Source organism: Monomorium pharaonis, chromosome 1, assembly GCF_013373865.1.
Source record: "Monomorium pharaonis isolate MP-MQ-018 chromosome 1, ASM1337386v2, whole genome shotgun sequence".
Taxonomy (NCBI): domain Eukaryota; kingdom Metazoa; phylum Arthropoda; class Insecta; order Hymenoptera; family Formicidae; genus Monomorium; species Monomorium pharaonis.
This window is the reverse complement of record NC_050467.1, coordinates 38,391,554-38,535,732: the sequence shown is the minus strand read 5'-3', so window position 1 is coordinate 38,535,732 and position 144,179 is coordinate 38,391,554. Positions and strand designations below refer to the sequence as shown.

The following is a 144,179-nucleotide window of genomic DNA, read 5'->3' as shown; positions in this document are numbered from 1 at the left end:
TCATGTAATCTGCTTTATCTCTATTTACATAACTTATGTCGACTGAATGCATGCAAGAGAATTTATTATATACAAGTTTGCAAAATAATTTCTTCATAATATATTGTCGAATGCCTATGACGTAAAAATTCAAAACTCAAAAACATACTTTGACAATATGCACATATATTAATATCTTCACAGAATTTGCATTAGGGTGAATACTGATTCATGAGAACGCGGGTTTCGAATATTTAATGATAATGTATTAGATGAATAGCGTAGGATGAGAACGATACGGCTGCCTGTGCACTAAAGCAAAAACTGGTAAAAAATTATATTTATCAATAAGATTGTATTGTTTAATAATACATACGGATTAATAAAAATATATTTTGTTATTTCATTGAAATTTATCTTTCAATTATATAGATTGGTACTTTTAATATTCATTTGAATATCGAATGAAGAGCGGCAAAATTGACAATAAAAAAACAATCAGCTAAAAACGACCGGCGTGTTCTTTCTGGCGCAATAAACGGATTTGATATCTTCAGAAAATCATACAACACCTATTCGAACAAAATCATTATTATATTTCTGGTTTAGCTTAAAATCTAATTTTCGAATTATGCATGAAGTTTTTTTTCAGATATGTGCTTATATTTAAAACTATTAATTTTAAAATTCTTAAGACAATTCTTATAACAATAACAACTATTGCTTATGAAATTAGTTTTAATACTTTTTGTAAGCAATCAATTAAATATGATATTCTAATCATAATAACTGTAACCTATATTTCATATTTCATCATAATAATACCAGATATTTAATGACAAAAAACTTATATGAAAAAGAGGAGTTTCGATATTTTTCTTCTTTTACTTTCGCGTTTGTGTATTCGGATATAAATATAAACAGCGTTTTGTGTATCGTGTTCATAAGTACACGACCTGGTAAACAAAAGGGATGAGTAGCATCTTGTTGCCGAGAAAACGAAAGCTACAGACTTGAAAGTTTTGAGGGGTGGAGGGGAAGTGGGTGAAAGAGAAGAAGAGCATCCGCGAAAAGTTAGTGTCGTTGATTTGGAGACGAGGAGTTCGCATCTGCCGCGGCGGTTGAGATGGATGGGACGGAATGCAGATCGTCGAGAGGGATGCGAATGGACGAACGGTTGGACAGACAGTCGGGCGCATCGTTGAAGGGTTGCACAGAGTGAAAAGGGATGCCGGCAGATCCCGATGGCGTTGCACCGACGAAAGCTGCAATCCTATAGGCGACTATGCGCACCAGGCGGCTATCGGGGTGCAACGAGAGTGGTGGCAGGAGGCGGAGCGACGTCGATAGGAGGGTTGCTACCGGTCGTTCTCGCGATGCTCTTGACGGAGGGTTGGATCGGCGCGAGATTCCATGCGCGTAGAAGCGCAGCACCGCACACGGGCCACACGCGGCATGCGGCGCGACGACGCGCGCGCGATTTTTATGCTTTTGCGTTCGGTATCTCCCGACCCGCGAAATTCACATCGTGAATCGTGACTTTTAAGATTCCGCGTGATTCGAAGGAGGATCACTAATTGTCATGATTTTTAATTGAAAATTGTTTCGCAGAAAAACTTTGAATCTGAACAATGAAAATACTTAAAAAATTTTCAGGAGAAATACGCAATTCATTCCTAATTCACTCGCTGCTTTATTTTCGCCTCCGTAACTTTACTTGCTTCTTTTACTAACCATTTTTATACTGCGATTAAATATTTATCATCACAGATCGTGATTTTACTACCGTGACTTCTTTATGACTGTATTATATACGCAACATTATCTCTCATTAATTATTGCATAATGTTACGAAAAAATATTTTATCTAGCTCCACGTTTTATTTATGTTCATCACAATGTCAGTGAATAATCATGCCTTCGAATGAATGAATACATAGTATTGGAGTGGTTTTTGAATGCTTTAATGAGAGAAGAGGGCGTGCGTAATTTACTGACGAAGAGAACAGGTAAAGCGGGCGGACAAAGGGGAGACCTGTAACAGGCAACAGGCATACTACATACCCGATATACATTGGGGGTGTCTCAGCGCAATTTAATTTGTCGTTTAAGTGTACGTATTACATTGTGGTGATCATTGGCAACACGATAGTTAATGTCACAATGTTTCGATACATTTTGTCAACACATTGAGGCTTAATGACCAATTTTCTCATAAACGGAGAACGCACTATTATTGCCGATTATTATAAATAAATAATAACATATTATTTGTTTATATGAACGCGCAATAAATTAATCATGTACAAGTAAAAGAGAGGTCTCATGCGAATAGCGGCAGCACGGTTAAATATTTAATTACCTTTTTCTCTCACGTACGAGATTAATTATCATTTATTCATTTATGTACGAAATATAATAATGCATGATTTATAACTATTGCATTTCCGTGTTGTCTTCGCAGACGGCACGCATTCGATAAGCACGTGCGGAATTGTTGGTCTAGAAGAAATCCGATTCGTTGCGAGTATGTTTTGCTCAATGCAGGAATCAAACGTGGACAATCGGACAGAAAATATGTCATTTAAAATATTGCCCTTTTATACGCGTGTCAAGTAGCATGTCGGACAAATTGCAATCATGTAAAAAAATAAGTCGAAACGTTTTTCATACAATTCTGAAAAAATTTAGGAAGCAATATCGAATTTAAAGAAGTTAGTTGCATAAAGAAACTATGCTTTTAGTTTTCAGTTTGCTTATACGGTTGTGCAAAAAATGCTTAGCAAGCTGCAATCGTGCTTCGTTTGGCGAGCGTGTGTCGTAGCCGGCGTTGACGTGAGCGTCGCGACGTCGTGCATCTCCTCGGCATCAGTTTCATAACGCGGAAGAGAACCGCGCGATTCGCTTCCGCCTGATGCGAATCGCGCTCCGCACGCGTTCCCGCGCGGAGTCACCCGCGCAACGAGAGAAAGAGAGAGAGAGAGAGAGAGAGAGAGAGAGAAGGAGAGAGAAGACGCGCATCATCCCCCGAGTGTGTACGCATGTAAATGACAGTGGAAGGAGGGTGTGCGAGTTGTAGCGGCAACGGGTGATGATGAGCGGGAGGAAGTGAGAGGTGACAGGGAGAGAAACAAGGAAAGCGAAGGAGGGTGGCAGCAGCGAGATAGACAGCGGGAGAGCGAGACGGAGACGTGTTGTAGGCAGTAGTCGCGTTACTTCCGGTCGAGCGGGCGCTGCGCCTGGCAGCTGCGGAGTTTGCAGGAGGCTGAGGGGGTTGTTGTTGCACATCCACGCGCCCCTTTTGCGTGCCCATCCGTCCACCGCCTCCCCCGGTTACCCTTCCACTCCCTCGCCTATCCGAGTCTCAGCCACGGTTTCCCCTCTCCCCTTCCCCCCTCCCGCCGCCTGCCCGTTCTTTTTTATCGTGCTGTATCGTCACATCGGTTCATTCTCTAATTCGATTAGTTTAAATGGCATTAAAACAATCCTGTTGCGAGTCCGCCTGACGCGCTCTCTCGAGCGCGAGCCAGCGTGCTCACAGCTGTTCGCTTTCCTGACCGGAGTATCCCTCGCGAGACGAATCTCGGCTCTGCGCTTCGATTTCTGTAATCTTAATTCCGTTTCGATGTTTAATATAAGCCATTTTCTGACCAAGGTCCAATGATTTATAAATTACCGTTATGTTTCTTTCTTGCACATACAATTCTTGCCAATTCAAGTTTTTCATACTCTATTAAATCGAAAACACCTCCGTTTCGATCTTTTACTGCAATTAAAGTTAATTTACGTTTATACCTTGAAAATACAAAAGAACATAGAAAATGAGATAGAAAAAACGAATCCAGACCTAGTATCTGTCCGATCATCTATCCTCGAGCTGCTGCCGAAAAGAAATATCAAGATGAAAAAAAAAAAAATAGAAACGCGACGGACAAAGTGCAGAACGGTGGACCGACATATATCCTCCGTCGCGTCAAAGGCAATACGCAGCGTATCGCCGAATCGCCGGGTCAGAGGCCATTAGGTCCGTGAGTTATGAGACAAGTTCTAATACTCCAATAATCCGGCTGTCGATCGCTTAGCTCGCCTGCCATATATATACGAAACGCGTGTGTGCGTGCGCGCGGGCACGCGCGCGGAGAGAACACACGACCCAAACTTTATTCGAGCCGATCAGCCGCACGCCTCCCTTCCATCTCGCCCTTTCTACCCCGAATCTTTTTCCCTTCCTGTCGGCCTTCGGTTTCGCCCCCTCCCTCCCGTGCGTCCCTTCGGACCTCCGGGCCGCTGCTCGGGGGTGGTTTCGTCGCCGCGAAAAACCTTCTCCCCGACCCCGGGCTCCGCCAAGTCAGTGTGAAATTCGGCAGCCCTTATTAAAGCTCGCAACCACCCTCCCTTCTGACGCCGACACCGTCGTCGTTCCCAATGAACACGAACAACACCCGGATCATCGGTCTCCTCGCGATATTATCCCATTGAGTGGGTATTACGTCGGATATGTGTAGTTTATTTAAATGTATAAAGTGCAAAATATAATCAAGAGCTTTCTGCGAAAAGAAGTTCAAAAGAGTTAAATTTTCTCAGCAAACAAAAAATTTCTCTTCTTCAAACCATTCAATGTACAAATGATTTTTCTACAGATAAATAATTGGTATAAAGACTTGTATGATTCTTGCAAGAATTTTATATTTTCATTACTTGTTTATCCTATAACTATGAATATGATAATGTCGTTTCCTGGTTTTTGTCGAAAATCGTTCACGACATGATATTACTGACAGAATGATTTGGTGTCATGATCTAGATTTAGAAAAAGGACTTGTTTGATTTCTATACAAAAAATCTTTTAGCTTTTCTTATTTTAAATACTCCAACAAAATTAAATACCTTTTAAATAAAAACTATATCCGAATATTTATTACTTATATTTGATAAGCAACGTTCAACAAAATTCTGTGCACTCAAATTTAAATATACTTTCCGCATTATATTGCGTATATATATTATATTTACGATACTTTTCCAGAATTGCCTCACGTACGACATCTTCGTTGTTGTGTAGTCACACTGTTATCAACTCGCTGACTCATCCCGTTCCGCCATACATTCGCGGCATTCGCAAAACCTCGACGACGATGACCGAGTCAGGGTTGCACGCGAGAGCTGTGTAACTAAATTTAAAATTTTTACTTACTTCCAGGCTACTGCACACCCCTCGACCCCCCGTCATTACTTGCTGCAATCAGCGAACCCCCGTTTTATCCGCCCCCGAAGCGCCCTGCTTTTCCCTCTTGCGCCCGCCGCTGTCTTCCGCCGCCTTGCGCGACCGCCCGTAACCGGATTAACTGCAGCTATTTGATAAACGGCCGATACGACGGCCAGGGAGACAATAGCACATTCGAACACTTCGCACGAATTTTTCGGGCAAGGCACGTGGGAACGCGCGGGACTCGCTGATTTCGCGAATCAGCGCGTGCTGACAGCTGAGACTTAGGTAAACTTTCTGTTGTTGGAAATGCGCGCGTGCCTTGAAAGCGAAGATCACTTTGTCGAAAATTGAACATTTGTATGTTTTGCGATACGAAACGGTAACTGCAAGACGCCCGGAAACAAACAAGTTTATATTTGAAAAACGGTTTTGATTATTCGCGACCAAATTATAAATCCGCAAAGACAGCAAACAATTTTTCAATCACAGTAAACACAATAAACACACATTAGCAATGGCACATGAAAAAATAAAAGTATTAAAGTATCATAAAAAAATATGAATATCGTTTATGATATAATATAATGAAGGACAAGAAAAACATGACGTGTGTTTTATATCTTGCTGCGATTAAACCGGTCACGGAGGCCGATCGTAACGATTTTTCCACCGGGCCGGGAAATCGTACAGGCGCTTCGTCATGCTCGATCGACGACCGTCAGAGAGATTTCCTTCCGACGGACGCTGCGGAGTATGCAGATCGACTTTTTCCACGCGGCGGATACATCGACGGCGAGGATTCGCCATGGAGAAGAAGGGAATTATTCCGCGAACGTTCTCGATTACCATACGCGTAACCGGAGATTTTTGCATTTATGGGCGGTCGTGTAACGAGCTCGCAAAATGCACTTTTCACGGTGGCGCGGTCATTCTTCATTTTTGAAATACGAATATTACTTTCACGAGCGCCGCATTCGATAATACGCCAACAATTCATATGGCAATTTGCGCTTCTCATTTTGCACGCATTTTAATCTAAAGAGCATTTCGTAGAATTGTTTTATCGTGACCAGCGATCCCGATTTGCGTACAATATCTTTCCAACCAACCGCCAGATCAGCCGGCGGTCATTCCGACATTTTTTCCCCCGCAACACAATTTATAGCGAGTGATATTATTACGTACCATTTATACGAAAATTATCAATTTTTCCATGCTTTACGGCTTATTAACTAACAATTAGGCGAAAATATTTATCTGAATATGGAGATTGAAACGAAAATGCAATGGAAAAAGTGGTCAGTATCGAGGGGGTTTGCACATAATTTATTAATTCACATCGCATAGCCCGCGGGCATTCAAAAGAACAAAACGTTTTTCATTAATATTTTTTTCGCATCGGCCTCTCACATGAACAATTGATCAGAATAGCCTTATAATTTACGTGAGTAAAATACAATTTCACTTAAAAATAAACAAGATTCTCTGTATTAAGTATTCTAATAAAATCTTTGCTAAAGTAAAAAACAAAAATGTTCTACGTCATTATTCCGCTTAACGATGTAGATTCTGTCGCGATTGCGACATATCCGAAACCGCATAACGGTTTGGCGCGTCTTACCTCATAAAAGTTCATCGTAGTAATCTAAGAAACGTTTTTACGGAATGCACGTTTCAAACGCGACTCTCGCTCGGAAAGTTCGCCGGGGGAAGAAACCGGAAAAGGAAAGTAAGTCGAGGAACTCTCTCAGGACTGAGGCAGGAGGACCGAGTGTTCGCCAGATCGCTCTTATGGCGTAGAAAAGTTCGTTTTTTTTTTTTTTTTTTGTTCTGACCGGGCAGACAAGTTCTTGCGACCGTAACTTTGCCATTGGTTGAACCGACGAAATGAAATATCAAACAAGCACGTTTTCCCAATGAAACAGTGAGATTACGAATTGATCATCTACCGCAATATAATGCTGACAAATTTTCGAAGGTTTAATTCTGATTAAGAAAAGCTCGTCTCTAATTAGTATTTTTAATAAAGATATTGAATATCTACGAAATGTTTATGTTCAAGGAAAATGTTTTACTTTATTCCAATAAAATTGGAAATTATTATCGCAAATTAAAATATCATTTAGAATCTTCATATCTAGAAAAACTTAAGGTTATATCTTGATAAAATTAAGACAAGAGATATTTAAATAATTGCTATTGGCATTATGCAAATATCGCTGCAATAATAATTTTAACACCATAAAAAGAGTAGTTGAGATCTGATGAGGTTGTATGCAGTTTTCATTTGTATTGTTAATTTATGGAATGCGGTCGAGCAGTGGTCGAGAGCGTCGCGAGGAGACTTTTCTCGAGAATCTTATTTGTTATTTTCGCGAATCCGACGGCACCGTGAGGAACAATCGCCGACTAATTCTCCAGTCTTAATTACCGACATAGGAACAATAAGATTTAGCGCACTTTTGTCTCGGAGACGGAAAAATGAAGTATTGTTGCTCGAGTCAGTGTCGAGTACTTGGTGCATTTACAGGCAAATGGATCGAATGCGACTGCATTCTTGCGAGGCGACATCTATATTTTACACTGTATTATATGAATAGAAAGTCGCGAGCATCAAGATCGCGAATAAAAAAATGTACGTCTCATAATCGCGCAAAGTGCGCGAGAAACATCACATTTCAATTGAGAACATCTTGCAGGACATATTGCGTTCAAATGTATTCACACATTGCATCCAATGTTCGCCCAAACGTATCTATATTTGTTGGTGTTTTAATTATAACTTTGCGATGCACATTATTTCGGCTCGGTATAATTAAACACAGAGTGCGCGGTCGAGGAGAATCATAGTCATTTTCAATGGGGGACAGAGATGGCCAGGGGAGATTTCTCGGCGGCACGATCGAAACTTCCGGCTCGACTCATCAGCACGCGTCACCCCATATTACGGATAACTACTCTTTCCGCTCGTTGCGAATCCCCATTGTCAAGGGAGCCCTTTGCGTAAGCGATACAGTTTGGGAGCCCCCCGCCATGCAGACCCCCCCTCGTGTCTCGTAGAAAAGACGCTCTTCGATTCGGGTCTCGTCCTCTCTCCACTTTTTTTAAACATTTTTTTTCTAACTCCTTTCTTTTATACATCTCCCACTGTTTTCTATCATTTTATGCGTTTTTTACATAAATTATACGTATGTTAGTTATTTATTAATAAAAATTGCTTTTGTATTATATTAATGCAAATTATATATAAAAAGTAGATAATTTCTTTTTAAAAATTTTTTAAACTAATTAGTAATGTTAAAATAACGTTTTCGGTATCATTTTGTTGCTATGCACAATTACATTTTAATCGCACAAAAGTGGTCGTAATTTCAATATTATCGGCTAATGTATTCTAGAGATGCGGAAGCACAAAAGCAAAAGAACAAGACGAAAAACGTAATGAAAAAGTAACGGAACAGAAAGACGAGAGACGTGGACAAGGGGGGCGAATTTCCCCGCGATCTTGGTTCCGGATTAAACTTTAATTGATTCAAGTTCGTGGTCTCTCTCTCTGTACTCAGCGAGGCGCATAGAAGAGGAGGGAGGCGCTGTCTATCCCTTAGCGGAGATTCTGGCGTAAGGTACGGCGGTCCTTCTCTTCTTCCATTCAATGTCCTGCAGCAGGATGCGCCCATTATTCCCTTCCGCAATAGGCCGGTTGAAACGTATCAACGTGAACGAGAAGAATACAATAATTTTGAAGAAGGGCAGAGAGGGTAAACCGTGGAGAGGCAAGACAGCAATTGTCGTTCGTCTTCGGCGACTCAGAGACTAGTTATTTTACTCTGATGAGAATTTGGTCAAAGCAAATGTTTTATTTGTTCTGTCATTTATTAGTGGTACAAGTTTTAATTTAGAACTTGTCGGTCATCATAACTTTTTTTCAAGGAAACTCGACAATTTTGAAATAATACTCCAATTTTTCTGCAATACGTCTTTTAAGAACAATTACACTAAAATATTATACACACATATATGTATATGACATGCATACACACATACTTTCGGATGTTAAACTTAATTGTATAATAATTTCATTATTATATTTTTACATTTAAATGTTCTTATATATACATGTTTCTGTTTCTTCTGGTAGTTTAAAGATATATTAATTTTGGAGTTCTGTGAGTAAATTTTTTTCCAGGGTAGTGTTAATGTAAGAAAAATATGAGTAGCACTCCAGAGTTAAATTTATTTCTCCTTGTTTTACTTCTCTGCTCTTTACTTCAATAACTGTAATTCTGCTTTTTCTCGTATCTTTGCACAGATTTAACGTATCTAACATTATATCATCACGGTTACGGCAGTGGACGTTCTATTTCAACTTTTATCCTGTATAGCATCGTGCACTCTCGCTACAGACTGCCGGAGTCCGCCTATGAGATTTCCCACTCAAAAACCATACCGTAAAACTCTCGAGCGACGGTATAATGAAGAGGCCAAGAGTCTCAAGAACGAAGGAAACTACGGGAAAACAACAGGATGATAGTAGGAAGAAGTAGGAAGAAGAAGAAGAAGAAGAACAACAACAAGAACAAGGTCGGCAAGAACAAGAGCGAGGGTTCCCTGCGCGCTCTTTTATTTAGGTATAATTGGAAAGACCGCGCAGAAAACAAAAGGTAGGGCCAGTTCATGGTGGCCTTGCCTTCGGGGATCGGGGGTTGAAGCTGCAGCCACGGCACAACATCAGAGACGGTCGCGGGAATCGCATTATGCGCGGCCCGCGAAATAAGTGAGAAAGAGCGGTAGACCCGGTTAACTTGATTCCTCCCTTGCTACCTCGTCGACCTTCCGCCTTTCCGAGGCAACCTCCGTTTCTCTATCACCCTCTACTTCTCTCTCCTGCCCTCTCTCATTCTCTCTCTTTCCCTCATTGCATTTTCCTACGTTTTTCTCGTCGTCCTTGTTTCGCTTGTTTCGCGCGCAAAATCCCGAGAGAGAAGGGAAACGACGAAGGGTCGGCTAACTCGACGTGCGGCTAGGCAACGTCGACGTTGATTGGATTTTATAGCTAATAAGAAAATTATATTCGAGATTGGGTAGGTAATCGTGCGGGGCGCATCTCGTGGGTCGCGCTATTGGACGCTTCTCTCTCCCTCTCTCTCTCTTTTTTGTGGCCGCTTTAATGATCGGTTCGAAAAGGCAGTTTTGCCTTTGGCAGGAAAACAGTAAGAAAAAAAGAAACCGAAAAATTGCCGGAAAATCTGATTAAAGTGCCATAAATATCGTTACATTAAAGAAGTCCTAAGATTAAAAAGAAAAAATTTCATAACCGTTTAAAAAATCTTAAAAAAATCAATCGCCTTTTGGGCGATTACTGCATAATATAATTTTTCTTAAATTTATCGAATAAATTACAACTAAATAAAAAAATTATCTTCATGAAAATAACAAAAAATGATTTGTTCCGCGTCGGCAATTATTCACATTAAATAACAAATTAAAAAAATTTTCATTTGTAATATCCATATAGCCTCTGTAATCTTCAGCGCGAATTTGCGTACAGTGCAAATAATCAAACTTGATCGCTGATGCGTGTAAGATGTGTCGCGATATCTCGGGAGAGCTTTGCCAAAGGAGTCGTCATACGAACGCAAGGGATGCAGCCATTTCGATCGCGAAGGGAGGATTATGCGGGACCATAAAGCCACGCGACCGGAGACGCCCGGCAGGCGCGTCGCGGTGCCGGAGACGTTAGCTCTTCCGGCTTCCTAGGAATAACTAAGTTCTCGGCGTGCACTCTCTCCTGGTGGACGCCCTGTATATTGGAGCAGCGACAGCGTGCGCGGGTCACAGGCCATTAAGTCTCAGGTTCACCGCAATAAGGACCGCGTTCCGCTCCGTGCAACGGGTAACCGCTATTACCGAATCAATGAGCCGCGTTCACCGATTCAGACAGATTTTTCCCATTCCCGGAACTAGGAATTCGATGCGCTCTTCGTCGGCACCTAACTAGCTACGATCATCCCCTTAATCGTCCCAAGATCTTGAAGATATTGACCAGCAATTACACCATCTTTCGCATCTATTAAATTTTTTTTTTAATTATCCTATATTGTTCCTATATTGTAAGATAAATTCATCACGTAAATAATTTAAAAAAATTTTTTTTAATATGTCTGCTACTTTATCTGTAAAATGAATTATCTGTAGAATAAACTCGCGTATTATGGCCAGTTTTTTAAAATTCAAAAAATATATTTTTATTTTTAATAGTGTTTGATATTTTACTATGCTGAAGTTTAAAATATGTAATATTATCGATATTAAAAAGACCATACTTAACAAAAATTTTACATTATCAAAATATCGAAGATATAAATATCAAAAACGTAAACGTCTTTTATAAAATATATACATAAACATTTCAACAAAAATTATGGATACATCTTATCCAAATTGTGAAAGATAGTCATAGCATTTATTTAAAAAGTAGAAAAAAATAAAATATATAATTACACATTACAATTTACATACCTTTGTTAGGTGTCTAACGTTAATTGTGACAGTTCAAATGTAATTTATTCGACGTTGTGGCAATTTTTAATGAATACATAAAAAACTGCAGCCAGCCAAAAGTAAAAACGTGACATCCGCATAATTGTTATTTCGAATAGTATACGAATATAAACTACAATAAATATCGATTATCTTTAAAAATAATTACAAGAACACATTACTTAGTAATTATTGGAGAAATTATAGCCATTGGCTATCTTCAACGTATGGCCACCATACCCTAATTTACCTCTGTCAAATACATATACATTGGAAAAATGTAAATTTTAAATTACATTTTTAAATAAAAAATATAGAGAATTGTTATTAATATTATTTTCAATATTTCAATTTATTGTTTTATTTTTGCAGCTTATTTGATCTTTGAGCAAAATTTTGAAAGTAGAATAAATTAATTTCTCTTTTTCAAAAATTTACAAGTTTTAGAACAAATTTGCACTGCCAATAAGAAAGATACAACCATATTGGTTTACATCGTGTAGAGCCGATGGAAATTTTTGCACGTTGTACAGCTGCTTGTTTTCGCGAAACTGATATCGCGTTATCGATATCCGATACTCTGTTATTAGAGGTTCTGCCTCGTGCGCGCTGCACTACGCGATGTAACCCGCATTAAGCACAAGAGTTACAATACGTATTAATCCAATTTAAACTCGTTTTAACGTAAATTGCCGTGTACTATTATCGCCGAGTATGTTTATAGCATCGAATCACACGCAAAGCGACTTATTCGATAATGATCGTGAGCGTATATTTTATTCAATTTTGCAACATTATTAAAAATTTTTCGATACAATAAGCTTTACAACCTACAACCATTAATGCTCATATAATCTACGTAAGCGTTGCACAAATTCGTTCTATATATGACGCATAAACAAGAATAGTTTGCAACGAAAATATTTTTTTTCGTCGCAAAAAGGACTTCTGTGTATGGAAAGTACGAAAAGTTTCATTAAAGTATCTAAATATTTAGCTAAATCTAAAAATAATTTTGTTATGCAAACCATTAAATAATTATAATATAAAGGACGTTCAAGCGTGATGAGCAATGCAGTGAAAAAGTTTTAACAATCTAGCACTCAACTTAAATATTTCACACAGTTATTTTAGTACATAATTATTTTAATATAAGAAAATTAAATTATTAGATACTTCAGCAAAATCTAGATCATTTGTGAACAGGTCTAAGGTCACGCAGGATATATATTCTTCTTTCCAATTGCGTGGAGAAGTTCTTACTGAGGACTGTCGTTTCCGAGCACGAAATGGTCCGCGTGTGAGGTAGCGGCCGAGGGAGGATCGCGGGGGTTGGTCTCGGGGTATATTACCAGCGTTACGGTGGTAGCGACCCGGCTGTCGCTATAATCTGTTTATAAAACAATTTGCGGAGCAAGTGATGCGTGAGACGCAATATATCTGCAAACATTGTTAGCATCGGCTCGATGAGGATTGCGGAGGTAAGGGAGGAGGAGAAGGTAGTGCTGGTAGTGTGACGGTGGTGGAGCAGGAGAACGATGCAGAAGTCGGGTGGACCCTTCCATCTTTCTGAGGACAACGATCGCGCGGGGAGAACTGCGTCTCCTTCTGTGATTCATCGTGATCTAATAACCGCGAGGACCGAAACACGTGCTCGTCTGAACGTCGCTTTTTCCTCCCCTCGCGATTATCGCAATGATGCATCATACTTCATACTTCACGTTCCTGCCTCGACGGCCGTGAGGCGTCTGCAAAGGGCGACACCAGCGTCTTGCTTTATTTCGTAAGCTATCAAACGTTACGTTTTGGTAAATATGTTATTATTTGATTATTTGATTAGACAGTAACATTTGCGTGTACGATAGATAAATTAGTAGTGGAAAATTACATTTCTATCATCTGTTTTACTCATTGGCGAAGTTAGTTGATTAGTTAGACAGCCAATTTATTAAAAGCTGATGGGAACATCGTGCCGAATTTTATCACATTGTAACGACGAGCTGGATACGTGACTGCTTCACTCAATTGATGTTTTATAACTGAATCGGAATTTTTCGCAAGGCCACCAATGCTATTAATACGCAATAACGCAAATTGCATCGCTCTTGAAAACTGCCATGTATTAAAAAAAAAAAAAAAGAAATTAATTTCATCTCCGACGAACATTTTCGCGGGCATTTATTCCGAGAGAGCGCCTCCGGGAAAACGAGAGAGAAAGAGGGAAAACCGGCGCGAGAAGGGGGGAGGGAAGAGTGGGACGACCGGGAGGATTGGACGAGGCGCAATAGGAGACGATATCGGTGCACACATACAACCGGAAGAATTCCAAGAGCTTGTTTTCTCGGGCGGCGCCGCGCGTCTGCCGTTTTAATTAATCGGATCCGAGATTTCGTTATTACCACCGATTAGCTCACGTGCCAGTGCGCATATTTTTTCGAACGTAAAACGCGAGCGCGGACTAAAACAACGACGCCCCGATGGTCCAGTAGCCGATGACGGACAAAACGCACATCACGGCACCCCTTGCGCAACGCTGCACCAACCCGTGTCTCCCCCTCCCGCCCCTTTCCTCCCTCGGTGGCCGGTCAAGCCCCCCCCCCCCCCCCGCCACCCCCCCCCCCGTTCGCCTCGCGCGCCGCTCCGAATAGCCGTCATCCTTTCGCGCGCGATGCAACGCCGGTGCATCGGTGTCCTGTATGACGCTACACTTCACGCAACAGTAATTTCATCGTTATTTTTATAAATTGGGCGCCCGAGGTTAACGCTCCAGGTAGTTCGCTCGTCGGATTACAGCTTTTTGTAATATTAAAGTTCAACGGCGCTGGTCGGCGTGTCCGGCTGCGCCGGGCTGTATCACCGTGTATTTTCGCATTGTCGTCGTCTCGCCCGTTGACACTTGCTTGTGCAAACGACGTGCGACGGCGGAGCTGCGTGTGACGAAACGATCGGGTTGCTAGCTCTCGGCAAACTACCCGTGGAACGATCCTTGACCGTTGATCTCAGCTACCCCAAATTCTCCGCGTTGACGTTTTACATTCTAGATGTGATTTTCGCGCGTGCTCGCGAAAAGAACAATTTTGCTAAAGTATCAAAAAATTTAGGTACAGATTTAGCTGTAGAAGAACAATTAGTAATGTTGGAAAAAGTTTTGGCATTCTAGCAGCCAGCTTAAGTTCTACGTCGTTATTTTATAATCAACAAAATTATCTGTGTCCAATTAAATTTTTAGATACTTCAGCAAAATTGTTCTTGCCGTGCTTGAATGGCATTAGCAATAATTCACGTGCGATGAAAATAACAGACGCGTTGCGTAACGATTCTATAAATTCTATAGATATAGAAAGCCTAAGATTCACTATTCTTAATTTACTTATACCATAATTTCCACAATTTCGCGTTTAAATGGATTATTGATATCGCGAGGTATCGTCCAGCGATAATTTCGCGTCGATGAGGCAAGCGACACGCGCCGCGTCCTCGTTCGTAGTGTCGGGAAGATAAGTAGGTTTTTATTAAAGTGACGGACGCGCGCGCGCTACATTGTGAGGGAAGAAGGAGAGGGAGGGAATGAAAAAGAAGGACCGCGAGGACATAAAAGCGAGCGAAAAAGCCTCGTCGCGGAGGTGACGAGGATAGGTCGGACCGGGGTTCTCTCGGGGGCGTCTAAAGTAGGCGGCTTGGTGACAGGGTTGAACCGGGGTGGACGGGGGTAGTTACCGGAGGCACGTGACTGCTCGTGCCGTGCAGGAGGAGGGTGACATGTAAAAAGAACGAGCCGGTATACGAACGCGCATATGCACACGCACGCGACACACACACACACACACACACACACGCGCGTGCATACGCAGCGAGAAGCGATCGGCGGCTGCAACGGCGCGAAAACGCATTATCGTTTCGACGCGCGTGCACCGGCGTGCGTACACAAGCGTGCGAAGACGTCCCGGTGGCCCGCCCTTTTGCCCGATTGATCGCCCGCTCGTCCGAACTCCATCCGGCCAACGATCGCCGTGTAATTCGATTCGATACCGAGACTCAGAATTATGATTCCGTAGGAATAATATACGAGCAGGTCTTACTGTGATCGCGCGCTCGTTGCCTCGGCACGTGCCACGCCAACGTTCCAATTATAATGCGCGATTTGATACACTCTGTCACGAAATTGAGAACAATACTTGACGACTCAATCCGCTGAGATTTTCATCTCTATCCCGTTGGCTCAAGATAACTTATGGCGCAAGCAGCGACGAGTGTGTTTCAATGATATGGCGCATGTGTCTTTTCTTGCAGAGAGATGCAGCGCTCTTTATATCTGTGTGCCAAGAATTACCAATCTGTATAAAAAATTACCAAGATTCAATGTGAATTATTTTCCTTGTAAATAAAAATGCTAAATTAATAAAAAATTATTTTCTAACATCAAGTTGTATTATTTGTATCCATTGCCTTCCCAAAGCTGCAGATTTTGTTGACTCGGGGTGCGAAAAAATGTCTCTCAAGATCAAAAGTGTGGCGTCCACGATTATTTATTACTCTCGAGTTTGAGTTTGGCTAGAAAATCAAACGATCTTCACAGGCAACAACGTCACGATGTTCCTTCAACCCAGAATCTTTTAATAGATTCTGCTGAAGACGTTCCCCGATGTTGGATTTAATGGGACATTAGCTCCAACGGGTCGCTACGAAGTTGCCGCGAAGTTATTCCCCTGTGTATATTACTCCTTCTGGATATTATAAACGCTGATAAGCGCGCCGACGCCCACGTGAAAGGAGGGTGGTTACGTGGCGTCGTTATTAAAATGCGACGAGGAGGAAAAAAGAGCCTGATCGACACGGCGGGCAACGAGGCGCGTGTCAAGCCGGGTGGCGGCCGATTCTCACCCCGTTGGAGCGCCACGAACCCCTAAACGGTTAAACGGCGTTACGCACGCCGCTTGCTCGCTCGCTCGCTCGCTCGTGGGACACCGTGCAAACTCATCGATCGCGCCAAACTATGATTTGCATTCAGTAATGACCCTGTTTGTCGCCGCTGTTTCTCGCCCATCGCCAGTGACGACATTGAGAGTGGACCGATCGATGTCGTCATGCACGTCGACTTGTGGCGCCTGGCTGTAGATTAACTCGCGGAAAATCTAGGCTAAACGAAGCAAGAACGTTTGACGAATTTAAAAATGGCCTTCAGAACCGCCGACGCTTGAAGTACGTGATACGTTTATTACATGATAGAAACTGCCTCGCGGTATTTCCATGCATATCACGTTATGCAATTTAAAAAAACGTTATGTCTTAATTGTCTAAAATTAAGATATGTTTAAAAGAAAATAACTGATCGTTTTTGTCGCAAAAGTTTTAGCACAAGATTAAAAAAAAGTTTTACAACGAATACTATTGCCAATGTGCAAACTGTGGCGCTTATTAAGAAGCTGTAATTTTTACTTTACAATGTGAATCGTTTCAATTTATATACATACAGCGGTCTGAAACAATGAATGAATGGTATTCACAGCGGAGTCTCGTCTTATTAGCATTCCATCGGTTTCTAAAGGACGTCGTTCACCCTGTTGCGACTTGCTGCGCGATTTATAAGAAAAAAAGGAAGAAATAAAAAAAAAGAAAAGGTAGAGCGAGTGAAGAGCGCCGCGGGAACAAAGGGGGAAGAAAGACGGGGTGGACAGAGAGGCAGCGGGTCCGCGTAATATAATTCAGTAAGTTTATGACTGGCCCGGAGGGAACGATGGCGGTTTGCATATAACCAGGGGTAAGTTCGCTGCGGGGTAAAGGAGCAAAGAGGAGGAACGGGGAGGAGAGGCCACGGAAAGAGATGGAGAAAGAGAGGAAAACGGAGGGAGAGAGGCCGGCTGGTTGGCCGTATTTCTTGTCTGGTGAGCTTTACGGTGCCGGGCTCTGCGTTATGACCGCCGAATGGATTATCATTTCTCTCTCTTCCTCTCTGTCCCTCTTTTTCTCCGCCAACCCCCTTGCCGTCTCCGGTCTCCCTCCAGTCGCCTCTCTGTATCCTGCAAGGAAGCTCACCCCGGCCGAGTCCTTTTCTCTGCAAAGACATGCAAAGTAGAACGGTGGAATTCGACGCGAGAGAGAAGAACGGGCGGGCGTGCGAGCGAGAGGGAAAAAGAGGAAACGAGCACGAGAAAATTCTTCTCTTTCCGAAGCTCCTTCCCGGGAACGTTGTTACCAACACGGTTCCGAGTCTCCCCATCGTATATGAGACCGAGAGATAGGTGGATGGTCGTCGCACGGCGAGATAGGCGACTATAGCAGGAAGGAAAAACGAAAGAGAAAGAGAGAGAGAGCACCGACAGATACAACGACGAAAGGGGTCAGGGGGCTGGTCTTTGGCGTATACATCGCGGATATGTACACCGACACGGCAGGTACATCGACAGTACGTGCATATACATAGTCGTAGATGCGGGGGATCACGCGTGTGCACGCGCACACGTGTGCGCGCCCGTACGTGAGTAGGTTCCACCATCCGCGCGCACGGACGAGACCGGCGGGGTCTCTCGTCTTATGTTGCACAACATTGGCCGCCATCATTGGAACAACCCGGGCGGAATTAATTTGAATGTTTTTTGAGCGGCGCACGGCCCGGGGGCCTCCGTCTCGCAAGAAGCGTTGTCGACCGTCTCCCCGAACCCGCGCCACCGCATATCGTCATCGCTACCGCCTTCCTCAACCCCCGCCTTGCTTTCTGCTCCGCCGCGACCCGCCATGGCACCCACGGCTCGTAAATATACACCGATATCGCGTCCGTGCTATCCAAGAATACTGCAATTTATCTTTCCCTGCGCCGATCCGCGGGAATCTCGTTTTATTGGCCGACGACGCGAGTGTCCTCGGCTACGCGCACGATCGCCCGATGGAATTCCGGCTGATGGAACATCTCGTACTTGCTTCCTCCTTCGAACAGCTTCTTTCTTTGGATGGTTCGAGCGATGGGAATGAGCGAGAAGTAGTTGAAAAGATTGCGAATTATTATTTTATTAAGTGATCGTGGAGACTATAAGTTTCCCTGTTAACATTCAGAGTTTTGTCTGTAAATTCTTTATTTAATATAAACTTTATCGCTATTTTTTTACTACTATATTTACTATATATAAAAGTTTAGTTATATATGTAGCCTATATTAAACTCAAATGAGATACTAAACGTAAATATAACATCGATCGCGTTGGACAAGGAAAACAAATACATTTATAGTAACAGCTAAAATAGTAATGGATAATTAAAGTATATCGGGAAAGTCAGTAAATCTATTTTTTTATTTATGTATTTTGTAAGAAAATTACCACGAGTTTAATTAATTACACCGAATGGAAGTTAACATTTTCAAGAATAACATCTGTAAATCAACTTCATTTGATAAAGAGTCACATTTATATATTAATTATCCAAGCGTCGAAAGAAAAAAACACAATAACCGAGAGGACAAAATTTAACAAGCTGTGAACCGAGAAAGCACGTTCCACGTTTTCTCAAGATGCGATTGAGATGTCTCGCGGAGTAATAAAGGAACCATATCGAGTGGGTAACGCGGGACTCGATTGAACGAGCGCCGCGCGCTATTCGCGAATTTATCTCCTCTCTTTCTCGTTTTCTCGCTCTGGCGTCCCGAATGCGCGCTCTCGTGGTTTCGCGCGCGACCACCACCGGCGTCGCACCCCAGGGTGAGCACACACGGCTATACGGGTTTATGTACCAGAAGTGATGGGTACATTTGTTCGTTATTTCGTCGTGTTTTTGTTTTTACCGGGACTTTATTTACGACCGGATAGCGGAGCCACAAATATGCGACGAGCAGATCGGTTGACGCGCGTTTTGTTCGTCGGCGGGGCGCACGTATGTACGTACGTTTGCACCTACGTTCGTTCGTTCGTCCGTCCGTCGGTCGGTCGGTCCGTCTGTCCATCCGTTTGCTGGCGGACCCGTTCGTTTGTTCGTTCGTTCAGTAGCATCATTTCGCGGCGCTTTTATATCCACTATAATTTGCGGGGGTTGGCGGCGACGTTGTCATCCGCCGCGCTTTTACCATGGGTCGCGTCACACGAACCGCGAATAATGATAATGAACTCCGGACCGCCGGCTGATGGCTGATTTACACTCGTCATTCTTTTTCTTTCTCTTTTCATATCGCTGCTGACCCTCTTTTTTTATCGGAATTTTTGACAGAGAGGAAACAAAAGGGTGACGACGTCGCGTTAAAGTTTGCGCTCCCGTTTGTAATCAATTTTCAATTTGGTCGTGTTACTCGAGACGATTATTAAATCGGGGTAACAGTGGACGCTTATTAGCAACTTTTAATACTGGTTCGTGAAACGATAGATGTGCTCGTCCATTAGTATTATGAGTGACTATCATCAAATATTGATACCTTTTAGATGAAAATGTTTATTTTTGATGTATTAAAACACTGCGTTTTAACATGATTTATTCTAAATAGTAGATAAAAATTACGTGACGCGATGGAAGAATGCGATTTTCCTGAGTAAAATTCATTATCAGATTTGTCGTGAACTTGAAAAACCGAGCCAGCCTTTCCTGGAGCGTGTCTGCCACTCTCACGCACGAATGCGCACGAAAGAACGCCAATTTTTTGCTCTCGAAACTTTCAGGAACGTAGTCGCCGCGTGGCGTGGCGCGACGAGGCCGGGGTGGTTTCGCATAATAAATCTAGGAGATATTTGTTAGGGTGGGTAGGAAGCATTTGTCTATGTTAAGGGGGTAGAAAGGGCGCCGACAACACGGACGCCTCCATCTATCAGCGACTCGAGCAAACACATCAATCCACGACTCACGCCACGATGGACAATTTTAAGGGTGAGATAAAAATAAATGTCGATCGGTCGAACCGATCGCCTTTCTCAAATGCCGACCATTTTTCACACGATTCCAGCGATCCATGGAAATGTAGGTGAAGATCGACATATTATCACATACATTGTTATTCCGCAAAGAGAAAAGAATAAAATGTAAAAGAAAAAAATAGCAACGTAATACATTCTTGTAATAAAGTTATACTGCTATTTATAATTTATTGCATCTATGTTATGCATAAATTATAAGCATATATTCGTGTAATATATTCATTTTTTTTTAACAATACTTTTGTTTTAAAAGAGCAAACCTGTGCAAGAAAGTTATTACAAAATTTTTCTTTCGTTCAGAAAAAATTGCTAACAATAATCATGTCGGAGATATAAATAGGAAACTCTTGGGACTGATATGGAAATAGTAATAATGCCATTTGTCGCGTATCAGGAGTTAGAGTACGATTTTAGGCCGCCGGTCGTTTTGACCGCGAAACCGTGGACAATAGGCAATTTCGCATTTCAGGGGACGGTATAGGTAGTCACTATGATCAGCATGTAATTAGGCGACGGTACGTGGGTAGACACGTGCGGACAATTCATCAGGGGGCTTTTCCCCTCAGCGTTGTTCGACCTACACCATGCCATTTACGGGTGTTACAAGCACGCGGCATTTTGTGTAAGTTACCTAATATTAATACCACGATTTCACAATTGGCAAAACATTAGTTACACTCTACTGGATCTGTAAGCGTCGCAAAAAGCAATAATGCAATAATGTTAAAAAGAAAAAAATCATTATTTAGCATGTAAACTACGGAAATACCAAGTTTGTATAATTGCATGTATATAAATTTAATGAATACATAATGCAGAAAATTAAATGTAAAACAAAACCAAAATTGTTTCTCTATGAAACGATTCAGGATTCCTAAATTTACTTCAGATACAAATATTAATTTTAAATGTTAATATTTTCATTCTATTTTCGATTATTAATTTACTAGCATTTGTCAAATGTAATTAAACACTCCTTACTCACATTGGGTCTTGTTTTTATAAAAAATTTGTTGCATATAATATTTTTAAAACACAGTAATCATATAAGAACTATTTATATTACGCTGCTTATATACACGCTGGCAAGGTATTCAACGTAATTAAAATTCACTCCGACATCTGTGGATTTTGCGGTAAAACCGTTGTCTTTTTGCCTTTTATGCTCCAAAATTTCTTAAACTAGGGCATTTCATGCGTAATATCCGGTAAGTAGGTGCACGCATATTCCTAACTATGCAGGTGTGCGGGTAGGTAATCGGTCTCTTGTCTACATATAGTGACGGGTTGCTATAGAGACGTGTAGATATCTATCTAGCGCACAGAGATTACAATGGCGCTAAAAAAAGAAGGGAAATACAACAAATAAAGAAAGGAAAGAAAACACCGCCTTACCAGACGATAAAAATATCGTCTTTTCGTTGACGCAATGTACTCTAATTTTAAAACAAGTATATAATATGTTGTTCAGTGCATAAAATTCTTATACAACAAATTGTAGTATTTATTATTATAAGAAATTCGTATAAAATGTCATCATCTATATACGAAATAAATGAATTATATAAAAATGGAGTAAATACAAGTATTATTAGTGTTGGCCTTTAGATGACGAGTATATATCTAACCAGCGAGGCAAAAGAGCGCTTATACGTAACCCGAGCAACCCGTCCCTTCGTAAGCAACCTCGACTGTCCCTTCGAAATGGCTCACTCACGCAAAAATACGACACCCGCTGCCACTTATCGATGGCCTCGTTACGATAGCTTCGTTGGTAACAAGTCATTAGACAAAGTCGCAGCTCAGGCTCGCTTGCTCTTTCAAGCTCTCTCTCGTTACTTTCTCTTCTTTCTCATCGTCCGTTCTTTCTCGTCACCCGCTAACTCATCGTCGTCCCTTTCGTGTTCACGTCGTTGCCTCTTATGCGTGCTAACCCTTTCGCACCGAAGATATTAAAATGCCACGAGTTTTCTCGCGGAATGCCATGAGCTAACTCTCTCTCAAGAGATTAACTTGCGACCTACCGAACGTCGCACGTTCTCTCCTCGAAGAAGTAAGAAAAAATATGCTACGGAAGCGGATTAATGCCATGACAAAAATAAACTCAGCGATTTGCCGTTATCTTGTTATAATTATAGTTTATATAATTTAATAAATAAAAGTGCAAGTAGTTTATATAAGAAAAGGTGTGATAAAAATATACATAGAGAGAAGAGAACAACGTATATGAAAAAAATTACAAAAAAATATCAGTTTAGACTTTAAAGAGTTATGCATTAACAGAAATTGAAACAGTATAATTTTGCTGCTAATAAACAATTATGTTATTCATTATTGACATTTATTTTGCGAAATAATGGTAACGTGAAAAGATATCGTTAAATAATACTGTCTTAGTGTCGCGCCAATCTGAAGTTGCTACTATCTAAGAAGATTTTGAAGCTGTGTGCTTCCCACACGGCTTTTCCTGTGGACTACTCGTTTCTCTTCCCTCCGACGGCACACCGCCTCGCGGAAAACCAAAATAACTCAATTAAAGAACTTCCATGAATTTAGGGAATACAAACGGATACATATTTATGATCCGATCGAGTCCCCGTGGAGGAAATTTGAATCAAGTCGAGAGAACGCTCGCTTTCCAGCTTTAGTCCGCGAAGTAACTGCCGACTTTTATTGGCACGCAGCGACAACGACGACGATAAAACTTGGCGAATCTTCGTAAGATTTTTTTCGTAATCGAATTACCCGATAAACCGAGGTTTGAAGGGAATATTGCGCCGCGAAATGGATTCGTAACGGGTATGCGGGATTTCCGCGCGACTGCCGTTTTCGAAAGTTAGCGGATCAAAGAATTGCGCGCTCCAAACTAAGTATGAAAGTATTAATTCGATTATTCGGCGCATTTTCGAGACAGTAGTTTAACTTTATCATAGTAACGATAACATTGCGGCAAAAGTAGCTTATGAAAGATATCATCATTGCTTAGGAAAGACAAAAAATAAATTTGTTTTCTTTGGAGTCTTCTTTAAAATATATGTACTTTACTTCGTCCTCTCTGCTGTTTGTCGATGGTATAATAAGGAGGATGTGCGCGTTGCTCAACGGTCAAAAGTACGAATATACGATTAATTACTCTACTCTGCATGCCATCGCAAAGAAATATGAGCGACGCCTTAGAAACGACGACGCTGAAATTGCGAGAGGGATGATGCTCGCGCCCATCGTCCTCCACTTCCCTTAAAGGGTTCTCTACCCCTCCCTGCGTTCTTTCCGGTCTTACCCTTGCTTTCTCCGCCTCCTTTGCTCCTCGCTTGCACCGGGTTAGAGGTGGAACGGATATGAAGTACCTCGACGGAACACGAACAGAGAAAAAGAGAAAGAAAGAGAAAAGAAGGAGCCAAGGGTGAAGGGATAAAAAAGAAAGACGTTGCGTCGCCCCGTGCGGGACGAAAACTCCGGGAAAAAGGGGAAGCGAATAAAGGAGCGGGAACGAGGACACGAGGAGAGAGAAGATTCTCCGTGCGGGGTGGCAACGGTTGGATTTCATTTCGTCTTGTCGCTTTGATGTCCCTGATGCGTGCCGCTGGCCCGCTTCTGCCTTTTTAACAAACTCATCTCCTCGGCGACCCTTAATCTCCGCCCTTCGGCCTGTTCCGGTACCCATCTTTATTTCTCTGCCCCTCTACCGTGCTCGTCTATTTAACCACGCGCAGACGAAAGCGTGTGTGCGTGTGAGTGCAAGTATATCGGTGAGGAGATCTAGAATTGTCGCCGAATATCTGAAAATGGCGGTCGGTTTACGTACTACTCTTATGGCCGCAGGCTGCGATCAAAGCGATTTGAGATGTGCTTTATTCGTCTCACCACGGACAATGACGTGTAATGCATGAATCGTTAATAGCCTGACCCAATTTTTCATGCGAAAGATATTTTATTTAGGAAGATGTCATTAAAGAAAATATACGGTGCAACGTTCAAGTAAAATACTCCAAAATGGCTTGTGTAATATTGTAAAAAATAATTTGGCGAGATTAACGTGAACAGATATTTAATAAACTGTACTATAAAAGAAATTTTTTAAACAATCTATCATCCCTTCAAAGAAATGTATTTTTAAACATAATTACCGATCTCTTGTTCAGTTTCGCCTAGTAGATTCGCCCGTTTAAAAGATTATCACTATGACACTTTATTATTTCATAATGATCAACATCCCTTCGAGTCGTTCGTAGAAAGGGGTCGCGTCCTGAGCTCATGAAAATTAAGCAATTCCCCTTGTCATACCCCCGATGTCATGACACCGATCGTCGTCGTAGATCGTTGCGGCTCGTCGACGAGAGGGACAAAGTTACGTTTCGGTATGGCATAATTATGGAACGACGCGGAACGACATCGCCCATGGACATAAGTCATATCGTGGAAGGAGAGGAAGTGCCGTAAAAAGGGGTAAACGGAGGGTGCGGCGAACACGTGGTAGGGAAGCATTGGCGATACACCAAAGGAAGAAGAAAGCATGGACAGGAGGGGGGGATGAAGAGCCCCGTTTTCTGTGGGAGCAGCCGCGTGTTGCTCGTACTATCAGCATGTTATTAGCATTGAGGTGAGACCATTTTCTAGGACCATTGATACGAACGTAGGGGTGGTCGGCCAAGGGGTTGGACATAGGCGAGCCGAGGGTGATCGCGAAGGCGAACGGGGATTGTAGTTTAGCGTGGCTGATACGCAACCGCTTCTGCACGCAACGGGGGGCCTTGTTAGGGCGAGGAATGATGGCACGCACCCGCGTTCCCTAGGGTCTTTTTCTCGTCCTTCAACAATGGTTATAGCCTTACGGTCGTTACCACGTTACAACCATCTTCTGATTCGATGTTTCGTAACGCTCGCGCCGGAAATGGGTATCCTACGTTCCCGCGAGATGATTATCTTTACACATTTCGAGACATTATTCTTAACGGGCTAAAGAAATTACCTCTTCACAGACGTTATGCGCTTTCATAAAAATCAATGTTCCATCAGTCCGATAAAATGCATGTTGATTTTTTATGGTTCTCGTACAATTTTAATTGTCCTTTAAATTATTGTCACATAAAAAAAATGGTGAACATTTAACGATTGGGTAACTTTGTGCCTCTACAAGTCTTTTCAGCTTCTTCCGTGTACTCGCACTCGTAATCGCGGGATAACGTCTGTTTTACAGCGTTAAATTCGAATCCGCGCATGGAATAGCAATCGGCACTGAACAGGGAACGAGGTATAGGCGTCTGCTCCCTAAATCAAAAAATTCAATCCCCTCGAAAACACAGGTCCGACAATACTGGCGAGCAGGCGGGTATCCAGTATTTCGCGGAGATCCCATGGACTGCCATCAATCCGGGTTATACGTGCTCGTAACGTGTCTACCTACCTACCGTCCGTCGACGTACATCTATATACACTCGATAACCCAAATAACGAGTTTTCAGAGAAGGACAAACATAGAGAAAGAGAGAGAGAGAGAGAGAGAGAGAGAGAGAGAGAGAGAGAATTACCTTACTCTGGGGTATACAAAATGCAATAGCTATGTGTAGATCTGTATATGAAATTCGGCAACTTTACTTTACGATAAATAATACCTAACGTATTGCTAACGTACTGCAACATTACATAACCAAATGCACAAATATTGCCAAACATAAAAAAATAAATGTTGCTGTCATTATACTCATTAATTATGCATTAAAATTGTATATTATTATATTATAGAATAAAAATGTTTGTGTATATAAGATAATAAAACAATTGTGTATATAAGATAATAAAATAATAAATAATAAAATTTAATAAAATTGAATGTAAAAGAGGTTGTTATCAATTTATTTCTTTCCTAAGATAAAGGAAATAGAAAACAGAATATTACGGAAAATTTAATGAGCAAAAGTCAAGCGAATTTATCAATGCTTCCTCGTTCGACAGTTTCATGTCTTTAGACATTGGTCGTTTCATTGTTACATCTATCCTTGACTGGATCTTCCAATCTAGCATTACTCACACATACGTGAATGGACGTGTTAAACGTAAACGTTGTATGTATTCATGTAGATGCGAGATCCGTCAGGATGTGATATCGGCATCTAGTCCATCCGTCCGTCCGTCTCGCATGGATCTCCGGACCTATGTTTCGATCTCACTCTCTCTCTCTATCGGGAGCACGGAGAGATCTATTGGAGGGGAATCGCTGCTGAAGAGGATTGTACGCGAGGAAACGCGGCGACGGCAGTGGATTCGGTTGGTACATAGGCAGGCACAGGCACAGTAGCGTTCGTGGACAGCCGAGCTCTCTGCCTGTTAGGCCGTTTGGCTGCCTTGCTGCCTGACTGGCGGGATGGCTGGCTATCGAGCGACGCCGATGCAATTCCAATTCCTGGCTGTCAGCGGCAGAGCTGCGGGAGACGCGTCCATTCGTGATCAGCCTCCCGTGAAATCCCGTGCCTCCCCCCCCCTCCCTCGAACTCACCCCGAAACGAAACCCGGTCTCTCCGTTCTCTGCCTCTCCCTCTCTCATTCCGTTTCTCTCTCGCTGCCGTTTGCCCTGCGCGCCTCTCTTTCCAATCCTATGTCTTCCTCTTGCTCTGATCCCCGTCAACCGCCTCCAATCTCCCGCTCGCCATCCACGTTTCCCGTCGAACATAGAGTCCCTTTTCGCTCTCTTCCTCTCCCCCTTTGCAGCCGTTTCTACTGTGTTAATGCGTCAAATGTGTAGCCCTTTCGCGACTTCGGTTTAGCCGATTCCTCGAAGGCATAGAGACATATCGATGAACTTTGCTCTTCCAAATTAGGCCGCAAGGTTACTGATTTTGCATTGAGTTTAGTAAACTTATCTTGTGAACAAGATTTACTTTTTGTAGTTTTTAAGAAACGTTAGGCAAGTTCTTTTACTCCAATTGATCCGAAATACTTAATTATTGTAAAAACATATCTGACAAAGTGGAAGTCGACACAGTATAAAATTTTATTTCATACCTGTGTGTGTATGTATGTATGTGTGCGTGCTTTCGCGTATGTGTGTATCGCTTTGTCATACCGTGTTTCTATGTGACAAAAGTTCGAGCGACGGCGACAGAGCAGAAAATTTATCAGCGTAAGTTGGAATTTATCGTCGCGCAACGATGCTCTGTATAAACCGGCTGAGAGATCGATGGATCGACAGATAGGATGCACCAGGAGAAAAGATAAATTGTCGCTGTACGTACATACCGCGGAACGCATGTACATACATACGTGTTGTAGACGCACCTTATTCTTGCATTGTACATTGATGTGTGACTGTATACCTCGTCGTCGTTGGATTCTTCTCGTCGGGGCGTGTGGTAAGAAGTTCGGTCTGCAAGGAAAAGTAAGACAAGAAATATAAATACAGCGACGAGAAAAGAGCCGAGATAGCGGGAGAGACAAGGGAGGGGAGGGTGGCGAGATAGTGCTGGAAGATGGTAGAAGGCGGGGAAAGAGAGAAGCCCCTAACACACAACACAATCCGGCGGCTTCGTCTGCTTCGATGGATTTTAAAAGATCCCCGAGATTATTACTTTTTCGTTTTCTTTCATTTTCATTCTTCTATTATTATTTCAGAGGAGCGGATGGGTGCGCGCTCGCGCCCATCCGCGCGGGAGTATGCGTTCACCACGTGTGCACCACCGCGGTGTACATGCCTACGTCTATGCGTGTATGTATCTCTTGTACGTGTTCGCCGCTCGTCCCAGGTTGAGCTAGGCCGGGCTTGGGTTGGGTTGGATGCGTGGAAACCATGGACGACTTTGGGTAGGCTCGTTGGTTTCCCGCCGCGACTATCGGCGCGTATTGAAGCTCATCGTCACGGAAGTAACGTCGGGACAACGGCAGCGGTCTGAACGGGAGTGACGACAGAGACGAAGAGAGCCGAGTGACAAAAAGAGAGCGGGATAGAGTGATAACGGCGAGCAAAAGAGAGAGGCCGAATTGATTGAAGAGGGATGCCTCTAAAGTGAGAGAGAGAGAGAGAGAGAGAGACCGTACGCTGCCGCTCTCTGCTCATCAACGTTGCCCACGTTCGCGTGTCTTTACTTCTGTTTTATGTCGATGATCCACAGCTTTTTCCCGCCTTAGCGGTGACGAAGGGTTCGCAGGTAAAGAGTATGCGATAGTACGTAGAAATCGATCTCAATGGGTAATAGACCAGACAGTTTCGCGCACGGTAACTCCAAGAGTTAAAAACGGAGTTCGTTACGGAGTTTATCGCGTGGCGCGCCTTAATTGGCGTGTAATTGCATTTAAAAATGATAACTCCGAATGCACGCAAGTCTGAAAAATAAACGCGAAATTACGTGACTTTCATTTACGATTTCAATCCATATATGTCGTAAGAAATATAAATTGCACATCCGTTAAAAGCGTTTCATCCTTTTTATCAAGAAAGTGTATTATAGCTATAATAAATGGAAGAGAGAAAGAAAGCATCCTCCGTTATAATACGAAAGGGCATCGCTCAATGAACCCTATCCAATCTCACGCGCGCCGCGATCTTCGTGCCACAATATGGGCCGCAGACCACAAAAGCAAAAGCCGAATGCTATTATTAACTCCGACCGATTTCTTACAATAGTGGATTTAGTAAGGGTTGTCCCATTACGTACAGTTCATCTCACTTAAGGTGCAGGTAAGTACAGGTGTGGGTATCGGGAAGTTAAATCCGGTGGTGAAGTAAGAAGGGGACGGTTCATTCTGTAACAATCGACACGCCTTTGTTACTAGCACGTAAATAGTAACTAGGTGGATCAATATTATCAGCACGCGGTGCGTCTTTTATTATCGTCGATAGCATCATGGCATTTACCTCGCGGAGGCACAGTTAAATTTGCTATGCTATATTTAACGGTGTATTTCAATGTAAAGCGTCATAATCACTGATTCCGCTAGTAATAGTTGTATGAATGAGTCCGGTTACCGGAAGCACGCGTTAGTGCTTTAAAAAAAAGCAGCACGTGCCGCGAAGTTTTTATGCGAAAACGTCGTTGCATCAACTTACGCTCACTTAATTCTCTCTCTCTTTCTTTCCCTGTTAGTTTTACTCGTTCAGAATCTTTACGAGTAACTAGTTTAAAACAAGATAATTTTCACACACAAAAAGAAGAATGACGAGCGTATTAAATATTGAAGTATTAATTTTGATTTAAACATATATTGTCGTAAGTTTTATATTCGTAACTTGTATCTACTGATGATCGCGAAATAGAAAACGTGGCCAAGTTAATTCGCCCACATCAATAGAAACTAAATTCACAATGGCATTTTTAAATCAGAGCAGAGTATCGTAATGATTACACAATATGATCGAAATAAACTCTAAAAAGCCGCAATTTATAACGACTAGTCTTTCAATATACCAAACCAGATTTCTTTTTGATGCTCCGCGTAAAGCTTTCTGATTGTTACGAGGCATTGTCATCATATGATGCTTCCACATCTCAGGAGAGGCAGATTGCCGCGATTGTTACATCCGTTCCGCGTTCTGTCGGGTACCAATTCGTAAAATCAATGGATATTCTATAGAACATTTAATCGAATTTTGATAGCAATGTAATTCGAAACAATTATATCTGGAAGATACTAGACTTTAAAAATAACATATAGATAAAGCTTACGAATAGAATAATTGTTCCAATCAATGTACCGCTTTAAGGACATTATTCTAGCGAAAACTTTAATATCCGCAAAATAACAACAAAACCGAAAATTGATTTTATTTGAAAATATAATAAGAGTTAAAAATAAATATAAACCTATTCTCAGTCCTGTCAATTAATATCCCGAATACTGCCTTTCCCGATTATTGTTGCACGTCTAATGTCTTCCTATTTACTGCAAATTTGCTTTATATGATAGTCTTAGAGTTTAACATTAAAACATTTTTAATACTATCATATTTGTTGTTTTAATGCAATTAAAAAAAAACCGATAATAATTGGGATAGCTATCCTAGATATAAAAATCTAGTAGATTTTACATTAAAAATTGATCACGAATTCAATTTCTAATAATTAACGAAATATGATTTGTGTTTCGTACAACTCAGTTAACGCTGTCTATTAACATATTCGGACTTCCAATACATGTTCCATCCTTGCGATTCCGTAGTGACAATGATACAATCGCACGCAGGTGTCAAGTCCATACGCGGGCAATGTCTCTCCTAAACGTTCATTGCGAGCTGTCATTGACCCTCGTGCCTGACACTCACACCATCTCTCGCCAGCTGAGATACAGACGGCCCTCCGGCCTCGATGGCATTCGAAGGTATCCGATGAAGGGTGTAACGTGTCCAAGAGGCAAAATGGCGAGTCTCGTATCCGCTCGCAACACTCCCCGCCATCATCGAGTCCTCTTCTATGTTCACGCGTTATATACATATACGCTCTCTTTAAGGGAGGGAGGTCAAGCAGGGCCATACCGCTGTGCCGACCAGCTCTCGGGTACGTACGTCCCGCGGAACCTACGATACATCATTTTCGGCTGGGATGATCTTACGGTAGATTTACCATTTGTACAGTTTATGGGCGTCGGTCTGGGCCATAAACTTGGTTGGCAATGACGGCGACCCACGCCACCGCCGCCGACTAAGTTAGGTAAGCCCGAACGGTGGCTCGTGGCGGCGGTAGTTTGAAGGCAAAATCTCGGGGAGGTGGTGCGGAAGTACACGAGAATCCTACGCGATGTGTATGTGCTACACTTAGTGGCAGCGAAAGTGCTGTCAACATATTGACCGTTCCCGATCCGCTGGGAGAGACATCACAAATAACAGTTAGCGAAAATAAAGCTGTTAACAAATGAAAGAAATAAAAATAGAAACAAATAAAATATTCGTTAATAAATATCGTACTAAATAAATTACGTACTAAAGAAATGATGAAAAATATGTTAGATTTTTTTTTAGCATTATATTACGCGTTAAAGTTTAAGCATGTATAACATATTACGTACATAATGCTTAAAAATGTAACATGTATCGCTATTAATTTATGGGAACTAGGGAACTTTTAGATTCAAGTAACATCTTGTTTCAAGTATCGTGTTAAAGCGAGATCACATAAAAACCGGCCGCTCGTGCAAACTCGAATTACTACGCATCGCGTGCGTATCGGAATCGCGCCATCGTCGAGCTCGTTACGGGACGTGCAAAATCCTTTTTGCGCCCCGTCGTCCGTTGCGTTTGACCCGTTTCGAGAGACTCCACAATAGGATGAGTGGCGAGCACACGGGGTATATGCGGGATCGAGATACCGCGTGTGTCTACGGTGGCCCTGCCGCCACACACAAGCGGCTCTACGGCAAAGCACCGACACGCAGCGCTGCGGAATCGACGAATCCCACTCGATCAGAAGCCGAATGGAAATTAAATGCTCAGTCGACCGTTATGCTGATTGATTTGTATTCTGCGATCTGCTGGCATGGCGAGGAAGTGTGCTAAACTGCGGGATTTATGTTCTCTCCTAATTGCGCGGCTCTCTCCCCTCGTCTGCCCATATCTCGTCTACGCTCCTACCCATCCTCCACCCGCTGAGCTAACGTCCTTGCTAGATTAATCCGACATTTGATGCGAAACGACATGTTTTTATGATGTAGAATATCTTGCTTAACAAAGGCGTTCAATTAAAGTAATTAAAGTATGTTTAATAATAGAAATACGCGCCTCTTTGAAAGTACCGTGTCGAATAAAATTTCTTCGCAATGCGAATTTTAGGGAAATTGTGTTAATTAAAATTTTCATTGCATTAAATATAGAGATTTTTGTCAGTTATTACGCCACACAGATTAATTAAAAATAACTTATTGCGACTCATAGATTTTTTGCTTAAAAATTTTAAAATATATATAAAAAAATAGGGAAATTTATAAAAAAATATTTCTAAGTAATATTCTTTTTTAAAAATTTAATAAAATATATGTTTTGGCTACCCTTACAGAAATATAATATTGGCAGAATTAAATTAGTCAATAATTATTACTTATTTTCAATTAAAAGCTTTAATATTTTTAATATTCAAAATAAATATATCAAACATATTATATATATATATGGATCGCATTTTTAATCTTTTGTTATTATTATTCTCTCTTCTATTTCTTAGTTTACTTCTTTTTGAAAAATGTTTATGGAACAATTATTGAAAGAAAAGTGTATATGAAAATATACAATATATATGTCATAAGCCTCAGTGTAATAAGCTCAAATTCGTGGGTTCGTTAGTAAACTTAGATGACTATATGAATTAACCATCTGTACGGAAAATACCTGAAGCGAATAGGTACGACACCTCCTGGATTTATTAAGAAGTATATATTGCTCTATCAATTTATTTATAAAAACTATTTTCAAGATTTAAAAAATCTGCATGTAAGTATTAGCCAATGGTTAGACATTTATAATAATATTATAATATTACTATATAAATTTAAATATATAAATACACAAATTGTATTATGCGTCTATATGCACTTATATTTATGTATCTATTTGTATCAAAAAATATGTTTCACACATATTTAATAATACTATTGATTTTATTAATAATTGCAAAAATTATCTAATGACAATTTATCCCCCAAAAACCTTAAAAGAGGAAAAAGATATGCCAAGTACATAAACGCGTGCTTTCCAAAATAAATTTGAAATTTAACATAGTTAGCCAAGTATATTTTTAAAAAGACTTAAAGAAATTTAATAAACATCTATTTAAAAATTGCTTAAACGGGCTTGATGATTAAATGATTAAAATCAACCAAAAACGGGAACCAAAAAATCTTAAAAAGGTAAAAAAAATACGCCAAGTACATAAAAGTGTGCTTTCCAAAATAAATTCGATCAGCTTAATTTTTTGTTATTTTGTTTGTTGTAGTTACTTGTGAGCGAAATACCAGTCACCCTATTAAAACATTTACGACAAATGTCAGAGCAGGTATTTTATTTTGTTATTTTATATAAACTTAATTTACAAATAAAATATTGGATATATTTAATTATGTATATTATAATTGTTTATAATATTATAGATTGAAATCCCTGAAGAAGAAAAATAATAAAGAAGTTAAAATGCCAAAAAATATAAAAATAAAAAAGCTTTTAGCATAGATAGATGAATATTTATCTGCGCTAAAAGCAGCTAATAAAAAAGAAAGAATAAATTTTAACGCAGAAATAGTTGAATTAAAAGAAAAATGTAAAAAACGAGAAATATTCATTTCAAAATAACTAAATAATTAACAACTTTACAAATTTAGAATTACAAAAAAAAAAGAAAATACAGATTTAAGTATTGTCAATGAACGATTATAACTATCGACTTCTAAAATGGATAATGGATAATAGAATATTACAACACTAAACAAGAATTAAACGATAATATCAGTTTTCTGCAGAGTAAGACCACAAACTCTTGAGGAGATTAAACAAATGAAACCGTAAGTTACTATATAATATTTTGTACATTGAGAAAAAAATGTTAATTTGACTAAATTTTTCAACTTGATTAGATTTCTTTAGTTCAAGTATTTATGCATTTAACTTAAATACTTGAACTGTTGTAAATACCTTGAAAAATAAATGCAAAAATGTATATACAATAAAAATTTTGTATCAAGTTTTTGCATAAAGTTTTGTTTTTTTAAGTTAAATTTGAGAAAATTAGTAAATTAATCCAATCATAATTGAATGTGAAAAAAATAATCCAATATAATTGATTAATTCCTTAGAGCTTAAGGCTTATTATACCTACTGTAATTTAATTATAAAATATTAAAAATTTAATTATAAAAAAGGACAGAAAATATACATTTTTATCGATCAATATCGTAATATTTTACCGACAGATTGTTATTTAGTTACAGGGGTATAATCCAGTCGGCGCTGGACTACTAGACAAAAAAATAACATGAGAGTGACAATCTTGGTACAGATGTGTGCATAACATATATATAAGACACGTGTCCATATGATAAATTTTATAAAAAATGTGTGTGTCATTATTTACGCGTCATTATTTGTGAGACGTGAGATTGATTTTGTCAATCGAATTTCTTTGGAGGCTGAAGAGACTCGTGATACAATGAGTAAAATATGTTTGTTACGACAATTGTATTATCGCTTCGACTATATACGTATATTTATCGCAATATAACAACGCAAATAAACCATCTTGACAAAGTTCTTTTTGCAAGATAACCTTGTCCGTGGGATTTTAAGTTTTGTCTTTAACCAAGAATGATGAGATCAATGCATAGAATTGCAAATTTAAGAATACGATATTTTATATTGTATCTTGGAGGAAGTCTTATCTTGACAATAAAACGTTAGACAACAACCTGCAAAAATTACCAACCATCTTGCTCCAAAATAACGTAAACTAATGCGTCGTAACTGTTGCTGTTACATGGAGTCCAACTTGTGCTGGGAGAAATTCACCCACGTTCATTTATCGTATGGTCATTGCTACATAAAAATTCTTCACGATGCAAAAGTGGATGACGGTGGTTCGATTAATGACACTCGTTTTGACGATGCTCGGATTCGTCGTGGGACAACAAGTAGATGTATGTAATACAACTTTCTCTGTCATAAGGATGTTTTTAAATTCTTGCATCATTTAAAACTGAATTATTTCAAATAATTTCATAATATTGTTAGAACTTTAATACTGAACTGGTAGCGGAACAAGATGACACTCTCCTTTTATTCTCTACACTTGGTGGATTGCTTGTGGGTGTTGACCAGCGTTCTGGAAAAATACAATGGCAGCAAGATGATGGTAATTAGTTTGCTGGATTGTGTTGGATAAAAAATTGATATTCTCTGTTTTATATGATATGTTTTATATACTATTGTCGTATGTTTTAGAACCTGTGGTTAAAATGCCTATCAATCTGTCAGGAACTAAAATGTATGTTATTTATTTATTATAGTATTATGTTATACACAGATTTATAATACACAACTCACAAAAATAAGTGCAAGTGCACAGTTTTGATTATTTGCCACATTTCAAGACATTTGTCAAATAATGAAGTTAAACAAAACTATTTGAAAATGCTCTCAATGCTTTCAGGCCTATATTTCTACCAGATCCCAGAGATGGTTCACTCTATCTATTTGGTAGAGAATCAGAGGCATTGAAAAAGTTGCCATTTACTATTCCTCAGTTAGTCGCCAGTAGTCCATGTAGAAGCAGCGACGGTATATTGTATACCGGCAGAAAAATTGACACTTGGTTTAGTATCGATCCAACGACTGGTGAAAGGGAACAGCTTTTAAGTTTTTATACAGTAAAAGATACGTGTCCTTTGGAAATGCAGAATACTATTTTCGTTGGTCGTACGGAATACAATATTATCATGGTCGACAGCAAGCACAAAGACAGAAAATGGAACGTAACATTCTATGATTATTCAGCTATGCAAATGGAACCTGATGTGATAGACAACTATGGTGTATATCATTCACTTTCATAATAGATAAGATTTTCAAGACTGTTTGTCATTTATTAGAAATATTAAATATCTTTCACATTTTTCTATATGTAATACAATGTATAAAATACATATACATGTGTAAGTTATGTTTTATACGCACGTATATATTAAAGAAACTATTTGATTTCAGATTTGGTACATTTTACTGCAAGTTCGACAGGTCGTGTAGTAACCTTGGATAGGAGATTAGGCAGAATTCTTTGGAAATTGGATTTAAAAAGTCCGGTGATAGCTATGTATACTGTAACCAAAGATGGATTGTTGACAATTCCTTTCAAGAGTATTGGCGATTTGTTATGGGAAAAATTCGCAACAAAGCCAACTGACGTTGAATTGTTGTAAGTTGAAATATTTAAGAAGAAAAAGACTTTTTGTCACGTAAATTTAACAGAAATGATGTCAGCTGATTTCAATTATAATAGTTTAAAATAACTTGATTCACGACCTTCTTTTTTAGCCCAACTTTGTACATTGGACAGCATCAATATGGTCTCTATGCCTTACCATCGCTTGTCGATTTGGACACAACAACTATATCAAGTAATATAGAACACTTATTACTAGAGGGACCATTGGTGACGTCGCAAATTGATACGAATAATAAAGTACCATTGCCAAGGGATCATGTTTCTAATATAGCTGACGATAGTTATCAAAACGTCAATCGTACTGAAAATGTTATTATGTTAGGTAATATACAAATTATGATTATATCATATGTATATTGAGGCTGTGCTGCGAAATTTACTGCCAGTACTGAAAGTCTATAGTTCATGTTACATGTACTATACATTTTTAGTACTGGCAGTAAATTTCGGAACGCAGCCTGTATATTATGGCATATTATATATATATATTTGTATCCTTTCTGTAATTTACTTAGGTCATTACAAGATACCTGCGGAATACAAACCGCAAAATCAGCTCCTTCAAATAACCGGGCGATCCGATCCGGTAATATTAGAGTCTTCAGCGTTAAATGTCACTGGGACCAAATTATCTATCACTGTGCAGTCGGATATATCAAATGATTCCATACAGTTAGAAAATAATCAAAATTGGCAAAGAATTATATCAAGAACTTACAATGCAAGCAAAATATGGCTTAGTCAACAGGAAAATATAGATAAGCTGATCATGATCCCAATTATGTTGACAATTGGTACAATTGTAATTTGGTATATATATAAGCAATGTAAGGAGCAACCCCAGCAATTGTCACAGGATTCACGTGAAAGCAGTCGTATGAATCATTCTGGTAAATCAGGCAATTCAGTTGTTATGCCAGAAGAGATTGGGAATGGCTTAGTTAAAGTAGGAAAAATTACATTCAATACGGAAGAAGTTCTTGGCAAAGGATGCGAAGGAACATTTGTCTACAAAGGCGAATTCGATGGTCGTGCTGTAGCTGTGAAGCGCTTATTGCCAGAGTGTTTTACATTTGCGGATAGAGAGGTAGCTCTCTTAAGAGAATCAGATGCACATGCAAATGTAGTCAGATATTTTTGTACCGAACAAGATCGTATGTTCAGATACATTGCTTTGGAGCTAGCAGAAGCCACTTTACAAGATTACGTGGCAGGCAAATACGATCGAGAAAAGATATCTGTGAAAAATATTTTGCATCAAGCTACATCTGGATTAGCACATCTTCATTTCTTAGATATTGGTGAGTTTTTTTTTATTAATTGACGACAAATTAATGATTAACGAAAATTTGTCTAAAAAGCATTAATTTTAAGACACGTGTAAAAAAAATGTGTACTCTTCTTTGAAAATAGTTAATTTATTAAAATCTTTAATTTATTTTACTTTATTAAAATTTTTGTTAAAATCGTATATATGCATCAGTTCACAGAGACATTAAGCCTCATAATGTCTTACTCTCTGTACCTGGACCTCGTGGAGAGGTACGCGCTATGATATCAGATTTTGGATTGTGTAAAAAACTTCAACTCGGCCGCGTATCATTTTCACGGAGATCCGGTGTCACTGGAACTGACGGTTGGATCGCGCCAGAGATGCTGAACGGAGAAAGAACCACGTGCGCGGTTGATATTTTCTCGCTTGGATGCGTTTTTTACTATGTTCTTTCCGGTGGCAAGCATCCTTTTGGTGATACGTTACGGAGACAAGCTAATATTCTCTGTAAGTAGCAGTAGTTACAGGAAGTAAAATTTTCAATTGTATTTTGTCTTTGGCTTCATTCAAGTTGGCTGTATTCAAGTTATTTCTTTTATACGAACCGTTCAATTAATATATTGTATAAATCAAGCCGAGAAGATATATTGTAATAGTAAATATTCAATACTGAGATGATGCAATAATTCTATAGATTATTATTATATTATTATTAGATATAAATTGAATATACAACTTGTTTAATTATTCAGTAATAAAATAACATCAATTATCAAATAACAGTTACATAATAATCGTTTGTTACATGCGTATCGTATTGATATATATTTAAATTAAAATTCTAATTGTTATCTATATATTTGATTTGTTTTGAATTTCCGTTTAAGGTGACGAGAGCAATTTAACAGCTCTTCAAAATGTATCTTCGAGTGATAGAGAATTAATTTTGTTGCTTATCAAGGCAATGATATGTAGCAATCCTACCAGGAGGCCGCCAGCTTCTGCAATTTGTAATTATCCATTCTTCTGGAATTTAGCAGAGATTCTGGGCTTCTTTCAGGTATAGAATAAAATTTACTAGTTTTATTTACATATTACGTTTTGATTACGATTACTTTGGATTACGTATTAGAAATAAGGAATTGTGCGTATTTTGTTATCCTTTTTTTTATTGTGTTATAATTCATGCGACAGGATGTCAGTGACCGAGTGGAAAAAGATCAATCCGACAGCCCAGCCCTAATAGCGTTGGAAACTTGCAGCAAACGCGTAACAGGAGATGATTGGAGATTGTATATAGATCTCGAAGTTGCAACAGATTTGCGCAAATATAGAAGTTACCGAGGCGAGAGCGTAAGAGACTTACTCAGGGCTTTACGAAACAAGGTTAGTGAGAATAATAATACAAGTAAACAATTGTACAAGGCGTACAAATATTGCACTTTAATTTATCACATGTTCAATTATTAATTATTTAATTCAATTAGTGTTAAAATCGGGCAACGTTAAATTAATATCTTTCGCTCTTTACTTCCTTTTCTTTCAATATTTTAGTTTTAAATTTGTTGAAGCTCTATATATACTGAGCAACAAAATTAACGCAACAAAAATTTATACCAAAATTTCACTAAACTTCAAATAATCGTAACTTCTCATGATGTGCATCAGGTAATGCTAATGCTGGCGGTATAAGACTAACAAGTATAAGACTAAAATACATAGATAACTTTTATATGTCATAACTCCGCCACAAAAAAATCATACAGGCGTTAATTTTTTTCAATTTGTAGAAAAAAATTCATATTTTACGATAATTCTTAAGAAGTTAACAAGAAAAATTTATTGCACCCCGTTAAAGTATGAAAATTTTTAAACACAAAACACATTCTTACTTTTAAAGAAATACCTAAAAAGGAAAAGGAAAGAATCAAAATCTGACAAATGCTCTTTAAAGTAGAGACTTCAAGCTTTAGAATGAAAAAAAAACTTTCCAATACGATAAGTTTTCGCAAAGTTACGATTATTTGAAGTTGAGTGAAATTTTGGTATAAATTTTTGTTGCGTTAATTTTGTCGCTCAGTATATACGTGCGTGCGTGTGTATGTAGAATAATAATTAAATTTTAATTAAAATTACGTGTATTAATTATTATTATTTACAAGAAAAAAAATGTAAAACAGATTGAATGTTTTAAATGCAAGAAATTCATCATTGTCTGCAAGATTATCGATAAAATATCTTTTTCTGTTCAAAGTAACAATAAAATAATATTCGTAAGATTTAAAAATATAAAATTGTTCTGGATGATACCGTAAAATATAAAGATTTTTTTGATAAAGAAATATTTTGTCAAAGAGGAAAACTTATTTGTGGCTTTACTTCTCAAAGAAAATTTTTTCTTTTACACATTTCTCTAAAATATTTCTAAAATTTTCTTCTATAGGCCTGTTTCTACCAATGTAGATCAACTCTCGGTTTAATTTACTTGTTATCTCATTCTAGTTCCAAAAATTAGAAAGAGATAAAGAGTAAGTTAATCCAAGATTAAAGTTAATCTACGTTGATAGAAATAGGCCATACAAGAAAGAATCTTATCGCAATATTTGGAATGTATTAGATATATAATATAAATATATTAGATTCTCAAAATAGACAGCCATTAAAATAAAAAAAATTAAAATTGAAAATTAGAAGACGGATTAAGGTTAAGATTTTTAATAAACATGTTGATTTAAATAAGATTTGTGTGTGTGTGTGTGTGTGTGTGTGTGTGTGTGTGTGTGTGTGTGTGTGTGTGTGTGTGTGTGCGTGTGTGTGTTCCTCAAACTTATCTAATGAATGTAATTCTGATTAACATATATAAAACTAATATATATTACTTGGGATGCGTTTCGTTTAATGAGATGCATAAATATGTTTAAAACGTTCAAGGAAAAATATAACGACACTTTTAGTGGTACATCTTGATTGTTATTCTTCATATACACAAATCATTAATATCGACAAATATCGATGTTTCTTTTTTTAGAAGCATCACTACAGAGAATTGAGCCCAAAGGCACAGGAGAGTCTCGGCGAGGTTCCTAACAAATTTACGGAATATTGGTTATTGAGATTCCCATGTTTATTGTGCCACGTATGGTGCGCGATGCAAAATTTTCGAAACGAGTCGAGTCTAAAACAATATTATCACCCACATTATATTTTTGCAAGTGCTTACGAGGGACAACAACCGATTATACAGACGAATCGAGTTAGTAACGCTCTATCGACGTCGACCAAAACGCGACAAACGAACGGCATCGATTGGAGTCCCAATCGTACAAGGTACCGTGGTCAGAGAAGGAAACAGGAAAAAAAGAAGCAAGAAGAATCAACACTATGGTTGTTGCATCCGGCGAATTGAATAGCTCTCAGAGCACAGCAAAATAAAGTAAAGATGAAGAAAAGATCCACGACTGTACGCGGGTATAGTTGGAATCGTGGTTCCGATATAATAATACAACCAACACATATATAAGATTATAGTTTCGTTTTTGATCGAGGAAGAGAACTTTCTAAAGAAATTGTTCTAATTGTAAGTCTTTCTTTGTACAGTAGCATACTTAAGATTACACATGTATCTTTCATATTATTTTTAATCTGCGATAGAAATGCCAAGTTTATGTAACTTTTTTGTAAGACATGTCGATATCTCTTTTTTTAAGTAATATTTGATGTAAAATATATAAAAACTGAATAAGAATGAGAGAAATGCGCAACTCTTTCTAAGAAAGGCAATCGCTTTTTCTTTTTGCTTCATATTGCCTACAGATAACGAGAGAACTTGACTTATGGTTGTCTTATCTTATCGTTCGTTGTCTTTGTGCCTTCAACACGAGCCTACCTGTATAAATTTCACGATTAATAACTGTAGCTTTTATATAAGGCATTATCATAAAAAATAGGACTAGTACTTTGAAAATCGCAAACTCCACTACCAGAATTCTGGAAGTTCCTTCAAAACATTTCGTAGCAATGATATTCTCGATAGCAGTTTGCGATGAATTACAGTCGTTGATTTAAACGTTTCATATAAAATCTTATAGCATTCAATCATTGATTGTTTGCTGTGGTCAAATAAAATATTTGAAAAAAAATAAACCTTATAAAATACTGTTTAATTAGAGAAATGTAAAATTTGGATTATCATTTTTGGTCAAGAATACTCCCTTTTTCATACTTTCTTCTCACTCTAAAAAACAAAAGGCAAAATACATTTTAAATGTAGAAAAAATGCGTATTATACATGTGTAGATGCACGCGTGCGCGCACACGCATATTTACATTTATGTATACATATTATAATACGGAAACGGATGTTGTTAAATAAAGTAAGAGTTTAACGAAAATATTAAAATATAAATATCGAATAAAATCATGTTAACTAAATAATATAACAAAATTATTATTTTGTTAATCAGGCGGTAGCAGTCGCCAAATGGAATATACAATGGCTGTGTGTGAAAATTTTGTACATAGATATATAAAAATGTATGTTATAGATATTTATATACTTTACTCTTTGTACGTGTAACTTATGTATGTGTACCTGTATATGCTTTCTGTACATACGTATTATATATTATTTTTTAATTTAAATGGAACTTATGTGCAAATGTCTGAAAAATGTTTTATGTAATACCATCTATTTTTTATGTCCATAGTATTTTATAGCAAAACGCTCCGACTTTCTCTATTGTAAAGTCGAATAAGATTTTTAATCTTAACTTTTATTCTAATATAATTTTGAATTAAGAACTACATTATGTAATTTAGCACTCGTACATTCATTTATGTCTTCAAATATACTTATTTAAATATATGCATATTCGGAGCATATTTGCAAATTGAGAAACTGTACGACATTATTAAGTGTCTGATGTATAAGATATAACACAAGGACTAAATTTGCGAAACGTGCGTCACATCGCATCATTATATCTTTACCGTTCATTCGATGTAAAATAAAAATGAAATGATATGCAAGTTATACACAAAATGAAGAGATTAATATTGTACAATATTAAACTATCAAACAAATAAAACATAATAGTGAATAGATTAATCAATGATTATTAGCGAATTCCGTTGGACGCATTGGTGCGCACTGTGCACTATAGTGCACACTGAGGCCATCATACACGAAACAATAGACATGTGCTATGTAAAATGTCATTTTATACTGGGTTAAGTTCATTTTTATGGGTGCGTTCCGATATTCACTTTCAGTACTGACAATATGACGTCATGAAATAAAACTGTAACGTCGTTTCAAAATTACTGATACTACTTTCATGGCACTGCTATCAATGATAACAGATAATAAAGATAAAACAACACCCGAGTCACATTAATTGCATTCTATATACATTTATCAATATCAATAACATAGAAATGGAAATTCAGAAAAAAATATAAGCAGGGCACGCCAAGTTTTTGCTTCACTATATAATCCCATTAGTCGATTTTAATCATTTAATCCTTTAATCATCAAGCCCGTTTAAGCCCAATTTTTTAATAGATGTTCATTAAATTTCTTTAAGTCTTTTTAAAAATATACTTGGCTAACTGTATTGATCTTAAATTTATTTTGGAAAGCACGCGTTTATGTACTTGGCGTATATTTTTGACCTTTTTAAGGTTTTTTGATAGTCAATATTATATAATAAAATTGTCATTAGATTTTTTATTATGATTTTCGTTTCCGAGATATTTTAACTGAAAGTAAATTTGACAGTTAAATTTCAGATAAAGCTTAGTAGCGTCGCGACATTTGCGCAGTGAAGTTAGCATCATGCAACACGATTCTTTATGTACTTTGCGTCGCGCCGCTACCGCGTCGCTTGATTAACGTACTAATAAAAAAATTTTTAGTTTACTAACAGCAAGTTACCGTTGGTCAATAGTCGAATATCTTTGCAAGTTTGTATCAATATTAACTGCGTATCAGATGTTAGAAAAATACAAATCTGTATTAAGAAAACTACTACTTCCTATTTTTTCTTACTATTTGTTGATAAGAGCAATATATCGCTTTATTCAGTCTTGATAACATTTCACCGGCAAGCATTCCAAGTTAAAATCGAGGTTTAACCTCCGTGGATACGAAAGGCACTTGTACCAACATTGGGACTATGAAATACTGAATGTTACCGTTTGAGGATACATCGGTTTACCTCTGTTTTTACTCTATTTGCCGTAAGAACCATAAATGTATTAAAGTTTCACCTTTCGACAATAGTAGGCAGTGAAGAGATATGAAGTGTTCCATGAACGTTAAAATATTTTATCAACTAAATTATTTCCCGATATATTAAAAAGATAATAAACCTACAATTTTCAATCCTATTTGTATCATTATTTATAACTTTATCTATAATAAAAACTTTATCTATACTAAAAAAACACACATAAAAATACAAAACTTTATACATATATATTTTATACCTAAGTCATATAAATCAAATCAAAATAGTATAAACTAAAATTATCAAATACTTAATCACAAAATCAAATATTAAAAAAGTCGATAAATTTACGAATTTGTTATCCGCAACAAATTCGCTCATATATAACGCGGCATATTTGTATAAAGAGGGTACTGAGTAAATCGCAGGGATCGGCGAGTTTTGCATACCAATGAGACTACTCAGACTCCTCCTTTTGCCCTAATCAGAATGCAACCCTTGACGCGATGCAACCCCTCCATCTCGGCTATTTCTGGAGCCACCGGCTTTACTTTGCTTCGAGGGTTGCGGCTCGGAGCGCGCATTGGTCGACTTGGAGGAAGACGCGGTGATGCAACAGGGGTCGGTAAAATGAGGATCTTAGTACATCCAAGACGGTGACTAGTACGAGGTGTTACATTCCATCCGAGATTTTCAAATTACCAGATTATGCCAAGGAAACTGGCTGGTGCAGCAACTATCTAAGACGCTTAACGTCGTCGACACGGGCGGCATGGTTTTAAGTGACGATCATCCTAATACTTCGTCTCCCCTCTTGGCTCCTCTTGCCAAGTGGACGAATGAAGTTTGAGATTTAGTAGCTTCTTGCGCCGACAGTCTTGCCTGACGAATGCTACTGACATTAGTGATCACTTCTTGGATATCCACTTTTTGTAGACAAAGACAAATACGAATCATTTATACTAACAATTCAACGCAACTTTTATATTACTTATTATATAATAATGTAGTGCAAAATTTAAACAATTTTAAAATAAAAATATTAATAAAAAAATTGCTGTGCCATTATTGACATTATTAACAAAAGTGAATTGATGAACTTAAAATCTTTAATATAATTTAATTTGGATAATTTAAATTTGGATAATTTTTCTTGCTATAATAGCTTGATATTTATTCTAACATTATTCTAATTTATATACAAAAATATACTAGATAAATTTTATCATTTTTAAACCAAGTTATTGCTATTAAATAATTAAAAATAAATAATTTTTTTTAAACATATCTATGTATGATATAATTGTTTTCGTAGAAAAAACTGAAATTTTTTCTAAAGTAAATTATCATGCAATTAATTAACATTTAATTAAATGCATTGTTTTTGTAAGAAAAAAACATTAATCAACTTTTTGTTAAGAAATATAATGTTATTTTAAATTGATGTGTTATTTTATAACAACGGATTTCTTATTTAATGAGATAAAAACGTCATCTTTCTTACTACTAGAAATTTCTGCAGAATAATCATTAAAGTGGAGCACAATAGTGCAACAATCGCGAAATAATGTTTAAAAAAAAGTGATTCAATAACTCTTAGTATTTTCAAATTATTTCGAATTATTTAGAGATTACGCATTCATACGTAGACAGCATGTTGCAGCTGAAGGTAAAGGGTAAAATATAATTAAAAAATATTAAAATACAGTTTCCTTTCTTGTTATGGTTTCAAAAACATTCACCTCGCTGCATGAATACGGATCGTGGCAACACGACATACATCTCAACACTTTTATTACATCCAATACTAAGCCATCCCAGTATGATCGAATAATAATTATTACTGGGCTCTCCCTTACACCTACACCGTTAATATACGTATAACATCCCCTAACGATAACGATTCCGAACTAATTGCTTCTCCTATATTACATTTCATGTCGTTATGTTAAATATTAGTACGGATCAAAACACAGAAATACATGCACAAAGTTAAAACCAATAAAACGCAAATGCGTTTTCCCATCATATTCTCGATATTAAATACAGTTGAATTTAATCCTTTGCAGATCCTATATCAAAGTGAATTCAATATGATGGTTTACAACAATCTTTACCACACCCTTTTTTTCAAATGTGTTGCATACGTTGGCGCAAGAGTTAGATTTCCGTTTTTATATATGTTTATCAAATACACAAATATCCTACAAATACAATATGTTATATCGATAAAGTTTGGAGAGAGAGAGGAAAAAGAGGGAGAAAAAAAGAATTTAATTCCAGTTCTAAATAAACACTTACAACAAAGCGCAAGGAAAGTCGTAATGTTTTGAAAGGGCAATGTACTAGAGCCCGTTATGTCAGACAATTCTATCAACTATCGGCAAGTCGATTCCATGGTTTTTACGCTCGCGATCGTGGAAAGCGCGAGATCACTCATGCGATACGCACGGCATAGATAATATCGTGCCGTCCGATCGATAGTTTAGCTTAACGGTGAAGCGCAATCGATCAGTTGCCATTATTGACGAGCTTGATCGACGAAATCTAGCGTGACTTCCTTGATGACGAAAAGATGCATTTACGTAAGACGATATTGAATGACACAATCACCGATTCTTTCTAATTTTTTCATCAATAGATCAATAGATTGATCGATCAACAATCGGTTTAAAATCTTGGACAAGCCTTTGTACAGTTCTTTTCTTTGGTGACGATTGCTGCGGAAGATGTTGCGAAATTAGTGAGGCACAAGCCAAATTGTTCGTTTAAGTGATTGGCCGCTGCAACAACTTGCAAGATCAATATATATATATACGAAAACATGCAATGCCTACTGCTTCTGTTAGAAAGATTTTATCTGAGAAGGTAGGAGTGATATATAAAAGATTCAGCGAGATAGATTGAACGAGCAAGGAATCATTGAAAGCGCCGAGATTAAAGTAATCTCCTGCGAGATGTATTGGAAACTGTTTGTGTCACTGCTTCCGCACCTGTTCATTTGCGACACCTTGGCCAGATTTGTTATTTACGAAAATGTCGAGGATGATGTTGCCGCTGTTGGTTCGCTCATTCGTGAGGTACGTCAACCGGCGCCATTAAAAATCGCTGGGGAATTGAGGGATCTAATGAGCGCCAGTAACGCACCGAAGTCACAAGATGATAAAAAACGCATGAAAAATGCTTCTGGTATGTTCTTCAGAGCTAATATTTCTAAAAGAATTTAGTACAAAAATACGAAATTTTAGCTATACATTAAACAATTTTGAAAATATAATTTACCATATATATATTAGTATATATAATTAAAATAATTATTAAAAAATCTAAATAGTTAATCAAAAGTTAAGGATATTTTTCTAAAAATTCTCTCTCTCTCTCTCTCTCTTTCTCTCTCTACGATATATCAGATTAATGTTTATCTCCGAGTGCTGAATTTCGGGAATGCCTTAGATGTCTTGTTGAGCGTAACAAGGGCGGACAACAATGTGGTTTTAGGCAAATCAGACGAGGGTGGTTACTACAGAACCTACGGGAGCGATGCGGAGGGTGAGAAGGGTTACTTGAAGGAAACCTACGGTAAAGGTGATCACGGCTACAAGACTCTTGACACCTTCCACAAACAGGATGGCGACAAATACGAGTTTGAGACGCAAACCACTTACGGCAAGGCTAATGATGATCACAAGAAACATCATAATGAAAAAAAGAATCAAGACCACGAAGGCGCAGGTAAAAAATCGTCGAGTTGTAATTTGCTAATCCACTAATTAAGATATTAACGTAAATGATTAAAAAAAAAATTATCCTATTGCAAAGATTCCCTTTAGAAGAGAGTTACCGAATGTATACCACTTAAGTTATCTTTTTATTATACTATATGTCCATTAATGATAAAGAAAATCTCTGATTTAATCAAACTATAAAAATACAACAGATTATAAAGCATCAAAGCGTTCTAAAATAAGTATGACAAATAAAACGAAATTTATTCATTGTAAGTACTTAGCATTTAATATGATGTGAAAATTGTAGGTACTATGATTGATACGGATTATGCCGGTGACGCGAGTGGTGACGATGAGGGAAGCGAATATTCGCACTATACCGAAGGCGGCGACGATGGAGATCATTATAGTAGCCATTACACGGAGAAAGAACCAGAATCTTACAGTCACAGCGAAAATTATTCTTCTGGAGATGGTGACGACGGATCTTACGAAACGCATAGCTCTTACAGCTCTGACGGAGACGAGGAAGAGGGAGATCATTATTAAATTTAACAGTGTTTATCACATGAACGTTTAGTCTAAATTGCAGCATTTTCTTTTCAATTTTAACCACAATTGGTTATAATAAATATTAATATTTTATTGCAAAACATGCGCATTATTACTGAAATTATAAAAAATAATAGTGTATATTCTCTCTCTCTCTCTCTCTCTCGCATATGCATAGATTTTTCATGAAAATAATGTGGCTTGCGCTTATGCATACGCACACACATACACTTTCTGTTACGTTACGAGCGATTAATGCTCATTTTGCATCAGTAAATTTGTAATATAAATCGATTGTAATAATAATTTATGCTTAATAGCCAATAAAGGATCATTGTCGATACGTATGTTAATTTTACTTGATTGTTAACTTTGAACTTTTTGTATCACCTACGTAATTGTAATAAGCGGTATTTATTTGTAACTAGCACAATTATTCCTACGAAAATGATTTTGCAATACCTTCAATTAAAAGATGCGAAAATCTTTTGTATCGACGCGTTGCGTTAAAACAACGTGTGGAGTAAAGCACGCTAGCGGCTAAATCGAACACTATATTAATATTATAACAGTGTTTCCATCATGAAATTTGCCTTTACGCTCTCGCGTTTCGATCGATCGCGAAAGTACGAAGCGTACGCTTGAAATTACCGCTCGGCGAAACTTGTTACATTAGCAATGTCCGTGCATGATCGATTATCAACAGCTAATCCATTCTGGGGTACATTTCGCGTTGCATGCAAATAGTTCGTTCTCACGGTATGGATGGATACGTATCTGTTCGTCGAAACGTTAATCCATTAAGTGGTTCGTTTCTTCATCAGAAACGTATCCCAATGTATGTGTAATTAAAGATGCGCAAGAATGAGTACGCATATTTCGCGCGGATTAAACGTTACTGAGTTAAACTCTAGAATGATGAGAAAGGAGGGAAAAAATTTTTTTCCCGTGAAGAAAGAATAAAATTGCGACTTAATACCACAATGGTCGACACGCTATTTATTGTTTTGAATTTTTAACGTGACTCGGCTTTTACTTACTGTACCACATGCACTTCGGATAAAATATTTGATTCGATCAAATTACGCTGTAACGTTTATTACACTAGCTGCACTAATCAAATTGTCGTTTAATCTCTTCGCGTGAATATAGTTGGTTTGTTACGGAGAGTTCTAATTTCTAATTTAACACCACCCGAGGGGGTCAGAAGCAATGACTTGTTCTCTGTCTTTGTCAAATCAGCTTAAATCAGTACGCTACTCTATTATTCTATAATTCGCTCAAAAGACAAATAAATTTTCAAATCTTTTTTCCACTACTGATTATAAATCTAGTTTAATTGCGCGTTTAATAGCAAAGACTTGAAACTGTACTAGAGCATAAGTATTGTCATTATAAGACAGATACGGTTAATCGTTAATAAAATACATTTCTGGCTGACAGAAGACAAATACGATAAAAACATGAGTGTTTGTTAATAAGTATTTTCCGTTATGCAATATATCACTTCTCGTTATATTTTAGATCTGGCTATTGGTGTAGGAAAGTAACATTCGCGAACAGCTTACATTTTGCAATTATTAATAACGAGGAAACTTTTCAGGTGATTGCTCATCCTCGGGTGGAAAATCAGTTTAATTGTGCGAGATAATTATCGTTAAACGTTGCAAAGATATATTTTGTTGTCATCGTTTCATTCAACCATTTTACAAAGCCTATAATCCAATATATTAAATGCGGTTAATAAAAGAATAAATTCAATCTACAGCCTTTATCGCATCGTGCGTACATTTAATTAAAAATTGAAAAGAAAAATATATATTTATTTGTCATTAACAAGTTAAAAAAACATGTCATTACTAAACAAAAGTAATCGGCTTAATTCATGTTCAAAGAGTAGTATATACAGACAATTAATAAATTACTTGATGTCCCGATCAATAGATATCAAGGTGTGCACCGCTCTACCATTTTATTTAAATGTTGTAATATGTTCCCATTATCGCGTGCAATCAAAAAGAGAATATTGCGATGGGTCAGCTAAAAATACCAACTGTTTGCTTGCATAAATGAGTTTAAGAGGCGAGCAAAGCAAAGGCGAGCTCAAATTAGGAACTATCACTGTCAGCTCTCTCGCGGCTATCGTCGGAAAAGCTTGTAGCTGGAATGGGGCTCTTGACCGTAGAATGGTAGCTATGTCGGGTGGTCCCTCTGGGTTTAAATTAGAAAACAATTTCATTAGCAGCCCAGGAGCCAGCGCGAGGTCCTTTTGTTCGCGTCGGAGTATAACCCGACGGTTTTATTCAACATGCGAGAATGCGCCACGAGAGTGGTAACGCGGAGAACGGACGGAAGAAAGGAAGAAGGAAAGATGATGCGAGGGTAAGACTTGAATGTGAGAGAGTTTGGTCGTTGGATTGAGAGGGATAGAACTAACGGTTCCATCAACTGATTGCACACCTCACAACTTAGTGACGCGGAATAGACGACGTCTGTAGCATTCGTTATATTTTTCATCATTAACAAAATCAATAAAAACTTCTTCGTTCACAATTTTGTTTTCATTATTCGTCATATTTCCATCTTTATTATATTTTTAAAATAAATTTGTATTATTAATAAAATTAACAAAAACTAAATAATCAACTTTAATTATGACAAATAAAAAGATTTCCAAAAGTTCGTAATTTTTTCCATTTTTGTGTTATATCTAATCTTCTAAAAAATTATTACAGTATCTATACTTTTTCTTTGTAATATTAAAACTAATATTAATATGAATAGAATTATAATCGAGACGCGCGTTAGATTTAATGGCATGGCTGAATATTCTAATAAGGAAAATTACGTCTGAAAAACTTTTCAAATCTTAACTGTTAGCATTACTATCCTTGGGAACGGCGCAAACCGAGCAAGAGTAAAATGCTTGATGAATCAACGAATTATGCCGCAATTCACGAACGCTTCGCTGTGCTTTCCTCCGTAACATAAAGACTTTAATGACATTTTAGATTTTAATTGAAGCCGCGCCGAGCTCATTGCCCAAACAAAGAAGCGAATGATCTGGACGGTCCGACGCCGCCTGGGATCTGCTTACAAAGCAATCTTTTCATCTGAGTCGAGATCTACGGCGAATGCTACCTAATCTAATCTCCGTTACGACGCCAAGTCGAAATCGAACTTGGCAGAACCCCTGGTCTTCCCTCTGTCTGAGGGATTCTCGTGGAAATCGGGCAACCAATCTTTATCTTGATTATGCACCGCGAAAGCCAATCTCCAATCGAAAGTGATTGCCAAGTAAGATCATAAAGAATCAGAATCTATCGAGCAGTATTTCAATCTGCGAAACGGGCCGATACTTTGAATTTACAATGAAAATCAACACCGACAATTATTATGTATCGCTATCTCTTTGAATTCGTTACAATGCATATCACTGCCATTTGTGAGTATCACGTTCTGACGGAGTCGACAACGAAATTATCATTTGTAATTTTTAGAATTTTCCTTAAAGTCTTTACCTTAAAAATATGCAAACTTTTCGATTTCATTGAAGCCATTCATCGAGTTTCTTCTTTTCATTGGCATTAGAATCGGTGGAAGATTAAGATCACGAACGCCATTACTTTTCCCCGGTTTTCGATGGTTTTTCGAGATCATCTAATAAAACCGTCAGGGATGTCGGAACAAATGGGTCAACAGTTAGCGAAACGACCCGCGCAACGAGCGCCGCGCGTGATATACGCGTCGCCGACGTCTGTAAAACTCAATAAATTGTTTTTGGTTTATGACGTTATAAATGGCACTATGTTTACGAGAGAGGTGAATTTATGTCGCAGGTAATAGAATTAATGGTAAAATTAGACAGCTTATCGATGAGCCAGCGAGCGCGACGATGCGCGTACTGTGACAACAGAATGCTTCTAGGGCATTCAGCGCGACATATGCATATCCTGTATTTGTACGTCATGACGTACGTTAATTAAAATGATTGCGCGAACATCTGGTAGGGTACTTAACTTCAAATATCGATTGAGGTCGCGCCGCTACGCATGAGGTGTTGATCGGGCCGCGTGCATGTGTCGAACAACCGTGACGCTACTTTGATTCGAAATAGATATTTCGTCACGATTGAATTTTCACGTTTCGTGCATTAATTATAATCGCTATGGCCACAAAAGAGAAGCAAAAAACGATTATTTTTAGATCCTCGGTGTTCAATTATTCACTTAACAAATCTTGAAAACGAGTACAATTTTTCAATGTACATATTTTAAGAAAATAAAAATAAAAATATAACAATTACATTCTAATTAATCACGTTAAAATGTATCCGTACAAGCACAGATGGAAAAAGGAACAAATCGATACGAAGACGATAATGCGATTTGCTGCGGTCTAGAAATTTCCGCGGTTATTGTTCCCGCGGCAGATCGATGCTCACAGAAAAAAAATGGTAATGGAAAGTTCTTCCTGACGCCGGATACAACTTTTTGCGGAAACGCTGCGTTCACGCAGTGTATCGAGGTACGATTAATCGAATAAAAAATTTACATTGCCGCCCGGAACATTCGTTGGGGACTCATAATTTTACAAATATTATTCGGGCGAACGTTAACGAGTCAATTTGTTATGTCACTTCGCAGACAAGAAGTCACAATGAGGGCCGACTCGAAGAATAATATTTTAACACCCGATTGAACGCTGCGAGATAGCGCGACGGAATATTCTAGTAGAATAAACGCAATGTGCAGCGATGCGGGAAAGTGTGAAACCGTGTGCTTCCCCACTGCATCGGTATCGACGGAGATTGGAACGAAATTTAGGAATACTTGCGGTCGTGCGAATGAAAGTGGTCTCAGCGGAAACAGACAGCCGCGCCGAGGGCGGAAGTAGCTGGACCATCGATATTTAAGTGTCAACCGTTGTAACATCGGCCATCAGTTCGATCGAAACCGAGCGCGATCGGGATGGTGCGAGGCACGATGCTATTTCTTCCATTCATTGCAATATGTTCGCTCACGTTGCACACGACGACGTGTCACGCCCGGGACCTGACCATTGCGGAATCGCGCGTCAGCCGGCGCGATGTAGAAGGAAAGGACCATCATGTAGATCATTTAGAGCCCACCGTGGAGTCGTCACAGATTGCAGACGAAATCGATCTCGAGACGGCAGCGACCAAACACAAGGGCCATCATCACGAGTCTGGCGGTGGTCACAAACATGAATCTCATCATCATGAAGAGCACGGTGGAAAGGGCGAAAAGGGACATAAGAGCCATCATCATCATGACAAAGGCAACAGCGGTAAGCACGATAAGGAGCACCACTCCGGTCATCACGAGGAACACGGAGGCAAGAAGAAGGGTCATCATGACGAGCACGAAAAATACGGCGAGCATCACGAGGGCGAGAAGGGTCACAAAGGTGGAAAATTCGGTGAAAAGAAAGGCCATAAGAAAGGTCACAAAACGAAAGGATATCACAATAAATTCCATAAAGACGAATATCATAAAGAACATAAGTTTTACGATGATTATCATAAGGGTGGACATCACGAGAAGCATGGTGATTTCCACGGTCACCATGAGAAGAAGGAAGGCCATCACAAGAAGGGCGGCCATCATCATTCCGGTTACCACGAAGATCACCACGGCAAGAAGGGCCACCATGACAAAGGTCATCATGATGAGGAACATAAAGGTCATCACGGCAAGCACGGTCACGAGGAGCATCATTCTCATCACGATGCGTACGGCAAGAAAGGCGATCATCATTCGGGAAAGAAGTACGGCTATAAGAAAGGACATTAAAGTTGTATGTTTAAATATTATGTATCAAAAAGCGATTATTCGTTCTACAGTTACGATTTATGTATGTACCTGCTTCAGACAAAGTCACGCGACGATGTCGCGTGATTGTTGTATTTTGTACCATTCTTTATATAGAGTAAACATGTGAATAACTAACACACGCAAAGAAATTGTATGGTTACGCCTCGTTGATTTTTCTTTCCCCTTTCAAGTCTTAATGGGACAAATAAGTTTCTCCCCCCAGCTCATATTTGTCCCAGCAGCTACATTACAGTCAAGACGGCAACGTGATATTACGCCTTATCGATTCCTTGCGATTTATTGCCGCCGTTTTTCTTGGCGGCCTTTTATCACTTCCCATCGGCAAACTAAAGTAATTTTGCCATTTCTTCTCGCCTTGTGCCTTCGCTTATTGACAAAGATAACGATTGCACGCGAACGCATTCGTCATTGTTCTCAAATCATGTGAATGAAATTTTTACTTTTATTTTATTATAAAAAGTTACTATAAAAAACCAAGAAATTGGATGTTATCGTGTGTTGATGTCACGCATCATTATTATCAATTCGGCTAAAAAATTGAATTTGACTGAACATTTGTTTTGTAAACAGTACGTAGCCTGTGTCGATAAAACTTTTTCTGAGATATAAAACGACAGTTTCATTGGTCCAAGCGGGCGCGAATTGATTTACCGTACAATGAAAGTATTTTCCAGTGCTGTGTCTCTATTGTCGAGCAAGAGTAATATATTAGCAATTTTGCAGTATGAATTTTAATGTCACATATAGCACAGATCATTAATGCACCAATAATTGAGGTTAATCGATTGGCCAGCTGATTGAATTGATTACCGGTTATTAATGTGCCGGGGAAACGCACGTTGCGAGTTGACACCGTTAAATTTTGTAGGCAAATACTACATGCGCTTACACGCACTGTTATCACTTGTAATAGTATGCAATATAATATTATGTTACCTAAATCTATCGTGTATATAATTTATAAACCTTCGTAAATAATAAAAAATAAGTCTTTAATAAACACGCGTAATTAATATTTTTATTTAAAAAATGTCGTTAAAAAATAAATTTAAAAACTGATTAAATTAAAATAAAGTTAAATAAAATTTTCTAATTTATTTTTCTTTCTTCTATTTGATAATCCACGTAGAGTACGTATCGTTAGTAAATAAAATACTTATTGCTGTCGATACAGTGTATAGTTTTGATGAACCTACGTAATAGAGCTGGTTGAAGAATTTTATCTTTTCGACCAACCTTGATTTAAATTTCTTTATATATTCTTCGTGAATTCCATAAATCGACGAAAAACTCGTCTCTGATCTATTACACAACCCCAACGAGGTGTTGACTAATGCTACGGCTAAAGAAACAATACCGTCAATAATGCACTCTGGATTTGAAGCATCGATGCGACCCTGAAACTCTCGATAGCGCTAAATACAGTGTGTCATTTACACGACGGAAGGATAAACGTGTCCTTCTATCATGCGTATATAAGGCGATAACGCTGACGAACGGATACAACAGTGTTGGACAATTTGGCTACGAGACGCAATAACGATTATTATCCGGTGTGGTGTTTACGACGGAGGACGGAGAGCGATTTGGTTAGCATGATTGCGAGTTTAGTGATGGCCGTGCTGTTCGCCGATGTACGCGGCAATGGGGCGTCATCGGCGAGGACAGCACATATGACGGTCTCTAAGATGAGAATAGCCGATCTCGAGACCTCCGCAAGCGGATACGTGTACAATCAGCAAGGTGGTCTTCCGGCCTCGTACATGCGGTATACCAATCACGGAAGCGGACGTTACTATCATGCACCGGCGCCAGTGCATTACATCGTCGGTAGTCCTGCACCTGTTGCGCCCGCCATTTCTGAAACTGCGTCGTCGCACGAACCCGTTCTGCTCGCGTATGCGACTGCGAAGCACGAAATTGCACCGTACGTAACGCGCCAGCCTTACCCGCGCGATGGATTCATTAATTATAGCGGGGCCCAATTAGCGAAATACGCGCAACCGCTTGAGCCGCCCAAACTAACTGCACGTGCGCCATATTATGCACCTAATGCATTTAGATCGCGCGAAACGAATAAGAATATTGATAAAAGGAGCGACAATGTGGAGAATGAGAACGATTATGATAGCGATGAGGATGACAACGACGATAAAAAAGAGGAAAAAGATCACGTGCTTGAGAATCGCGACAAAGCAGTTGATTTTATAGTAACCCATCCCATTCACGGCCTCGACAACTCTCGTCGTTCAGATATCGACGTTTCGTTTGAACATGGTGAAAAGTATTCGGCCGCGCAGAATTCCGCTCATGGAGAAAAGGGCGACAAAGGGTACAACAAACGAGTAGAATTTGACGTGGGTGAACGCGGACAGCATGATAAAAGCAGGCAGCAAGGTGGATTTTTGTTTGTTTTTTTTCAACAGACATTCATTGATTTTCTCAATGGGCATTTAAACCTGTATGTTTTTCATAAATGTATTTACTTCGAGTGAGACGTTATTTTTTGCTAAATTTTTCAGAACATTATGATACCAAAATTGGCCACAATAAAGGGCACAGCAAAGTAGCCGGAAATTATGGGATCTATGATGAAATTGAGAGTGGTGAGAAGGGTAGCAACCACGGGCAGACATCGTACCACAAAAAAGGACAAAAAACTAGTGGCTTTCATAAAGTCTACCACAAGGACGAATATAAAAACCATACCGATTTCTATGACGAGAACCACACAAAAGGTTATTTCGACAAGTACTTCGTTGCTGACGAGCACCATAACGCTACTAAGGGTGATTACGAGAAAGGTGGGCACCATGAATCCGGATTTAATAACAAAAATAGTGGGAGGACAGAGTTTTATGACAAAGGGCATGTACAAAATCGTGATCAGAGCTATAATAAGAAAAAAGGTGAAAATATTTTTTATCTATCAATTTAATGGTTGAAAACTTGCGGAATGAGATGCACTATGGAACGATTTACCGTTTTTCATTCGTAACCATTCAATTTATTTCCGGCTTCAATCAAAGCATGTATTTTATTATTACTCGTTAACACTCAATAGTAATGTCCGGTCGTATATATTGCATCCCTGCATTTAATCCCTCCAAATATATTAGTCATATAAATTTCCGCTCGTTGAATTGAAGCTATTGGAAATCAGCGTGTTAACGTTTTGCAAAAAAAAAAAGAATAAAAACAAGTTATTTAGGCTCTATACAAATGTAGTTTGCTAAACAACGATTTCAATCATATTACGTAATGATCCGAGCGATTGTCGTGAGTTGAAATCCGCATTACAATTTAAACAGGTTAAGGAGACATTGCTTTCGCAACGAATTAAAGAGCCAAGAAAGAACTCTATCTACTCTCATATCGATTATTCTGCGATCGATATATAATCCGAGCGGAGCGACTAGCTTAATCATAACTACCGATCGCAGCGACGAAGTCAAATAGCTATCATTAATACTGGATTAAACGAAAATAAACACAGCACGATGAACAGACTGGCGGCGATCTGCCTGCTGGTAGCATGTGTCGCTTCTTATTACGTGACTACCGCACGCGAGATCAGCAGGGCGCATTACGACGATCTGCAGGTAGCTGCTACTCACCATGGTCATCATGAGAGCGGTCATGGAGAAGAACATCATTCCGATCACCATCACGAGCATGGCGGGAAAGGTGACAAAGGCTACAAATCGGACCATCATCATGAAAAAGGAGAAAAGGGACATCACGATAAAGAAGGCCACTCTGGACATTATCACGAGGACGAAGGCCATAAGAAACATCATCATCACGACGATGGCTACTATGGCGAACATCACAAGGGCGAAAAGGGAGAAAAGGGACACAAATTCCATGAGAAAGGACATTATGGCAAAGGCCACAGCACGAAAGGCCATCATGACGTTCACAAACTCGACGAGTTTAAAAAAGATAAAGAATTCTACGACGAACATCACGATCATGGTCACCATGAAGAACACGGTGGTCATCATCATGAACACGGTCATAAGAAAGGTGGTCATTTTAAGAAGGGGCATCATGACCACCATCATCACGAGGATCATTATGGCAAGAAGGGTCATCATGAGAAAGGACATCATCATCATGATCATAAGGGTCACAAAAGCCACGGTGGACACGACGAGCATCATCATCATCATCATCACCACGGCAAAAAAGACGGCCACGAAGACCATAAGCACTGGGGATTCAAAAAGGGACACTAATATCAATATACAGAAAATAATAATTTCGCTACTATTACTCAATGAATACCGTTAATTAACTATCAAGCTTAGTTGTTGTACGTGTCGACAAACAAAATAAATCTTTTTCAATAGATAAATTACATGTCGTTTATATATCTTATATTATGTCAATTTACTGTATAATATTGCATTTATAAAAAAGTCATCATTTTTCTTGCGTTAGCATATATTTTTTTGTAAATGTGCAATAGTTTGCATTAATCAAACTCTTATGATACTATAGACGTATACCGACGTAAAATGAAATTTGAATTATTTCTGTGACCGTAACGTATGTCGCGAAATCGGTAACTGTCGTAATAATTCAGTGGAGTTTAATGTTTTGTGCTACATCAGTCACGCTTTTGCGGTGTAGCAGCTGTCACAAGAAAATATGGCTGCTCGTTACATGCTATTTTCATAAAACAATAGTATCGGGCAGTTACCACATTCAGTGGTGCAATTGACACGGTTTTATATTTGTTTCCGCAAGCGTTACTTGGGAATTACTCCTTTTTAATATCGATGATCTAAGTTAAACTGAATCATCCCTGATATTCTTCTATTATAACTCGATTATGAAAAGAGAATATATAAAAATTAGTATTATAATAGTAATCACATTACATATCATTAAGTAATTACAATTTCTCAATATTATAGTATCCAAATTATTTATAATTATTTTTATAATATAATAATTTATAATTCACCGAGGAGTCAACCACTGTGGCAATCATTGTACATTTCTTTAGAAATATATTGCGACAGTATAATAATAATTGCAATAAAACAGACAATGCTAGCAATATTCAAAATACATTAGCAATACATAGCAATACATGGCATTATATGGTAATATTTGGCAATAGACGAGGCAATACACAAGGTAATAGACGGCAGTACGTAAGGCAATGTAGCATTGGTAGAGCGGTATGGCAATCTCATGACAATTTACTTCCGAGTTCGATTCAAAGAGAGAAATTCAAGATAATTTTAAAAATTTTCATCCGAGATTTCACCTGAAGTTATATGTGATGTTAATAATTTGGCCAATACTATTCAAAATGCGGAAATTTATATTTCACCAAATGTAGATCCTGCAGAACTACAGGAGTGTCTCACAAACAGTTCGACAAATTCACTGTGTCAAATACAAAATAAGATCAACAACGATGAAACCTTAAGTTTATTAGTGGAAAATAGAAATAAATTCTTAAGTATAAATTCATTTTAGATTGTTTAAAAAATACGGCAGTAAAGAATATCAAATGCAAGAAACATGGAAACAAATTTACTAAACCTTTAAAACTTTTCCATTTATATATTTTCATGATTGCTGGTCGTATACTTTATGAATTTTTAAAGGCTAATCTACAGAATATATTCCATCAATTACAATTAATAGATGCTTAGATAAAGAAAGTAATATTCAACGAAATTGTTCCATTAAAAGAATTAAAGTTATTCTTAATAAAACAAAATTATTCTTTGAATGTATTTATTTCAGAAGATCAAACTGCAATAATTAAGAATGTAGCATATGATTCTAAAAATAATAAAATGATTGGCTTTGTATCTTCATGTAGAGAAAGTGGATTTCCTAAAAATAATTTTTATGTAAATTCTGTAAAAGATATTAAAAATGCTTGTTCAAACTATGTCGTTGGCTGCAATGCGTATGTGTACATGACTCAACCGCGTATTGAAAATGCAGCAGCATTTTATTTAATAATCTTTGCAAGTGACAATAAATTTAATCATAATGACGTCTTAGCTAAATGGACGTTCTTAAAAAATTAACTTGAAAAACTCAATATACAAATAATTAAATTTTCAAGTGACGGTGCTTGAGCATACAAGATGCTTAAAAGCTATAAAAATATGGTCTAAAATTCCTTTGTCGTTTAAAAATCTATATTATCCATACTTTCAGGTAAATAATTCTTTTCTGTTTATTTCTATTCTAAATAAAGTTGCTAATTTAATGTCAACCAAATCAGAATAAATCAATAATTTTTTATCAGTCGCAGAGATCAACAGTATATTTTTTCATTATTCTTTAAAAATATTATACTAAACTAACAACTTTTATTTTAAAAATGCTGTAAAACTATGTAAATCTTTAAATATTTTAGATAGAATTTGACATAAAAAACCAGTGTGTATTCAAGATACAGTTCATATTAAAACGGAAATGAAAACAAGATTTTTAAAGCCAAACATATTTTGAACAATGGGCTCAAAAATTGTCTCTCCAAAACATATAAAAAAAATTAATAAAACAGTTTTCTAAAGATAAACATTTTTTACGTAACAGTAATCTTCAACGTATGTTTAATTTAGTTTAATTAATATCTAAAATAATATATAATTTATCTAAAATCCTCATTTTCTTTCAGCAAAAGATGAATTTTGATGTAGTTGAAAAATTATGTGCACCTCGGGTTACGAAATTATTATCTAGTATTCCAGATAGTCAAAGCACTAAACATTGCTTATTTTAATTAAACACATACTGAATTCTTTTTTACATAAAAAATTAAAAATTGAAGGGCGCATATATCACATATGGCACACATTTTTTTTAAGATTGTAGAAAAGATGATTACAAAAAAATAACTACAACATTGATAAAAATTTTATAACTTCTAATGCTTATACATGCATCGAATTAAATGCATGGTTTTTATTAATATTAATTAAAAAATTACGAAAAAGAGAAACTGATCAGTTTACGCACTTTACACCTTGGCTATGTAGCAATCAACCATGCGAAAAATTTTTAGACAAATGAGATCCATGACATCTACTTTCTCAACAATAGTTAATTTTAATTTATTGAGTACTTTATTACATATTTATGAAAAATCATAAAGTCTTAAATGTGTACGTGTGTGTATTATAATTGTTTTAATATTCTTTGACATAAAATTTTGTCTATGAGTTTTGACAATTTTAAATTATTAATTATACATGTAACACACGATGTAATTACATACATTTAATTTCCCATATCTCTCTCTCTCTCTCTTTCTCTCCCCCTCTCCTTCTTTCTTTTCTTCTTTATTTAATATCAAATCTATTACATCTATTAAGCAATTCAAGTTTAACGACAGTTCTACATAACTAACAGCGCATTCAAGCAATAATACATAGTATGAACAAATGTTTTACGAAATACGAGTACTGCATTGTGTTCGGACAAGAGCGAAGGAACGAAAGCGATTACGTACAAAGCATTGGTGGAACCGCAGGTATATAAGCTTTGCTTTAAAGATTGTTGGGCAGTCAATTGCACTTGTTGGTTCTACAGAGTTCCAACATGACTAAATACGTAGGTCCATGCTTGTTTCTGGGACTGGCTGTGATATGCACGGTCATTGCCATATCTTCAGCGCGAGATGTTCGAAGTATAAAAGGAGATTTAGAAGTGGCCGGTACTCATCACCATCACCATGGCCATCATCACGAACATGGCGGAGGTCATGAACATCATTCCCATCACCATGGAGAACACGGTGAAGAAGGCCATAAAGGTCATAAGGGCCATCATCATCATGAACATGGCGAACATGGTCATCATGGTAAGGAACATCATGAGGGACATCATCATGAGCATGGTGGCCATAAGAAGGGTCATCACGACGAGCATGACGAACACGGTCATCATCATGAACATGAACATGGTCATAAAGAGTCAAAATTCGGTCATGGAAAGGGTCACAAGAAGGGCGAGAAGACTCATGGTTATCATCATAAATCCCATAAAGATGAATTCCACAAGGAACACAAGTTCTACGATGATCATCATAAAGGTGGACACCATGAAAAGCATGGTGATCATCATGAGCATCATCACGGCAAGGAAGGTCATCATAAGAAGGGCGGACATCACCATTCTGGTCACCATGAACATCACCACGGTAAGAAGGGTCATCATGATAAAGGACATTACGATGAAGATCACCATGGTCATCACGGAAAACATGGCCATGAAGAACATCATCATCACCACGAAGATCATGGAAAAAAACATGAACATCACGGCGGCAAAAAGCATGGTTATTCAAGCGGTCATCATGGTCATCACGGTCATCATCATCATTAACGATATAAAACTTGCCAATTTAGTGCGACACAAACAGAATAAATTGTTGCACCATTTGTTCATTGTTCTTTCGTTAATTATTTTCAGGATGTCGATTAATAATGGATTTGTTTCGTTATTGAGAAATTAAAACGTCTATACCAAATATAATTGAATACATTATTTCTCCTAATAATTTTCCTAATAACTATACCCAATAAAAGTTTTTAAATATTTCTTAAATATATTTAATATAAATATATTACAATTTCATAGCAAAACACAGCACTACATGTTATCAAATAAATGTACTTTTTATAAATGCATGTCATAAATGTAAATTTTATAATTATTTTGACTATTTATATTTGTTGCCAATAATATTTAAATAATACATATTTATTATTAATACAATATACTGTTATTGACGTTTTCACATTTAAAAATTAAATTATTTAATCGTATTAAAGAGTTAGAATTCTCTCTCTCTCTCTCTCTCTCTCTCTCTCTCTCTCTCTCTCTCTCTCTCTCTCTCTTTCTCTCTTTCAAGTTTATTGACCATACATTTTTTTGTAAACATGTGTTAAGATAAAGATAAATGTATAAATTGATAAAATATTAATGCTTATAAACTGCTCTTGTTAACGCTTATAAAATGCTCTGAAACATATTTTATTAATGCACTAATAATTTCTTGTTTTAACTATCCTTTATAATATGTTGCAGCAGATAGTTAAATATCTATTTTAATATCAAATTTTAATGCAAATATTTTATCTAAATGAATATTTTTAAAGAATTAATGGAATATTAATAATATAACATCGAGTTTTTTATATTTAAAATTAAAACCTATAAAGTTGTTTTAAAAACTTTTTTAAATAATTTATAGGGATATATAAAATCGTATGTAATAATCGATATTCTATTGATTACAGGGGATGTCAACAAGCAATGTATAAATCTGTATTAAATTATAAGAATAAAAATTCTCTCAAAATATGTTTTAATAGCAACATTTATTTTAATCTTTTGTATTTGGTTTTTAATTTATAAAATAAAAGACAATATTGATACAACGTAACTTTCTATCGTAGGTTCAGTGAACTATTGGAAATCAATAAAGGAAGTTTAATCAGTATCACGTAATTCCATTTATATAACTTTAAACAAGTAGTAGATTACAAAATACAACAGACTGTATACAATCCACCGCAACGGAAGAAATGAAAAGAAACTCTCCCTACTATCTTTTATTTATATAAATATATACTTCTTACAGAATTTGATGGCTCATTGCACCAGAGTAGCAATATAAATAACACCTCACAAATCGCTACATCATACAGCTCGTACCCATAGAAAGCACTTAGATCTATTAATGTGATAAACTAATAAATTGAGTATTACAATACAATTATTAGTTATCATGTTCCCTTTACGTGTATTACCATTGATAACAATTCTTGTGACAATTTATATTGCCACTAATTCCGTGACCACCGCACGTGAAATTACCAGGAATCATTACGACGATCTGCAGGTAGCCGCTACTCACCATGGTCATCATCATGAGAGCGGCCATGGAGAAGAACATCATTCCGGTCACCATCATGAACATGGCGATCATGGTCATAAAGGTTATAAAGGCCATCATCACCACGGGAAAGGTGACAAAGGACATCATCACAAGGAGCATCATCACGGACATCACGATGAGCACGGAGGACACAAGAAGCACCATCATCACGATGATGGTCATCATCATGAGCATCATCATGGCGAAAAAGGGGAAAAAGGTCATAAGTTTCACGAAAAGGGACATTATGGCAAAGGCCATAGCACTCATGGCCATCACGAGGTGAAAAAAAAAGATGAGTATAAGAAAGACAAGGAATTCTTTGACGAACATCACGATCATGGTCACCATGAAGAACATGGTGGCCATCATCACGAACACGGGCACAAAAAAGGTGGCCACTTTAAGAAAGGACATCATGACCATCATCATCACGAAGGTCATCACGGAAAGAAAGGCCACCATGAGAAAGGCCACCATCATCACGATCACAAGGGACATAAGGGTGAACATGATGATCATCACCATCATCATCACCATCATCATCATGGCAAAAAGGGCGGCCACGAAGATCATAAGCACTGGGAATTCAAAAAGGGACATTAAAATTTTGTTGCTACTCAGATACCACCAGCTGCTTTTAAATAGAATTCTGTTACTTGCTTTGGTTTCTATTACTCGTGTTCTTCCTCATATGCAATTATCCAATAATATATATACTCTATATCTGTCTTAATTGTTAATTATGCATACATTGTTGAAATAAAGTAACATAGTTAACATGTTCTTTTTTTATATTGTACACAATTTGCGTGGTAGAATATCTAAATAGTTATAGAGTTCTACCACAGCTGAGCAAATAATTACAAAGAAAACTATTGTATAAGACTGAAGAAATTCTTTTCTGTCACTTTTATTTTTTTATGATTAAAACTTCCTATGTGCAATAATTATCAGGTTGCTAGAAACGTACACTTTCTTAATTAAATAGACATAAATACGTTATTGATCCAAATTACAAGTACCGTAAATTATCAGCGTGCCTGGGATCTTCGCTTTTAATAAAAATTCCTATGCTCCAGCTATTTATCAAATTCCAATATTAATAAACAGCATTAAATCTGCCATTGGTTATAACGCGTTATCGGTTGGCGGTAAATGAAGTGTATTCCAGCGGTATTACGTTTATTTATTAATATTTAGTTTAACAAACTCTTCTGAAGCTGTTTTATAACTCATCTGGAGAACATTTATTTAAAAAATAGAATTTAAAAAAAATATCGCAATCATCATTATTGTACGCATAACAATCATGTACAGGACGTACAGGAGAACATTCAGTAATTTTCAATTAATATTCAGCATTTATTAGCGCATGCATTTTCAATCTGCTTTGCAAAATAACAATACTGGACTACGATCATTTTCTGTCGCATTGCCTACATTCGCAAAAACAAGACAAGGAGAGAAAGGGGTAAAAATGCCATGTCTAACTATCGTATTCACCGTGCCGCAGATTTGATTAACGATCCCACTCTGTAGCAAATGGGATCGCCACTCCCATGGTCTCCGTCCGAATTGAATTCCGGCATCCCGGACACGGATTAACGGGGGACTTTATGCACTTCTTTACTTGCCACGTACGATGTAGCGGTAGTTCAGGGTTGCGCGAGCCCATTCTCCGCCGGAGATTGCATGTGCGCGGCAACGAACCTACTTGAAATGCCCTGCCATGTGACAATTCCGGTAGCCGTGGTTGTCGAAAGGGTCCGCTATTGTTTCGGCTTGTAATGCGTGCACGTGTGGGTGGTTTAATTAATGTAATTGAAGTGACTCCGGTGCGAGAGAAAAAAAAGATAAGCGCGAAACGCGCGAGCTTGAAGAAGTATGTACGCACCACCACGGTTCCGCGTGCTTTCATGAAACTAAAATAATCGCGTTATTTGACTAAATTAATGGAGACTCGGGAACACAACATTTGTGTTTTATTCTCGTGAATTGTTGCCACACTAGAAGCTTTTAATGGAAAAAATTGTTACTTTTAGCAAAACAAAATTTATTTGTATTATCATATCGCATTTTTTACCTGTGTGACAAATAGAACGATAAGTTATATTTTTTAATAAACAAACGTAACAAAGAACAAAAATTGTTTAGTAAAATGTTGCTGAAAATTAACTAAATAAGCTTGCCGTATCTTGAATAAAATTTTCACGAAGTTAAAGCAACTTTTCGAATAATAAATGATCTACCTGCTACAGTCGTATAATAAAAATTGCATCATGAGATAGCGCAAGAAATCCTTTGATACAAGCTACTAAACTTAAGCTACTGGATTAAATATTTAAATTAAGCTCATCTTATTGGCGTATTATTCATTATACCGCATTAAAAATCGATACAATTAAATACATATTCGATTCCTCTTGCACGAATTGTAAAGAATATCTAGGACATATTTCACAACATTTTTGTTTGCTAAAACTGCGATCTAATCCCACGAGTTTGATTTGCATCACTGAGTGACTAGTACCGTAAACCACCGTTGATCTTGAATTGACTATACGCTACGCTAGATACGCTAAGGCCATGTGAAATCGATGGTATTCGGTTCGGCCGAGCGATTATCGTGCGATATAAAAGAGCTGATATTATTGCGCGAATATCACAGTGCATGCCGGCGCGTTACTACATCAGAAGTCCCTCTGTCTTGTGTCTACTCCATTTACTGAGGTATACATACAATTTCGAGTAAATTCGTGGATTGAATTGGAGTACCCGGGCTTCCACAAGCAACGGGGACATCCACAAAACAAATGAAGATCTATGTAGGATGGTATGCCGCTTACGCTGTGCTCTGCGTTTGCGCGCATCCGTCGAGAGACCGACCTAACGAGATGTACATTAGCAGCTCGAGATCGTTTAATCCAAAATCAACAGCTAATGGTTTCGAGAAGCAGCTATCTGCGACTGAATTGTTCAAGATCTTCGAGGATAGTGAAGATTTCGAGGAGGAAGAGGAACCGTCAACAATGAGAGCGATCGTTACGAGGGCAAAGACTAGGCCGGTTCTACTACCCTTGATCATAGAACCCGAGGCGGAAATGTTGCCGGCCGGTTACAGAGGCGTGAAGCCGCCTGGAGTCACCCATATGGAACTTGCGTTCCTGAAACCGCAAATAAGCCCATCGGGCCGCAAGAGTGCGACATTACGGGCTTCGACGCCGGATGACGAGAACTCCGGTAAATCCAGCGAATTTAATCGAGATAACGACGCGCATTATGCTGCGACGAAGCATAAGACGCAAGCCGCAAGTGATGACCACGCTAACGATAGCCTCACCGTTGTCGAGGTAGGTTCAAAGGGCGACACAAGAAAGCAGAACGAGATGGCCGAGTACAGAGAAGTTTCCGGCGTGAGTAAAAGCCATTCCGAAAATGAGAATCGCGCGAAGAATCATAAAGAAGAAGTCGTAAAAAAGAAGGAAGCTACCTACGAGACCGGAGATGATCACGAGAAGGCCCGTAACACCGCCGGATATAGCAACGTTTATCACAAAGATGAGTTCAAGAAAGACGCTGATTTCTACAATAACGGGCATCAAGGTGGGCATTTCGAGAAACACGGTCGATATGACGAAAGACACGCTGCTGCTAAGGGCAAATATGCAAAAGGCAGAAGTAACGGTTCTAGATTCATCGAGGAAGCCAACAAACAAGCTAACAGAGAAAGTTCGAAGAAAAGACGAGAGACAACCAGGAAGCCCAAGGTCACCCTAAGACAGATTCCTTAGGAACTTGGGCGGATTCACGAAGCAGACGGGCTTAACAAAGAGTTGAAAGTTCGCTTTCAGCAACGACGACCTAAGTTAACATGTTATGACGCTCGCGTGAGTCATAATTGTATAGTAGTTGTTAATTCAAAGATACAATTATTCAAACAAATATTACACCGTATTCATATATTTAATAATGCACGTACATTTATCCATAGGGGTTTCATGTATACACGCGCGATTTAGTACAATATAAAATTATATAAACGCGAATTTTCTTTCCCCTTTCGTTTTTGTATTTTATTAATAAATCGATTAAAAACAAACATATTATTTGTCATTTTAATATCGTCACAATTTTATAATTATAAGAAAGAATACATAAATCGATGTCCTCGTTACATTCATCAAATTCATCGATTTTTAATTCAGCAAAAAATTTTTAATTAATAATCAAGCAACTGAAGAGCTTCGGCAATAAATTTAATTTCTCCGATTCATCACAACGCAATGATCCTTGTTTTATTTACGCAACCGATAGGGATAATTGAACACCCAATCGCAATCGGCCGCGGCCGGCGGTTAATGGATGTTAAACAATACCCGCATTGTTGTGCCCGATGAATTGCAATCTTTCGCGAGTGGTCTCGCCGCGAAATGAGAATCAAGGTACATAATTGATGCATATAGGAGTCGTTGTATCTCCCCGCGTTCTCGTTGCGGGCTCGCCACCGGAGCGCCCGCGAGGGCATTCCACTTCGGTAACCTATACCTATCGGTCTCCTACCAACTCCGCTCTAGTCTGACTACGATATATATATAGATATATGTATAAAGCCCGCATCCCCTTCGTGGCTCAGTGAGCTCGGGTTCCCCGCATTCATCAACAATAAGCCGCGGCACCTACCGTCCTCGCATACGTATCTGCGAGAACCACCTTATGTAGGTACGTGTGTATATTCGCGCGGTAGCTATGCCACCCTCTCCCTACGCACACACGCCGTGTCGATGCGTGTACGTGCACGCACGCGATGGTTGTATTTTATATGTATCTGTCGGTCTATGTACACGGTGTATATAAAGGTGCATGTATATCGGAAGTGGTGGAACGCGGCGCGAATACATAAATCAGATGCCGCTCTGCAGGCTGCCACCCATATCACTTCGTACAACGGCCATGAATGAATAGAGCCGTGTTTGAGTTATCGTCCGACCTGGTCTTCCAGAAACTGCGGAACGCCGGCGTTAAGTTTTACCGCTCGGAATGCTTCTTAATGGAAGTGAAACGCGTTCCCCTTTAACTGCTTTAACACGCTGTATGAATTTCCGCAGAATTCAACACAGAATTCGAGTAAAGCGACTACGAACGTTATCTAATTACATAAGTTGTCTTATTTTGGTATTTTGTAGTTCAATCAATGTTCTCGCGAAACCTTGGCGCGTACGTAACGAACGTCAGCTCTCGGATAATTTACGTCAAAGAAGTAGATCTGACAGTTTACCTCGACGGCGACGTTTTATCCCGAGAAGAAATGCAATTTATCTTCTGATAATCTCCAATCCTTCGAAAGCGGACGTTCGCCTCGTATCTTGCCCTCCTTCCTTTTTATTTGACCGTCGCACGTCCGATGCGCTCGTGTGATTCTCCGAGAACGCCTGATTTCGGCGATCTGATCGCCTTTTCGCGATAGTTTATTGTCACCCGTTTATCTTCACTGGGAAAAACTCTAGCAGTGAAACAACGAGAAAGTCTACCAAAAACCACATTCTGAAGTTTGAGGTTTGTTTCGCAATTTGTGTGAATGACATAAAGTTACGCGAGTATCATAAAAAATTGACAGAAAAGTATGGAGTACACCGTAGAGGAGCGCAGGAAACGTAAATAATATATTTAATTTATTACAAGTACGTATGTGAGTTCAGACGTTATCATTTATTATTAATATGCGAAAAAGAGCCAAGTAAGTAACTTTCGTTTTTATATGGTTTAAATACCTCGCATTACATATCTACAAGGTATACATATAAAATAAACCTAAAAATAAAAAAATAAAAATAAAAACTTACATGTCAAATATCAATCGACGTCAATGCAGTAAATCTATTGTGGAATGCATACAAGAACGGCTGAGGTGTGTTGCATATTTTAATAAAGAATTGCAATAGGAGTAGACGTACATTTTCAGAGGGGTCACCGCGACAGAAATATGATATCGATTTTGTCAAGATTGATTTGCTCAGTTGCAAGGTGCGTGAAATACAAATCGCACCTTGGCATACTTAAAAATCAAGGCTACAGTTTGCGCATCGCAAAACGAAATTATGCTGTAAGTAAAGCTTACGTTTCATAAAAATGTCATAGAAATAACAGTACTTAATGCAGATTTAATTTTAAATATTAGCCTAATCTGTAAAATAAATTAAATTTTACAAGTGCAAATTTTAAATTTTACAAGACATTTGTTTACGAAAAAAATATTTTGTTAAAAACTTAAATTCTTTATATTCGATTTATATTGACATTTACTACGGCAAAAATTCATATGTATTTATCATACTATGTAATTATAAATATGATATATATAATAGAACAAGCTAGTTTACAAGACACGATTGGCTCTTCCGACGGACTACGAGAGAGTGATGACTTTCATGAGTGACGCATTCTATAAGGACGATCCAACCATGGTGAACATAGGTTTGGACAAAGAGGAACCCTCGCCGTCTTTGCTAAAAATCATGTACGACGAGATCCGCGAGGGCATGACAATAATTGCCGAAGGAGGGGACAACTGCATCATAGGTGCCGCGGTGAACGCCGGCTCTTGTCCTTGGGATCCCGACAAGTTCGTCGAGTTGGCTAGGTGCTGCGAATGCGGGCCAGCCCGCGACGTGATCGAGTTCGATGCTTACGTGACCTGTAAGCCGAATCTCTGGGAGCACTATTGCGTTCTCAAGATTTTCGAGTGCAGCTATCTCGCGGTCAGACCGGATGTCCGGAACCAGGGTATTGCTAGAAAGCTCGTGCTAGATAGCTGGTATCTCGCGCGCGATTGCGGCTATCGATTGTTCCGTGTTGACTGCAACAATAGGTGAGTCCAGTTGGCTGACCGTGGAATTCTGGTTAGGCTACAGGCGCGTAAGGAATGCGAGTCGTTTCGGCGCGGTTTCCTCGCCTCGGCGGGATCTTGAGTAATTTTCGCGACGGGTCGCGTCAACGAGAAAGATCGCCGAACTCTATCCGTCGTGCATCACATGTTCAACGTAACTGTTACCTTGTAATTCGAACTGGCTAGAGAGCTCGAGACAGCTGACGTATGGCTTCGTGTCGTATTAAAAGAATAACGATTGCGTTAATTAGGATTAGTCTAGCATGTGCGATAACTTGATGAGTTTCTCAGTGCATACGAGCACGTTATTCGATACGTAATGTTATCTATCGTCACCTTGCAGTCATACATTACGCAAATAGGATCGCTACGTGTAAAATTAAATTGACAGATTCACATGGATATTAATCTGAAGTCCGATATCTAATATGAACATATCCGTTACAGATATATTGCACGGATCGCAAAAGGTTTCGGTTGGAAACGAGTATGCACAATACCGTTTAATGAATATGCAAAGGATGGCGAACTTGTTTTTAAATACATTACAGAACCACATACCGAAGTACAAATATACATTGATCAAGTTACGGCTTGCAAAGATTATTGTCCGTTTCATAAGAAATGTGAAAAGATAACATCAGCGCCAAAAATAGACAAGGACTGTTAATACTGTCTTAAGAATTAATCTACATATCCCTAACGTGCTCTATCAATAAAACATTAATAAATATTTTATAGAAATGTTATACTCGGTGGAAAATATTTTTACCATAAATCTAATGTGTTTCTCGTGTTCGAACTATATTGTGAAAATGACTTGTAAGGAAATTTATACATTAAAAAAATAATGTAATATTCTTCATACGACTCCAAATTACTAAAAAAAATCTAGTTCAATAATTAATGGTTGCATGTACTCTTTATCTTCATGTGCAAAAAATAAACAGATAATAAATTATAATAAAAAAGTATACCTGTGACTTGATAAAGCACAATGCATACTTAGTAGTTTGGAACAAAGTTTTTGTTCACTTTGATGACATACATCGATTTCACAAGTACTAATCCCGGCAGTTGAGCTTATTGGAATAGTCTGTCAGAGACGAGAACAGTGATTGATGAGTTCAACGGCAGCTTATCCCGCGAGGAAACTCCTTTGAGTACGATTGAATAATACATAGCGGCGCGCAAATGAAATTCCCGATATTTGACTTCTAAGCTCTACCTCTCGAACGAAAGCCCGGCGGCTAAACTTCTACTGCCTGCGAAATTACGATTGCTCGGAGTTGCGAGTATACCGAACTCGGTTCTCAAATTTAGGCGAAAAGAGACGGATTCTCTTTTGCGTCTGGAACGTCTATCGAGTCTTCCCGAAAAGGGTTCCATAGAATCAGTCTGCCAAACAAGGGTAGGCCGTTTTCGCTAATCAACTAACGTCATAAAATACTAATGATTCATACGTGACGATCACGCATTTACAAACGTTTTGTAGATGACGGGGGGAATAAATTTTGCAACAGCATCCATACTTGACACTATACCTTAGAAAGGTAGCAATTATTGCACATACGTTCGTATTTACGGAATTATGCGTTTACGCATTGTAAACACTATTCAGAGCGATTCAGCTAATGTTGGCAATTGTTTGCCGAATTGAAATGTAAGATTGACGGGGTCTTTCTTCTTACAATGCGTGTTGACATTAGTTGTAAAATCCTACTATTGTCAACAAAACTGCAGTTCTCCTTTTCTTTCTTAAAATTGAAATTATTAAAAAACGTTAAAAATAATCGTTTTTTAAAGCCAAAAATATCTTAAAGTAATAATTAAAAAATTATATGCACTTAATAATTGATTTGAAATTTGCGTTCCGACATGCTTAAATATATATCTTGTATTTTTTTAGTTTTGTTTTGCAAGCATGTATAATGTCATAACAACAGAAGTACGAGTTTATCGCCGTATCAGCCATTGAAAAACGTTCATCCTTAGTCGATGCACGCGCGCCCGGCACGCAAGCACGTATATTAAATGCGTTTCTAGTGTACGTCGAATCAAAATCAAATCGAGCTTAGTACGTGATCGGATGGCTGCGGAGCCAAACAGACGACGGGAATCCTTTACTGATCGAGGCAACGATGGTTTCCCCTAACTCGCCCCGCAGTTTCTCAACTGTAATTTCAACTCGATAGTTGCCACGGTATTACGGAATTGCGCGTAGCTCCCTAACTCCATTAATCATTACGGCTCCGGGATCGACCAAAGATCGTTTTTGAGAGGTCCATATATATATATGTTGTAGAACATTACAATAATCAAGTTAAAATTTATATAAAGATTTTTATGTGAAAGTTCTGAATATCATGTAGAACTTTTATTTTAAATGTATATTTATACACTGAAAAAAATTGACTAAATTGAAATAAATATTTTTTCAAACAGTACCAAGTAGAAGTTTTGTAAAAAGTAAGTGATATTTATTTCAAATAAGATAATATTCTCTATAATTTGACAAATGTATTATACATAGGGTCGGTTGCCATATTAAAAATTTTTTAACTAGAACTTACGGCCTAAAACCCCAGACATTTCTGTTGCAACTCTAGACATATAATACGAGAATACGTTAATTACACATAAAAATTATAAAATCATACGATAGTCTGCATCCAACTGTAATTTGCCGTACCAATGCTTTAAATGTGATACTAAACACGAACTAGCTAAATGCAGATATCTGCCGCATATACAATTAGAGAAGTCAAAACTATTTTGCGTCAATTGTAATAGCTACAGCCACCCTGTCTCGTATAGAGACTGCCCTCAAATAATTGAGAATAAAAACAGAATTAAGAACATAAGCACTAACGCCAATGACACAAAAAATCAAGACAAAAGAGAAAACCCGATTAAATAAATCATTAATAAACCCGGAATTCAGCTACGCGGCCATAATCAAAAATAAAAACACCCAAGTAAGCAAAGTGACAGATAATATCAATAACGCGATAAACAATGTAATGACTAAAATTAAAAATAATATAACAAAATTAGAAAAAAAAGTTGAAAATAATGCAACAAAAATAAACGCAATAGCCTCCTTGGAAAAATTTATTGGTAGTCACTTTCAATCCGAATAAATCACGGACAATGAGTAAAATAAAAATTTAAAAAAAAGTAATTTTCGCAATAATTTAAATATAGCTTTTGCGAAAAATAATATCTCAGTCAGGGTGGTCAGTCCTGGCTAAGATATGTATTATTTTTTCAATAATTTATATACAACTTTTGCGAAAAATAAAATCTCAGCCAGGGTGGTCAGTCATGGCTAGGTATTTATATAAGGACAAATTTTTAACGCTTTCAAAAATCCCTCCGGACGTCTCCGAATGCCCTGAAAAAGAGGACAGTGTCCGGGAAAAAGGGAACGAATGGCAACCCTATATTTATTTGTGGAATTAATCGGCACGTGGCGTCATCGTCGATCAAATACGAATCATTGTGAAAATACTAACACAGAACACTGTTTGCAAAGATTTATATTCATGCGCATTGTATATATAGTATATTTTTATTTAAAACGTTTTAATTTTATACGTTAACGCAATTTATGTTTACATACACTAAAAAAAAAAATTTATTAGATTGAAATAAATATTTTTCAAATCGTACCGAGCAGAAGTTTTGTAAAAAATATGTAACATTTATTTCAAATAAGATATTTTCTATAATTTACAAAATGTATTATACGATTTCTAAAATGTATAATAAATAAATTTACTCACCAGCCGATGAACCAATGTTTTCCTCGTTCCAGCCCGATGAATCAATGATGTTTTCCTCGTTGCGTTGTTGCTGCAGTCACCTTGCAACACTTGCACACGCACTTGACACGAACGACGCGAGGGACGCGACCACTTTGTTTATGTCGTCGACTCGGTTCGACATCCCCGGCGATGCTTTCCGCGGAGAACGCGGGGACGCGACGAGATCGTGCGGAGACAGGGACCGCGACATGAAGCGACGAAAAACTCAAGCGATTTTAGCGTTAATTTTCCACAGGCGGGAGGGGAAAGGGGAAAGGGGCGCGAGAGACCCGATCACTTTGTACGTCGATTAACGGCGTCGGGTCGGTTCGACATCCTCGGCGATGCCTTCCGCGGGGAAACTCGCTTTCGACCGACGGGAAGACGCGAGGAACGCGACGAGATCTCGCCTCGTGACACTAGAAAGACGAAACAACGGCGGCGACGCGGCACTCCTCGTTGCGTACTCCGGACACCGGGCGTCCAGCGACGAATTCCGTTGACGAACCACGGCACTTGTGTCCCGACGGCGTTTGCGAGCGATCCACGGTGATCTCGAACTTGCAAATCGCCAAGAAACGCGTGATGCAAAAGGATAATTGCGTGTCGAACGGAGACGGGGACGGACCGCGACACGACGCGAACGCGAATGACCGTGCACTAATTACGTCACAACATGGCGGTCCTTGCACACGACGCGACGAAAATCTCACGCGATTTTGGAGCGAATTTTCTACAGACAAAAGGGGACAGGGGCGCGACCACTTTGCGCGCCAATTAATGTCGTCGACATCCCCGGTGATGTCTTCCGCGGGGAAACTCGCTCTCGTGACCGACGAGGTCACGAGGAACGCGACGAAATATAACCTCGCGACACTAGAAAGACGAAACAACAGCGGCGACGCGGCACTCCTCGTTCCGTATGCCGGACATCGGCATCCTCGGCGATGCCTTCCGCGGGAAAATTCACTCTCGACCGACGAGAGGACGCGAGAACGCGATAAGATCTCACTTCGCGGCACTAAAGAAACGACACTTGCCGAATGAAAAAACGCACGACCGCGAATCGTAACCGACATGACCTCTCACTTGCGTATTCGCGATGGTACTGACTCGCCTAGCAAACCGTGGGAGGGGGCAAGTAGCCGATTGGCCTTGACACTCGGGAGAGAAAATTCGTGAAAAAGAAAAAACTCGAGCGCTTTGGCTCGTGCCTGGCGTGTACCAAATGTCACATAAAAACATGAGCTTTGTTTCCGAGAAGAGATTAGCCGTACACATAGAGAGGCTCGATGTTTTGATTAAAAAAAAATTTGTTTGCAATATGCCAGTATTATATACACCGCACATTATTATTTAATTTCGTTAGTACACATTGATGTCCGATATGAAATTCACGAATGTTTTATCAGAAACAAGACAAAAGAAAAAAATGTATTTATTTATTTATTTATTCATTACTGTATACGCCTATATATTGAAAAAACTGGCAGAATCTAATAATTCTTTTCGTATATTAATTTATATAACTTTTAATCCTGAAAGAATAAAAAAGAAAGAGAAGAGAAAAATAAATTCAATATTTTTACTATAAAATATTAATTATTTCCTTCTCTGCCAAATTCTATAAATATCAGTTATTTTACTTAATTAATGTTTTTCAAATTACTTATTTATTTTAAACATATTTATTTTTAAATATTTATTTCAAACATTTTATTCTTTTATTTGAAATATTTACTTACTTTAATATTTTATATAAATAAATAAAAGATATGAATCCATAAAATGTCTACAATTTTTATTTGTGATTTTACAAAAGATTATTATATATTTAACAATTTTCACAATCAGATCTACACACAATATATCTGGATTTTTTATCGATTTAAATTATGATTCAAATTATTCACTCTTAAATTGATTGTAAATTCCATGAGAAAAATTAGCTACAAATTTGAAATTAAAAATTAAACTATTATTTTTTGTAAATCTATCAAGTATTTTAATTTTATTATATTTAATTGTTACTCAGCCACTTAATGAGTGGTCATGTCACATTGGAAAAAGCACGGTAAAAAAACTAAATAATAAAAATATTTAAAACCGGGACGCACATAATTTTCCCGGATGTCACCGGATGTCACGACTTAATATTGGCAAACATTAAATAATACATTTTTTAAAGAGATTCCAAAAACTTTGTTGCTCGTTGGTGCCAAATTTTATCTGAATTTTATCTTTTTTTTAATTTTATTTTATCTGCTCACTGATCATCGATAACTTAATCCACGATTTCACTTTCTATAAAAATAGATATTTTAAAGGTCCGTGAAATAAAAAGATCCTGAAGTTCTTACACTGAAAAAAAATGCAATATATCCAATAAGATATGTTGTTACGGGCTACCACTACAGATATACTCAATACAATAATATTTACTATTAATGCAAGTACAATGTTGATACTGCAATTATTGTATTGAGTAATTTGTGTAGTTGGCAGTCCGCAATTACATATGTTATTGGCTATATTACTTTTTTTCTGTGTAGGACGTAACAATTATTAATGTCGCAGTTATATGTTGTTACTAACAAGTTTGTTCACGTTTCAAGCATAAATAAAAGAGAAAAAAATAAATTGCATTAACAGATAAGTTGTATTATATAAGAACCTTTTAATAAATCATAAATTATCTGTACATAACGTTTTTATCGCATCATTATATGCGCGTAGTAGTAATAAAATAGCTGTAATAATGTTCGCATCACATTAAAAGTATTAAAAATATTACTCTGTTTTTTGACACCAACAAAGTCAAAGCGCTTATACAATGTGACAGTTTAACATTTATTCAATTTTGTTTTCTATTTGATCATTGTTTCCGGATTGAATTTGGATCTTAAATGTCTCATAGTTTCACATACAGTCTTGTATCTTAGCCCGAACATACGACAAAATTTGACTTTATTATAATCACGATTAGATAACATTAAAGAATTTTTGGGGGGGGAGGGATTATTGAGTGTGCCCTCCGCCTATTTCTGTATAGTGGCTATTTTGGCACTCTTTCTCTATCTCTGTCTAATTTTTGATTTCCTGCTGTACTTTATATTATCTTTCCTATGTGTTTGATATAATGTCACAGAATTCTTAGCGGTTCAATATCTAATTTTTTAAACTAGTCCTCTATGTCGTATGGGTTTCTTACTCCAATGGAGGTTAACTGACTATACATTCTCCCTCTAGCCTCCCTCTAGTCATATTAGTAATATTAATAAATATTAAAGGAGTACTGTGGAATGCGAGAGGATAGACAAACAAACATTCCGAATTATAGAAAAGAATTCAAGAGTATGATATTGCTATAATAACAGAAACAAAGAGCAAAGGAAAGCAGCATTTCAGAATACCACGATACATTCAAGAAGACTTAAAATGTGAGTCGAAACGTTACGTTTGTGAATTTGATGTATAATTTTATTGCGTTTACATTGCACATTTGTATGTTTTATTTAACTGTGTTCATGTTGCAACGTTAGATGTTTATTCAATATTCGTTAATTTTTGCACCGTTACACATAGTGCTGGCTCTTATTGGCGATATGGTCTCTTAAGGTATTAAAAATATTATTAAAGACATTAAAATTTTATTGCTTTTTATGTGTCGTTAAGCTGATAAAGTTAATAAAGTTCAGATTATTTTGGTCTACAGCGAATTTTGGTGGTGAATAAAATTTTTCTATTATTTGAACATTCTTAACAAACATAAACTGCCCGCTGACAATTTTGTCCATCTTAAAACATAATTGCTAGCTAGATATCGATATTTAGAAGCATCTTTAAGATCTCCCCTTTTCCGAAAAAAACTAAAAATAATTTTTTTCAGGAAAGAGAATTTTAAAGATCCTTGTGAGGATCGATATCTAGATAGTAACTACATTTCAAGACTACGAATCAATCGATTGAAAGCGGTTTTCCTTGAAGAAATTCTTTTAAAAATGAATTTTCTGAATAATTTTAATATCATTCTTATACCAAACTTGATATGTAGATACTGAATCGAGTATCATTACTTCCTGTTAATGACGTGACAACATCATAAATTAAGACAGGTTTATAAAAAAATTCTATCCAACATTTACATATACCATTGATTCTTGAAATCAAATACAGTCTGAGTTTATCTTTTCATTCGAAACCTTGTGCAATACGCTTGTGCTACCGTTACTAAATATTAATAATCTTACGCTTTATAAAAATTATTTAAATAATGTTAGTATAACTTATTAACAACGTGTGTAATCTAATTAATCTAAAATGCTTTATAAAATATAAGATCATTAAATTTTTATTCGTTTTATAAAAAAAAGATTTTGTGCATGTGCGTGTGTATATACACATAAAAACTCAAGTTAGTGTAGTGCTGATTGCATCAGTTTTTTAAATCTATCTGTAAATGTAAAAATTAATTTTATATTATTTTAGAAGATAATGTTAAAAAACAAAAATATAATTTATTATGTTAAACGTAATATTTGCCTTATAATTTTCTGATTGCAAAATAAATTTGTTATTCTTTGACAATATATATGTAATATATATCATAGTGGTTACAAATACATATAATTATTAGGTTCTTTCTGTTCATAGGATGAGACTCACTACTAGTATTTCACCAATTATCACAATCCTATGGATTCTAATTACGAGTAATTTTGCATACGGTAAAAAGCTATTGATCATTACTCCAACTCCATCCTACAGTCATCAGATAGTATTTCGAGCAATATGCCTTGCTTTAAATAAGCGAGGACACGATATAGTAACATTGACTCCTAATGTTCTAAACGATACTAGTCTAACAAACTATACAGAAATAGATTTCGGTTTTGAATATGAAAAAATTAACGATACTGATATCAGCCCGAGTCGTTGGAATCTCACTCAATTGGCGGGATTAAAAACAAGATTACGGACATTGGGTCATAACATCGCGGAGGATGTCCTCAGCCATCCTGATCTTGTAAAGTATTATGCGAATGGAACTGATGTGCAATTTGACGCAGTAATAGCGGAAATGATTATGACTCCTGCGATCTACATCTTAGCACACAGATTTAATGCACCTTTAATAGGTAAGGTTAAACAAAATTATATACAGTTATGATATAATTATATGATTCATTATGTAACAAATATAAACGCTGTTATTCGAACAAGTGTTGTAACTACAGGTATCATGTCTATGGACTTGCAAAACTGCCACCGTTTCATTCTCGGTAGTCCCGTGTTGCCATCACATCCCTCGAACTGGGAACTTGAAGATTTCACAGGATTAAATCTACCATTTTGGAAGCGATTGATGAATTTCGTTAATACTTGGTGGAACATATATTCATGGTTTACTTTCGCGAACAAACAACAAAAAATTGCGGAGAAGTATTTCGGTAATGATATACCGCACATTATCGACGTTTCAAAAAATATGAGTCTTATTTTGATCAATCAAGAACCGTCTCTCGCATACGCGAGACCCGAAATACCTAACATTGTTCATTTCAGTGGACTGCACATCGCAAAAACACCGCCGTTGTTACCACAAGTAAGACATTTCGTAATAATTATCAACTGATATTGAAGTTCTATTTCATATTATTAATTATTCTCGCACTATGTAAAGCGTTTAAAACAAATATATGTTCATAAAATTTTATCTCATAGGATTTAAAAGAATTCTTGGATAGTGCGATAAACGGCTTCATTTATATGAGTTTAGGATCAAACACAAAAAGCAAATTATTGCCGAACAAAATATTGAAGATTTTTAGGAATACGTTTGTTAATTTGCCGTATAAAGTACTGTGGAAATTTGAGAATGATAGTTTTGACATTCCCTCTAATGTTATGATCTCTAAGTGGGTCCCGCAGCAGAGTGTACTGGGTAAATTGAAACAGATAAACCAAAAACTTTATGCATAAAAAGAAGTTTTGTTGAAATATTAAAAAATTTAGTTAGAACTGAAAATAATTTATTAGACTTAATTATTAAAATATATATGCTCTCAAGCTGATTGCTAGAATGTCAAAATTCTTTACAGTGTTGTTCATATTACACTTAAATATCCTTCATAATTATTTTAAAGATAAAAAGTAATTATTTATAGAATTACTTTCAGATTTATAGCTAGTTAAATTTTTAGACATTTCAGCAACATCGTTTCTTCCATATAAAAATTAATACTGAGTTTATTAATTGTTTCTCTTTTATCTCCTTATTTTAGCTCATCCAAACATCAAGCTCTTCATTTATCAAGGCGGTCTGCAGAGTACCGAAGAAGCGGTTCATTACGCCGTCCCGCTCGTAGGAATACCGTTTGTCTTCGATCAGGTGTACCAAGTTATGAAAATGGTTTCTCTGGGAGTTGCAAGATACCTAAACATAGTCCAGCTTACGACATCGGAATTGCACGATACTGTACTGGAAGTCGCCGATGATAAAAGGTAATTATAATGTCAATTATAAGTGCGCGCACGCCTATGTATGTACGATAGCAATCGTCTACTTATGGATAGAAAATGACAATCATTGTGTTTACATATAATAACAAGCATGCACATATATTCTCCTTCCAGATACAAAGATAGGATGTTGGCGTTACGTGCTCTCACAAAGGACAAGCCTTACGATAGCTTAGAGAATGTTATATGGTGGATCGAGTACGTAATGCGTCACAATGGTGCACCTCATTTACGTTTCAATGGAGCCGATACCGTGTGGTATCAGCAATTCGATTTAGATGTCACTGTATTCCTGACGATAACATTATTCTTAGTTTTATGCGCTATTTTATACACTATAGGATGGATTTCGAAGCAGTTATATACGTATTACGATATAGGTAATCGATGCATACTGCGTAAGTGGATTAGAAATAAGGTGAAATTGGCGTAATCAGGTTGTGTAGGTTGAAAAAAGTCGTCATTGCGAGAAATTTTGTCTGTTTGTCTGTATGTGAGCTTGAGCGTAATTTGGTTTAGCAATAGAATTGTTTTGGAAATGCGCAAACTATGCGAAATGGTCACGGAAGAGTACCTCTTTTATTCCTCGAACATTTGCATGTGGATTTTACAGTGCTCATTTATACGAAAAACAGAGAAGCATAGAAGTCGGAGAAAGTGTGAGAGGGTAAATTTTGGTAAACGCTGTGAATATAAAACTGGTGGTTTGAGTGAAATGGGTTTTGTAAACGTATGAAATTGCATCTCGACATTCATTATGCTCATTTGCGCATAGAATTACGAAATATAGAAAGAAAGGAAGAGTAAGGGAAATAAAAAAATATAGGAAGCAGCCAATAATTGTGTAATTCATGCAAATACCTATACACATTTTGTACGGTCGTCGTACATTCGACACGTTCTTTCGATGCATTCGTAATCTCGTAGAAATTCAAAACTCAATTAGTTTCGGAAGTGATGCTAAGCGTCAGATGTTATTGTTAATATGACCGATGCGTTTCGAATATCCGGTTAATGAGGCCCCCTTTGCCATCGGTCCACGCATCCATTTGGCAGATGGACCTAATTCAGAGTGCAAGGATCCATTAACACGTATATTCGCCCCAAGGAATGTATAGCGCGATAATGTATACGATGCTAACATCGCGCACGTACACAGGGCCAAACGCCGTAGACCCAGCACACGTATTCTATGAACATTGCAGCAACAATTAGGAAACCCCTTTGCCATTGGGCGGAATACATATCTACGGCTATTTCAAGTGCCTGTGTGAAACCTATGCGAATCGCGAACACGTACACAAGTACACATGGCACCGATGACTATGGCATTCATCGCCATTGTAACATATAGTCGCGCGTACACTGTACGCGCGTATACTATTCCTGTCTCGAAAGCGAAATATTGACTAATCAAGGCATTGATTAGAAATTTGATATATATAGAGACACTTTCAATTTATTCGATCTTATTAACAATCCCGAAAAAGAACAGAGTTTTGCTAAAATATCGAAATATTTAGTTAGACACAGATCTGCAAATAATTTGGTTGAACCAAATATAAAAATAATAATTAGGACACTCCTAAGCTGGTTGCTAGAACGTCAAAACTTTTTGCAACATTGCTCATTACACTTGAATGTCCTGCATAATTATTTTAGTTGGTGCAGCAAAATTATTTTCAAATCTGTATCTAGTTATATTTTTAGATACCTCAGCAAAACCGTTCTTTTTTCGTGTTGCAAAAATTAATTAACTACAAAATTAAATTTTAAAAAAATTTTACTTATCCCTCAGTTCCTAATGGTAGCTAAGAGTTCATTAGAGTTAAAAAAAACCTAAATTCTATTGGCAATCACATTGCGAATTTTTATTAACAATGAAAGAGCGTCAGCAACATTTCGCGGTAGTATTTTCTCCCCTCCCCCTCCCTCCTCTTTCCACCCATTAGATCGGCTCGATCAGTTGATGAGTCCATCGACGATGAATCGAAATAATCAAGTACAGATGGATTTGCATACAACACGAGAGTCGACTATATCTCTGTAAGTTGCAGTGAAAGGATTCCTGATTGCGCACCCCATCCTTCTACCCGGCAAAGGGACGCGTCCCTACCTCTTTGATCGAACGTTGCCTCTGTTCTCTTTATCGAGATCGCATTAGCCGAACGAGAAAGAAAGAAAAAGAATTCCAATATCGCGCAAAAATTTGTCTCCGGGCAACCAATAGTCCGCTCGGAACGTTAAACCGGATTTTTATTTCTCGTTCGGTACTACAAACTCGGCGTGAAACAGTAATAAGTCAAACTAAAACGAAGTATATCCACACTCCATCCTGGAAGCCGGATTTGACTTTAATTTTGAGATTTAAACTAACGAATACATCATTGAATTTTTATATCAATGTTAATAAAGGTAAAGTTAATCGGGTGCAATTATTGGGAAAACAACATCAGTTTCAACATAAAAATGGAGTAAATGGAGTAAAATACAGGTACAAAATAGCATAATTTCTCTTTGAACTAAAGGACAAATTAAAATTTTGAACTTTTATAAAGATTTTGATTTTTTATAAAGATAATTGATAATATGTACAAATAAAAATAAGTATACATACATAGATTTTATAAAATTATACTGAAAGGAAGATAGAAGTATTTGGACAATATCTTTCAAATAGTGACAGAAAATTAAATATTTGAAAATATACAGCATCCGACCGCAATATTTGAATTTTTACAATTCGTATGAATTCTTTCCTCGCATTTTACAAGACATTCATAAAGTATTCTATAAATAGCTCTTATTATGTTGGCCAACAAGATCTTTTTCGCCCGCTAGACCAGCAGCCACTATCTCTGAGATTTATTTTAATTCGTTTTCAGAATAGGAGGTTCCTGCAGTCCCGGCACGAAGTTCAGTATAATTACAGATAGCAGACAAGAGAGGCACTCCGTCAGGAGCCGTGCGCGTTACGCGAGGTATTACGTATTTTCAATCTGTGAAGGAACGAATGAAGATGGAAAGACAACAAAAATAGAATGCATTTAGAATCACTCACTTCCATTTTTATTATTTCTTTCATGACGAAGAGATAATATGACACAAAGAAGATTGATCAGGGAAAGGAAGAGTGAAACAGGGGTGGTAGATGTTGAAACGAAGAAAGAATAAGGGTAATATATTCGGTATCGGAGAGAGAAAGCAAACGTAATAAACTATTTTTAATTAAAGATAATAAAGTAACTTTTGACAAAAATGCGTGGCAAGGAAGAAGGAGCACTTCTTTCGCGACCGATGATTTCTTCGAGCGACCTGCTCGTAAATATTTGCCCCTGCATTAGTGCGGTGAAGGTAAATTCTGAGCCAGTCGTAATTATATTTGCATGATAGAGATTTACATTCGTCTGGCGGGTAGACTTAAAAAATCAAGAAAAGCAGAAACAGAGAGAGAGAGAGAGAGAGAGAGTCTTTAACTTCGGGGCACATCCCGCAAAGTTAAAAGTAATGTAAATAGATAGAAAAGCATATGCATAGCGCATAAACATCTCAGCCAATGAGACATTGAGCGTAGGTTGTTAAATTTTTAACAGTTTGCTTTGAACAGTTATTTCAAGTAGAGATGCTTATATGCTATCCCCGTATTTAACCATCGTTCCTCGATGGCATTTCCACCGCGAGGCATTATCATTTTATAAAATTAAGCTTTGCACTAGTCGCTATCTCTCGATTGTTTACCTTTTCCCTCCACAAGGATTAACCCGCGAGATATATCTTTTAATTAGTTCACGTCAAATATTTAGTCGCAGACGAATGCGAATGAAAGCGGGCGTTAGAGATGGCCAGATTAAAATCGATTCAACTAAGTATCAAGATTTTTATTTAGAGCGGGTTACAAAATTAAATATACTTGTGCTTTTTATTTGAAATATCTTCCGTTTCTTCTCCTTTATACTCAGTGATTTCGTAAATGAATTTTTGCGTCAAGAATACCAATTACGTACCGAGCTAACTACATTTCCAGAACGTTCCGGTTGGAAACAGTCCAATGCCACTCGGCGAGGTCTGCCAAGTGCGTTAAAATCTATCGATCCACAAATTGCCGCGCGAATCCATTTAATCTTCGCCGTTGTAGGTGGAATGGAATAAAATAGACCAATAAGAAAGCGCTTTGCGGAGACCGTATTAGCACCGAAACTCCGAGATAATTTTGTAGCTGTGCCGATAAAACGCAACTCTCTGTTCCTTAATAAAGAGTTACATCATTTGCGATACTGCAATTAGTACGTGTATATCATACATACATATATATATATATATATAGTGTACAATATAAATGCTGTTCATTTTAAGATTGAGTAATTCAGCCATAAAAATGATTTAATTATAGTTTATTAATTAGATTGTTTTTTTAAATACATGTTTTGTGTTAAATAATAAATTTGCATACACATAAAAGTTTTATATAAAAGTAACAAAATATTATTTAACTCAAGCAATTAATTTAAATTTGACTCTTCAATATTGGACAATACAGAGCTAAATTTCTTCTTTCTACTGACATAGAGTACCATTCTGTAATGTCCAATGGTGCATCGGATGTATCGTGAAAATCAGATTTACATTAACAGACAAGTATGTATAACGCGAACAAGGCGCATGCCACATAACGAGACGTTGCTTTCGTCAGTGTTGTAGCGTTCGTACCGCGAATTGCATTATTGTCGTGGCGCATGGTGCAGCATCGACGACAAATACAATAAACACCGAGCCGTGTTGGTGATAATGGCCAGATCACTTCGTGTATTACTACGGTGAATTGAAGCCGAGCGAGCATTATTCCCGAGCGCGTCAGAAATTACGTCGCTTCGCGCGCGAACGGTTTTGTCGTCGTACGACGCGTCGCGGTTGCAAAAGCCGACCGACTACTACCGGTGGCTCGGCGGCGCGGCAAAGCATCAGGGCAAAATTGCATACGGTACGGGTAATAAATGAGATTTCAACCGGTTGAATGCGAATAAACGAAGCGCGCCACGACGATGGTGGACCGGCGCGCGAGGCGGAGGGAAAAATCGCCCAGAAAATTGACGTTGCCGCCGGTCGTGCGCGCCGATCTGCGCCGCGGTGTCGTTTTCAGCTTTCCCACGGTGTGGGCAAGGCGAACTTTTCAATTCAATTTCCAGATGGGTCGCACAAAGGCTTATTTATGAAACGTTCGCCAAGAGTGGAAGTGAGCGCGAATGGCCGTTAGGACGCGGCGAGAGATGAACAGAGAAGACGAGGGCTTCGTTCCTCCGGCTTCGATAACCGGCGACCGATGCCGGTCTCAGGCTCGCTGCCGGTAAAAGATATCAAAATAATTGAAAAAGTTTAAATAGACTTCAATATTATTTACGGCAGACTACGTAACCATTTTTGGTCTCCGAGTACTATTCTCATTTTTGCGTTAATCGCGAGATTCGATTAAAAATTCGTAGACCATAAAAACCCTTCCGCGTTAATTGTCTATCTCTTTAATGTGTTGTTAAATATACATAACAAAATACATAATAATATATAATATTTTACATTCAAAGGATTGTCAGCTGGCAATTTAAATTTTATCGACTTAGTCGGATGTGAAAAGTTAGATAGTAGAAACTGACAAAATGGAGGAAACAAAATTTATTAATCTGTCATTGTCAGCACTTAGTACTGCAATTTCAAAACATTTACAAGGAGAATATGTATGCTGTAGAGACTCAAAAGTTAACATACATATTAAAGAATTTTTTATAACTCATTTGCTTGCGAAATGGCGTAAAACTTATTCTTTTATACTATTGATATCTTCCATCGCCAAGATATGCTCAACATAATACATATAAGTATGTTAATTTCTAAATGTATAAAAATAAAAAACTGTGATACTTTATACAATTTATTTTGTTGCACTCTATTATTTTTCTCTCTTACTTTTATAGAATTTTTTTTTTATTGTACAATAAAAATTATATGAGGCAATTTCATCGGAACTTAATGCATATATCGAGAAAATTCAACAAATCTTTAATACAGTATATGCAATTTGCAAAACAATCTTATTTTGATATTTCTTGATGTGTTCCGCGTCATAAATTAATCAATGTATTCGCTGCTGAGATTATTTTTTACCTTTAATGATATACATCTACAATTGCAGATGGAATCCACAAAAAGAATTATATATAACAAATTGCAATTGCAGGAAGCAAACGGGATGACGATAAGTGCAGTTAAAGCGTGGCTTGAATTTGGATTTTTGTAATTGGACGTGCGTTTCAATCTGATGGGACAATATAGAAAGGATACGACTTTTCGTTTACGTCGTGTGCATCCGACGACCGATTTCACCGAAATCAGTATGCGATTCCTACATGGCTGTCCTTTATTGGCGGCTGCGGGCCGCGGCTTCGTCTACGAGAATCGCGCACAACACCCGTATCAACACTCGCTCGTTGTTGTGTACCGTGGGAAATTGAAAATACTCCAAATTCCGTTGATGCGGCGAAACGTGATAACGTGTCTCCTGAATGCAAGAGTGATCCGCTTTCGGTGGTGCGGTGGACTGCTAAAGTAACGGCGAAAACAGCGCAATTGTGCGCGAGGCCCCCTCGGTCCCCATTCTTCCGAGGTATTTCCTCGTTTATATTTCTTTTTTGGTCATGTTCATCCGTAACACGATGCGTCCTTTATCGCTTAGCTCGGGCGTCTAACGCGTCCGAATTTGTTGCATTTTAAATAAAAGTCGACGCGTCTGCAAATAATAGGATCCGTCGCATTCATTGCCGCCGAAGAATGCGCATCGATCAGCACTAGAACGTCGAAGCTTGTAAGAGCTTAGAAACGTTAGTATATGGTCGAGATATATATCGCATAGCGCGCACGTTTCTCGATTGGACGTTTAGACATGTTGAGTGGCAGGAACCTGACTGAGGAAGGATCGACGGGAGGGAAGGAGAGGGTGAGAAATAGGCAAGAAGTAATTCGGAGACGGGGTAACTCGGAGCCACTGAACTTTCTCGATTAAAAGTTAATTACCTTTCGGCTAAGACCGCAGAATTTCAATCGACGGACGAATAATTGTTCCACGGTGGATGAGAGCTACCACAGCGGGGCAATTAACAGAATAAACATTTAATCTCGTCTCGCTCTGAATTTCTTGATGACGCTAATACCAACGATAAATCGCATCGCGCGCTATCGAGGATTTGCCAGTTCTTCCGTGTGTAAACCGCACGAAGAATATATGTCTAAGATTTTGCGTAGATTTTGCGTATCTTCAAACGTAAATTTGTAACTTTCTATATGGTAATTCTTTCTCGTACTTTTGACAGTATCAAGTGCAGAACCGAACCTATATTCTCATGGTAAATATACTGGCGTTAGTGTGTTGTCTCTTCTCTTCTAACGCAGAGCCTTCTAAAACGCACTTCTCCCATGAAATCGCTCTTTGCTTCGTGAAAACGGCCAGGATAAAGAGCCCAACCAAAGAGTTTTGCGGAAAAAGCTCCTCTTATTCGTGCAAACGCTTTTCGTCCGTACGAAGAAGCAACCGAAAACGACACAAAAGAAACGGCTCTGAAAAGACCTTTCAGGAAAAGCTCGGCGGCAAGCAAAAAGAACGATAGGTGCCGGGCAGAATAGTGCGAATGGGCGAACGAAATTCGTAAGATATAAGGGGAAATTAGCAGATACTGCTGGGGATACGTTAAATTGAATAGGAATACCTTGGACGGAGCACGGAGTTCACGGAGGAGACATAACTCACTCGCAACTCCGGCTGGAACTCATAGCCCGTACCATTTCCACCGTACCGTCTCCCCTTCCCTCACCTCTTCCTCGCCATCCCCGCAGAGCACCCCCAGCAACCCTTTGCGAACGGGCCCAGCGAAATGTTGGAACCCGTATTGGATTCAGGACGGAAATTCGCTACGTGCATGCGAATGATGATGTTGGTAGGATTATTTAATTAACAGCTGTGACGAGGTCCGCATGTCTTAATTACGACGCGGTCAATTATACAATCGTCGAAGAGCGACGGAATTGCAGTTGAATCGCTACGTCGAATATATTCGTTATCTCTCGAAAAGCGAGTCCTTGCTCGCGCCATTCTCATTCGACTTTTTCCCCACAACCTCACGTAACTATTCCTCTAACTTCTTTTGTTACGAAAATAAGTCTCTAAAGGAACAAATCTTTTCAACTTCCATCTCCTGGGATTTTTTCTACAGCTCCGTACAACGTTGGGCGATTTTCATCGAGCATAACAAAAAAAAAGGAGACTACAAATCGCAAAATCACAAGGTGCCACAGCCACGAGGTACGTGGGTAGGATTCACAGAAGTTTCCAGGAATCGTCTGCTTTTGCTGTCAGTTGCATCGCGCGTCGGCGATGTTGAACGAATATTTGCTAAGGCTGGTAACTGAAATTCGTTCCGCGCTTTCCGGGTGGGCGATTTAAGAAGGGATGGTGTAATTCCGCGGAAAGTGCACGTTCGGAATACCGGTATGGAACGAAATTTTCCGTGCGATGTTTTGGGTCGATGATGAATCGGTGCTCGCGGCTGTGGGTTCGTCCGTGTAAACGATGCACGGGTTTTATATGTTCGCTGTAAACGAGCAAAATTAATGGTACGCCAGTGGTCGGTGTCAAAACGCATGACGTCAATAAACACCATAACGCGTATTTATAACTTTAATGAATGGAATATGAAACATAATTTTTCGAATCCAAAAATAAAATGTTCCTATATTGCAAACATTTGCTCGGTATTTTAAAACAGACAATATAAATGCAAATTACAGATAAATATTTGTAACATCGAGAAATTGCGATATTTTTCCTCAAAAGTATAAAAATGATGAGAGCGATATAATTCCTCTATAATATTAATAATACACTTTTAAATACTATTGTAATATATCCTGATATAATAAGATTAATATTAATTTATGACAAGGAAGGTTACAGCTTCTGCCGCTTCATCAAGCAAAGGGGATTGTTATTCTAGCAAGCAAGAAAAATATCAAAGCGCAAACGAAAGCAAAACGCGTCTATATGCGTAACTGAAACAAGCGGAGCGTAAGCATAGAAAAACGAATCCTGAAAAAGAAACGCGAACGCGGGAGATTTAAGTAGGATTCTTGTGTCAATCGGATTCTACCGAAAGTAACAAAAGGGAAAAAACGGTCAAAAGGAATCAAACGTCAGAGATGCGACAGAAGAGTTGCAGAGCATTCCAACGCTTAAGAGAAGAACAAATAAATCGATGTGCAAGCATTTCATCTTCACCCTTTTATCGACGCCCGTTCAACTTTACGACGTGCATGACTTTTACTCGCTGTCGGGAAGATTTAAAGCGAACTTGTAACGCGTTTCTCGTCCATCCCATCAATCTGTGAACCAATCGATATTTTTCACACGTCGTAGTCATCGTATTATAAATTGCCGGATTTCGACGCTCGTTAATTTGCCGACGTATAATCTCGCGATCAGATCTGTCATCTTCATAATCGCGGTGAGTTTTTATTTGCTTACAACAACAATTTGTATGCAAACTAACATAATAAAAATTCATTTTACTTTATGGTACGATTTATGGCAAATTAAGATCCATCCATTTGCGACATTTTATAAAATATGTATAAAATATGTATAAAAAAAAAAACGAGCTTAAGTGTTGAAACATTTTCGAGATTAGTTTGGTAACAAACGAAAACGAACTGTTATTCGAAAGCGTATCGCATCTAAAGATAAATCTTTTACAATTATTTTACTTTTTGCATAAATAAGCACATATAAAACGTGCTTTTTAATTTGCTAGCCATACTCGCTCAATAAATTGATTATTCAACGTTTTTTTCTCATCGAAATTTATGAGCGCATTCGTTACTTGCGAGCTCGTACGAGCGACAAATCAACCGGTTATTAATCGTGAGATAAAAATATTAAAATCGCATGCTCGCCAGCTATGTCGAGGAAGTGGTAGACGAGAGTACGAGAAAAATGGTGAACGAGGAACAGAACGGTTATAATAGAAGATGGAAAGAGTGGAGGAGAGAGCGATATCCAGTGGGACTGCTCGGTGGTACTATGTTTTCACAATTATTCTCCCGGCAGTTAGTAGAGAACAGAGGTACGGGCGGATAAGGGTGAAGGTGAGGGCGAGAACGAGAGCGAGGAAAACGGAAGAATTCGAAGAGAGCCCCCTCCCCCCCTCCAACGTAGGAGTCGAGAGCGGTGGTAAAACTCTCGGTGAGCACTTTTGTTAATTAAATGCCGTTGTTCGGTTCAACCGGTTTCTTTGATCGAGTTATCGTTTAAACAGCATTCACTTTAACAAAAGAGCCTAGTTAAGCGGGGTGGACGTAAAAAGCAGCCCACGCCGCGCAAACGTATCAAATCGCCGTCATCTTTTGCTAATTAGAGCCAATTTCCACTTTTGCGCTGTCGCTTCAACATTCGTTTGTATATCTATCGTTTTTACCTGCTTTTTGCATAAGCAGAACAAGCATACTCCCCGCTTATGCGTGCGAGAACTCAAGCGCTACGTTGCACTTCGGTATGTAAGTGGCACGTTAAACAGCGCTATTCGCTACAGACGTATTTTACGATGCGTAATAACGTTCAAGCGTCATTTGTTTCTACCAGCGCGGTGCCCATCGATTTGTCGATCGTGCTGATTAGCGTGTCGTCGCGAAAGTCATTTCGAACAGCATTATAATACAACCGGTCGCTACAAAAGTGTACGCGCGCGCGCGCGTTTGTGACACAAAGTAAATGGTTCGTTTCGCATAAGCAGAGCGAGCAAGCGCGAATTGATATCACGCGAGAATAGCGAGCGAGCAAAAAGTTTCGATCGCGTTGTGTTCGGAACGATGTCGTACATGTATGCCCGTGTATGCTCGTCGGAGCGATCATGCGTGCCATCAAAAGAGTTAACTTAGACGTAGCCACGCAGCACCACCGTCACCGACGGCACGTTAATAAATCGGTCGATTTTTTGCAGCCCTTTCTTCATGAACGGCCGCACCACCTCGCTCTTTCGCGACCGTTCACGCCCATCGTCCCGTGTCGTTTCACGGAAGTCTTTTTCAACGAAATAAAAAAGCTCGATACGTTACCATCGGTTATCACGATATTGCTGCTCGCCGAAGCATCATAAAGCTATTCCCGACCGATTACTGTTCCCTCGTGTTGCGCGAGGCTTTTTACGGACGCATTAAGAGGCTTTCTCCATTGCCGCTGTTCGTCCCTTTGCATCGCTGTCACCATTTTGCAGGCGATAACGGAGCGCAATCTCGGCCGACACTTTCTCGCGCGGGTTTCGTGCGTCGGGGGAAATATGATAATCCTTAGGCAACGCTGGCATAAATCGCGTCGTGCCAGGCTGGATTTTATGAGCGATCTGGCGGCTCTCTTCTAGTTCTAAAGAAACGGGTGAGATGCAGCCGTTCTTTCATCCATTAATTTTCACTGCACATCGTGTCTTCCGGTCTTTTTACCAGAAGTCAAAGACCATGCCGACACGAGGAAAAATTTCACTTGCGAATGTGAACTATATGAATGTAAAATTTTCATTTTGTTTCGCCGCTTTTCTTTTCCTTTGTGTAAAATTTACAAAATTTACACAAAGTAAAAGCAAATTATACTTTCACCAGTTTATTAAAAGTTAAAAAAATTGATTATTATTAGATGTACTAGCTACAAAAACTCAAGGAAAACATGCAATTAAAATAGCTTTTTCAATACAATTTTTATAAAGCTGTTCAATTCTTTATCTAATTTGATATTGAAAACGACCGCATATTTTTCTCGCCATGTTTTCGATTAGATTTCTTCATCTTATGGTCGGTTGATAATCATAGAACAACCTCCTCCTCTGATTTTCTGAGAGACGGAGTCGACATTGTAAAGTTGTTTCGTGCCTACGAGAGTCGCGCGCCTACCACCGAATGCAAAATCTATTTCCGTCTAACCAGGAAACTTTTAACAAGCCGCATTCAAAGTATGTGTGTTCCGTGTTAAAGTTATCCGATACACCAACAAGTGCATATCGCGCATGTAAGCGAAACGCGGCAGTAATTACTTTATACTGAGACTTGCAATTTAGGAAAATTGTAGTTATAGTTTCAACAATTTTAAAGAAAAATCGATTTGAAATAAAATGACATTATTTGTCATTGTTACAGACATATCAGGGAATAATAATATTTTTCGATTATCATTTCGAACATTGTCTTATCCAAATCTTCGATATAAAGTTGAAAGATGACAGATTATGCATAAAAAGATAAAAATGTATACTTTTAGATTTTAATAAAGAAGGGCAACTTGTGTACTAAGAACCTTAGAGAGAATCCACGCTATCGTACGCCACAATTGCCAGATTCCATTTTAACCGCGTCGCATATTGTTCCCGCCGAGCGGCACAAGCTTATTTGAACATATCCCGTTGATGAAGTACAGCAAGTGAAGCCAATGGTTAGCCTGTCTACGAGCAAGTGGGTCAGTATCCAACATCTTGAAGACACTTAAACTTGGTCCCGACAAACTCTCCCGGGGGATTCCCGTGCACAGTGTCTGCTGCATGTTGAATACACGATTTCTGTAGAGTGGTAGAAACTTTGGCCAGGACTGATACGCGAGATACATGGAAGCGCATCGTTGCGATTTCCCGAACTGATTGCAAACTAATATTCCATTAAACTCGCTGCGAGTTATAGCAGACATTAATGACGAGTAACGTTACCGTAGTTATCCGATTTCAATGTCAACCTAATTACATCGAATACGAATGTTCACCAAGCGAATACAGGCCAAGTACAAATCATCAAGATTTTTATTTCCTACAGCCGATTCGTTTATACACAATTAATGGTAATTAGGCAAATGCAATTATCGTGTTAGATTTGTAAATCTTCTACTAATGAGATGTAGCTGTCTTGAATTACTAAAATTGTATATTTTTAATTTAAGACACATTACGCAAGTACAGTACTTTTCTCAAACATCCAGTTAATTTATTCATCGATCTACACATAAAAAGTCATGAAATCGCTAAATATTATATTGCAGTTTAATGTTGAGGGTTGACCCACGGTCAACAGCTGGAGTGAATTCAGCCGGTACATATAGGGGGAGAACAGAACGGGCTGTAATTAAATGTGAATTATTTAGAGTATGTTTTGTGCCGAGTCAGCTGCAGATATCGCGATTCCCGTTGGGCCTCAACGCCCAAGAGCAGCGATACCTATAATAGGGCAGTTCGCTCCGCCTGTGACGAAATTACGCTATGTACACAAGCAAGTATATACGCGTAGACGCATGTACGCATATATATATAGATATACATACCCACGCAATGTGGCAGCTATACAGGGCACATGTAAAAAAGTAATTAGAACAAATTCTGATCCGATATCCCAACAATGTTCTTTTATCTTTCTATTACGGTATGTTGATCGTAAGCTCGCACAAAGCCCATATATTACGCACGCCGTAACGGAGCAATTTTACATTAAATTTCCCGTTACGTTACGCTAAAACAAACCACATTTTTCGTCGCGAACGGTTAGGAAGAACAGCGATCAACGTACAACCGAGAGGAAAAAGGCGGAAAAATTCCGAGCAGGAAATGGCGCGTACGATAAAAGATGCATGATAAGCGGCTGTTTCGTGCGTAGCTTTCCGTAGTAGAGGGGCAGGGCTTAATCCAGAAATATGAAGTAATACGTTGTAACGCGCTCTCTTCTGACACGAGCTAATAATAAATCTCAATTTCGCCGAGTCAAATTAATGCGTGCGCTGCGAGAGCGCCTCTTCACAACTAACGACGAAACTCGTTTTAATTAATACTAGAATCGCTACAAAATTACGAGGGATGAACTTAGTTGGGCGCACAACGCGTATTCAGCGCGTCGAAGTTATAACGCATCAAAAGCGCGTAAATAACATCCCTGCTTGCATATTGCAATTGCACTGATTATCGATTCATTGTAACGATGTACAGATATCATCTTTAATAAACCGTTCTTAGAAAAATGGTCGAGTTAATTCTAGACAAAATGTCTGGAGGGCATTTAGCAGAGTTCGACCATCAACTGCCACTTGATGAGCGAGAAAAAATTTCAACAAGGGCTTCGCCGCGCAATTGTGAGTAAAACCATTCTATGGAAAAAGGGCAGAACTCGGTTAACTTTCTCGCTGGCCACTTCGTTCAAATCGCTCGGCCTGTGCAAGGGCAGGTGAGTACAATATTTTCCACTCGAAACTTTCGGCCGCGAATCAGAAAAAACTGCTTGTCCAACGACAACGGTCACTCGGTAGGGCCATTCGTTCGTAATCGTTATTTATCGATAAAACCATTCTTCGCAAGCGCACGTGTGTGTATGTGTCTATGTATGCATGTAAATCAAATAAATAATGTAAAATAAAATATAAATGCATATTTAATGTCCCCTCCTAATTTAAGCCATAAGTATTCCATCAATTTTCCGTCAGAAAGAAATGAAAAACATTGGTCCGTATTGTAAATAGCATTACGATAAAAAATGATATATGTTGCAAAAAATGAATAAAAAGGCAACGCGGCCGCCACTCGACGATTCTTTTAGCATGGAGCATTTTATGTTACCGCACTTATCAACGCACAGACACATTCAACGTGATGAGATTATGTGTGTGTGTTCGTATAGAAATCGGCCACTACTGCGAGCATCACCGGGGAACTATTAATCCGATTGCCAATCGATTCAGCTGACCATGTTCAGAACGCGAACGTACGTCCATGTTCGAATAGATTTTTCATTTACAGGTGCTACCTACAGTTTGCTGCATTCGATTGATTGCCGATCGAAGAAGTCAGTCATCAAGAGAGATACGTCCGTAAAATGTATACAATAATATATGTGAAATAAAATATATCTATTTTTGCAAGCACCGTAATTATCTTAAAAATCATTTATTCCAGAATATTTAATCCTAGGCTGCAAATATAAGTAAATTTTCATCCAAGTACTAATTCAAGTTTTTGTTATTAAAATTTTAACAGTTAAAATAATATTTTAATAAGATTTTTTAACATAAAAATAGTTAGTTATTTTAACACCTATAGAATAAAAGAAAAAACGTAAAAAAATTCTTAATAGTATTAAAAAAATTTTAATTACGTAGGTAAATTTTCACGCAGAGTAATATTAAAAACAGAAAAATTTCAGTAGCACTCTAGGGTTATATCCACATTTCGACGGACATAGTAAAAATAGTTAAAACATGTTATTAACACAAAATAATCCACGAAGATTATTAAGTTAAAAAAAGAGATACATGTAAACAAAAATATCTTTTTTTTAATTTTACTTAAATTTATATAAATGAAATTGAATACGAATATAGCCATGGTAGAAACAAATGAAATAATGATGGCACGAGTGCTTACATAGTACTATAAATCTGAGAGCTATAACGCTCATATTCGATCTACCTTATATCATAATAAACGTGAACAAACTTTAACAGAGCGCAGTAGTCTAACCACGTTCTATGCCAGACAGTAATACATCCGACTCACCTAGTAGGCAATGCGTTAGGTGAACGTGCCTAGTGTCTAAGCCGAACGTGCTTCTGAAAATTATAAACTATATGTCTCGTCACGTACTAATAAATATTTATACAAGTCCTCAGTACTAGCACCTAAATCGTTTTCTCGCTAAGAAAAATGAATCGCGATGAAACGCTGTAGATGATACAGAAGATCCTGCTTCAATCACTTAAACTTTAATGAAATTCAGTCTCTACGTTAAAACAATTTTTCCTTAAGAAAAATATCCAATAATAATGCAGTTATTAAATAATTAAAAATTAATATATATAACAAACACTTTCCTTTAAGATGAAAATACCTCCTAGAAAATTTTCGAAATTTTATTTGCATAATACAAAATACGTAATATACAAAATTAATTTAATATTCGTTAATTAATCTAAATTAACATTAGTAATTTGATTCGGACAGATAATATTCAACGTAAACAATTTTTCATGTCGCGATAACATACATGATGTTATCTGATATACACATACAAAACGCCGTGATTTTAACGCACAACGCGTTCTCCTAATTCCCGAAGTCAATTGAGAACTATCGTTTCTAGCGGTACCGTGAACATCGACGAATTCCCCTTGCGCACTCTAAAAGAAACTTGCCTTTATCCTATTATCTTCCCCTCGCAGTCCCTCTGCTATCACCATCCACGACTGACCCTTAAATTTCGTTTTCGCAGGACGGCGCTCGCATGAAAACCGCTTTAAAGTGCCGAACTCCCCATGAAACTTTTCCTCCAGTCTCTCTCTCTCTCTCTCTCTCTCTCTCTCTCTCTCTCTCTCTCTTCCGTTCCGCCTCCGGCAGCGGTGGCAGCTGCAGAATCGTCTTTTCCGCTTTCCACGCACGCGCGGCGTTCACGCTGACTCGATACACATCGAACTTTATATTGCCGGTCATTAAAAATGACCCGAGGTAGTTTGCGAGACAAAAGCAGCGAACAGGAAACCGCAAGTTCTCTCTCAAGCTATTACAATCGTAAAATAAAGGCCGTACTTCTCGGCTGCTGCCGAATCGGATACGCCACGCTGCAATTCCAGTACGACGGCTATTAGTCAGTAAAATTTCTCTCTGGAAGCGGATATCCAAGTACCGCGATGGCTTTCCAAACGACGCGAAAGTCTGACTCGCGGAGATAATAGCGGGCTCCGAAATCTCCATTTCGGAGGCATTAGTCTAAGTTGAACTATGTATGGGGCTTCCAAGATAAGAGGCCATTTTATTATTGTTGTACACATTGCCGTAAACTCAGAAGCAATCTGTCATTCATTTCGAATCATATACTTTTTACGAAAACTTTTAATACATAAAACGTAGCGCATTAATAAAATATATCGCTTTATTTCTTAGAGCTTTTAGATTTATGTAATGGGCGCAAATTAAAAAACATTTTTTAAAATATAAAAGAAAAAAGTAGAAGAAAACATATTCTATGTTTTATATATTTTCACGGCATATGTAATATTTAAAGCTACATATAATTTTATTATTTTTAAGAGAATGCTGACTAATATATTCAAAATTTTTATTATTATTATGCTTTAAATTACACATTCTATATTGGCGCTAATAAAATAATGTGACTTCTTATTTTGCAATATATTAAATTAGATATTTTTAGCGTAGCAAACATTTTTGGTTAAATATCTACTCTTAGACGTCCTAATAAAATTGAATCTGATAAAAATTCAATCTTTTCTAGAGATTAAATTATTGCGACTATGCCCAGAAATATAAAGAACATTAAATCGCAGATTTAATGTTTATTATTATCTTTAAAGAAATTTTCACTGCAGCTTATTCGTTATTCTTTCTTCAATATTGATTTATTGTAAATATAATAAATCGACAAAGCACTAGTCAATATTGCAAATATTATCAATTTTGTCATCGTGACTGCATTTTTGTGAGATTTATAGCAACAATATTATGGACATCTCATATGTAACAAAAATCAATCTCAGTCAGACATTGATGTTTCATTAAAAGTTATATATCATCCGCCTGCATGGAACATATCACTATATCACTTGTAAAACTTGGCGCCCCAACAAGATATATCGCTCTTCATTCTCAAGTGCCTGATATATACACATCTAGTTGTTAGAAATTACAATTAACATCGCGAATTACAATTGTCACGCGTACAATATCGTCGCATCGGACTAAATGCAGCATGAGTTGTAAAATGTTTCGTCGCGCGATATAGTACAACGTGCTAATTTACAGAGTGCTACAATCACCATTGTCATTACACTGATTGTAACAGGACTGGGTTTAATCACAGTATATCGAAGCGACAATACGAAACGCTTATGATACAACAAAGTCAACCGAATATCGGAACTATATTGCGGAGGGACGACATCGATAATTAATGACAAACAATGTAAGATTAAGTTTTGAATCATAATGCTATTCCAAGGTACAACGAATTATCTCCCCGCTACTCAACTTTTTTTAAGCGTATATTTCTTTAGAAAAGACACAGCTAGAAGAGAATGAAACGCGATAGACAGAAGTGTTTTATTCGTTCATTAGTCACATAGACCAGATTGAATTCCTCTCGAGTTTTCTTCCCTGGATACGATTGTAGAACGGACGTGGGTGGGGCAAGCTGAGGTTACGAGAAGATCCTTCGTCTCCGAGGTTTTACGACCGGGAGGAGCGTAGGGTGAAAGTCAATTTTTCCGAGGATTTTCATTAGTTAGGCTGAGCCGGTAAAATCGAAGGATGACGCAACTCTGTCGCAGACAGGACGCGACAGTAATTGACGATCCTCTGATTGATTCCAATAAAACTAATATTAAAATCTATCACAATTCGGCGAAATTACATATTTTAATAATCTCACTTATATCGTTTAATGGTCTCACTTATATCAAAAAAGTTTCAAATATTTTTTTATGAAAATGTAGGAGAAAAATTTTTTTATGTTCGACAATCTTTTAATTCTAAATATTAATTTTCATGTTAATTTTTCGATATTTCGCTAATAACTGTCATCACTTAATTATCACTTAGTTTTACTTGCCATTAAAAATATAATATTAATAATTTTAAAAAATCCTATACAGCTACTTTTTTATAACTACTTTTTTGAAAATTTTTAAAATTCTTTATTGATATAGTATTGCATATCAGATTATTATTTTAAATTATTGTCAGATGCATGCACTTGAAACCTTCGAATAACACGCAATGATATTCTTTCAGATTCAATGAGATGAATCCGCTTTAATCGGCGAAGTCGTGATTTTAATGCGCATACCGAATGCGAGATATCGGAAAGCCATGGAATTAATTGACAAGCGAAGCTCGCCCACGTCTCCATGCCGATACATTCCTGAATTCAAATTCTGAAATACTCGTGACACCCACGTATACACTTTAAATCGACGGACGGTGTGCTACGGTGTTGCGACCGGGTTCCTGTCAGCCTCCCGTATGATTTATTGCCGGCACGAACAAGCTCCTCGTAATTTACGCACCCTATTCCCTGCGTCCCTTCGTCCCCCGGCCTTCGATGTTATTTCGCGAAACGTCCAAACAGTCGCGCGGTCGTGTAACGTTGACGCGACGAAAGGAACAATTCGCCTCCCGTTCATGGCATCGCATATCCGTTCGGGCTCGTGGTTCGCGATAATTATTCCGCAAAGTTGATAATTATGACGTCTACTAGGAAACTGTCATTCCTCGCGAATGATTAATAATGATAATTTTTACATGGCACTGTTGAGATCGACTAACTATCCGTGAACAAAGATGAGCGTTAATGGGTATAATATGCTAATGTTGATGATTGAGTTCTTTATGAGCAATAATAATAATATATTCGCCGGATTTTCCTAATGTATTGAACATTTTCTATAGATTGGCAATATTTAAAAACTTCTTGTTTTTTAGTTCCTAATAAATATAAATTTACATAACGCAATAAATATCTATCATAACTTAATAGTGTAGCCGAAAAACAGTAAGTTATTATTTTGTAGAAGAAATTTTAAGAAAAAAGTGTATACACATAAAATATAAACAAATTTATAAATAATTTAGTTGTTAGGTATTTAATTCTAAAGTATTCTGGATTAAGATTTTTCCAAACTGCGATTTTTTATATAATGCATACAAAGTTTATTTGAAATATTTTATATTTGTGATTATTCTTAAATATAATTTGCATGATTTTGAATTATTGTGTTAATAATTAATTATAAGTTTAATTGTAAATTGTTGATTACAATATGATTATACTGCACATGTTGCGTATAAAATTATTTAAAATTTTCTTAAAATTTTCTTAAAATTTTTGTTTCTAACACAATTTAAAGCAAATGATACATTCTTTATAAAAGTTAAAAATTACACCCATGTGCTTTTTATCATATAATCACATTATCACATATAATAAAATTTAACATTATATTATTTTGTACATAACGCCACAAACAGTTTTTATAATATTATGAAAAATAAGAGTAGAAAGATGAGTAATATAATTTGTGCATGTATATGTACATACACGATGCTGTCTTTGCGGGAAGCATTAACCTTTTCTGTGCGGGTAGTAAGGCTTTAATGGGAAGCCTCATTTAAACATTTAATTATTTTACTGTAATTTACCTCGACTTAATCACCTAGGTCATTAATTTTTAACGAAAGTTTTGACAGTCACAGATCGTGATAAATATAAGAATATTCCCTTATTGAATAATGTAAACAAAAAACTCTATCATTAATTGGATTTATTAATGTATTAAAAATAAACATACCATTATTTATTAATATAATATCAATTATATCTTACGTATTTGGAAAAAAATTGCGATTAATCAGTTTATAAACGATAATTAGTATACAAGAAAAATTAATCATTTTAATTATAACTTCTTGGTAATCAACATTAAATAAATATTAAAAATATTAATGTTGTAATAACTATTTTTATTGTTAAGAAATTTATGTATTCTATTGTATCGATTATCACGCTTATCTTTATTTAAAGTCGCTGCAAATAAATTCAGCGTTTGTTATTAAAATAATTTGGCAGCTAATCGACATTCCCCGTGAAGAATACTTCGGCAAAAGGTCATATTATTCGATGGCCGAACAAGAATTGATCCAGTTATGAAAAGGTCAATTTCACCTCGTCGAGCCGCCGGCGTCGTTAAATCTGATTGCAGCAGCGTCGCAATTCTTCTCAGCGGTGGCCACTGCGCATTCACGATTAACGGCGAATACATGCCAGCCGCGTCTGCATTCTGTTTGGCCCGGCGCTAACGAACTATGAATTCCAAAAGTAAAGAAGTAAAAACAAAAAAGGGAACACAAAAGAGGAGTGGGCGACAGAGCGGTTATCCCCCGTGAGCCGCGGACGGCCGAAAGTGCGGTTGGAACTCGATGAATTATTCACGTCTATTCTTCGTCCAACCGATTCCGTACGTAGGGACGAGAGAACATCGAGAGAGAGAGAGAGAGAAAGAGAGAGAGACAGAGACAGGAGACGCAGCGTGCAACTGCGAGTGGCCGACTCGTGCGGCTGATTCGCGATAACGACGGTGCCAGATGGAAATTCCGTCCATGCTGGCCGTGTGCGCAACTTAGGGAGCTTTGAACACGCGTGCCTGCACGCGCGTGTGATGGCGCGTGAAGTAGCGAGAGGCTCCGCGCGCGCGCTCACGCCTCCGGTCATGTAAATTGGCGAACGTAAATACGGTCCACATGCTCTGCAGCATGCACGTACATACACACGAAGGACCGGCCGGTTTATCTGAGATGTACCCCGACGACCTGCATTAATTGTCGTCGTCAATCAGAGAAACCCGTCACCACTGACGGAATGCGATTAATATCGATCAGCTCTACGATCAGAGTCTACCATGAACGAGCAATATCGACGACCCTGTGGAGAATCGAGTTGCTCACGGTAATGGTTTCCGCGCGATGTTTATGATGTTGTGAACGGAAACTGCTCGACACAAACGCGTATGCGAGCATGTAAGCAAGTTTGAGCAAAATTAGTAGAGAAAATTTACTTAATTTATTATAATAATATTTTCTGTGATAATAAAGCAAGACGCAAAAAAGTTTTACATTGAATAAAATTATGCGTCATAATTTGCGAAATGTACAACTTATAAATGTACCTTATTTAAGATTCAAAATCTTCTAATGTATCCCTAATATGCTATTTGTGGTTGGTATCAATTTATTAATACCTAAAGTATAATTATAGCCAGCAGAAAATTCACACGAAATTTCTCGAAGGATGAAGATTTCCGTCTGAAATCTGGAGTCTGCGATCTTTATCTCCTGACACGTTAGAGTCAAAGATTCAGCGAATTTCTCATCAGGTTGTGGTAAATGGAAGCTGATTAGGAGCGACTCGGCGAAATTATCTCCATAATCCGTTTCTAACGCGGATTGAAGGGATCGCGTTCAAATAAGATTCACTTCCAAATTTAAAGGCTTTACACCGGAGATCGTCTTTACCCGATCTTCATCGGTGTTTTCGCTTATCAAATCCATTCTCGTCATTTCGCCCAAGAAATAGTAAGAAAATGGCACAAATCCGAAAACGAAAAATTAAACTTGGCCGTGGTCAATCTTGCCTTCTCTGGAAATTAATTTCACGAGAGGTCGACTCGGATTGTTTAACGAGAGACGCATTGGTGAATAATCATCCCCATTTCATTGTCAAACTGGATTACGTAGGCCGCGAAAGCTTATAGAGTCTTGGATGAGTTTATGCAGGAATTACGACGAGATGTGATAATCTCTACAAAAATAGCTTGGATAAAATACGTGATTATTGCAATTTTATATTACATTAAATTGAACATAAAAACTCTGTAGAATTATTTTATGATAAAAAGTTTTGAATAGCTAGAAATTAATATTGTCAAATCTGTTACATTATATCAATTATAAATAAATCTCCTCGAAGCAAATAGGCTTTCGCTAGGATGATGAGACTTAGTGGGAATAGTGCAAGAATAGATTTGCATGTTGCCTATCAGTAATGAATAGTAATTTAGAAAGCTGGCATAACAATATGCATTTCGTTACTGAAGAGAATATAACATAGATGCGTGCGGAATGTATATTAGGCACATATCTATCTATGTCATATAGTATAACTTAACTTCTCATTAACCCGAATATCTTGACAAATGCAAATCATATTATGGTTTATACAAATAATTATATCAATAATAATCTATTTCACTTTCAGTTTAAAAATTTAATCCAGTTTTATACTTTATTCTGCGTACACATTCTATATTCTAACATTTAATTTTTTGCTTTGATAATATTCTTATAATAACAAAATAATTTGAATTTGTTAAATTTGAGATATCATTGGCGCAAGTAAAACTTCAAAAGTATGCAGCATTTCTTCTCCGTGACAATCGCCAAAGAATTGGGTAAGTGTCTAATAACAAATGGTCGACAGTAGTGATAATGTTTTGCAACTTCTATTACGAAATCTCATAGAAAATCACTTTAGCTTTGTATGAATTGTTTTTTTTTCTTCGAATACTATTCGGCGGAATGCTACTCATGCTACTTGGCAAACACGCACTTGTAGAACTTACGGAATTAAAGTTTGCCGCCGAAAGACGCCAAATATAGTAAAGTTATAAACCGTAATAAATCGTCCCTTAATGTAGGTTAACGCCAAAGCGGAAGAATTATCTATCGAATTTACGACGAACTTGTTGCCAAAACCGCCATCGTAAAGAAAGAAAAATCCACTCCTCACCGAGAGAGGGTCGTGACGATAATGGACCTATACCACTGTGGTATGGGTGGACGAGTGCAACTGAGGTGGTTAATTTAGAAAAGAGGATTGCATCTTGAACGTAACGTTTGTAATCCTTAACGAAAGATCGCGATTGCTTCGATGAACTTGAATTGCAGAAGCACGTTTTATAGAGAAAAAAGAATAATAGAGATATAAAATAATAATCATTAGTCGCTTTATTGAATTTTTTTATTATTGATTCTATGTGTGATCACCACTGCTACTCGTTTAATATTATTATATAATAATCAATATTAATTTATTCCAGATAAATATAATTGAAATACTATTATTACAAATAATTATTATTAAAATTAACAATAATAATTATTTTAAATGGTTGATAATATTACTAACTGATATTTCTGCGTAACAATGAAATAATTATAAAGTGCGTGGCACATACACAATATGAGTAATAATTATCTAAGGGATATCCCAAATTGATTACGTAGCTTTTTTCTACCAGTTTACTTTCATACAGTATTTTATCTAACCTGTTTTATGTTAATATTAAAAAAAATTCTTTATTAATGCAATATAATATTTTACTACACTTTCTTGTACTGGAAAGTCTGACATATATAAATAAATAATAAACTAATTACTTATACTAATCAATATCCACAACAGATTTTACCCTCATTTATTAAAATTCTTGGCATTAAAATATTTTTTTAAAAATATAAATAAAAATGTAAAGATAAAGTTAAACCATATATATTGTGATGTAGCAGTTTCGCTGACACGACAAGCAGCGTCAGTCTTCCGTCACGAACTGCGAATTCGCGCCGGATGGAAAAGCGAGCGCCGATCGAGAGATCTCCCGGGGAAATTGCGACGACAATATAATAATTAGGCTTAAGCATTTTACTTTCTTTCCGCTGACGCGACGAGCACCTCACCGCGTGATCAGCGAGGAATTCGGAAGAGAAACAGAGGCAAGTGCAAAAGGAGGGGAGAGCCAGAGGAATTTCGCCGGCCCAGTTAGCAACGGCCAAAAGTCAAGGACCGCTGAAGGGGCGAGCCGAGCGAGCGCACCGAAAACCAGGAAAGCTGGGACCGTCGGATGGAAAATCGGTGTCCTGTATGGTATATGTTTTTCCAGAACCAATATGGCCATATGTGAAAATTGTTAGTTTTTTGTCCCTCTAGTGCTGATTCTACTAGAGGTTTTATATAATCGAAAATGTCGCTGACTTAAATCGGGCCCAAGAACTTTATCAAATCTAAATTTTTCATTTTTATTTTTATTACAGCTAACTTCATTTTTAGTATTTTTTTCACTAATTTCAATAGTTTCGTTGTCTATACAGCTTATGTTGCACATTCTGTAACAAAAAAAAAGGTATATGTAGAGTATTGTTGTAATACTTTTAAACGTGTGTATATATAAGTAAACTTACCAATTGTTAAATTTCGTTGCTGCAGTGGTTCTGTTACTTATAAAAACTTGTAATTTATTTATAATTTATTTATAATTTACTTATAATATTATATAAATAAAAAATATAAAGACTCACTGTTCTTGGAATTAGTCCTTCATTTCCTCCTTTTTCTCCCTGTATTGTATATGTTTTACCAGATACAGTATGGCCATATGTGAAAATGATTACGTTTCGTCCCTCTAGTGCTGATTCTATTAAAAGTTCGACGTCTTCAAAAATGTCACTGACTGGAATCTGGCCCAAAAACTTTATCATGTCTATACAGCTTGTTGCACATTCTGTAACAAAAAAAAAGGTATATGTAGAGTATTGTTGTAATACTTTTAAACGTGTGTATATATAAGTAAACTTACCAATTGTTAAATTTCGTTGCTGCAGTGGTTCTGTTACTTATAAAAACTTGTAATTTATTTATAATTTATTTATAATTTACTTATAATATTATATAAATAAAAAATATAAAGACTTACTGTTTTTGGAATTAGTCTTTTGTTTTCGTCTCTTTCTCTCTGTGTGGTATATGTTTTAAAAAACAAGAAACGGTCTTAATAAAAAATCTAATTTTAGTTGATTTAGCTGGATCTGAACGATTGCCAGATATGGATGCCATTACAAAAAAAGAAACAATCTATGTTAGCGTATATCGCTTTATTTTGAATTATATAAGTTAGATTAGGTTGCGCGCCTTTATATTGTATATACACACACAATAAAATAAAAGATAGACATCTCATATAATTGTTCAATAAAGCTTTATATGCAGTAAAGTAATTGGCAATGTATTGCCAATATCGATGCGAATCGCCTAGCTAACATAGCCGTACAACATGATCGTAGCCTACGAGAGCGTACGAAATACAAAAGTTCGTCAAAAAGCAATTCGTTACACATCGAATTATCTTTTCCAATGCACGTAGCTATTGGCCGGTGGTTGGTGCTATATACGGAACAGCTGGCGCAACCAGATACGCCGGCAAAACATTTTCACCTCGCTGAATTGTCAACGACATTGCGCGCCGCGGCTTAATCCGCGTTCAGCTTTTTCCATCCGTTTCGTTTGCCCAAACGGCAGACGTATCGATTATGTTCGTCGTTTCAAAGTGGCTTCGTTTGCCGCAATCGCGGGACCGCGTGTTTTTCTCCCCAACCTAGACGGTTCGCTATAACTGGCTTTTTTTAATGACAGTTCCGCTGAGTCGATGGCATGGTATATCGTCACGGGTCTCGTTAGCAAATTCGATGATGGCGCTTACGGTTAGCATCATCGATCCCGAAATCTCGTTATGCTTCTCGATATGGTTTCGCCGAATGTGAAAAAAGGCGCTAGTCTCGCTACGAGGTAAAATATTGTGCGGTTATATTTCATGCAGATAACATCGGCTTTCGTTAACCCTTTTTTTAGGGGTCGATGGCATGTCCAACTTTGATCCTTCAAAGCGAGATGAAATATGACTAAGTTCATCGATTCCTATCTCTTCAGGGAACGCATTTATTGATATCGAATTCAAATGCAGTTTAATAAAATCGTTATATTCTAACTATAACAACAAAAATTGCTATCAAGATATTCAAGAGTTAATAGTATTTTCGCACAAGAGATATTGTAAATCAAATTAAATGATTAATAAATAAAATTGTTGATTTATATTTTTACAGAAATTCGATTATTGATACATGTTATGTAACATAATATTTTTACAATACTTTTGAATAAAGTTTAAACAAAATGTAATTTTCTTTTGTAAGCATATAAAAGCTGAAATAATTTTTAATTGCTCACATTGTATTTGATTATTTTTTCTCTAAATAATTTTTCATCGTGAACAAAGCTGTTTGGAATAAAACGGCTTGCATTGGTTGACCATTAAAAAAAAAAAGATAAGTTAGACGCTGCCATCTGATCAGTGATCTCGATAAAAAAATCGAATGCACAAAAATCTAACTATAGTCAACCGTTATCGGGCTCTTGCACGTTAGCTCTCTGGACGGCTGATTTTAATCCGTTAAATGCCATTTCCTTGTACACGTCAGCTGCGAACCGATGAGCTTCGGAGGCATCGAATGTCCGGCGCTTCGCCAGCCATTTACTGCCAGGAGCTAGAGCTCACCGCTTTCGAGTGCTCTCTTACGCCATTCTGCGCCGATTGCATCGAATTCGCGTTCGTATGCGCTTATACCTAGTATGTCGCTCATGTCTACTCTATAAAGCGCTGAAGCTCAAATGCCGTGAGTGCATTCAGTCGGATATGAGCAGCGAAGATGGAGAAAAAACTAGTTTATCCGGTTGAAAATATGCGTATTACTGTGCAAAATAGTAATAAAAACTCGAAACCGTTTTATATGGCAAAATCGTAGTGTTGCGCACGAGTTTAATTTTTTCTACCTATTTTCTATCACCATCGTACGCTTCATGTTCGTATTTTCTCACTTTGAAGGACTTATCATCACACACGTTTCTGATGTATCCATATAACGAGAGTTCTAATTAAAATTTGGTCTATAAAACGCGATGTATTTGCAAATGCAAATAATATTGTGACGCGTCTATAACGGACGAGTCCTCGATGTATTGTGAAACTGGGAGAAAAGAATAAAAATGCATTCATCTGCTCGTAACTCACATGGTGTACATCGACAAGTTTCCCCAGTTCTCGTTGCGTACATGCACGTCAGATGACAATCCCCGGACAGAATGTGGCGGGATAATATTTCGTTGTTTATCCACCGATGGACTCACGCTGGTCGCAAAAGCTCCGAAGGTCGTTCATTATGTTTGCGCGGACTTTTCGTAGCTATCAGCGAGATATCGCGTCACACCGGCAGAGAGAAAGAGAGAGAGAGAGAGAGAGAGAGAGAGAGAGAGAGAGAGAGAGAGAGAAGAAAAAGATACAAATAAAAAGGAAAGAGTATTCGAGAGCGAATGCAACCAAACACCCCCCGGTGCAAGAGAGTTCTCCCTCCGCAAAGCTCGTAAATCCTATCGTTGCGGTACGTTCGTAAACTCGTTTCGTCGTGGCTGAGGCGTGACGCTGCGTTATAATTAACATAGGCTGATGCGCAGTATAAATTACAATTATACATGATTTACAGAATGCGATAACCGCGGTCTGGCCCCTCTGATCCTCTCTGCGGCATCTTCTCCTTCCCTCATTCACAACCACACCCATGCGCTTTTAAAGCTTCCTCAACCCCCGCGGGGTGGTATCATCGTCTATTTCCGCACACCCCAGATGACCCTCTTCACAGCGAGCTACTAAATAAACATGTCCGTACTAAACCGCGACGCGTTGCGTGCCCTGTCGTATTAAAGGTGATGTTAAGAGTCCCGCAACACCTCTGTATTCCATTCTCACATTGCATCAACGCGCCGCAGTGACTGGTGCACCGGCAATGCCTTCGCGCATCGTGCATTTCAAATCCAACGTCTGTGAAATATTTTGACTGCGCGACGAAATTCGTGCATTGCGAAACTTTAACATGTTCGTAACCACCAGTCTGTGTACAATTTTTTCAAATATCGGCATAAGGTATATAATTTCTGCTTTACACAGTTGGAAAAATTTCAATTTTATACATTGCATTAAAACGTTCCACTCAATTTTTTCTGATAATTTAACCCAAGCTTGATATAAAAGTAACACAAATATTATACAAAAAATTTAACACTTTGATAAAATTTAAAAACAAATTGTAGAAGCATATTTCTTCAGTAAAATTAACATTTATAATATGTTGACACGTAAGTACATTTTATTCATTTATTTTAGAATTTACGATTCAATTACATTCCAATTATTTTTATATTGTGTTTTTTACTCCTAAGTTGTAGTATTTCAATAATAAAAAATATTAAATATAAATTTCACACAAATAATATAATCACATTCTATTAAATCAACCTAAATACGTTAAACAAAAATTCTGATAAAGACCAATTTTAAGATACAAAATATTTTTTGTTACATCTAAAAAGATACATACGGATATGTATACAAATCCTAATACCTGCAAACGTGTTAGAAATAAAAAAAATGGATATGAGAAAAAGTATTCAAGAATGTTACAGAGTTTCATCAGCATTTCTCTAGAGATAGGATTTTTTTCGTTAAAACTTTAATTCCATTTAGAAATTTAAAGATTCTTTTTTTCTTTTTCAAATGAACAACCGACGCGACAAAAATTTAAGCAAATGCACGAGAGCCCTTCCAATTTTGCGGAGAAATTCCTGACGGTCTATCCTATAATGCAAATTCGTAACTAGATCCAGATAGCCGAGTAATGCTGAACCTAAGACATGTCGTCGGTTTCACAGCGTCGGTTTGCATGTCTGTAAATGTATGTGCCAGGCCGTACCGAGTCACGTGCTAGTCAACGACAGCGGGAGTCCTCTTAATTATGCCACCAAGTTCTGGGACACAATATGGAAGTTGCGGTTAATAATTTCAGCTTTGCTGAAATGTACACCAAACTTCTAGAAGAATTCAGGCGGTACCAGGAATGCCTTTAGGTTGTGTTGTTATTACGCTAAGTGTAAGTAATTGCTTTTGTATATATAGTTTCGTGGCATATTACATGTCTTTATCATAATTAAACTACACGTAAAATATCATCGATAGTAAAAATAAAATTCATGTAATTCCAATTTACTTATTCAAACTGTTAACATAAACATACTTTATATACTTTAATTTTTTTTCTCATGTATATATTTTAATGTCTTATGTTTTTTAATTATCTATTTAATTACTCAAATTAGAATTTAAAGATTTGATTTAATGCCATTACATTTTATAAAAAGCTTCTGTTCCTACAATTATAAATATAACTTATAAATTTAGGATATTTGTTGCAAAGTTTTATTTTCCATAGTACAAAACGAGCGATGCTTAATTCGAAGACAGAATCTACATTAGGCATATGATTCGTGTGTAATTGTCAGAAAGCGTTTTGCGAAGAAATGTCTATCTGCCAGGCGTCTACCGATCGTTTTCGTCGATTCACAATAGTCACGCATAGCGGTGGTGCCATCGCGGACAATATCAACGTTTTTATTATGACAGCTGGTAACCCGACCGGGTAAACTTCGAAAGCGGACGTGCCATTACGCGTTTAAAGCAATTTCCGGAAATCCCTCGTGACGTTCGACAAATGGACTGGAGTCATAAATAGTTCCACAGTTCTGGGTTGAAGCACGACGAGCGCCCATGCCACTCCCTCCTCCCCCTTTCTCTCTCTCTCTCTCTCTTCCCTGAATGTTCCGTGAAATATTAATGTGAATTTTATTATTACGACTCTTATATGTACGACACTAACCCAGAAAGACCACTTCCCATAACGTTTCCATCGTTATTATCGAACTTATCCTCGAGTTGTCAGAATTACGAAACCTTAATAATGTCGCGGGGTTATAGAGGTTTCCATAACTTTCCAAGTACTTATGTATTTGATATAAGCATTCATCATTTTTTACGAACAAATCGTTCATTCATCATGAATTACAAATGGTGAAAAGATGTATCGATTTATTACAGAATAAATAATCGTCATTAATATATCCCTCTCTAAAAAGGAGATGTTGATATTGTTGTCGCTTTTCCGAGATGCTAATTGGCTATCTCGCTATTCCGACTAACAATAAGATCCTTAGAATTGTCGCGTTCTGTAAACAAGGAAGCGACGCAATTAAAATGGCGAAAGAATTCGCTTGCCCGTGCGGTCAATTTCGCGTGTCACGATTGATATGGTCGGCACGCGAAATGAGTAAACCGCACTATGTATCGTGCGTCTTCGCACAAACGAGTGTTGCCGCGTGGCGCACATATACATATATATGTATAATACGTAACTTGCTCTTAAATTCGCGTTCTTTAATTTTCCATATATCAAACAATAAATAATACATTCGTTTTTTACATATAAAACAAGCATTTTAAGTAAAACTATATATGTACATATAAAGCAAATTTAAATATCCGACATTTACATGCATGTCCAATATGTGACAGCAACGATAAGATACCGAGTTTTAAAGAATTTTACTGACATTTTAATTCCAATGAGCCTGTATACGATGACGCTATGAATATTCTAGTTTATTGATGAGTAACTCACATAAATTTTCAATCACTGTAATCAGAGAACGGTAAGATTCAAAATCATTATTGGTTTATAGAAGCACAAAAGCGTCAATTTTGAGAATTGCATTCAAGAATTTTATCCCGTATCCAGTAACACAATAACTTGTATTATTATTCCCGGTATCGACAAAACTATTACAAGAACACACTTTGGTAAGATAATTTTTTACTTTAAAACTACTAGTTGTGAGATGTTTTATTAAATCGATTCTTCAGTCCAATCTAAAACTAACTACAAAACATTAATTTTTCTTTTTTTTTAGATAGTATATACTTTGTCATCCTTCTTTTCTTACATTATCAATAATTTTAAAATTCTTCTATCTATCGGTATATTAATTAAATAAAAGCTACTATTATTTTACAGTCATAGTTCAAAAGTCATAATTATCTTTAATTAATACGTTTTTGCTAGAGTTGCACTAGTAGACTAAGTATTACAAATAAATGTTCCGCGTTACGATGACAAGCAATAGTCAGATTTCACTTTCTTGCGGTGGAAAGAAAAACGGAGCTTGGTCCGCGCGATCAGATAAAGAAATAGGCGGTGTGAAAAATATAGAGAACGGAAGAAACAAACCTCTACAGTTTCGGTCCATCTATTCTGCGAGTTTTTATAATCTGTCACGGTTCGTCGAATATGTACGCGCAATGTATATCGGATTCAAACAAATTTCACTTTTCACCCAAATACGAATTGACTCTAAGTAGAGGAGAAAAAATATAAGAAAATATTTTTTTTTGTCGATTACCAGAACAAAGAATTCTATACCACGCGTTACAGTAAAATGTCCCGTATGTACTGATAATCACACATTACAATTAAAATAAAAGCGAATATTTTCAAACTATGATATATTTGAACTACGAACAATAAGAATTAAATTTGCAAAGTTCTGCTTATTGTCGACAGTAAAATGAAGCCAATTGCTGAAGTGACATTTTGGATAACGTGCTTTTTATATATTGCCACACCAATAGAAACTGCAAAGATTTTGGCAATTATTCCAATACCGTCCTACAGTCATCAAATTCCTTATCGGCCATTATGGATCACTCTAAGTCGAAGAGGGCACGAAGTTGTCCTACTAACAACGGATCCAATAAATGATCATAGTTTGACCAATTTGACAGAGATCAACTTGCAAGAGAACTACAAATACATTAGAAAATTGAATTTCGTCAAAAACATAAAGATCCATACGTGGTTAAGTACAGCACGCACACAAATATGGCCTATGATTTATAAAACAGCAGAAACTATTTACGAGCATCCGGAAGTACGTAAGCTGTATGTATCGAATAGTAACGAAAAATTTGACGTAGTTATTGCAGAAACTTTCACATCACCTTGCTTCTATGCTTTGGCGCATAGATTTAATGCACCTCTTATAGGTAAAAATAATAATACATATAAAATTCTTGTTCAAAATTTATCTTATTTTAGCAAAAATATTGAAGAAAACTACAGGCTATTTTGACTTAAAATTTTTTATATATTTTTTGTTATAATTTAATTTTGTAAACATGTAATCCGCTCACTTTATCAAATCTTAATCCTTTTCGTACCGTTTATTTTAATTGTTATATAGTCTCAACTTTAGATTCAGCGCGCTTTTTTACTTAACCCTATCTGTTTTTATCTATATGTGACTGCGTGTCGTATGGCAAGAGCGCTCGGTATATAATAAAGTTTATATTATTTCTTACGATAAAGTCGTATTGATTATTTTTCCTATTCCACAATACTGTTTATTATTCAATCTTGTTTTAATCGCATTTAAAAAACTGATTGCATTACATCTAAATTTATTTATAGGTGTGGCAACACTTGGATTGAATAATAATAATTATTACTTATTCGGTGCACCGGTTCTGCCATCACATCCTTCAGCTTGGGAAATGGAAGGTGACACCGGTTTTAATTTGCCAGTGTGGCAAAGAATAAAGAATTTTATTCGTCAATGGTATCATATATATTGTGTATTAAATTACTTTTATCCTGAGCAGCAAGCGATAGCAGAAAAATATCTCGGAAAAAATATACCGGACATAAGTGATATAGAAAGAAACATGAGTATTGTTTTTCATAATCAACAAGAAATGCTTTCGTTTGTTAGACCGACAACACCTAATATTTTCACATTTGGAAATTTTCATATTTCAAAAAAATCTGCGGCTTTACCGAAAGTAATCACATTATTTTCAAACTATATATTGTTAATACTTCATTAATTTAATAATTTTACTTTTTATTTCTTGATATCTAAAATCAGTTTCCATACGTACGTTCCTTTTTCTAAAATACATGTAAATTAAATAACAATTTTATTTCAGAACTTGAAAGAATTTATAACAGATGCACCAAATGGATTTATATACGTGAGTCTAGGTACAAATGTGCCTGTATCAGCATTACCGGAACATGTGCAAATCATATTTCGCGATGTATTCGCAAGCTTGTCATATAAAGTTCTATGGAAACATGACAGCGATTTACCAAATAAAACTGACAATATCCATATCGCTAAATGGTTTCCTCAACAGAGCATTCTCGGTAAGTGCTACAATTTAATCAAAACAGTACAAATACATGTTTATAAATTTCTTTATTAAATATTTCGTTTTGTTTTTCGTTTTGTACAGCTCATCCAAACATTAAATTATTCATATATCAAGGTGGACTTCAAAGCACGGAAGAAGCTGTTTATTACACAGTACCACTCTTAGGATTACCAGTACTAGCCGATCAGACTACTCAAGTTAATAAAATGGTATCTTTAGGAGTTGCAAAAAGTTTAAATATAATAGATTTAACGAAAGAAAAACTAAATGAATCTATAACAGAAATTTTGAGCAATAAGAGGTAATTATTTTGTTCTATAAACATTTCTTTGTGTCACACATTAAATATTTTTATATAAGTCTAATAAACAAGTTACATTATTTTACACACATGTCTTACATATATGTATAAGATTTCTTTATCTATATAATCATTAAAATATTATAATTTTCCTTTTATAAGTATATTTTTTTGTTCCATACATGTGATATTTACACACACACACACACATACACGCGCGCGCGCGCGTATTCAAATGTAATATATTACTTTTTTTTTATTTAGATATAAACAAAGAATGCTCGAAGTTAAAATGCTAAATGAAGATAAACCTTATAATCTTTTGGAACATGTAATTTGGTGGATTGAATACGTAATTCGTCATAAGGGTGCTTCTCATTTACGTACCAGTATCGTTCATGACCCTTGGTACCAAAAACAAGAAATGGACGTTATAGCAATTTTATCAATTGTCATATTTGTAACGTTATTGTGGACTCTAGTAATTATTTACAAATTGTTAAAACTAATATTTAATCTTACAAAAATGTCAGTAGTTGTTAAGAAAAAGATTAATTAATTCTTAATATGTATAAGTACATTATACAAAAAATTAAAAGATGAAAAAATTATTTAATGTTCATATTTTTACAAACATTTAAGAATAAAGTAAAAATAATTTTATTAAGTACACACTACTAAACGAGAACAAATTTAAATATAAAATTTTGGATAAAAAATCCAAAATTCTAATTATTATATTAAAAATTAAAGAACTTCACGAAAATATATTAAAAATTGAAGGACATTTGCAATAAATTATTACTTATCGTTTACTACGTGGGTAACGTTACGTAATTGCTACAATCGAATAAGACAGTTTTAACTTTATATCGCTATCATCAATAATTGTTCGTTGAAATGTATTTCATGTCTGCTAAATAATTACACTGTGACGTGGAAAGTCCCTGCCTGTCTGATTTTCATGTAATGTATAGGACAGATAGAATAGAAACATAAATATGCATAATTAAAGACAAATAGTGTGCGTGTGAATTATAGTAAGTTTTTTTAATAGCAAAAGTGTGTATGTGTTTATACAACACACACACACACACACATACAGTTATTACACATTAATAATTCAGTAATATTACATAAAATATATTCTTTCTCTCTCTTTATTTTAAGTTAAAATTAAAAAAATTTTTCTCTATTGAGCAAATATAATTTAAATCAAATTAGAGCTTTTTTTAGTTTGATTATAATTTTTCATTACATATTTCACTATCTGTAATATAAGAGACAGAGAGAGACAGGGAGAGACAGGAAGAGACAGGAAGAGCAGGGAGAAACAGGGAGTGACAAGGAGAGACAGGGAAGAGGAGAAAAAGAGAGAGAGAGAGAGAGAGGAAACGTTAATAGCTATATTTGCTATGTATTCTAATTTTCTTATATTCTTAATATTCTTTCTTTTTTTGAAAAAATTTATGCATAATACACAATGTGTCTATATTTATAGCATATTCTTTTTTAGACATTATATATACTGTCTAAGCGAGAGATAGAAGAAGCATCGCGGTCTGTTAACTTAGATGACATGGCCGATGCGTGGAAATAAGATTATTTTAAAAACGCTTAAGTTTTGTAGACAGTCGCGCACGCAAAGTTACAGTTACGACATTATATTGTTAGTGAAAACCTGTGATTAAATAAGTTATATTCTATCTATCGTGATCTTATTCCTTTCTTGTAATATCTCGGTTTCAACTATAGTTTTTACCTTGAAATTTTCTCCGTGTACGGATTATATTTATTATATATAGTGTGATGAAAATATGTGAGATTTAATTAATTCTAATTAAACGTTGATATAATTTATTACTTGTTACGGCTATCAAAATGATATACCTGTCTTACATAATTACGTGATAAAACGATTTTATATAAATTACGTAATGCAATCATTATACAAACTTGACAAATTGAATAATAAACATTACATAAGTTTGATAAACTTGATAACGATATAGATAATACAATTGACAGCAATATCCGAAATTTTAAACATGATCAATTGATACTATAATTAAAATAATATAATTAAAATAATTTTCTTATTGTAAAAGTTATCTTTTAAACATTTAAAAATGTAAAATATTTAATTGATTATATGTTTAACTTAATAATTACATTTACATTTTAAATGTAATATTAAAAACTTTGCTACAAATTGTTTTTTCCACGATTATACTCGTTATTTAAATACAGAAAATATTACATTAAAACTTTTTTCTATAACTAACAGCATATTTATTCAATGTCTGAAAGTCATGGAATGTATCTTGTTACACAAACGATGGCAAACTGTAACAATGAAAAATATCCAACCACGCGAATCATATTTTCGATTTCACCGGTTTCGCAGAAGAGTCCAATATGCGGAAATGTGGTGATCTCTTCGTACAACAGAGCCATTTACTGTTTAACAGAATTCAGCCAATTACGTTGAACAAAAAGTATCTAACAAGATTTGGAGAAATTTGATCTGTTTCTTTTTCAAAACGCAGTTATTATTTTACGGTTTCCTCATTAAAAATATATATAATTTTTTCACTATGAAGCCACACTTAGAAAGAAACGCGTATTATATCTTTAAAATTTAATAAGTCAGTTTTGAGACATATAAAACATATGATAATGTAAAAGATTTTTTTTCGATATTAGATAATGTTAAAGAAATATTTAAATCTTATGTATTTGCACACGAACGATAACAACACATATAAAACTTATTAATTATATGATAAGATTGTACTTTTCCATTATAAGATTAGAACTTTATTTAATTTGTTAAATCTGATTTGTTACTTTTCTGTATTTTTTCAAACAAAATTTTATGCATTTATGTTGCTATAATTTAACATTATAGACAAATATATATAATTTCTAAATATTATTATTATACAAGAATATGATCAAAATTATTATCCATAGTGAAACATATGTAAAAACACAAAAAAATGTGTGAAATTTTTTTATATCTAGTTGCAAAGTTCTAACTGCGAAGGAAACATTATTAAATTCGCTGATAGACATTGTTGGTAAATTATGTATCATCTATGTCTCTTTATGTATCTATGTATCTCTAACCGTCGTTAAGATGCTATGCCTGATAGTCGATTCTTATTTCAGAACCGTCTCAAATAATGTTTTAAGATGTTAATACAGCTTTATGATTTACATTTTTAAATTTTTAAACTGTCTTAATACTGACTTAGAGAGTGTTAAATATTAAGATTCGACTATGAAGATCGGCCTATGTTGCATATCAACATTTTCAATGTTTAATTATTGTCTATAGGTTGTTTTAAAGCACATTTAATACATTTAATAGCACATTATTTTCTTCAAATAAAAATAAAAATTTAAATTAAAAAAAAATTACTTAAATATTATGTCAGTACATCTTATCCAAATTAAAATGTTAAAAATTGTATTACAATTGTCATACGTATTTTGTGCTTAATATATACTTAAAGTTGACAATAAAAAATAATTGTAAATAAACAAACAATAATAAAATTGATTCAAATAAACGGATAAAAAATCGATTCAATCATGCATTACACAAATATATATATGGATTGATAATAGTATTATGCAGACGGCACTATATATACGAATGACGTTATTCTGTATGTAAAAGGAGAGACAAACATTAAGAGTTGCTATCTATAGAAGAATATATATAAAGAGAGTCAGTGTATGTAACTGATAATACTCAACTGCCGTCGTTACTACTGCTCAGTCGTCTTCGCAATGGCGAGCTATTCATTTCTTGGAGTTGCTTATGTCTTTATTTTTGTTGTCACAAATAGTTGCGCTGACGATAAATTATCTTTTCCCAAAGATTTTCTATTTGGTACGGCCACATCCGCTTATCAAATAGAAGGAGCTTGGAATGAAGGGGGTATGTAAAGAATTTCTGCTTAGAATAATTTAATTTAATTAATACTAAAGCTTTAAAAGAAATGTCAATTGGCATTTTTGGATAACAGACCAAATTTATGAAATATTACATAGACATTTTCGTCAATTTGGTAATTAATTTATTATGATGTATTTAAATTCAAAAAGGTAGAACTGAAAGTGTTTGGGACCAGTGGACACACGAACATCCAAATGTAATAGTTGATGGTAGCAATGGCGATGTGGCTTGCGATTCCTATCACAAATATAAAGAAGACGTACGAATATTAAAGAACATGGGGGTACGTTTTGTATAAATATATTTTATTCCAAACTTGTAACAATTTAAAATATTGGATATAAAAATGTCATAGGTTAATTTTTACCGATTTTCTCTGAGTTGGACACGTATCTTACCAACTGGTTACGCTAATGTGATTAATCAAGAAGGACTCGATTATTATAAAAATCTTATTAACGAATTATTAGCGAATGATATCGAGCCATTTGTTACTTTGTATCATTGGGATCATCCAGTCATCTTTGAAAGTATGGGTGGATGGACCAATGAAATGATGGTCGAATGGATGTCTGAGTACGCAAGAGTTGTTTTCAAAGAACTCGGCCCCAAGATTAAATATTTTATGACTATCAATGAACCTACCGTTGTTTGTGATGAGGGGTATTTTGAAGGCACAAAAGCGCCAGGTACTCAATGTTCCTTGCTTACTTAATAAAAAACTTTAATATTTTTTTACCAAAATTCTCTAAACACCTTTTAAAATAAAATGTGCTTTTAGGAAAGAAATTAGGCTATATTGGCAAATACTTATGCATGCATAATATTTTGAAGGCTCATGCCAAGATTTATCATATCTATGACAAAGAATTTCGAAAACAGCAGAAAGGCTACATCGGTATAGTTCCGGCTTGTACGGGCGCATTTCCCAAAAATCCTTTTGATACCCAAGCAGTAGATGCATTTTTCCAATTTAGTTGTGGATGGGTCTCTCATCCTATTTTTTCAAAGACTGGTGATTACCCAGAAATTATGAGAAATCATATAACTGAGAATAGTAGATTGGATGGTTTTTCGAAATCGATTTTGCCAGTATTTTCGCCAGAATGGGTGCAGTATATTAAGTAAGAAATCTTATAGCAATAATTAATTTCATTTATTTATTAATATTGTTATTAATTAATATTATTTTTTAAATCTTATCTTTTTTATTTATTTAAGAGGTACAGCGGACTTCTTTGCATTAAATCATTATACTTCGAGAATTGTGGAAACAGTGCCACGAGAACAAGGAAAGGCGTGGTATGATTATTCCGGCGTGAAAGCGACTATGGATCCGTCATGGCCAAAAAGCGCTTCGAATTGGCTCAAAGTTAGTTAGCATAGAAAATGCATATTAATTGCGTGTATCAAACGGATATCAATTTTCGTGTGCTTGAAACTTCAATTTGTATAGGGCTTGCTAGGAATTCATTAATTTGACCCTGATAACACATCAGGCACAATTAAGTCTTACAGATGGTTTAACCTATTATTATGAATAATTCATTTTGTGAATTATTCATAACTCGTACTCAATACCATAAATTGGAAATCAGAATTGAGTGTATTTCAGAAAATATACATATATCAACAATTCAATGAATCAAGCATAACTAGTGAAATTATGATCGATTACGGAGAAACTATTAATTGACTACTGATAAATATAATATTTCGTATTACAAAGTAACGAAATTTGTTTTACTGTAAAATTAGAGCAAATATAAATATATCAAATGTTGTTTTTCTTAAATACAATAAAATTACATAAATTAGAATAATTTTTCACGCAAAGTAAATTCAGCGAATAAAATATCATTTGCGTTTATATGCATTGATATACAGAAAATTATAAATATTTTAGGTTGTACCCGCTGGTTTTCGAGAGATTATCAAGAAGATTTCAAGTGAATATGATTACCCAACTATTTTTATTACGGAGAATGGTTTCTCTGACAGATGTTGTACTTTTGATTATTTAAGAATATCTTACTTGCATTCCTATATGAAGGAAATGTTAATCGCCATTCATGAAAGTGGATGTAAAGTAAAGGGATATGCTGCTTGGAGTCTATTAGATAATTTTGAATGGGCTAGGGGTTATACGTGAGTCATTATTTAATACATTTTTATAAGCTTTCTTTGTGAAATACACACACACACATAATTTATATTATTTTGTCCTAACAGAGAACGGTTCGGATTAGTAAACGTCAATTTTACGGATCCTAATCGAACGAGAACTCCAAAATGGTCAATGAATTGGTATAAAAATGTCATTAAAACTGGGAAGCTTCCTGATGAGTATCTAGTCACAACAAATATTGTTTAAATTTTAAATTACATGCATATCTAAACAGATATGTTGGATAGTATTATATTAAAAAAACAAAAAAATATTGTTTTTATATATTAAATGTTACTTTTTTATATTAAATGTTACTCTCGTGTATTTTATTTTCATGACATTGGTGACACTGTCATCAATAATGTTTATAAGTAGAAATAAATAGAAATACGTGTTTCATTAAATTCTTTGTCATCAAGACCGTTCAAAAGAACACAATAAAGTAACATAAAGTACTGACTAATTTTACTTATAAATATTATTAAAAATATTTACTTAAAAACATAAAACATAAAAAGATTGAATAAAGATTGAATAATTCGCTATCCTTTTGAAATACTTTTGAACTGGTTGACATATTTATAATATTGGTGGACAAAAGTTTTTTTTAATTTGGTATCTTTAATCAGAATAGGCGTCTCTTAAAGTTTTTTACCTGATATATCTGAATTTGTAAGTGAAAATGTCTTAACACGTTATATTTTCGAAAAGACATTAAAACTAAACAAAAGTTTTTAATTTTTCTCAAAAACTTGATGTGTAAAAACATTTTTACTTACGTATTCAAATTTAGCTCGTCGAAACTGAGAAACTTATTTTAATTAAACTTACTTGACGTAAAATTTTGGTTAGTCTTATTTATATGTTAACAATATATATACATAGATATATGAATATACATGTATACACATATATAATAAAGATGATTAAATATGTAATATAGAAATGATTGAAATGTCACAATATTATTTTTTATAATACACGTGTAGAATATATTCCGATCTACGATTGGTGGAATTATAAAAAGTATCAGAGCAATCATAGCAATCGCGACTCAAGAAATAAATGAACAGGTTTTCAAAAAGGAGTAATCGCATGTCATTACTCTTGGGAAATATCTTTCACCGTTCAAAGCGAAAACCTTGGCAAAGTAACGAGTGCGCTTTCAGCGGAACGAAGTAACTCATTATGGCATACAGTTTATTATTTTTATTCACACGAACCTTCTCAATTTAGCAAATTTCAATAGAAAACATTCTTCGGTTTCCGCGAAAAGTGCAAAGATTTAAACAGAGCGAGCAATCAAAATAAATTTATTTTTGAAAATTTAAACTGTCAAATTCATTAATTGTGAATTAAGTTTTTTTATGATTACAATTTCACACAATTCGCATAATAGATGCAATGTTGTTACTATAGAAAATGTATGTCTTGTAACTCACAATGTGACAGCAACCGACGACAGTTAGCATAAAGGACATTGCGTAATAATTCAAGAACAAATAACGGTCTGTCTTCGTTTAATCCGATACCAGGTTTACTCTCTTGCGCTGAATAGATCGTATTGCTAGTAAGTGAGATAAGGCGTTAAACAAAAGCGAGTAGGTCGAGACGGCGAGGGATGATGCTGCGAATGCTTTCTGGTGCCTATCTCGTTTATACAGCTTTCTATGCACACTGCCAGCTGATAAAAAAAAAAGAAGGGACGGAAATAACAGATCGCGCTTCGGCAAGCAGAATCTCGTGTAATTACCGAGAAGCGTCGTTGTACGTGCACTCGTATCACGTTCATCGATGCTCCGTGGAGAATACTCAAAGTCCGCTAACGAAAGACAAGCGCACACGTAAGAATAATTCTTCACAATCGATGGCTCCAATTTATTCGGTATATACGTAATTAAAAAATAAATTGTATGTATAATTATAATAATATTTAAGCTTTGCTTTGTTGAGATATTATTTTTATCTCAACGTTTATCTCGATTTATTAAGCGCAAAAGAGTAAGCCTAGCGATACTAGAATTAAACAAAGACGGAGGGTTATAGTATCAATTTCAATGTTACAAACGCGAATAATGTCGGCATCGGTATTGAGCGCGTATATATGTACATTGTTCCTGGTTATAACTGAACATTCGTCAGCATTCCCAGGCATCTTTGGTCATTCAGTATCGGTTTCACGGGTGTTAATTGCACCTACACGATGTGTACACTGCATCATCCCCACACAATAATTTACGCATAATTGGTACAATTTAGATAACTCGCAGCGTATCAAATTATACCATGTAAACACACGCGAACCCGTCTACGCGTGCATAGTCCGTAACTCGATAATTATGTATTCGTACATAAACGGGCCACGCGAGCCGACTCGACGATTTCGACGAAGTACTAAGGGATCTAGACGGGAATATGCATACGCGCCAACAACTCAGGCTGCTTAAAGATCGTTTACATTCTAATGTAAATATTGTATATGCACAATATATGCACGTAGACCGAAAATCCGTGCCTCAGAATCTCATGGGTGAGATTAGCTGTGTGCCATGCGCAGAGCCGAACAAATGTGGTAGTGGGATGACACGAAAACGTCGTTTTTAGGATTAATTTTATCGTCTCGATTAAAATAAATATTTCAAATAATACTTGAGTCCTCAATTGGTTCTTAACAAAGGAAAAGATGACAACGATAAACAGTTTAGGAGACTTTCCCGCAGGGACGACTAATCCGCACAGTCATTTGGGCTTAGCAAACTTACGGCGTCGAACTTAATACACTGTGGACACTCCCATACATCTACACATCACATATACAGATATATTATGTTGTATATCTACACTCATGTGTATACACTTATACAGATATATTGGATTTTTTTTTACATATCTATTTACGTTTCTGCCCAAAGAATTAATTGAGTCTTAAAAAGTCGTATAAAGAATTTTCTTGATTTTTCTATATCATTGGTGACGTGTGGTTCCGTGTGAAAACGGTTGGCTTATAGTCATTAAGTTCTGGATTCGATCCCAACTCATCATCCTACATACATTTTCCGAGGTTGCATCAGAGCCTGGGGACCTAGGATTATACTAGACCTAAGGGAGAGCTGAGGCTATACAGGCCTAAGAACTTAAGACTACGTTAAGCCAAAAAGAAACTAATGGACTGTATTGTGCCCAAGCTCCTATTAAGGCTTGGATTAAACACAAAGAAAACTTAGCTGTAATTACAGAAAAATTTTCTTTTTGGATCTAGATGACATCTAGGGACTGATATTATAGTCCCATCTGTTTTCGTTACTACTACTTCCCATAATATTTGGGAACTGATTTTTTATACTTTTTATTAAAAAAAAATAACTTGCTTTTCTCTCGACATACTTCCTAAATCAATGAAATACTAAGTGTGTATCATTCCGTATTAATAGAATATCTCGTAAATTTAAATTCATGTCGTGAGAATCTTATAAAAAAGAATACTTAATAGTCGTGTAAAAGAAATAGCACAAATGCTTCGTGTGTCTTAGAAAAAAATGAAAGGTTTTCTTTCTTTCTTTCAAGAAGAAAATAATAATGACTATCTCGCGAATAAAAGAAGTACTTCTAATGATACTCTAAAAACCGATTTCAAACAACCATAATACGTTTAATCATCAAAAAGTACTCGCTACAAAATACTTTCTATATACGCTTCCCTATACTCATCTCGTGTCTCGCGACATTCCGGGTTGATAGTACTTCGATGAGAAACATAGAAATATCGCAAAAGCATCGAGAAAAGTGACGAGAATACGAAACCTGACTCATACTATTTCTCTCTCTCTCTCTCTCTCGTTTAGAAATCTTTTGCGAGTTCCAAACAATTCACCAGAGTCGGTATGCTACAACGGACTCTTGACAGTAACCGCTTTTGTGCCCTGGGGAATAGTGGGAACGCCGAGTAGGGAGAGACAGGTAAGGCACCATGAGAGAGGAATCCGTACAACGATGTCGGCGTAATTGTGTAACTTCGTGGCTGCGACGTACGAAACAATAACTGCTGGCAAATCGCATCAAACAATACCACGGTAGATTGCATCTTCCAAGGTGCGACGCGCGTCTCTCCTTTTTTCGCTGATCTTCTTTGTCCTCGCGTTGACTTCGTCGTGTCCTCTTAACAAATAACTGCACACTTCTATCGTTCCACGAAATCGTGATTCTCAAAGACTACCACCTTTGGTGAATCCCAGTAGAAAAGAGCGCAGAAAAGGTGGCGGATAAAACGCGTTATCGGGTACAGAAACGATTACGCCTCTTGACGCGCAAGTTTCGCGCAGGAAAGAGAGCGAGGAAGCGCAAAAGGGCGCTCGATGAGGAGAAAACGTCCTTTTCTATCGCTTTTTGATAACCTCCCGGGAATGCCATCTTTGTGAGAAAAAGAAGAGCTCTTTCCGATAATGGAACGGGAAGAGGAAAGAAAGTAAACCGATAAAAAAACTTCATATACATTTTTGCTATCCGCAACACTACTGTGTTTCGATAATAATGTGTAATAATAATATTGTCAAAATTATTGGAAGACTCGTGAGACAGATAATCGTTAATATATTTTAATAAGTGCATAAATTATAATTATTTTAACGTAGTCATGCTTTGTTGTTTAACTTTTATTTAATAACTTAAAAAAATTCTGAAATATATATAAGGAAAAGAAAATTAAATTTAAAAAGTTATTTAAAAAAGATATAAACAGATACACATTGCAATTTTTGAATTTAATAACAGTCCAAAATTTAATGAAATTTACGCAAGAAAAATTTCGTTAATGGCATATCTCATTCGTAATTGAAATCTAAAGCACATGTGCAACATTACTAATGTGAAATCTATATAAGAACAAAAGCATAACATAAATTAAGAAAACCAGTTTATTCGCTCATGCAGTCAACTAAACTCCGGCAGCGTAATATCGCGACTGCAGTCAAAGAGAAATACATAGAGTACCAGAACGCAACTCGTAATTCTATTGCTTTACGGTTTACCTTGTCGCGAGAGACTGACACTCTCCAGAGAACTTAGAAACAAGTTACAATTCTTTGTCAGATAAGAATAAGATAGTGTTATAGTTTGAGCAAATTTGATCTCTTTCTGTCTCTGTTTCAATTCCTTATCTTGTAAGAAAATATTCAAATAATAAATATTATTTAATCATTAATAAATATTACTCCACAGTTGTCTACATTATATGTTGTCCATTATATAACTAAATTATCCATATTATTATGTTTATCAACTTTCGTCCATTTCTTCTTTTTTGTATAAATAAAATAATTACAGAATGTTAGTATTTTAGAAATAGCATTTTTTGTTTGTATTAATTAACTACGTGAAAAATTATAATATTGTAGCGAAATTTGTCAGAATATTTTCCCAAGCAAATATATAATAATACAAGAAAAAGAAACTATATTAAATAACATAATAATTAAAAAGTTTTATTAGGAAGATCTGTTCACTTCTTTTCTTTAACCTAAGATTCTTTGTAAAGCATCTTGCTTTGAATCAAATTAAAAGTACAAAGGTAGTATAGGACGAAGAATAATACACTCAGTTTCTGAGAGGGCCGTCCTGCCACATTGAAACATTTTTGCGGCCCACCCCGAAATTTACTCGCTGGTGGAAAATACGCATTCTGACAGGTAATCTTCGCGAAACATTCGACTCTGAGGTCGGGTTATATAACCTAAACAGAAAAATACGCTGGAAGTACGAAAACTTTGTTGCTGGGAGCAGATAGCGGTTTCTTCTCTCATTCCCTCTTTTCTTCCACCCCGATGTTGCCGATACAGAGTAAGACGCGTATCCGATGTAGCATAGGATGCGCGGCTTTACGATACTTCGTGAAGAAAGTGGATCAGAGAATCCCGTATGCGTATGCATTTTGGCGTGTTGTACAATCCGCTCGTAAAGTGTGACAGTAATTTGAAAGAATAGATATAACGCAACATCCGTTTGCATTTTTTTTAAATATCCTTTGTTTTTTAGTGATAGAAAATCGAACCAAGTGGTATGCCAAGTAGTTCGTATTTATAAATTTTAATTTTCATTCTAACACCGAATATAAAAGTTCTCGGCTTTTATGATTCTTACAGAAATGGATTTCTCGTAAATTTCTATTTTTAGTTTTCACAAACGAAAAAGTCTGCCGTATAACCACACTTCAGCTATGAATCATTTTGTCACGTGACTAATAGCTCCTTAATTTATTTTTCACGACCGAAGAAGCTTCGCGAATTCTTATTCTTCCATACGACAAACGCGTTTTCCGTCAGTGCAGTGTAGAGAAACTAGAGTCTGATATTCAATTTTAAAAGATATTTTCTCTGGAAATGCGAGACCATCTGTCATAGAAGTTCCAACGCAAAATTTCATTTATCTACTCTTATTCCCATTATGATCAATTTGGAGTTATACAGATCCATTGTTTACTCTCATATTACTTACGCTGCCTTTTACTGTCCCATCCATTTGGGGCTTTCTCTTAGATTTATGGGTATCCTTTCAGAAAGAGCAAATATATCCCAGTACGTACATACTTCGAGCTTTGATAACAAGGGAACTTTCGGAAATAGAGCATGGGTATTACAGCTCTACGTGGATAATCGATCCTTAAAGATAACATTCAACCGAGCTTTATGTGTCGATTATCTGACATTTGGGGCAAAGTTGGAATCGCCTTATCGTTACAACAGCTCTTATAAAGATCTTGACACATACATATATCGTTTTTAACTCCATATACGTGCCAGACAATTTCTCAGTTTATATTCAAAGCCTTTCATACTTACAGATTAATCAATCCACACAATGCACTAAGTTATTGCTCATATTTATATTTAACTGCGAGATAACGACATGTGTGTATGTGCGTGTGTGTATGTGAGATCAATCTCAGCCGTTATCTCAAGTTTGTCGAAAGTTGAACATAAATGGACGTAATTCGTTCGTACTGTAAATCTTTGTCTAAATACTGAAGACAAAAGCCATGCAGTACTTTCGGGCCTTTACTCTTTAATTAGATCGTCTGCAAAGTTCCGGTTAAATTCACATTACGGTGCGACGAACGAACGTTTACGGGCATAGGTCGTCGAGACTAACTTGCATAATTCAGGTCGCCAAGGTAAACGATTACGACGCTACGACATCTTCGCAAGTCCGATAGTAGCTCGCGTTGTCAAAATATGCTTCGTATATAATAGGAAACTACACAAGTCGAATCGCTCGTGTTTACTTCGGATGGAAATTTCAGATTCATTAACGATCCTCTCATTTTGTACCTGTTCTGAATTTACATGAAACATGCACTTTTCGCAATGTTTTTTCTGGGCGAGCTTTCTAAATACGCAATCACGATCTATTTGTGTATTTTAATAAGTATTGAACGTTTCTATAAAACACATAAAAATTGTTGTAAATAAATTAAAATAAATATTCTTGCTACGTGTTTTTAATCAATATTCCTCCAAATGATTACTTTACCTTTAATCATCTCAACAAACAAGTTTTACTTCTATTATAATCTAAATTTATTAAATAAAGTCACAGAATAAAATAAAACGTACACATAAGTGCATAAATTGTTTATTACGTTAGACTATTCTAATGTATTTTAAATTGAAAATTACCGTTTGTATAAATTCTTCATATGATAATTATTGAAATGATAGTTATCAAATGATATCGAAATTTCGAGATTCGTTGCTTATGAATACCTCGCTTGTATTCACCGCGCTTGTATAACCACAGAGCCAATAACGGCATCATGAGTTTATTACTTGCATAAATTAAGCGGCCTGGATAATAACCTTCTCGTTATGCCGTCTACAGTTCCTCCGATAACCGCACTCTCGAATACAAAGCGGATATAACTGTGGCCTAACAAACCATGACGCTTCACTGCTGTCCCGACGATTAGCAGATAAACGGACATTAATGTCCGTCTTTGTTCTAGGAAGTTTTGACGTTCCCACAATAGTTGGAAACGTCACTTCAGCCAATCTGAGCTAATGGAAATCACGTATCACGAAGTTATGTTTCACAGAACGGTACATTGTACATGAGATATTTCTCGGTGAGTACACAGCTACTTTTTGATGGATGGTTACATCCAAATTGATCGATTACTTGTTACTTGTTACTTGAAAATCTTGATAGTTCCGATATTTTTTTAATTCGGAATGATTGAGTAACGCAGAATTAAAATGACGAACGAAGCTGCAAGTGTAAAATTACAAATCAAGTTAAAACAAACGACAGAACTATTTCAATATCGAAGCATTTAATAGCTTCTGAGTTAGATTTGATTGAAAATGAAAACCTTTCAGTATATCGAGTTTCGAAAGTTAAATATATAATAAAATTTAATGCTCATTATTTTTAGAGAAAATTTAATTTTAGTTTCAATTAAAATATATAATCTTAGACTATGATTACATAAAATCTCATTGTAACAATCATGAACGAGATCTTCGCTAAGAATTTCAATTTTATTGAACAATATATTGTTAAAAGAAAACGTGAAGTAATTGTGAAATATCATATGCAATAGATATTACAGAGAAAATTCATATTGAACTTCAAATAGGGGTATATTTCATCGATATATTTGACACGTGGTGCCAGGTTGTTACAACGGAAATCGCTCCGCTTGCACGCTACGCGTCAAAGGGAAGTCTACCGCGAGTATTAAACACCTTAATACTAATGCGAATATCATACATGACAAGGCGAACAGAACTGCCGGTGCGGAAGGAGACAGCGGTGGGCCGCAGTGCACCGCGGCACAATAAACTATTCTCTGGGAGGCAAAACACGAGCCCTGGCGCCAGTATAACCGAAGCCCAACGTGCTGCTTCATTATGCGCTGCGACGTGGCAAAGTGCCAAGGCCTTTGATAAAAGGGGTGGCCATGTCGTGCCCGGGCGAGCCCACTCTATATCCCTCCGCCTTTCCGCCCTTTCGCCATAACACGGGGGCGGCATGCACCCTCTGACGCACGTCTCCCGTCCGTCGCTTCTTCCATCTCTTCTTACACGGACTGCGCGACGACACGTTGTCCTTTTCCATTCAATATACTGATTACCATTCCTCACTTTTCATTTATTTTCTCTTCTATTAAAATAGCGACTTGATCAACGTAAAAATAATACATGGTCGGAAATTTAATCTTTTGAATTATTGCAGCTGTCATCCGAATAATGCAAGATATCTGATGAATTTATGCTGATCTCTAAAATTATACATTATATCACAACCGGGTAAATCGCTAGTCTGGCCTCGATTTGCTCTGTTTTTCGCCGTGTACGTGTACGAGCATCGGAAGACCTCTGCCGCGGTTAATTACACGATGCTTGCTTGCATGCATGATGATCAGCTTCTTAGATTAGCAAGGGGCAACCTCCTACACACCGCGGGAAGTCAACCATGAATCAGGCGAGCGCCTATGGTGTCTGACACGTTGCGCGTCTCGAGTTCTTCACCCTTAAAGTTACTGGACTAGAAGTCGAAGGCTGTAACTTGTTGCCGGAACTTCGTGAGCGCGGCTGCCGCAAGAAAGCCGAATTATACTGCTGCGTGCTACGGAACTCGAGCCATACCGAAGGAAATGAAATAATTATATCTTTCCAAACCGAGTTTCAATTATACAGATAATATCAATATCCTGCCAGCGAGACGTTCCAGAGTTTCTCTCGTTCGAAGCATTGATACAGCGGGAATCGTAACGGCACAACGTGACAGCTGCTACCAAAGTAGATATGCAGAAAATAGTATTTTCTTTGTATGTAATTTTAACTTCACGTAATATTATCTTTCTGGAGAATTTGCTTTCATGAGAAATATGCGCGCACACACTCGTAGTCTAAAATATTACTTCTGTTCAAGAAAATTTAACCTGGTTTAGAAAAGAACCCTTTACGAATGTACGTTATATCCGCCCCGAGAATTTAAATGTTTGTAGTCTAATTCTGACAAATGGAATTTTATTTTCGTCGCTGCGTACGTAAAGGTGCTCGCTTCGCTATTACACGCATGTTATGCTGGTGAGTTTTGCACATTTCCCATTCGTATTTAAATACTTTCAGCAGGTATGGATAAAGTTATACCGTGAATGATGCTTACATCCAATTACGGTAACCAGCGTTTTCAATAAAAGCCTTCACGGTACTTTCTGTTTGCGCATTCCGCGCCAGCTAACGAGCCGTTGGTTTGCCACTTAAACTTTTCCATTGTGTGCTCTCTCTCATTTCCCCAGCCGCGAGGAATTTTCGGTATTCGCCGAGAGATCTAGTATAATTGCACGGATTACGCGAGAAGACCGAGCGTACCGGATAACCACGGATTACGCGGCGGTCCGCGTGACGCACGAATCAACCAAATCGTGATTTTCGTAAAATTGCTTCCTCGATTTAACAACGCTGATTCCGAGAGCTGCGGCCTCCCTTGTAAACCAACTGCAGCGTACAGAGCATCGGCGATCATATTTGGGTACCGGTCTGTACTACATCGACGAGGTCACCGCCGACCACACACTCGATTAATTAATCTAGTCAATCACTTAACAAATATCGTATAAATAAACCAAAACACAGGGGTAAACCGCAATCGCGCGAACGTTTAGTGCCACACAGCAAAATATTAATTGCTTCTTACGGAATAATGGAATTTGCATGTTACTACATGTCCTTTCACATTTATATGCGATTATTAATTAATTGAGATATAATTATTGCGATTCAACACGATCGATCGTTTCTACACGATAGAATTGAAAGGTTTCGAATAATTAACTAAAAAAGTAAATTACGCAAGAATAATTAAGAAAGTTGAATCAATAACGATATGTAATATTATTAAAGTATGATTATTTCTAATTAATTTATATGTACTTTTAAAAAAATTACCGTACATATGTAAAATAGCATTAAATTATTGCAATTACGTCAATAACAAAAAAGAAGTGATATTAAAATGAAATTTTTATAAGGCTTTCCTTTATACAACTCAGTATGCTATTACCTCAAACCATTCAATTGCGACATATAGACTTGTGACTTTTATATTGCTGTTTCACAAAGGAGCAGTACAGCGGGAGATATATTTTCATTTTCAGAACGACTAGAACGACAGCAGCGAATACGGCGAGAAAGTTCATTTCCAGACTTCTACGTGCCGGCATCGAGTTACTCGAGGCGCTTAAGAATGCGACGTTGCTAATAAATGGTGGTTCATCTTACACGGAGCGAACGGCATTATTTCGTATCTCGGAGAGTAGATAATTTTATCCGCGACATACCTGTCTGCTTTCATCCCTCGACGTTAAAATTAGTCTTTCCCGAATTATGTCTACTATATACTCCTCACGAAACCGTTTTAAAAAAATATCGCAAAAATTGATAAATATAAAATTAAATTTAATTATACAATTAAACATAAACATAACAATCTTTCAAAACCATAAAATTAAAAATAGTAACACTAATTCGATAAAGAGATTGTAATTTGTTATGTTTCTGTCTACGACATGACTACTATATATTATAACTCTGTGATGTATTATGTCTTTGGTCGACTGAAAAAACATCAAAGCTTTAAACAGAACAGAAAGCGTTTTTTTGTGGTCACGCTGTTAGAAGAGGATGATTCTTCTTGTGATGAAGTAAGAAGATTTCATGTTGCACAAAGAGAAGTTTTTCCACACCCTACCTTTCTCGATAAGACTGCTACAAAAGACAGGCCGGAACAGAATATCCGACCTCGATATTACAACACTTCGAAAGAGTATATTTATAAGGTCTTAACCCAATTGTACAGAACCTTTGGTATTATTTCGCTGATTTTTATTCTACTTTTTTTGTTTTCAATTTCAAATAATTTAAAACCTCCAACAATTTTAAATAATAATTTTAAATGACAGTATATTATATGTGTCACTTGGTTGTAGAGAACGATTACAATCGGAATTACATAATTTAAATAATACTAAATTCTTATTGTACATTATGTAATAAAAGTTGTTTAGCCCGACAAAAATATCGGAAAGAAAATAAAATTTTATGAGCATAAAATTGTTTTTTTATGTGAAAATTTTGATGTTTCTCGTACAGTATAGATCGTAAACAAACAAAAAACTCGCCAATAAAATATAAAATGCCTATTAATGCTATTCAGTAGACTTTGAATTAGACAAAAGTAATTTTTCAAACGAAAGCTATCGATATGACTTTAAAAATAATAAAATTTAATATTTTAAATATTTCACATTGCACATCTCTAAATGATAGGGTATCGATAAAGTTTCCAAAGCCGTTGCCGTGCGCTCGACTGGAATTTCAGTTGGCTGCTACAGTGACATCGTATGCAGGAACATTTACACCACTATTATGCACTCATGTTTAGGAATGCTATTTGAAAGTTCGCGGAGGGTAGCCGGCGGTAACGTCGACCGAATTTCAAATGCCGCGAACGTCATGGATGCGAGTCATGCGAACTCTCCGAAATTCATAATTACGTTTACGTGGTATCATTAACAAAATGATATTTTCACAAGCTCAAACTATTTAGTATATCCGTTATGATCTTCTACTTTAAAAAAGTATTCGCAAACTATTCATGAACTATAACATCGATAAACTTCATAGATTAAAATTTTTTATATAATTTTTTAACTACATTTTTTCTTCAAACCGCGTGTCATTATCGGTCTCAAAACACCACTTCTTAATTTGAATCAAAATAGTAATATCACAGTATTAAATTAATAATCAATTCAATAATATCAGATAATAAATCAATTCTCCGACTGATAAATGTTTTAAACATGGTACATAAAGTTAAGATCGCCCATTCGGATCATGATGTTGAATATAATTTTTCCATTAATTTAATAATGAACTAAAAATATTGAATTAATGGAATTATATTCAGTACCAAGATCTACTGCAGACCGAATAGGCAATCTTAACTTTATTTATATGTCAATAATATTGATGCTAAGCATCTATTATTGACATCAATGCTAATAAGATCTGCCTCTCCAAAATTATTATCTCTAATTATATTTTATTAATCGTTTCGTTCTAAATGAGGAGTAAAATTATATTTTCAGATCCAATTTATAATCTCTACAACTAATTGATATTATAGAATTAGTTATTACGAAAGATTTATTATATTCACTTCTTAATAGCCGATTTCATGATGTTAATACATATGTCGAACGTTTTTTTTTTTCTTTATTGCATATTTCACGATTTACCTTAAATCTACTTTAGATATTCGAATTTCCGGCAGATGCAAAAGAAAATTAATGCGCGCGGCACGGAGACAGCAAGAAACGTTAGTTACGCTCTATGTGCGTCGAACCAATTTCAGAGATGTTTCGATGTAAAGGGGAAGAATAGCACAGGAGGTAGACTGAATTTATATCCCTGCATCCAATTTCTACGACGGTGCATAGTCTGCGGGCCGTAGTAGACTTCGGCTATCGTCGCTTCGTACGCTTCGATGCATGGCATGCGGCACGAGCAGCGGCGCTGCAACTATTGCAGCAGGCGGCGCGACGCGACGGGACGCGCGACGTCGGCGGTCGTTTTACAAAGCGATATATATCGCTCTCGGGGTATACTTTTATTCCGCAAATATTCATAAATCCACGGGAAGAATAAAAGGCCTGCTTATTCCGCTCGCCTTTTGTTGTCGGCGGCACGGCGGCGAGCCGTTGAAAGCAAACGTCGCAGTTAAATGGCTGGACGTAATTTTCCCGTTGTTCTCTTGGTCGGAAGAAACGACATTTTTGCCGATCCCGCGTGCTTTCTCATGTTAACGAGCTTCGAACTCGTTTCGTACTTCGTCCCGTCCGTAACCGCCGACGCGAAGCCCCGCTTCTCACCCGCTGCTGGAAGCGCGAGAAAGTTCCCGAGAAAGAAAAACGGCGAAGTTTGTCCCGGGGAAAAACGATGAATACGCATCAAACGTGTTACTCTCGTGGATTGATTTATATTTCATTTAATTGTTTCATCCAATTTTATCGTGTACACGTTTTCCATTTTCATTTAACATCAAAAACAATATCTTTAATTTATTTAAAACAAATCGAATAATATTATTATATTACTTTTCATTTGATGCACAATTTAATTCAATTTAATCAGGAGAGGCGCATTTTGCGTTTATAATGAAAAAGAGGATTGTTTGCGATGAAACGCGAAACGATAAGACATAGTTGCGCTCGCTTTGCGATATAATTCGTGCACGAAATGAAATAGATTTCCCACGAGAGCGTTACAACGTAGGCAGCTCCAACCCTCGGTGAGTATCGCGTGGCAATCAGTGTTAAAAATAACCCTGATTTTTGGACGACGCTACACGCTCGTGCTGTTTTTGCTGCACAGACCCAATTTAATTTCGCGTATCATAAGACGTCGGGATAGGCAGGCAAATAAGTTTACTGCGCTACGTGATTTGCGAATAACGAATATCGCAAACACACACAGACGGCACACATTTGAAAATATACACTCGCCGATAATGGACGAAATTGCACACGCGTGTTAAGATACTTCCGATAATCGGGCGCCCTCGAAGAACACCGGCTACTTGTTCAAGCCCTCTCCAACTGCCGGATAATTACCTCGGGGACATTCGAGAAGCGGCTACGTTTACGATAATGCACAATGTAATTCTCATTACACTGCGCCGTTCGCCGGCAGGATCCGAGATACGTGCTCCCGCGGAGGAGAGACGACATTATTGCATCCCGCAGGACCTTCCCCAAAATAGGTCAGGAACGCCCTGTGGCTTGTGCTCAAACGCGATAACAGCCACTTAAGCATTGTTCCCGGTACGATCGAAGGTACCACCCGAATCGTCCACAATCTCGACGGAACGATCTCTCGGGAGACGACCACGGGGCATTATATCGATCGATGGTGGCGAAAAAGTGAATCGAGTGCGCTCTTTGAAGCGGCGCGTCGGAGAATCAAGTTGAAAGGCTTGTTGCGGTATTATCGAGTTTTAGTAGGACCGGGTTTGCATGAGCGACGCATGAAAACGAGTCGCTGTGATAACTAAGGGGCTTTCGAGTGCCATGGACATGTTGAGAGCAAACGCGATCGTGGTTTTTCAATAGAGAGTCTGCCGGATAATAAACTGATTGACGACTTTCCTAACGCTAATCGCAAACTTGCCAGTTCATTATAAAACATGAAAAATTTCTCTAAAAATTTTCAAGCGTGCTAAATTGTATGTGTAAAGGACTTGCGTAGAGGTGACGGAATTACGGCCAAACTTTGACAAAACGTATGTAAATATAATTTATCTATTCCTTTAATGCACATCGGAATGCATATCTACTTTTAAATAGCGTTTAATCAAAAAAAAGCAAAAGTATATAAGAAAAATCAAAATAGATATAGTAGAATAATTTAAATTAGCATTTTCATTCTATGGTTAATAAATAATTAATTCTTTAATTCGAAATAATCTTCATAATAAAACACAAATAACAATTAAGATATCAATCTTTCTCTCATTATATAAATAATAACTTTATGCGTATTCCAATTCTATTAATATCATGTCCATTGATTAATACTGTGTTGTTATAATAGAGATTCTGTTATTTGTAATATCACATATTAATAACCTTACTATTAGTAAATTTAGCTTCTAAATTAAATCGCCATGTAGGAAAAGAACTAATCTCAGACGCACCCAACTTTCCTAGAGATATACGGGCTTCCTGCGAAACGAAGCACAAGTAAGTGCACTCTAATGGGAATAAGAGTGGGAAACTTTTCTCCCTTTTCAAAGTATGAGAGATTGTATCAGGAGAAATGCCAATGCTTTATTTTTCTACGTTATTGCGAGCAACAAGGAAGCAAGTCCCGACGGAATAAGAATCTCAGAGGATCCTTCGTGTGGGACAAGGAGAACGATCGATCGTTCTTGCCCAGAACTGTGGCTACTGTGGAGTCTGGCCTTGATCATAGCAATAGAGAAACCCAATATAAGTTGCCAATAAGACGGCAGTTGCCGCTGTTCCTACCCACAAATTAAAACTATCGCCCTTTTACAGAATTTTCCTCCACCTTTATTTTTTCTTCTACAATGTCGTCAAGTAATATTTGATGAAACAACGAGAACGGCAATATTTTCTTAATAACAAGAAATTAAATAAAGACAATTATGTGACTGGTTTTAATTGTAAAATGAAAAAGATTAATTGCATCTAAAATTTTCAATCTCTCTCTCTCTCTCTCTCTCTCGTGTTTTAATTTAATACTAATTAATAATATAGTTGTAAATTAAGAAATTTATAAACACTTTTCAGAACCAGAAAATATTTTTATCATTCAACATTATTTTTTTACAATTCAAATTTTTCACAATTTAATCATTTCTAAGTTTTAAACGCGAGACAAATTCACGTTTACTGTATGTTTCATCGTACAATTTAGTTGCAATGTGTAAAAGGAAATTTGTATTTCAAAATGCATCAATGATAGTAATATTCATGGTACGAATATCGACCGTTGTGATAATAAGATAAAGCTGTACACGTCTCGTTTAAACTACTAGTACTATTGATAACATCGACAAGCTTTTACATAAACCGATCATGCACTTTCAGAATGTTATTGAAGTTACTAATACCTAGCTCTTTGTCTCCATTCGTTTGCCAATAAATTTTTTAAATTTCAAATTTTTCTATTGTTATTGTTCAGAACTCGATACACAACAAATATCTGATACACATTCAGATTTTTATAAAATCAACAAATCAATAAAATAAAATTAATATCTAATAAGATTTTATGCATAAAAAAATAATAAAAATATAAATGTTAATTAAATTAATATTACTAAATTATATTAGTAAATCTAGTCTTTACTCATGGTTCGTGTCCGTCAGGTGCATTTGGCGTGAGGCAATACTGTGATTTTTTATAATGTAAGTTCGCTATTATGAAACACACACTGCAAAACCAAGTGTGTAAGTGTGTAAAATTACACACTTATATATGTAAAATTACACATTTATGTTTATAATTCAATTTTCCGTGTAAAAATAAGACTATACTGCGTAATGAATTTACACATTTGACGTTTGGAAGTACGTTTTAACATTTAAATGTGAAAACATGTACATCCAAATAATTAAAATGTGAAAAAGTACACATAAAATATAACTTAATACATTTAAATTTTGCTATACATAACTTTCACTTGTAACTAGCCAAATCAAATGTGTAATATAAGTGTATAAATGTGTAAACTCTGTGTGTGTGTGTATGTGTGTGTAAATCTGATACTTTGACGACGATTTTACGTAAATATTGGCTACTTTGACGACTTCTGGCTATTTTGAGATGTACGTCAAAGTTTTACGCAATTTATTGTAAATTTTGACGTTGTCAAAATGTATAAATAAAATGGCTACATTGACGACAGTAAATGGTACATACATTGCCAATTTTAATGATAGCATAAAAAAAGATTTTAAAAAGTTAATCATAATTAATTACATATTAAAATTTAGTATATAAACTGTTTAAAAACAAATAACATTTTTAATATTATTATTTCCATTCTAAACTTTTACATTATTTTAATAATGTAATATTTTAATAGTATTGTTATGTGCGGGATTATTAATAAATATCGTAATTATTGCTAGAAAACGTAAAATTTTAACGTTCGATTACATTGCAACGTAAACAACAAAATTTTTCCTGCAAAAATTTTGTTGGTTATATCCCGACAACCAATAGAAAATATTTGCTGCTTTCCATTTACACGAAAAATCAGATAATTCTCAATGTGACGTCATAACTCAGTTGAATGCATGTTCCTTTTGCATTTTCACAAGTGAGATTAAACTGAGTTTATACCCACAATCTGAGTGATTTCAAAAACTTGTGCCTTACTGAGTCTCGCGTACTCACATTAAAGTTACTGAGCATATTCTCATTTACGCGTTCCTTTTCATCACTGAGTAATGACGTCACTATGTGAGTATAAAATACATTACTGAATGACTCAGTCTCACTTACATATGGAAAGCAGCAATTAACGTCCAACAAAAACTATTCTATACCTTGCTACCGGTGTTAGAAATTGATATACAAAAATGTTAAAGATAATAAATCTCCCATTAGGAAGGCGTGACGGCGCATAAACATTGCAACGTAAACGTCAAAATTTTACCGGCCAAAACTTTATTCGCTTCGATCTATCTCGACAATCAATAAAAAATATCGACGCTTAATAAAAACTATTTCATTCGTTCCAATTGGTGTTATGAAGATATACAAAACAGCAGTTAAATCTTGATGCAGTCGCGCAATGCAACTGTTAAGTTTCCGTGAAAAAAAGCAGAAAAGTGAGGACCGTTGAGCCTTGTGGCGTGGACATGTGATAAAAATGGCCGCCATTCTACCGGTTACTACAAATGGTTACTTGAGCACATGTCCCTCACTTGTCGAAGAAACAATGATGCGTTGAAGCTCGAGTCTGAAAATCGTGATCATGATTTCGGCGGAGCAAATTTTAGCTGAGCTCTAACTCATAAAGCCATGTTGTAATTATATAGCTAATGACGCCGATAATGAGATGAGCATCGACACAGGCTATGTTGATGTCAATACAATTCTGCTGCACAGTTGTTTGTCGAAACTGAGACAAGCGTTGACACGGCCATGTTGATGCCGATACGATTTCCGCAGCACTGCTCACTCTTGATATTGAGATGAGCGTCGACACAGCTATGTTGATGCCGATACGATTCCGCAGCACAGTTGTCTGTCGAAACTGAGACGAGTGTCGACACGGCTATATTGATGCCGATAATTCCGCAGCATTATTCACTGTCAAAACTGAAGCTAGCGTCGACACAACTATGCTGATGTTGTTACGATTCTGCAGCACTGCTCACTCTTGAAACTGAGACGACCGTCAACACGGCTATGTTGATGCCGATACGATTCCTCAGCACTGCTCATTCTTGAAACTGAGACGATTGTCGACACGGCTATGTTGATGCCGATACGATTCCGCAGCACAGTTGTCTATAGAAACTAAGATGAGCGTCGACACGGCTATGCCATGTTGATGCCAATACGATTTCCGCAGCACTGCTCACTCTTGATATTGAGATGAGCGTCGACACAGCTATGTTGATGCCGATACGATTCCGCAGCACAGTTGTCTGTCGAAACTGAGACGAGTGTCGACACGGCTATATTGATGCCGATAATTCCGCAGCATTATTCACTGTCAAAACTGAAGCTAGCGTCGACACAACTATGCTGATGTTGTTACGATTCTGCAGCACTGCTCACTCTTGAAACTGAGACGACCGTCAACACGGCTATGTTGATGCCGATACGATTCCTCAGCACTGCTCATTCTTGAAACTGAGACGATTGTCGACACGGCTATGTTGATGCCGATACGATTCCGCAGCACAGTTGTCTATAGAAACTAAGATGAGCGTCGACACGGCTATGCCATGTTGATGCCAATACGATTTCCGCAGCACTGCTCACTCTTGATATTGAGATGAGCGTCGACATAGCTATGTTGATGCCGATACGATTCCGCAGCACAGTTGTCTGTCGAAACTGAGATGAGTGTCGACACGGCTATATTGATGCCGATGATTCCGCAGCATTATTCACTGTAAAAACTGAAACTAACGTCGACACGCCTATGTTGATGTTACGATTCTGCAGCACTGCTCACTCTTGAAACTGAGACGACCGTCAACACGGCTATGTTGATGCCGATACGATTCCGCAGCACAGTTGTTTGTCGAAACTGAGATGAGCGTTGACACGGCCATGTTGATGCCAATACGATTTTCGTAGCACTGCTGACTGTCGAAACTGAGACGAGCGTTGATACAGCCATGTTGATGCCGATACGATTTCCGCAGCACTGCTTACTCTTGATATTGAGATGAGCGTCGGCTATGTTGATGCCGATACGATTCCGCAGCACAGTTGTCTGTCGAAACTGAGACGAGTGTCGATACGACTATGTTGATACCGATACGATTTCGCAGCACTGCTCACTCTTGAAACTGAGACTAGGAAGGCGTAACGACGCGTACACATTGCAACGTAAACGCAGAAATTATTCCTAAAACTTTAACAGCATATAACTACAAAACTAATAAAAAATATTGTCGCATGACAATATTTTTATAATGAAAGCTTGATGCACTCAATTCGCATAGAATTAAATATTCTTTTATTCTGTTTCAAAAATGCTTTAATTTTTTTCTTTTATTTTTTTTCTCTCATTGTTTCTTTTGTTCCTTTTCCTTTTTATTTTTTTAAATATTCTTTTATTCTTTTTTTATTCTTTTCTTTTTTTCTTTTCTTTTCTTTTGTATCTTTTATTTTTTATTCTTTTATTCTTTTACTTGTAAAAGAGAGAGAAAAGAAAATTTGAAACAAGTCTACGACATTTGTGCATTTAAAAAACGTAATTAAAAATATTTTTTCAGAATCTTACATCTCATTTATTCTTTCTTCTGTCTCTCTTTCTTTTCGCAAAAATATACATGGGTACTCGGAAAAAACAGTCTGGTTGGTCGACACATAAATCTGCTTGTATCAATCAGATTTTATGGTAAAATATGAAACAACTAAATATGTGTTTGCTGCAATCATAAAGCTATTGTTGAATAACTTGTATTGTAACAGTAACTACACTTTTTGTTCCAACCAGACTATTTCTTGATATTACAATTACTAATATTCTAATGACTACGTTATTTGGTCGACTTAGACAGTATGTGTCAAATATTATAACGACACAAAAAAATGTCGTTGTAATACTCGTTTCATATAAAATGTAAATGTTGTCATGCTAACAGTAATATATATTATTTTACATAATTTTGTGCTGTCGTTAAAGTAATCCATTTGTAATTAATTGGTTATACTTACTAGTGTGTATTCCACCAAATGCAATAAAATATGGTAGTTTCTTCGTGTCGTCAAAATAGTTGATTCACACACACACACGCGTGCGCGCGTGCAGTAAAATAATTTTAGATATAAACATTTTAAATATATAATTTAATGTAAAAAAACATGTAAATACGCAATAAGGTGTGTACAATTACACAGATAAAGACGAAAATATACGTATATACGCGTAAAAAGTGACATGAGTTTATACACTCAAGTGTGTAAAAACTACACATTTAGTTTTGCAGTGTAGATAATAATGAATTAAAAATCATTAATGTGTGTAAATCTGAGTTTTGCGAATCTGGTAAAAATAGAGAAGTAGTTACAGGAAACGAATAGAAAGAAAGAAAGAGGGAGGAAGAAAGGGAAGAGAGAAAGAGAGAAAGAAAAGTGGATAGGTAAGTAGATAGGTAGGTGTGTTTCATCAAGAATATCATTGAGAAGACCTAACGAATAGTTTTTAGTGGTTTCGTAACAGTAGTGCGAGTAGACGATGCATATATTTCCATTCAGCCCAGTTACCGTCGCGGAGGACCGACACAGAGGAGGTGAGAGTCGCATTTGTACGTTAAGCCGCATTTGCACGTTGCCAAGCTCTCCCCAAACTACTCCGGACATTGTTTGCCGTTCTGGCGGAGCCGGAATGGTGAGGCACGGAGAGTAGGTAGAGATCGAGATACGCAGAGGGTACAGTGCCAGAGCGGGAAACCGAGACGGAGAAAAGCGGAGAAAGGGGAGCTCGCAAACCCCGGATTCACGAATTCGATCCGCGCTACGGGACAGAAGCAGCTTGCAACTTGCGAAACTGTTAGTGCGATGCGAGACGCTGTTATTATGCGACACCGACGCAAACTCTGGTAACCGTATGGCGGAAGTGCGCACGACTCGCTGGACCATGTCAAGTAGATTCCGGAGACTGCGAATTTTGCGTAAATACGTCGCCAATGTGATGACTCGAAAGAGAAGAACATTTACCGACAATACTCGTTCTCGGTAAATGAAAGTAAAAGTTTACGACGGTTCACCTTTGCGTATACAGTTAGACAAAATGAAAAAAATCGAGTTCGTTAAGCGTGATTTATTTATATGCAAATTACGGAAAATTACGGGAGGCGGATACGATGAAATCTTGAGCGAAGCCTACTTTTAAACGACATTCCGTAGCTTTTACCGAGAAACGTCAATAATGCAGAATACCTCCGCGAAGCAGACCTCGATGAGTTGAGCGTCGCGACAAAATGGCCTAAATAAACTAAAGGGTAGTAACAGATATGGAAAATGTAATTTTGTGTCGAATGTCTGATTAGCATGTGATAAAAAGCATATTGTCTAAAGTCTAGCGAAGCCTTACTTTTTGGAAGACTCATCTTTATCTTATTTTACTTTTGACTCAGTCTAAAGAGATAACTTATTGGCGTGTTTTTTGTTTTTGTTAACTTTTAATTCTTATCGTTTATTGCTGAAGGCACATCGCTAATGCCTAACTTTGAATTTTTTGTTTCATCAATTAGATTTTAATATTAGATGCAAACATATTTACACATATACATACACACACGCGCGTATGCACACATACATTTCTCTCTCTCTCTCTCTCTCTCTTCATATTTTTAATATTCTACGCAATTAATTCTGACAGGATAGCTATTCTCTTTGGACAAACAAACAATCATTTATAACCATAAATGTTTCTGAGTATGTAATATTTAAACCGTAATTCCCATTTCTCTCATCAGCAATTTCAATGTGTCTTTTCTCCAATAATCTCGACAATATTTAAGTACATTAAATAATTAATTAAAATAAAAAATGTCATTCAAAGTAACTTTCA

At 36.7% G+C, this 144,179-nt stretch overlaps 10 protein-coding genes across 11 annotated transcripts; all 10 read left to right on the top strand.

Moving 5' to 3' along the window:
- Positions 1-34,579: 34,579 nt before the first annotated feature.
- On the top strand, positions 34,580-42,892 carry LOC105835918 (serine/threonine-protein kinase/endoribonuclease IRE1). The gene is made up of 11 exons (XM_012679577.3): positions 34,580-35,208; positions 35,303-35,423; positions 35,513-35,555; positions 35,721-36,100; positions 36,275-36,482; positions 36,602-36,834; positions 37,028-37,813; positions 37,996-38,292; positions 38,673-38,845; positions 38,980-39,171; positions 40,814-42,892. The coding sequence occupies exons 1-11, from the start codon at positions 35,128-35,130 to the stop codon at positions 41,189-41,191; spliced, it is 2,892 nt and encodes a 963-aa protein (XP_012535031.2). The 5' UTR covers positions 34,580-35,127; the 3' UTR covers positions 41,192-42,892.
- A 2,524-nt stretch (positions 42,893-45,416) lies between these two features.
- On the top strand, positions 45,417-48,639 carry LOC105835916 (spore wall protein 2-like). The gene is made up of 3 exons (XM_012679576.3): positions 45,417-47,204; positions 47,514-47,747; positions 48,051-48,639. The coding sequence occupies exons 1-3, from the start codon at positions 46,973-46,975 to the stop codon at positions 48,290-48,292; spliced, it is 708 nt and encodes a 235-aa protein (XP_012535030.2). The 5' UTR covers positions 45,417-46,972; the 3' UTR covers positions 48,293-48,639.
- Positions 48,640-51,000: 2,361 nt separating this feature from the next.
- LOC105835915 (histidine-rich glycoprotein-like) lies at positions 51,001-54,254 on the top strand. The gene has a single exon (XM_028191624.2). It carries the CDS (start codon positions 53,266-53,268, stop codon positions 54,109-54,111), a length of 846 nt encoding a protein of 281 aa, XP_028047425.2. The 5' UTR covers positions 51,001-53,265; the 3' UTR covers positions 54,112-54,254.
- Positions 54,255-57,621: 3,367 nt separating this feature from the next.
- On the top strand, positions 57,622-60,678 carry LOC105835913 (histidine-rich glycoprotein). Its single transcript, XM_028191694.1, has one exon. It carries the CDS (start codon positions 57,654-57,656, stop codon positions 58,392-58,394), a length of 741 nt encoding a protein of 246 aa, XP_028047495.1. The 5' UTR covers positions 57,622-57,653; the 3' UTR covers positions 58,395-60,678.
- Positions 60,679-61,478: 800 nt separating this feature from the next.
- On the top strand, positions 61,479-65,498 carry LOC105835912 (histidine-rich glycoprotein-like). Its single transcript, XM_012679572.3, has 2 exons — positions 61,479-62,491; positions 64,053-65,498. Exons 1-2 carry the CDS (start codon positions 61,741-61,743, stop codon positions 64,688-64,690), a joined length of 1,389 nt encoding a protein of 462 aa, XP_012535026.2. The 5' UTR covers positions 61,479-61,740; the 3' UTR covers positions 64,691-65,498.
- A 127-nt stretch (positions 65,499-65,625) lies between these two features.
- On the top strand, positions 65,626-69,922 carry LOC105835911. The gene has a single exon (XM_028191672.2). The coding sequence runs from the start codon at positions 66,901-66,903 to the stop codon at positions 67,876-67,878; it is 978 nt and encodes a 325-aa protein (XP_028047473.1). The 5' UTR covers positions 65,626-66,900; the 3' UTR covers positions 67,879-69,922.
- A 49-nt stretch (positions 69,923-69,971) lies between these two features.
- On the top strand, positions 69,972-73,847 carry LOC105835910. The gene is made up of 3 exons (XM_036291861.1): positions 69,972-69,992; positions 70,450-70,952; positions 71,418-73,847. Exons 1-3 carry the CDS (start codon positions 69,972-69,974, stop codon positions 71,638-71,640), a joined length of 747 nt encoding a protein of 248 aa, XP_036147754.1. The 3' UTR covers positions 71,641-73,847.
- A 3,439-nt stretch (positions 73,848-77,286) lies between these two features.
- LOC105835919 (UDP-glucosyltransferase 2) lies at positions 77,287-82,137 on the top strand. Its single transcript, XM_012679578.3, has 6 exons — positions 77,287-79,054; positions 79,433-79,917; positions 80,017-80,384; positions 80,504-80,723; positions 81,064-81,283; positions 81,416-82,137. Coding segments are annotated over exons 1-6 (1,614 nt in total). The 5' UTR covers positions 77,287-79,052; the 3' UTR covers positions 81,735-82,137.
- Positions 82,138-110,969: 28,832 nt separating this feature from the next.
- LOC114255489 (UDP-glucosyltransferase 2) lies at positions 110,970-115,813 on the top strand. 2 transcript variants are annotated; one of them, XM_028194358.2, is made up of 6 exons: positions 110,970-112,469; positions 113,230-113,711; positions 114,136-114,506; positions 114,654-114,873; positions 114,963-115,182; positions 115,447-115,813. In XM_028194358.2, the coding sequence occupies exons 2-6, from the start codon at positions 113,234-113,236 to the stop codon at positions 115,739-115,741; spliced, it is 1,584 nt and encodes a 527-aa protein (XP_028050159.1). In that variant the 5' UTR covers positions 110,970-112,469; positions 113,230-113,233; the 3' UTR covers positions 115,742-115,813. The 2 variants fall into 2 exon arrangements, with proteins under 2 accessions (XP_028050159.1, XP_036140757.1); XM_036284864.1 differs by lacking the exon at positions 110,970-112,469 and having other exon boundaries at positions 112,482-113,711.
- A 3,089-nt stretch (positions 115,814-118,902) lies between these two features.
- Positions 118,903-122,264, top strand: LOC105827838 (myrosinase 1). Its single transcript, XM_012666009.3, has 7 exons — positions 118,903-119,134; positions 119,302-119,435; positions 119,508-119,841; positions 119,934-120,276; positions 120,374-120,524; positions 121,059-121,300; positions 121,385-122,264. Exons 1-7 carry the CDS (start codon positions 118,984-118,986, stop codon positions 121,524-121,526), a joined length of 1,497 nt encoding a protein of 498 aa, XP_012521463.1. The 5' UTR covers positions 118,903-118,983; the 3' UTR covers positions 121,527-122,264.
- The last annotated feature ends 21,915 nt before the right edge of the window (positions 122,265-144,179 follow it).

Bases quoted from the DNA above. Each gene is read 5' to 3' on its own strand.
- LOC105835918 (XM_012679577.3), top strand. From the start codon at position 35,128: ATGCAAAAGTGGATGACGGTGGTTCGATTAATGACACTCGTTTTGACG. The intron at 35,424-35,512 runs GTAATTAGTTTG...CGTATGTTTTAG, and splicing joins ACAATGGCAGCAAGATGATG to AACCTGTGGTTAAAATGCCT. The intron at 39,172-40,813 runs GTTAGTGAGAAT...TTCTTTTTTTAG, and splicing joins TCAGGGCTTTACGAAACAAG to AAGCATCACTACAGAGAATT.
- LOC105835916 (XM_012679576.3), top strand. From the start codon at position 46,973: ATGTATTGGAAACTGTTTGTGTCACTGCTTCCGCACCTGTTCATTTGC. The intron at 47,205-47,513 runs GTATGTTCTTCA...ATGTGGTTTTAG, and splicing joins ACGCATGAAAAATGCTTCTG to GCAAATCAGACGAGGGTGGT. The intron at 47,748-48,050 runs GTAAAAAATCGT...TGAAAATTGTAG, and splicing joins TCAAGACCACGAAGGCGCAG to GTACTATGATTGATACGGAT.
- LOC105835915 (XM_028191624.2), top strand. From the start codon at position 53,266: ATGGTGCGAGGCACGATGCTATTTCTTCCATTCATTGCAATATGTTCG.
- LOC105835913 (XM_028191694.1), top strand. From the start codon at position 57,654: ATGAACAGACTGGCGGCGATCTGCCTGCTGGTAGCATGTGTCGCTTCT.
- LOC105835912 (XM_012679572.3), top strand. From the start codon at position 61,741: ATGACTAAATACGTAGGTCCATGCTTGTTTCTGGGACTGGCTGTGATA. The intron at 62,492-64,052 runs GTCATCATGGTC...ATCTGCAGGTAG, and splicing joins AAAGCATGGTTATTCAAGCG to CCGCTACTCACCATGGTCAT.
- LOC105835911 (XM_028191672.2), top strand. From the start codon at position 66,901: ATGAAGATCTATGTAGGATGGTATGCCGCTTACGCTGTGCTCTGCGTT.
- LOC105835910 (XM_036291861.1), top strand. From the start codon at position 69,972: ATGCATACAAGAACGGCTGAG. The intron at 69,993-70,449 runs GTGTGTTGCATA...TATATATAATAG, and splicing joins TGCATACAAGAACGGCTGAG to AACAAGCTAGTTTACAAGAC. The intron at 70,953-71,417 runs GTGAGTCCAGTT...TATCCGTTACAG, and splicing joins CGTGTTGACTGCAACAATAG to ATATATTGCACGGATCGCAA.
- LOC105835919 (XM_012679578.3), top strand. The intron at 79,918-80,016 runs GTAAGGTTAAAC...TTGTAACTACAG, and splicing joins ATTTAATGCACCTTTAATAG to GTATCATGTCTATGGACTTG. The intron at 80,385-80,503 runs GTAAGACATTTC...TTTATCTCATAG, and splicing joins CACCGCCGTTGTTACCACAA to GATTTAAAAGAATTCTTGGA.
- LOC114255489 (XM_028194358.2), top strand. From the start codon at position 113,234: ATGAAGCCAATTGCTGAAGTGACATTTTGGATAACGTGCTTTTTATAT. The intron at 113,712-114,135 runs GTAAAAATAATA...ATTTATTTATAG, and splicing joins ATTTAATGCACCTCTTATAG to GTGTGGCAACACTTGGATTG. The intron at 114,874-114,962 runs GTAAGTGCTACA...CGTTTTGTACAG, and splicing joins TCCTCAACAGAGCATTCTCG to CTCATCCAAACATTAAATTA.
- LOC105827838 (XM_012666009.3), top strand. From the start codon at position 118,984: ATGGCGAGCTATTCATTTCTTGGAGTTGCTTATGTCTTTATTTTTGTT. The intron at 119,135-119,301 runs GTATGTAAAGAA...AAATTCAAAAAG, and splicing joins AGGAGCTTGGAATGAAGGGG to GTAGAACTGAAAGTGTTTGG. The intron at 119,436-119,507 runs GTACGTTTTGTA...AAAATGTCATAG, and splicing joins GAATATTAAAGAACATGGGG to GTTAATTTTTACCGATTTTC.